General features: G+C 44.2%; 5 protein-coding genes across 5 annotated transcripts; 1 reads left to right on the top strand and 4 right to left on the bottom strand.

Moving 5' to 3' along the window:
* Nucleotides 1-1,138: 1,138 nt before the first annotated feature.
* CMTM3 (CKLF like MARVEL transmembrane domain containing 3) lies at nt 1,139-14,343 on the bottom strand. The gene is made up of 5 exons (XM_035119772.2): nt 13,976-14,343; nt 8,583-8,738; nt 3,092-3,187; nt 1,801-1,921; nt 1,139-1,470 (listed from the first exon to the last, which is right to left on the bottom strand). The coding sequence occupies exons 1-5, from the start codon at nt 14,096-14,098 to the stop codon at nt 1,442-1,444; spliced, it is 525 nt and encodes a 174-aa protein (XP_034975663.1). The 5' UTR covers nt 14,099-14,343; the 3' UTR covers nt 1,139-1,441.
* Nucleotides 14,344-16,381: 2,038 nt separating this feature from the next.
* LOC118087162 (chemokine-like factor) lies at nt 16,382-24,770 on the bottom strand. Its single transcript, XM_035119547.2, has 4 exons — nt 23,396-24,770; nt 21,615-21,773; nt 18,294-18,389; nt 16,382-16,980 (listed from the first exon to the last, which is right to left on the bottom strand). Exons 1-4 carry the CDS (start codon nt 23,456-23,458, stop codon nt 16,873-16,875), a joined length of 426 nt encoding a protein of 141 aa, XP_034975438.1. The 5' UTR covers nt 23,459-24,770; the 3' UTR covers nt 16,382-16,872.
* On the top strand, nt 24,762-42,848 carry TK2 (thymidine kinase 2). Its single transcript, XM_035119420.2, has 10 exons — nt 24,762-25,023; nt 28,602-28,639; nt 30,737-30,811; nt 32,288-32,341; nt 33,326-33,415; nt 34,498-34,571; nt 36,943-37,031; nt 38,362-38,441; nt 40,127-40,207; nt 40,495-42,848. Exons 1-10 carry the CDS (start codon nt 24,855-24,857, stop codon nt 40,591-40,593), a joined length of 849 nt encoding a protein of 282 aa, XP_034975311.1. The 5' UTR covers nt 24,762-24,854; the 3' UTR covers nt 40,594-42,848.
* Nucleotides 42,849-42,915: 67 nt separating this feature from the next.
* On the bottom strand, nt 42,916-47,267 carry LOC118087091 (uncharacterized). The gene is made up of 2 exons (XM_035119419.2): nt 46,756-47,267; nt 42,916-44,997 (listed from the first exon to the last, which is right to left on the bottom strand). The coding sequence occupies exons 1-2, from the start codon at nt 47,086-47,088 to the stop codon at nt 43,561-43,563; spliced, it is 1,770 nt and encodes a 589-aa protein (XP_034975310.1). The 5' UTR covers nt 47,089-47,267; the 3' UTR covers nt 42,916-43,560.
* Nucleotides 47,268-51,392: 4,125 nt separating this feature from the next.
* On the bottom strand, nt 51,393-100,197 carry BEAN1 (brain expressed associated with NEDD4 1). The gene is made up of 6 exons (XM_035121020.2): nt 99,883-100,197; nt 86,398-86,473; nt 82,269-82,388; nt 63,457-63,666; nt 62,525-62,657; nt 51,393-54,812 (listed from the first exon to the last, which is right to left on the bottom strand). Exons 2-6 carry the CDS (start codon nt 86,402-86,404, stop codon nt 54,458-54,460), a joined length of 825 nt encoding a protein of 274 aa, XP_034976911.1. The 5' UTR covers nt 86,405-86,473; nt 99,883-100,197; the 3' UTR covers nt 51,393-54,457.
* Nucleotides 100,198-106,480: the final 6,283 nt, after the last annotated feature.

Here is a 106,480-nt window from a genome sequence, read left to right as displayed (position 1 = left end):
AAATATGTACTTACATCTTTCATACTAATTGTGCAAGAGCTCTGAAGCTGGTCTTCGAAAGACTTTGGAACGGGGATTATAATCAGGGCCGTCTTAAGGGTATCCAGTGCCATGGTGTAAAAATCCCTCCGGCGCCCCCCCCTGGCTTGCTAAGCGCCATTGGAACGGCGGCTAGCAAGCCTGCTGTTGCGAGGGGGCGTGGCGGGAACATTGCACCAAAAGGAGCCCTTTTGGGCGCTGCTCCCCCCCCCCGTCTGGTAGCAGCTGGAGCTCTTTCCACAGTGCGCCCCGGCCTCGCCTCCACGTGGGCCGCGCAGCTCCCCCACTCGCTGGGGCACCCCTGAGAGGCCAGTCAGCCCAGTAGGAAGGACGGCTCTGATTATAATGTGGTGAAAGTTGGGACACTTATCCACTTTCTCACCTGCTTATATGTAGTATGATAAGTTCCCTTCTCCAGCTGTTTTCCACAACTCTTGCTAAAAAACTAAAACACAAGCCGATTCTTTGGAACCTTGCATCTCTATGTCTAGACAAGGCATGTGGTGTACAAAAATTGTGGGGAAGACAAAACTAAGTATCCCTATTTCTCTTAGTCATTCTTCTAATGCTGCTTTTCCTAAAGAAAAAGCAATGGGATGCTTCCATGCATTTGCATGTAATGTAAAGCATCAATTATGCTGGAATATGTCTTCTTCATAGCCCTTTTTCTGCATCCATTAAGTAATAAAGAGGTCTCCAGCACACACGCACACACACAAAATCCACTTCTCATACAGTGGTACCTCGGGGTTGAAAATACAGGGTTACAAATGCTTCAGGTTACAAACGCTTCAGGTTACAGACTCCACTAACCCAAAAATAGTACCTCGGGTTAAGAACTCTGCTTCAGGATGAGAAGAGAAATCGTGCTTCAGCAGCGCAGCGGCAGCAGGAGGCCCCATTAGCTAAAGTGGTGTCTCAGGTTAAGAACAGTTTCAGGTTAAGAACGGACCTCTGGAACAAATCAAATTCTTAACCAGAGGTACCACTGTATTTCCTTTTTCTCTCTAGCTTAAAATCTCAATCTAAGGAATTGATTTTTTTTATTAAAGAGTGCTGAAGTTAAGGCTGGTTTAGCGTTTTGTGTTCAGAACTGAACAGGTTTCATGCTTGTCTGATACAATCATTAATGTACGCAACCCTGATTATAGTCTGTTTTTTTAAAAAAAAGGTTAAGAAAATTTACTGAACAGTACATTTTAGTGCTGAATGAGAAAAGACAGAGAAAAACATCCAGGCTCAAACAGCAGCAGTTTTTTCTGAGGAAGTCTTTCATGAGACTAGCATATCCTCAGCAGTGGCTTTGGTGATGATCTGTGCAATGGAAATAAAAGTTCATAAAAAGGTTACTGTTGCTAAAAGAAGAGTGTGCCCATTGTCCTCCCCTTTTGGCATTGGTGCTTCAGTCGGAATCTGAATCCGAGTCATCATCTGAAAGAGAGAGAGAGGGTGTCAATAAAAATGTCAGGGTTGGGGTGGGCCTTATTTTATATGTGCACAATATAAATGCATTACATTTACAACAAACCATGCTTCCATGCCTTGGTATCTTTTGTAATACCCCATCATTCCTATAACTTTTAAAAATTGGAATTGAAATGTGTGATACACAACACAGCCAGATCATTTATTCTAAATACAGAAGCTGAAGGTTTTTTTTTTTAATGCAGCTTCTAAATAGATCTACATCTATTGCAAATATAGCCCACAAATGAGCTTGGGTCTGTGGCTGATGGCAATGCAAAACTGGTTTGTACCTACCTTCTGATTTACGTGGCTCAGGAGCATCTGAAGAATCTCCTTGCTTGAGATATGTCATCAGGTCATTAAAGGTTAGGTAGACGTAAACGCAATAGACAACTGTGGCGATGAATCCAAGCACCTGAAGAGCAAAAGGTTTTGAAAAGCACAGTTTTTGAAAGCACAAAGGAAAGGGAAAAAATTGTGCAGGAACAGCGTATTGAAAACATCTCCCTGCTGGCATCAGCTGCTGTGTGTCTCCCTATTTAAGGGAATTTCAAGCGTTTCTAGTCCTCATGAGGAGGTACTTAAAGGGTCACATCAAAGTTACACTGATTTCAGTGAATCTACTCTGAGCATGGCTGTTATCAAACGTAAAGAAATATTAACAATTAAAACACAAAGTTTACATCGGAGTGAAGACTAGAGCTGTGTGGAAGTGACCTTTCAAAACCCGGTAATCACAGACAAAGAAATTGGAGGGACATTCCAGGGTATTGGGGGTGTGTGTGTCACAAAAATGAAATAAAATATATTTAGAAGAAATTCTGCAAAGTGGTATTTTTCTTAGGGTAGGAATGTGTAAGGAAAACATATCCAGTCATATCAGAAAAAACATTGTTGAGTTCAGCTCTTGTAAACACAGTAGTTCTGAAGCATGTGTGCGCGCACGCAGCCCCCATTGGAAGATTTGTTGTGTTGCACCGCAATTCTCCATTTGCATGAAGTCAGGGTGGTGTAGGGGAGCAACTGTGAAGGCAGGCTGCACAACAGTAGTGGCCATGGAGCTTCATTAATTGGGCGGAGGGTGAAAAGGATGCTTAATAGCTGCACTGTGTGACAGGATAAAGATGCAGGAGGTTATCATGGAGGTTGTTTGGATGTAAGAGGCTTGTGCAAAAGGAGGGGCAAAGGAAGCATAGATAAGGGGGTGAAGGTGAAAATGGGTGAGGCTGCAGAATAGAGGAGAAAAGGGGCTCTAGAAATGGGGTTGGGAAGGTGAACATTAAGCTTAGTGGGAAGGGGAGGCTCTAGGGGTTTAATGTGGGGGAGATGGCTGGGAGGTTAGTGAGGTGGTCAGAAGTTTTTAATAGATTAAACACCACAGCTCTTATTTCAATATTACGATGGCCATAGCTGTTCCTTTGTATGAGTATCTCAATACCATTCAACAGATCTTCCTTCATTTTGAGTGTTTAATCTTAGTTGCATAGAATGGATGCAAAACACCTATCAGTACCAAGTAGGTAGGTAGAATTTGTCCCCTTATCATTCACTCCCAGGTATGAACCAGCCTGAAACATCAACTTACTCCTGCTGCCTTGGATGCTGTGTCAGAATATTTTGAGACTGCGGCAATCGAGATGGCAAAATATATAATAGCAGCAATGATGCCACATAAAAAATCCTGCAAGACAAAGAGTTTTGAAATCGAGTTAGGGACGAAGTTTTAAGCTGGACGGGTGGCAAGGTTATGCACAACACATATCCCCTTAATTGCTGAAAACCAGACAGTCAATTGACAGCCCCAGATCACTTTTAGCTCAACACTGGCAGCTCTACCAAGTTATTAACAGGATGCAATCAAGCTTCTGCACCCAACTGCATATGAGGCTTATATAGGTTTTGCACTGGATGTCTCAGATGCACATGCTCCTCCACTATGATACCCTACTAATTCTTGATTCTCATGGGAACCGCTGACGTGCCACTCCATTGCACACTTGCAGGGGTGTTCTCAGCTACACCTGTTGCATAGGCTCCTTCACCTAAGCTGGAGTGTTTTATTTGGGAAGAACAAGAAGCAGAGCAATGGCTCCCAGTGTTGAGTAGTGCAGAATCTAGTCTAGAACCTGACTACCCGGCAAAGTGTGCTGGGCAGCAAAATACGCTGGACCAATATGTTCTCTTGTCTTTAGCAAGCTCTTAAGTAGGACATGTGTTTAATCAAACCAATTGGCCCTGATCCAGCTCTAATCATATGCAACTATTAGAAGCTCCATATGGAGATGTGCCACTGAATCAAAGACCCTCAGGCCAGTTCAGTGGGGCACAGATGAACCGAATAACACAAAAGCATGCCCATTGGCTGGACACAAAGAAGCTTCCAGGTGAATTATTACACTGGGCTGAAGGGTATTTCATTGCAGAGATCTTCTGTACCAGGTTCTAGTACACAGAACAGATGAAAGAACTAGTTGGCCATTGTAAGATGCAAATCCTTCAAGAATCTGAAATCCTTTGGAGATCAGAAAGAGGTTGCTATTATGTACCATGCTGAGAACTGTCCACAGTTGCTGTTAATAGACCTAATGTTACTCAGACCTCACCTCCGCTGTGCAGTTGCAGAATTTCCACAAAAGCAGACCTACAAAATTTCCACAAAATTTCCACAAAAGCAGATCTTTCTAGGACATTGTTACTACTGTGCAGGTGACAATGTCTATTCTTGACTTGTGCCACTGGGTGCTTTTAGTTTGAGACAATTCATTGGGTTAAAAGGAAAAGAAAAGCTGCTCGATGCTTTTTGAAACAAAATCTGGTTCACAGAAGTATACTTGAGCGCCTTCTTTTGACACAACACATATGGCTTTGCTTCATTACCTTGAAATCCACTGAAATTTAGTTTGAGGTAGAGAAGTTTCCCCGCAAAACATTTGTGTTATTTTTTTCAGGAGAATGATTTATTGTTAATTCTCCCTTTTACAATTATTTGGAGAGCATCCTGTTAAGTATTTTATAAAATGGGGCAATGTTTGGAGGCAAGTCCTCTTGGGTTTCTACAGCAAATGCCTAGCTCTGCTGCTTATATCTCTCATGGCAGCTTCTCAGGAAGAAACATCAAGTGACTGATGGGAAATAATATGCTGTCATTGAGAAACTAAGCTGGAGTGCAGCTTTGCATTTTTCAAATATGGCACTGCTAAATAGGGAATTTGTTTGGAACCAGAGCAACACCTAGTGGTCAGTTTGAGGAGCAGCTAGTAACTATTGATAGGCTAAGTCAGGAGGAAGACAATTTTAATTTATTTAAGGTATTTATATATTTAGATTTATATATTTATATATTTATAAATATATAAATATTTATATATTTATATATTTAGGGGGACCCAGGTGGCGCAGTGGGCTAAACCACTGAGCCTAGGGCTTGCTGATCAGAAGGTCGGCGGTTCGAATCCCTGTGACGGGGTGAGCTCCCGTTGCTTGGTCCCAGCTCCTGCCAACCTAGCAGTTCGAAAGCACATCAAAATGCAAGTAGATAAATAGGAACCGCTATAGCGGGAAGGTAAACGGCGTTTCCATGTGCTGCTCTGGTTTGCCAGAAGCGGCTTTGTCATGCTGGCCACATGACCTGGAAGCTATACGCCGGCTCCCTCGGCCAATAATGCGAGATGAGCGCGCAACCCCAGAGTCGGTCACGACTGGACCTAATGGTCAGGGGTCCCTTTACCTTTACCTTTATATATTTAGAATTTCTAAGTAGTGTACATAAAATGTTTTAAACCCACACAAAGAATGAGAATAATTAAAATTCACCCTAGAAACATAAAAATACCTTTAAAATATGCCTGCATATAAAGGAAAGTCTTTGTCAAACACCTCAAGTTAAGCAGGGATGGGGTTGGAATGCCTAAACTTGGCTGAGAGGGGGTTCCAAAGAATTGGGGCCCACCATACTGAATGCATGGGTCCCGGTGGGTGCAAGGGGTGATACGATAGCCATGTTCAAATATATAAAAGGATGTCATATAGAGGAGGGAGAAAGGTTGTTTTCGGCTGCTCCAGAGAAGCGGACACGGAGCAATGGATTCAAACTACAAAAAAGAAGATTCCATCTAAACATTAGGAAGAACTTCCTGACAGTAAGAGCTGTTCGGCAGTGGAATTTGCTGCCAAGGAGTGTGGTGGAGTCTCCTCCTTTGGAGATCTTTAAGCAGAGGCTTGACAGGCATGTGTCAAGAATGCTTTGAAGGTGTTTCCTGCTTGGCAGGGGGTTGGACTGGATGGCCCTTGTGGTCTCTTCCAAATTTATGATTCTATGATTCTAAGCCATGTGTTTGAGCCAAGGAGACCACTAAGAGAGAATTCCCCAAAGATCTCTGGAGACTAAGGTCAGGGAAGAGTGGCTTGTCTAAGGCTACCGTGTTTCCCCCTTTTTAAGGCGTAGTCATAAAGTAAGCCATAGCAGGCTTTTAAAGTATTTGTTAAATAGAAGACACCCCCTGAAAATAAGCCATACCTCCGCGCTGCGCGGAGTGAGACCGCGAGCGCCCAGCCAGCCAGTGATACACAGCATGCTAGCCGCAGCAGGAGGAGGTTGTCTGCCTCTTTTCGGGAGGAGGCAGACGCCCGGAACCGGCTGCCGCAGCTGGGCCCAGCGAAGGCGAGGCCACTGCTCGCCCCTGGGGGCTGCGGAGGCAGCTGGGCAGGGACAGCCGGAGCCCAGCCGGGCAGCAGCAGCAGCGGGAGGATGAGTACGGTGCTGCTGCTGGCCACGGCAGGAGGAAGCAGGCGCCCGAAAGCGGGCCAGGTGGAGGCGAGCCGCTGCTCGCCTCGCCCCTGGGGGTCGCAGAGGAGGCTGGGCGGGGACAGCCGGAGGCCAGCCAGGCAGCAGCGGAAGGACGAGGACAGCGCTGCTGCTGGGTCCTGCTTCCTCGGGAGGAGCTGCTGGCGACGGCAGGAGGAAGCAGGCGCCCGAAAGCGGCGGCTGCTGCAGTCCCAACAGAGCGCGGAGCAGCGCCGCTCGTCCCGAGGCAGTGGGACCCAGCAGCAGCGCCGTCCTCATCCTCCCGCTGCTGTTGCTGCTGCTGCCGGGCCAGGTGGCTCCTGGGGGTCGTAGAGGAGGCTGGGCGGGGACAGCCGGAGCCCAGCCAGGCAGCAGCGGAAGGACGAGGACGGCGCTGCTGCTGGGTCCTGCTGCCTCGGGAGGAGCGGCACTGCTGCACGCTCTGTCGGCGCTGCAGCAGCCGCGCCGCCTTCGGGCGCCTGCTTCCTTGCCGCGGCCAGCAGCAGCGCCGTCCTCGTCCTTCCGCTGCTGCCTTGCTGGGCTCCGGCTGTCCCCGCCCAGCCTCCTCTACGACCCCCAGGAGCCACCTGGCCCGGCAGCAGCAGCAACAGCAGCGGGAGGATGAGGACGGCGCTGCTGCTGGGTCCCACTGCCTCCGGACGAGCGGCGCTGCTCCGCGCTCTGTCGGGACTGCAGCAGCCGCCGCTTTCGGGCGCCTGCTTCCTCCTGCCATGGCCAGCAGCAGCACCGTACTCATCCTCCCGCTGCTGCTGCTACCTGGCTGGGCTCCGGCTGTCCCCGCCCAGCCGCCTCCGCAGCCCCCAGGGGCAAGCAGCGGCCTCGCCTCCACCTGGCCCAGCTGCAGCAGCCGGTTCCGGGCATCTACCTCCTCCTCCTGAAAAGAGGCATAGAATCATACGATTCTATGATTCTATGAAAAGAAATGCCCCGCGGCAATGAGGGAGGGTCTCTGGGTTGGCTGGGCATGGGAGTTGAGCGTGGCGGCCCCAGGAGGAGCACGGGCAGCACTGGGCGCGCTCCTGGCTCTGACCACACTCGCCTGTGAAAAAGTATGACGTGCGCCCAGCTCCAAAGGTCAAAATGTAGATTGCTTAATTTAAAAAAATGACACCCCACCGAAAATAAGCCATAGGCTTATTTTCTTGAGTAAAATAAATATAAGACGGTGTCTTAAAATGTGGGAAACACGGTACCTAGGGAGTTGTTTGCAGAGGTTCAGTTGCACAGTCACTATGTTATTTGAATACTCACTCCATCTAAAAATAAGCTCTGATGGTAAGTGACAACAGATTTGCCATCAAAATGAAACCTCTGAAAGACAATGGGAAGTTCCAGTGTGTTGGGGGGAATCCCAAGGTTTGCAGAATATATATATACAGTGCTTTCCCCCCTGGGGGAACGCAGGGGAACGCATACCCCTAAACATTTTGTGAATCTAAGTTTGGCCTCATTGAGGGGCAGTATTTCAATATGAGTAGGAAAGTGAGAGTACCCCTAAACTTTTTTTAAAGAAAAATGCACAGGATATAGGAAAATATTAATAGAAAACCCCCTAAGAGGACAGCAACCAGCCCACCCCCCAAACCACTCGGTGTGGACTGAGCATGGTCAGTGGTCACTCACAGGGATAATGAAATGGAGGGCAGCTGGTTGGAACAGTGAACAAGGAGCATTCCACACGGCAACGTTTTGCACATTCCACTTTTAGCTGTGGTAATTGACGACGATGGCAATAACGAAAATTAGATTTCATCCAAACACAGTAACAAAACTGACAAATGATGTTGCAGTTGAACAGTTTAAGACACAGTGATGTGCACCTCATCTATGCATATGGTACACAGTGACTGCTATGCACAAGATTAATCTTTCAGCCTGGCACTACAAGTCATCCTGGGAGACAACATAAGCAGGTTTTTGCCTGTGGTAGCTGGGTGCTAAAGCAGTCATGATACTAGGAGGTTATGCCCATCAACACCGCAGGCTCTCCCAAAATTCCCAGCTACCCACCATTCTTTCACTTCAAACGTGCACCTCCTTCACATCTTCCTTGCCAACCTTGGATATTCATTCCAAGGCTATGCAGGAATGGCCATTTGCGACTCTCCCAAGGCTGTTAGTCTTCCAATTGCCCTCAGTTCCAGACAGCAATACCTGGAGGATCACAGATTCCCTACTGCCCAGTCTAGATAGTGACTGGCAACCCGCCACCCCCCCCAACAACCATTTCATAGACTCGACTCAGATTGATCACATATGCCCACACACTTACCGCCAAAAGCCAGTAGACGGCTTTGAACCTCTCATTAAGCTTTAAAGAATAGGCAAAGAAAAAACACAGGGCTGCCAGAAGTGTTAATAGTGGTACAATCAGGAAAGACCCAGCAGATGAGGCAATAAAACAGATGAAGATGATGAACGACAGCACCTGCAACACAAAGGAGAACATTATTGGTCACCTGGAGCTCAGAGCATATGGGTTCCTCCAGGCGTTCCCTTGTTATTCAGCATTCATTGCAATTCGTGCTCATTATATTATTGGGGCAGTTATACACCATCACACCTTCAATACCACTTGTTTTCAGTCTCAGAATGGAGTTCAGTCCTTTCACGCAAATGTCCATTCCTTGCTTCCTTCTTTCCAAACGGCTTTAGTTTCATCAGCCTAATTTAGAGGTGGGAAGTTAATATCGCTAAAAGAAACCTGGGAATCTGAAACTCTTGCCTGATCTACTGGAAATCAGCTAGAGATTGATCAGTAGATCCCAATTCTAAAATATAGAAGCATGCATATGGCAAACTAAGCAATGTCATTTTTATGACAAAGCAAGATTAAGGCTGCAATCCCAAACTCACTTACTAGGGAGCAAGGGCCACTGAACACTGCAAGAGAGACAGCAGGAATCAAACGAGTCCATCTTAATTTTATTCTGCTCAGTTGTTCCAAGGAATCTCTGGAGAGGAAGCAGACAGCACTTCCTCTTTTTTAAAGATTTGATAAACCACTCCAAGCAAGCAATGCAAAGCAGCAAATGCTTACTCTGAGGAAACAAGAGCAACACTGTTTTCAGGAACACTAACACAACATGCTTTATTTAGAATCTGGAAGTGATTTGTCTTACAGAAAGCTTGAGGTAGTGCTCAGAGGTCTCTGAGGCTGTGCACAATTTCCTATATATGATCTTTATTTCATTGTTCTACCATCAGCCAACTCCATCAGGCTCCTCCCTCTCCCAACTGTCATCTGGCAGAAGGCATTCCATCTGGCTACAGAAGAGGTAGAGAAGGGAAGCAAGACCACTCCAATGGCTCTGCTGAGAAACCAGCAAATTTTGGCTCCTCCTCTCCTTCAACTGCTTACATCCCAGCTGGCCATTTAAATAAACTAGAAACTAAAAACTAGTGCCAGGGTCTGCTTTTTTCCTTCTCCTTCTCAGTCCATTTTCCTTTTGTGCCATGACTTACTTATTGAAATCCTGAGAGAAGTCTTGTTGTTTTGTAAACTACTATGGGAGCCTTTTTCAGATGAAAAGCAGGGTAAAAATGCTTCCTATAAAGAAATTACTGTATATCATCACTGTTACTAATTTCTATTGAAAAGAACAAGCAATCAAGTGTAAAAGCAGCAGCAGCGCTGTGGCCAGAATCAAGAAGACAGCATTCAGGATTTGGGTTTCCCCAACAAAAGCTCCTGCCCACTTGCTGCACCCAACACATTATGAAAATTTTGATTTGGATGAAAGGAGAGACTCTCAAGCTATCTGTGAAATAGGGAGGGTCTCCTAGTCTGGGACAGAGAGCAATTCACATTTCTCTAGAAGTTCTATAGATCCTGGCTAGAAATCTTGGAGAATTCCATCAGAAATCAAAATTGCTACAATGCGCATGTTCAGAGGTCAGGAACAAAAAGCATATAAGCAAATGCGAGTGGTATTCACTATCTTTTTTTAAAAAAAAAGTGTAAACGACATGTTTCTTCAACGTTTTTGACACTTCCATTCCACTAAAACTGATTATATAATTAATTACATTACTTTCACCATTAGGGGATGGCAGAAGCCAAATGGATGCAGAATGGATGCAGCGCCGATTGTGATGAACACAGGATGCTGGGGGGGGGGGTGTTTATATTGTTGCTTCTTTAAACCTGGCCTATATTTGAAGCTATATTCCTTGTGTTCTATACACACACTCTCATATGCACACCAACCTTCCTTTCTGGAGTTCCTAATGGCATGGTGATGGCAAGGTGGGCAACTCGGGTAGTAGGGATTTCAGTAAGGCTTTTGACAAAGTTCCCCATGATATTCTCATGAGGAAGCTGGTAAAATGTTGGGTGGATTTGTAGCTGGTTGACTGACCCCAAAGAGGTCATCCTGGGAAAAAGGGGCTGCAGGCCCATTGTCCTGGGCCCATTGTTGTTCAATGTCTTTATAAATGACTTGGATGAAGGAATTGAGGGGATGCATCAGAACTTAAGAGCCACAGCTCACCTAGTCCAACAACCTGACAGCAGCCAACTAGATGCCTCTGGGAAGCCCACAAGCTGGACACAAAGGTAATAGCCCTCTCCTCCCAAAGTGCCACCAAGTCCTAAGAGAACCAGGGAGGTCCTAGGTAGCCAGTGTGACTAAACAGGTGCTGATGGAGCTCTATGAATTTATTGAATCCCCTTCTGATGCTATCTGCATTGCTGATCCCCACCACATTTTGTGGCAGTGAATCCCATAATTTCATTATATGATTCGTGAAGAAGTCCTTTCCTTTGTCCGCCCTGAATCTCCTGCCAATTTAGTTTCATTGGATGACTCACTTAACACCAGATTTTGGGAGAGGCAGCGATGGAATTTTCTCAATCCAGTACAGTATCCACTTTTTGTACAAGACGCATCATTTTGTAAAAGTTATGTCATATATTACCCCCCCCCCAACCAAACCCAACACACACACGCACACACACACACACACACACAGAGAGAGAGAGAGATAGATACCGGTAGATATGCTTTTAGGAGACTCCCTAGAAGAGATCTCAGCACTAGAATAATCAACAGAGCATCTAAAACTCTGCCCCTTTCAATTTTTGTGTGAAAAGTTCCTCCCTGTGGAACGCCCTCCCATCAGATGTCAAAGAAATAAACAACTATCTGACATTTAGAAGACATCTGAAGGCAGCCCTGTTTAGGGAAGTTTTTAATGACTGGTGTTTTAATGTATTTTTAATCTTTTGTTGGAAGCCGCACAAACTGGCTAGGGAAACCCAGCCAGATAGGTGGGGTAAATAATTATATTATTATTATTATCCCTCTCAAAAGTTGCAACATCAGATATGAATATACAGCTAATCCACAGCCCTGATAAAGCTCTAAGGGCAAGATGAGGGGAGGCTTGAGCAAAAGAAGCTGTTTTAAACCAGGTTGTATAATGGGCATGTACACATTACTATTTACTCTGGCTCCAGTGTGCTCCCATGGCTGTTTTAAAGCCTAGTGCACATGACATTAGCCAAAATCTCTAACTATTCTGCTGGTTCTTGAGAAATACTCCTGGCTCATGCATTTCCCCTCAAACCAGCTCCTATCCAACTTAAAAATGCAAGATGTGGTTAGGCCGAAGTGTGTACAGTTCAGACAGCCATTGCACATGTGCAGATGACAGCTGCTAAACTACTGATGTGTACATACCTTACATGGTAGCAGCTCCGGGATCCCAAGCATAGAGCCTTTGCCATCACCTGTTGCCAAACCACCTTTTAACTAGAGATACTGGGGTTTGGACACCATCTGCATGCAAAGAATGGGTGCTACCACCAACCTGTGGTCCCTACCCTCTGTTCTCTTGCTTTGCTACAGAAATGATTTCACATAATCTTGGTCCCATCCCCCTCCACCCTCCCACAATATTCAAGAACCTGTAGAAGAATATTTCCACCTCAGTGGTGACTGGTGCCCATTGGGACTGGCAAGGAGACCAACAGTGGGTAGAGCAAGAGCCAATGACAGGCAGAGCCAACTAAACCTAGTTTGGTCCCCATTTTCTTCCTCCCAACTGAGTTCTAGAAGGGCAACACCAAGACCGACAAGCAGAACCACTCTTGTGAGCTAGTTGTATGTAAGAGGGCAGGCAGGTGGCGGCTGGCTGAGGGGAGACTGAGATTGGTGGGGCTGTGCCCCATTTCCTCAAATAGGACAGCCTCCGCTGTCCAACCTCCCAGGACACTGTCATTAACCTTAATGCAGCTATTCTCAAACAAAGGAACTTCAATGGAAGACTACAACATGAAACGGCTGGATTTGAATTCATCAAGGGATTGAATGCTATCATTTGTGGTTTTAAATGAGATAGTCATTCCTTATCATGCTACAGTGAGTTAATTAACTTACCCACGGTAGGATTTGTGTTATCGCCTACATTGTGTACCATCACTGCTTTCTTCCAGGCCTGTTTCTTGAGTATTAATCCTCATCCGTTTGCACAAAATTTGCCGGGATGTCAGGGGGTGGCTCACCATGTTGTTTTGCTGCCCCTCCTGTTGCCACCCCCACTGAAGCCTTGCTTACCAGGGTTGTGCTAAAGTGCTTTGTGGCGACATCTCAGCAGAAGCTGCTACCTCTGCTCACTTCTTCAGGGCGGTGGGACACCACACCTGTGCGGACTCCACTGCTCACAGCAGCTGCCTCAGTCCACCACATGGCCAGCCTGGCTGGCCCCCTAAGGACTGTTATAGGCACATCCAATGGTGTACTGAGCATTCATTCTGATTTGTTTGCCAGGACCTCACGTCAAGCAATTGTTATCCCATGTTTTCCACTGCATTTCCCCCTTAACTTAAAAAGACTGTGGGGTGTGAAGCACATTCGTTGCCCAAGGGCGCCAAATCTACTTTAATTGCTCAACTTGAATACCACAGGATGCAAATTGATTTCAGTTGCAACACACAGGCAGCCTGGAAAAGGCCACCGTTAATAACCCAGTCGTCACTATCTCTTTGACTTTATACAGATCCTTTCCCTCATACGTCACTATTCTACAGCCTCAACGCCACGAATGCTATTCATATCCGCAACTTCATGCTTCCAAAGTGGACTCTAGCCCAGAAAAGCGTTTGCACCGTAATAAACTGCTTAGCTTCCACGGTGCCGGAAGCCTCTTTCTTTTGTTTTTGCTACCGGTAGTACAGAAATCGCCCGGGCTTGTGCCTATCTCCAGTCTCTCCCTCTCCCCTCCGGGGTGGGCGTGGTGGCCACCATCGCGGTCCCTGGGAGGCGGGGGGGGGGGCTCGTTTTTTTTTTTTGCTGGGAGGGCTTGGTGAATCTTACAGGACGTCTGCTGGAGCCAGTCCTGGTTTTCAAAGGGACTCAGGCTGCGATCCAGCACGCGCGGTTTACCTGCGAGTAAGCGCCCACTGGACAGGGCACCGGAAAGATTGCTGTGGGAGAGGGTCACGTTCAGGGCAAAGGAACTTGATCTCGTTTCCCTCCTTTGCGCCTGGCAAACTTCCCGCGGCGGGGAAAACTTTTGCCAGAAAAGATTGCAAGCAGAGACTGCAGTTTCTCCGCCGCCGCCGCCCTACTTCCTCGTCCTCTCCGCCTCCCTTCCCCACGCGCAGCCCTTGACTCGAGTTTGCAATGCATTCGCGCGCCCCCCTTCCGCGCTCCATCTTACCGCCTCGGCCAGCAGGAGCCTCCCTTTGCAGGAGCTCAGAAACTCCTTGAAGGACAGGAGCAGGCGAGCCCCCGGCGGAACCGCGTCGCCGGACTCGGGATCCTCTGCTTCGGGTCGCTCCATGCTCGGCGGAACCGAGCGAGGCGTCGCCTAGCCAAGAGCGGAGAGCAGAGCGCCCCGCCGAGTTGACGAGGTTTTTTTCTCGTTTTCAAAGGGAGGGAAACGGAAATCCTGATTCTGCGGAAATGGGGGGCAGAAAACGCCGAGCCGAAGGGGAAAAAAAAGTTTCCTCAGCGGTTGCCAAATCTACAGCTGGGGACGCTGACGAGCAGCCGCTGCCGCGCGGCGATCTCGCGCCTCTCGTGCGCCCCGCCCCTTCCGACGAAGAGCCGGGCGAGGATCGGAGGCGGGCGCCGCGTTAGGCGACCCCCGCCCCCGACTCGTGCAGCTGCTGGAAACAGGGAGTGCTTCCTCAGGCGAGTCCACCTCCGTGCGCAGCTGTTGCAAACCCCAGGACGTGACCGGGGAGCTTGCGCCCCGCTGCAATGTTGCTTCGAAGGATTCGAAGAGCGTTGCTGCATCAGAGATGGAAGATCCACCTGGTCCCTGTTTCCGACCTAGAGCACCCAGCGGCCAATAGCCACGGTCACCTCCACACGGTACATTTAAAACAGGCTTGTACCACTTTGAATTCCCGCAAGGAATCCTTGGAACTGTGATTTAAAGGGTACAGGCTTTGCAGAGCTTCAGTCCCCAGCATAGTTGCCAACTCCCTGGGTGCCCTAGCACCCACAAAATTCCCCACAAATTTTGGTGCCAGGGCCATGCACACTGCATGGCACCCACAGCCCTGGGACCCATGGTCACGGGGCTAAGTTGACACTCCTGGTTCCCAGCGCCCCACACAAATGACACTTCCCAGGATTATCAGTGACTCTTGAAGTGGTTTTTAAGGGTGTTTTACCATATGGTGAGGATGTGATATAGATGACTCTGAATGTGCATAAGCAGCCCATTCTCACCAGTCACACCCTGTTGGCAGCAAAAATAACAATGGCATGAAGACTTAGTTTGGGCTGGGTATGCGGATGAGACCCAGCTCTACCCCTCATTTAAAGCAGATCCAGTGAAGGCGGTGCATGTCCTGTGTGAGTGGTTGGAGGTGGTTGGAGGATGGATGGCGTCTAACGGATTCGGGTTGAATTCCAACAAGACAGAAGTATTGTTTCTGGGGGGCAGGGAGGGCAGAGACATCTGAAGGCAGCCCTGTATAGGGAAGCTTTTAAAGGTTTAATGTTTTACAATGTATTTATATATGCTGGAAGCTGCCCAGAGTGGCTAGGGCAATCCAGTCAGATGTGCAAGGTACGACGATGACTACTACTTACTAATGATGTACGTTTTTATAGACTCCACAGATGCATGGCAGGTATCATGCATCTGAAGAAGCAGGCTCCAGTAATTCATGAAAACATATGACATCATAAGTCCATTTGTCTTTACATTTACCTTACTTCCCTTTACCGTAAGCTAACAGCAGTTTGTCATTCTGTCCAAAGTAGGAAGGAACTATGATGAGTTTTAACTACCGGTATGGTTGAGCGAAACAAAGCAGGATCAGCTATAATGATTTGAACTTCGGTTGTTTGGCCAAAACAGAATGTAAAGAAACGACATGGTGCCTCCTGTGTAGGTTAGGCTGAGATTGAGTGATTGGCCTGAGGTCACCCACTAATGGCTTGTGTCTAACACTGTACAGTGGTACCTCGGGTTAAGAACTTAATTCATTCTGGAGGTCCGTTCTTAACCTGAAACTGTTCTCAATCTGAGGTACCACTTTAGCTAATGGGGCCTCCTGCTGCTGCACAATTTCTATTCTCATCCTGAAGCAAAGTTCTTAACCTGAGGTACTATTTCTGGGTTAGTGGAGTCTGTAACCTGAAGCGTCTGTAACCCGAGGCACCACTGTACTGTATACTTAACTACACTGGTTCCTTGACTGGCTACAGTGTTGCTCTTTGAACTTGTGCTGTTGGTTTTTAGGAATCTGCTTGCTTCCACTGAGCTCTGCGTGTCGACGGTCACGTGTCAATTGGACTCACCGCCTGTATACAGACACTATTACAGGCGAACAGGGAGTTGCCTGGAAAGGACACAATGCAAGAGGCATGGGGACCCTCTACTCTGTTGATTAAATAAGGTTCAGCAGAAGTCCTAAATGCCCATTGGAGGATGTAGGGAGCTCAGAAAATAGCATGCAGGTCAAATCCTGGTCCCTGCCCCTGCATTACAAAAAGTTCATGACTTTCCAATATTCTCTCAGGAAGAATAAACTGACATTGCAATCCTATGTATGTTTACTCAGAAATAAAACCCTTCAGTCCAACCCACCCTTGCACTTTTTAACGGAAATTGGGAGTGTGCTCAACAATATACAGTACACTTATAATTCAGTATTATTACATATAAAGCTTTTTTAATTAAAAACATTAACACAAACCAGTTCATAAAGCTGCATCTGATAATCATTTGAAATGTAATGTTGGTTAGAACTGGTATTCCATAAAATTCACAGGATTATTCTTAATTCAAGATGGTTCATACAAGTGAATAGATAAACAAGTTTAGAAAAGAAGTACATGAGAATACTGTATATTAACATTCATAAATATGTTTCTTCTAATCTAAGAGCACAAAAGCATTTTCGGAATCCTGCTCACTTTGCTGGGAAAGTTAAGCTGCTTTAAAATATCCCTTTGAAATCAATTTGACTTGTGTTACTGGCTAGCTCATGCTCTTCAGATTTTAGAAAAAGATAAATAAAATTTGGCACGAGCAGCCTATTGTTCAACAGGCTTTCCAAATGTTTATAAATTAGACTTTGGCCATTGATCATTCTAATTGTTATTATCATCCTCCGGTGGTGCTCCTTGGTTAAATGTAATCTTCCTCAAAAGAAAAGCAGCATCTATTATGCAGAGACCACACAGGATCAGACAAAACACCTGCAAATGAAAAGAAAGTGGTTCAGATGCCAGTAAAATGTTCTGAGTCCTGCCCTGTGAATTTCAATTTAATGTTTAACTTGTGATAGATGAAAAAAACTGAATTCTTTTTATCTTGTGTTCCATAAAATAATCTCTGCCCCAACTTTTTTTGGGAAATCGTCTCCGGTTTGACCTTGCCTGAATTCTATCAGTTGTATTCTTCCAGTAGGCTCCAGACTTATCTCAATAGGCTACTCTGACCATGGTAAAATAGAGATACAGTAGTTGCACCTTAGACAAATGGGAACAATGGAGAAGGATAACATACCTACATTAACAGAACTGATTTGGCACCATTTCACTTGGTAAGTCTGGATGTAAATTATATTCTTCTCTTTCATATAAGAAACGTGATTTGAACTGATATGCCACTGCACCGTTTTAATGTAGAAAATAGTATTATTGGCCCCACTGGCAGAATAACAACTCGCTATGAATGACATTATTAACTTTTGCAGAATCCCATTGATTTCACTAGATGTAATTCCATTCACGCAATTAGAAACACACAGATATTTTTCTTTAAGAGTAAAAAGCAGGTGTGGGAGGTCCAATCATGATCCTGGCCTGGGATAGGAGATTCAAATGCTTCGCTATAGTCCTGCTTTAGATCCGTCCTAACCAGCTATTTGTATTAGGAGAAAAGTTCTCACCAATGGCTGGAGTCCAAACATAGAGTGCATTTAGATGTGGGGATTATTGGGTTGGTTTTCCTGGTTATGATGCTAGCACTTCTGTCCCAGTAAGTAGCATTCTTTTTACACTACATTATGGAACTGTGGCTTTTTGATCAAGAGACAACACCATGACACCAGTGAATAATATGCTATCAACCCCCACCCTTTATGCACATCCACTCCCTCCCTCCCCCCCCCCCCGGATTCACCCATGAAAATGCCTGGACAGACATTTTGGAATATATGCCGGAATACCACCCCAAAATTTGTGACATGACTAGTGGCCAGGATGCTGCCCAAATTCCACCCCACAATTTTCCAGGTTAACAGTGTTGTAAATGGAAACAATTAACATGGAAATGAGCAGATTTTGCTAGATTTCCACAACTGGCTTTTATATTGTGTGAAAGATCACATAAAAGCAAACATTATCAAGTACGGAAATGTCAGGGGGGGGCCGGAATGAATAAAGTAGTGTCTGAATGCAGTCATAATTTAGCAAGCCATGGTCTACCAAGCTGGGAATGTTACATCTGAAATGCTCCTCTGGCTTTCATTTCTATGGGACACTACTAAACAGACTCTCTTACTTACCCCTCCGACCAAAGTTTCAAGTATGGTTTTTATTAATGTTGCAGTCAGTCCCACAATGAAGAGAAACAGCGCCCCCACCAGGGAGTTGAAAGCATCCTGAAAAATATAGCAAATAACATGGCTTAATGTTGACTCCAGGACCAAGCATTTTGCTGCCTGAGGTTGTGTAGAAGAGTTTGGATTTGTAGTCAAAGGTATCCCATAATCCAGGGTGCATAGTACATACGTGAGGCCAGGAAAGTTATTTTGGTACCCAAGATACAGGGATATTTATATTTTATCAAAACATTCAGACTATTCCCTTATTTACAAAAAAGAATCACACAGCAGTTACCAAAATATAATAGAACAAGACATTATGCAAAGAAACAATTAAAAAACCAAAATTATCAGTTAGGTATGAGGCCATCACATGTAACTGCAGTATTTCAACACTTCCTTAGACCTTGAATAAGCCTAGATTGCAATCACCATATGCCCAGGAGAAGACACACGTTTTAACCTGGTGCCGAATCCCATCAAGGTTGGGGCATTCTGAGGGGGTTAGAATTACAGAGTCCGAGTACCATTCCAAAGAAGGCTCAACCCCATCACCACCTGGTGTGCAACAGGCTCAGTTCTCCCTTTTCGCTTATCACTCTCTCACCATTTGACCCCATTTCTCTGCTCTCTTTTTCTGTATTCCCCCCCCTCAGGTTTACCGGTACCTTTGTTTATTGAAAAAAATATGGATTTTTTTTAAAAAAATTGCCCGGGGGTGGGGGTGTAATTTAAAATAAACTTTTAAATTATAGTTTAATCTGACTGGTGCAAATCTTAAATAATCCTATGTTGGACAGCAACGAAGACTTCTATGGCAAATCTACATTATTTTAATCATTTTATGCACTCTCAAAAGATGAGTAAAAGGAGATGGACATCCAAATCCAAGCAACAGTGACACCAAGTGGCCTTCTCTCAGTAGTGCTGTCTCAGTAGAGTTCACAGTTCATTATTATTATTATTTAATCCCCAAATGAACCGCTCATCAGATTCTAACCTGCATGTTCAGGGTCAAATTAGACATTACATGGGAGATCCATGATCAGGGATTTTGTTATTTAATAGAATCATAGTATTTTTGAGTTGGAAGGGACCTTAAGGGTCATCTAGTCCAACCCCCTACCTAGTGGTGGGTGAATGAACCATCTGCCATGTTAAATTCCCAGCAGTGGCCCACAGTGATACTATATGAGAAACTTAAAATAGCAGATAGTTCACAGTCATAGCCTGCAGATTGTGATGATGGTGCTGATAAACCCACAGACATTGGGAAAGACCCCTGAAAGGGACTTTGTCAGAACATCCTTTGAATCTGGAAATGGCTGTAGCCAGGTTTTTTGTTGGGAGGGCAGGACTGTGTTGGGGGGCAGGACTTTTGTTGCTGGGGCAGAACCGACAGTTGGTTAGTTAAGTATTGGTCAGTGGTTGGTCAGTGGTCAGTTAAGTATTTATTATTTTACTTTATCAAACACCACCAAGCAGGATTCTGGCTATCATTTCTCTGCTGCATATTCTGTTGTAGGTTACAGAAACTTGTGTTTCTTAACTAAGTTAACAATACTGAACCATATGGTTGGGGGGCAAGTAGGATAGTTAAAGGCACAATATTCACTTTTGTAATATATGACACTGTAAACATGTTGCCTCAAACAAAAAAGGGTGGTGAACTATTATTATTATTGATTACAATAAGATGCACAAAATAAAAGAACAAGCTTAGATTTTAACTTCACACACACTTCTTCAGCACTTAGCAATCATTTGCATTTATGTGATTTAAATTGCCATTGCAATTTAAACTGCACATAGTTTTCCTATCATATGGACTTCACCTGCAATACAAACAGATGTGAGGGCCATTTCACACACTTCAGATGGTGAAGGTATGATAAATTGGGAGGTACTGCCTCTATTTGCTCCCTGGCAGTGTAATTCTGTTTGCAAACATGCATTTGTAGCATTCATGCTTTACATTTTTAAGTATACAGTGGAACTGTACTTAATACTTATGAACACCTCGGTTTATGAATTTTCGGTTTACGAACCCTGCGGACCCATCTGGAACGATTAATTCACTTTCCATTACTTTCAATGGGAAAGTTCGCTTCAGTTTATGAACGCTTCAGTTTATGAACAGACTTCCGGAACCAATTACACCCATGCTTCGGGTTAAGTACGCTTCAGGTTGAGTACTCGGCGGACCGTCTGGAACAGATTACGTAATCCACTTTCCATTACTTTCACTGGGAAAGCTTGCTTCAGTTTATGAACGCTTCAGTTTATGAACAGACTTCCGGAACCAATTGTGTTCATAAACCGAGGTACCACTGTATATGCTTAAAATGTCTTATGTGGCATGCAGTGCAATCCTATGCATGGAATTAATCACAGGGTGTTCAGTGGAACTTACTTTCTTGCAAACGTGTCTTTAGGATTTCAGCCTGGGAGATATACATATGTGAATCAGCTACATCTAAATATAATACTCTATGTGAAAGAGATCTGTTTGTACCTAATCTCTGTTTCAACAACATAATTGAATACATCCCCAAGGTATGCTAAGTACTTCCTTCCCTGCCATAGGATGCAGAAAGTGAGTAAAACATTAGGTTGTAGCCAACGTTAGTTCTACTCAGAATACACCCACTGAAATTAATAGACACAAGTAACTTAGTGTTAATTTCAATGAGTCTGTTCTGAGCAGAACTTTAGATACTTCCTAATATTTTGTAAAGTGATGCTCCAACCCAGATCTATTGCTGATTCCCCTAAGGCCACACCTCTGTCCTCAGAAGGCCGGGGGGGGGGGGAGGAGGAGGAGCCAACTCCCCCAGAGTCCTCCAAAATAATAGTTAAAAACCACCTCTATATATGTATTCTTCAGTTCACTTTGTTTTTAAATTGAATTAACTGCATTAAAAATAAATAAACAATTAAAAGGACTGAAAATCGTAACATTTTGTTGTTTCTTATCAATTCCTTTATTGATCTTTATATTGATCCTCTACTCTTCCGTTTATAAAAATATCCTCCCTTCCATCTTTCAGTTGCTGCTGTACGGTATTCAATAGTGTAGCTTTTTTTTGTCTGAATGTTAATAACTGTCTTGTATTGTGGTAATAAGGACAGGTGGGAGGAAGATGCTTCTCCCTACTCCCAACAGTTGTTTTGGAAATGGAAGGGCGGAAGTTCGAAATACCAGCACAATTCCTGCTGTTTGGTTTTGTACTTTTGCAAGACATGTATACACAACAATAATTTATGCACATTAATACTTACAGCCAAGGGCCAAAATAAGCAATTCAGCGTTTTCTGCAGATTCAGCAGATATAGTAAAAAGAATAATAAAGTAATGACAAATTCAATGATCACGAGTGTTAAAAATGCTTCATGAGATCTGTTAACTGCAAAACAGATGATTGCCATAAAAGCTACAAGCTGCAAGAAAGAAAGACAGAATATTGACTTAGGATCATACAGTCATACTACAAATATTCCAATGTTGCAAAACTATTTACATAGGATGCTGTCATACAGTCAGACCATCTTGCTCAGTATTGTTTGCCACGATGGCTGGCAGTGACTTTCCAGGGTTTTAGGAGTTGTTCTTTCCCTAAGCTATTACAGTACCTTCAAGTTACTAAAATAATCACACCCAAGCTTTAAAATACTATCATAATTTATAAATTTAAAATTTGGTACCGTATTTGTTCAATCAATGTTTTATTTGGAAAACACTGAATCTAAAGTGTGTCTTTAAAATGGGCCTGAATACAACTTGCCTTCCCTATGATTCAAATATCTGGAGGTGTGCCGTTTTCTTCCCCTCCTTGAAACAAGAGACTAAGGAGGTGCCTTCTGTACATGGGTCCCCAAAGAAGTGTGCATGTGTGTGCACTGAAGAACAGAAACAGCTGCCATATGGTTTTGAACGCTACTTTTGTCGTGTGGCAAAAACCTCAGACTAGATGCAGCTATTTAGAAAACAAAAACTCCAAACATATTCAGTGAATTCACTTATCGTCTAGTTTGCCCCAAAGAATCATAATAAGACGGTTGGATTTAACAGTGCACGCGCACACACATATATTCTAATCGTCAGATAAGAGAGAACGTATGTGTTATTCCAGTTTATATCTGTATTGGATTTGATACTGAGTTTACATACAGAAGCATTTTTAAACATATTTTAATTGTTACAATAGTTTTCATATAAGCAATAATTGGTGCTGGTCTTCTTGTTCTGAAATTGCTCTGAGATATTTTATGAGAAGCGATTCATATATGGAAATAAATAAATATCTGGCAACACTTTTATTGTAACACCAGAGCACCAGAAGTCTACTCCAAAGCAGGTCCTATTTGAGTTTAACAGGGTGACATCCAGAGAAGTGGAAATAGATGGCTGGCTACAAGAGGCAAAAAATCAGCATTGCTGAAAATTTCCAGTTCCTTTAAAAATGACAAACGTGGAACACTCCTTGCTCCAGCTGTACAGTGAAAGAAGAGCTGGAAAGTAACACTAAAAGTTAAACGTTTTGAAGGTTCACTTAAATTAAGGCACACAGACACAAGGTAGAGTGGCATCGCTTGGCAACAGTCACCTCATGTCAACATCCATATAAATATGCACCACCTCGGAGAACAGCCCTGAGACCCCTGGGTATAGGGCAGTATATTATTATTATTAATAATAATAATAAACAACATGCTCGCTCACAAAATACAGCAATTTGTTTACCGGGCACTTAATTTGTAATTTGTAAACAGAAGAGGCAAAGATGCCAGGGATCTGGAAACATTACCCTCCACGCTCCCCTCCCCAAACTTAAAATCCTGGGGTTGAAAGTGAATGCACTCTGCACAAGCTCAGAGGCAGCCTCCCCCTCTGTTCTTGCTTCACTGTTTGAGCCCCTGAGGTTACAAAGAGACTGCAGGGAGGCACTAATGAAGACCCACCACCACACGCCAAGGCTTTAAAAACTTTTTATTTTATCTTAAATCTAACCTTAGCTTCCCCCCCTCCACCCACGACCCCTCCCCTCAGCCTGGCTTCATACCATGCGGGCAATCTTGAGGCCTCCCCTCACGGAGTGCAGGAAAAGGTGGTTCACTTCCACCATGGTCGCCTCTGAGGAGAAGCAGAAGAGCCGGCCGGGCGGGCGGTGCCGGAAGGGGCGCCGGTTGGGCGCGCCCGCGAGCCCCAAGCTACGCTGCCGACGGAAGGCCCCCCCCCCTGCGGTTGATGGGCTAAGCCGCTGGCTTAGTTCCTCTCGCTCCGGCTGACCCACCTCGCAGGGGTGTTGCGAGGATCAAAAATGGAGGCAGGGGGACCAGGAAGAGAGGGCATCCATGAATCGGAAATAATGGTACGTCAGGACGTGTGGGTATTTACCATCATGGGTTTTTTTAAATAAATAAAAATAAGGGCGCAATGGTATCTTATTGATTCAGTTTATGTACTACCGCCCTTCACCCGAAAATCACAGGGCGGTTGACAACATGAAATGTTTAATACGGCCAGGTTGACCGGCTAAAACAACCACTGGGCATATATATAAAGGGTGACAGCTTCAAACAAGGAAGTTTCCCCTGTATGGTGGAAGGACTCCTTTAATCGCCAAAACCATATTGATCAGAGCACACTAACCTTTCGAAAGCAAAATCGACCAGCTTCCGCGCTTTCCGTCTCTTCTGAAGTCTGAATCAAAGGCTGGGGTTTTGGCGGAAGTCAAAAGGTTTTGCTTTAAAACTTGGACACACAAAACCATTAATGTTCAATACCTGGAGATATCTTAGAAGAGGAACATCAGGGTTTATTTTGCCACAAAACTGTTATAATAATGCTTTATTGCTAGGCGAATAATCCCAAATACTCGCACACCTGACCAAAAGCATCTTCGAGTCTCTTTCCTGATATCTGCGTACACGTGGGTGGTTGCGTACATTTAAAGTACGTGGTTTTCCCACCAAAGAATCCTGGGAACTTTAGTCCGTCCGTCCCCCGAACTACAATTCTCAGCACCCTTCACAAACGACAGTTGTCACGATTCTTGGGGGGGGGCGGGGCAGCCACGTTCTTTAAATGTACGAAGAAAAAATTCACTCTCGGGGCTGGTAATGTTTGAAGTGGTGCTTGCATGCTCAGAATATCCATTCAGTTAGTGTTATAAATACATAAGTTTACGTTGCATTCCACATTCAACCGCATAAGTCCACAACATATGGGTACAAATTCCAGCATGGAGTGGGGGATCCTCTTGTTCACTCTGCGCAATAACAATAACAACCCCCGACAAGAACAGCTTAGATCGCGACGGTCAACAAGCCCTGCTGCGCCTTTAAGATTCCCGCTTTGCAAATGCTTCGCTTGCCTCCGGGAGCAGGCGGAGGCGTCACGATCTTGCACAGGAAGTAGACGGTCTGTAGCGGCAAGAGAGGCGGAAGGAAGCGGGCGTTGCATCGCTTGGCTTTGCACATCTAGCATCATCCTGCGAGAGCTGTCTCCGGACATGGGCGATGTGGTTGTTGCAATCGCTCTGCCGCCCGCCTCTTCTAGGTTCCCGGTGCGCGCGAGGGATTCGGCCCGCCTGCGTCTTCTGCAGCTGGAAGGGCAAGCCCACAAAGCCTGAGCCGCTTCTGCAAAGAGATCCCCGCTGCGTGACTGGATCTTCTCAAGACGCTTCCTGTAGGTCTGCTCCTAGTTTGGTCCTCTGCATGCCTAATCAATATTCTTAAAAAATCTCAAAAACAAAATCCGGAGACGCTGTTCTTTTTCCATCAGAAACCTTCCTTTGATGGTTTGGAAGATGCAAAACAGTGTCTGTAGTTCTTGTGTGCTCAAGTCGCTACTAAGCACAGTGTGCCTTACTGTTGAGTGAACACTTTTAGGATCGTGCTGTTAATGTTGTTTTAGCACGTGGATTTGAATTGATGCCTGGGCTGTTGTAGATACATGCCACAACCTGTATGTAAGTTTAGCTGGGAAGAAGCTCTGTTGAATTCAAATGAGTTTTATTTCTGATTCTGCAGTAAAGTGTAATCGTTCTGTTTTTTCAGATACTTGCAGTTTCTCCCTCCGCTCCAACAGCCCCCCTTTAAAGTGTGTGTTATGTGTGAAGTATTAATATCACACAGACTCAAAATGGGTCAAGGACCTGGGTTATGCATACACACACTCCTTAGAGGGTTTGTTTACAATTAAACAGGATACAAATTCTGTTATATATAGAGAGAAAGAAGTTAGTGATATTTCTCAAATTCCCTTTGTACAGATAAAAAAACACACAGTGGTTATACCATTTTAGTTTCTATTCTGGCTGTGCACATAAATGATGGTGACTTGAAAAAAATGAGGAAGTTTCTTTATAAACTCAGGTCATGATGCATAAATGTAATAACTAAAATCCTTCAGTCAAAAGAAAGAAAGAAAAGTAATATACACAGATATAGGTATCTGCTGAATGGATAGTAAAGGTAAAGGTACCCCTGACCATTAGGTCCAGTTGTGGACGACTGGAGTTGTGGCGCTAATCTCACTCTATAGGCCGAGGGAGCCGGTCTTTGTCTGCAGACAGTTTCCGGGTCATGTGGCCAGAATGACTGAGCCGCTTCTGGTGAACCAGAGCAGCACACGGAAACGCGGTTTACCTTCCCGCCGGAACGGTACCTATTTATTTACTTGCACTTGATGTGCTTTCGACCTGCTAGGTGGGCAGGCCGTCGCGGGGATTCGAACCGCCGACCTTCTGATCGGCAAGCCCTAGGCTCAGTGGGTTAGACCACAGCGCCACCCGCGTCCCCCCTGCTGAATGGATAATTATTCTTATTCACAAGTTGGATGTGCAACAAATTATTGCATCGTGAGATGCTTCTGAAAAAGTATTTGAAGCACTCTATTTAATAACTGCCCTGTTATAGATTTCTGCAGGAAAGTATTTACTACCTATTTTCCTCTATGGAGGATGTAGGATGGAATGGGGAGGAAATGGGTAGACATCATTAGGAGATTGGCATACGTCTTTGGAAGCAGTTTTCCAAAATATCTGCTTTCTCAGAAAACAGGCAGAGGGGAGGTATATACTGTAGTTATGCTTGATTCCAGTCTATCTATTGGACTATTTACACACACACACACACACACACACACAGAGTTTCACAGTATTTTAAAGCACATGTCAGTAATAGGGGATGGAGCCCACTAAACCATTTATCAGCAGGTAAATTTATTTCTCACATCTAAGCCTGCTGCTGTAGGGTTCTGGAGTGGAGTGCTGCTGTAGGCCTCCCTCATTCCTTGGCTGTAAACCTGCTCCGGAAGTTGCTCTTCTGAAGACCAGCTCTTCTTCACTGTCCTCTCCGGCATCTGCTCTTAAGCAGATTACTCAATATAATTTTTTCACTTTAAGATTGACACAGGAGCATTGCACAGAACAGTACTGGCTTTTGTGAATATGCATGAGACATGACATGTATGAGAAGGTCCCAGCACTTGACCAACCAGGAACTTGGGAACTGCAGTGTTCTGACTGTGCTGATATTTTTTCTGGTGGAGTTTCAGAAATATCAACCCATATTCACACTTAGGAATGTGGGTTTAGCTATAGTTCCTGGGGATCATGGTTGGGCTCCATGACAAGTGGTGCTTGTTTATGTTTCTGCTGTAATTAGGCCTGCAGTACAGTCCTCTCATGGGCCTCTCATCACCAGAGAATGCACATGGAAAATAACTAGGCCTGAATTATTGTCCCTGCCCCCTTGCTATCTCCCTGTAAATGGAAAGTTAAACAGTGGATGCAACTCTGACAAAGGATGGTACTGTGTGTTAGGAAGAGCTCTGCTAAATCACCCCAAAGGCTTGTCTTTCTAGTCAATAATCCTGTTCCTCAAAGTGGCCAACCAGATACCTCCTCGAAGCCCACAAACATGGTCAAATAACCCTCTCCCACGGCCATTCACCAGCAAGTAGTATTTGGAGGCATATTGCTTTGGAACATAGAGGTTTTATTTAGCCATCAAGAGTGTTCGCCTCTCTGTGTGTGTTTGAATAATCTGTTGTTTAGCAACTTGACTTTGCTTTAGTCTGACGTTGATAATGCCTTGTGGTAATGTTGTTCTTCTATGATGTGAATCTTTGTCCTGTTGTTAGTAGTTTACATAGTGTTGCCTCTACCACATCCTTCCTGTGCTGCAAGCTGTCTCTCTCAACATCTGATATGTGGAGGGCCTTGCACTGCGCAGCTGAATGTGTTGCGCCTGCACTCCTTTCAAAAGTATGACTTGCAGCTTTGCATTGGCGCAAGAGCTCTTGCAGCAGACCATACCTGCTTTTCTCCTTGCACAAAAGACCTGAGTTGAAAGACCTAAGTCCTTACATGTGATGTTTTCTGACCAGTGAGACATACTGGCTGCCCACTACTTCTAGCATGGCAATACATAACATAAGCTGAACGAATTGTTTCAAGTGGTACCTTCAGCAAAATGTTGCAGTGTGGAATGCTTCAGTTGAAGATACTGTACTTCATTCCCACCTAATTATTTGTTTCTACTCTCCAACAGTCAGCTTTCTGTGACCGTTGAGCATTCTCAGCCCCCACTTAATTGTTCTGGATGTCCCTTGTCTTTAGGGTGTGCCCCCCCTATTTTGTACATACTACTGCAAACCAAGGCTACTGATCCCTGCATGGAGGTGCATTGGTTCCATGTGCAATGGCACTCATGGCTTGAACATCAGTAATAGAATGAATGATTTTAATCGTCTTATTTATTACATTTTTGTCCTGACTCTTTCACCCAAGGAGCTCAAGGTGTACATGATTATTATTATTTTTTGGATTTTATTCTTACAACCCTGTTGGGTAGGTTAAGCTGAGAGAGAGGCACCTCTACACTAAACATTTAAAGCATTATGATGCTATTTTAAACTGTCATGGCTTCCCCCAAAGAATTCTGGGAACTGTAGTTTGTTAAGTGTGCTGAGATTTGTTGGGAGATCCCTATTTCCCCTCACAGAGCTACACTTCACAGAGTGGTGCATCATTCCCTCTTCCCAGCGAACTCAAGTAATTTAGCTCTCTGACCAGAATAGGGGGTCTCATGGCAACTCCCAGCAACCTTAAGAAGCTACAGTTCCAATTATTCTTTGGGGGACCAGCCGTACTGTTAAACGTGGTATGATAGTGCTTTTACCGGTAAATGGATGGTGTGTATGTGGCCTTATTGTCAAGGAAGGTTAATTTTCCAACTAGTGGTTTGTTTGTTCTTTAGATAAACACATGGAAAATGGAGGACGGAAGAAGACAGTTGTAAGTATGAGGCTTCCCACTCCCCCCAATAAAGGCAATGTTATTGATATTTGAGATAGTTATAAAATGCGTAGAAAGACACACTTGAATGCAGAAGTCCTAGTTTAGCTTTTAATACCTTCAGTCATAAGGGATGGAAATAATTGTACTTTGTTGTTGTTGTTGATTAATTCTTATTAAATATTTGGACTGGACAAATACTATGAAGGCATTTTGCCAAAAGGAACTTTTGAAATGGATGCTGGCAGCTGCCCTGATCTCTATAGCACAACAGTGGAAATCGTTTAAAAGGATCTGTCTATATCCTTATGGTATAAAAATCTCTGGAATTTGGTTGTTGCAGGAAAAAAATAACACATAAGTTACAACTCTCTAGGGGAAAGAAAGATCCTGATCATTTCTACTCAGTATGGTGGGATTTTATTTCTGTTAGTTTCGTTTCAGATTTACAAGTACCTCTCCCTAGGCGTGCCTAGAGAAATACAGATGTTGTCATTTTAAGTAGGGTGTTATTATTTAACATAGGTTCTGTATGCTGTGCCTTTAGTTGGATATATTATTGAGTTTTTGTTATCGTTTTTCTCCGTGTTTCTATAATAAATTGAAAACGAATAAAGTTTTCTTTAAAAAAAACCCCAAATCGCTTTCTCTGAAGCATCTCAGAAGTGATTCCACAATACAATAAAAATATATAAAAACAATTGCAGGTATACAAACTCTTAAAACCATGGCATGCATAAAACCAGTTTCAGATCAATATAGATACTGGTTGGGATAAGAATCTCCACATAGGAGACATCTTGGAAGATTTGTTGAAAGTCTTCAACAGGTGCTGAAAAGACAGTAGAGACAGCAGCTGTCTGATATGTAACGGGAATGTTTTGAAAAGGTTTAAGTGCTCCACATGTATGAATGCACACTAAAAACCAGGTATAAAGTGGGATTATATAGTTATCTCCATTTTACAGCTGGGGTGACAGGGGTGGTAAGAGAGCGTGGCTTGTGTTAGGCGCCCAGTAGAATTTCCAGTACAGGCCCTGAACTGGGACTTGGATCCTACCTATTGACCGCAGCCCTTCCTATATTATATTTGATACATTTTGGAAGAACATACGAAATAATAATAATAATAATAATAATAATAATAATAATAATAGTAATAATTTATACCCCAGCCACTCTGGGCGGCTTCCAACAGGAAAATAAAATAAAATAAAATAAAAATTGATTAAACATTAAAAGCCTCCCTAAACAGGGCTGCCTTCAGATGTCTTCTAAAAATCTGGTAGCTGTTTTTCTCTTTGACACCTGGTGGGAGGGTGTTCCACAGGGCGGGCTCAACTCAACTATCCTTTTACCACAGACTTCAGTGTAAAAAAATCCTTGTGAAACAGTACTATATATGTGCAAAAGATTGCAGGATTGCGAGCCTAATGTGGGAGAGCAAAATTGCTGATTTTCACTGCTCTAGTTCCAAGATGGCGCAGCAGAATGGTTTGGGATTAGGTCCAGTGCTGGTGGCTGAATTGGCTTAGGACGCAGTGGCTCCTGGTCTGCCCAGGTCTCTCCTCTCTCCATTTCAAGGAGCCATGCTGGTTACTGGCAGCAAGGTTTCTGCTGGTGGTAGTTACTACCCTACCCACAATATCATTGGGTGCAGAGAAATCTCTTCCACATCCTAAGTCCCACTCCAGTGCAGTGGATCAGGGATTAAGATTGCTCTCCCTGCTCATCATGGCCTTCAGAAAACCAAACAGTGCATTTTCCATTTGCAACATGTGCAACTCTAAAACACTTGTGAAATATACATTCAGAAGAGGAGAGAAGTTAAAGCAAAAACACGGAAGTGACTTGTTAGTCTTTTTTTAACTCTAAAAAAGTAACTTATGGATGCCAAGATATCTACAGAAAAGTGCAGAATTCTCAAAGGTGAGAAGTTTATTTTTGCACCATTGTTCACATTCTCCTTACGGGAGGAATGCATTTTTCAGCTTTTCCTCCACAAAGTTTTGAGCAGCACTTCTGTTTGCAAGTCTTTTTTTGCTGACATTTAGTATTGTGTATTGTCTGCCACCCCCCCACCCCTTCTCCTACTAGATCTGCATTGAGGGGAATATTGCAAGCGGGAAGACAACATGCCTGGATTATTTTGCCAAAAATACCAGCATTGAGGTGATGCGTTTTGAGATTTCACACAAGTTTTCTGATGACATTTTATCTTGGGTCACATCCACACCATGCATTTGAAGAACATCAAAAGCAGATGGCGTGCTTTGAAGAGTCCTGGGAATTGTCGTTTAAAAGTGCTGGGAATTGTTGCTCTTTGAGAGGTAAACTACAATCCCCAGGATTCTTTAGGGGCAAACACTATACTTTAAATGTATGGTATGTATGACCTAAGTCAGGCTCTAATCCAAAATACGTTTAATGAAGAAGGAAGCCCTGATAAGTTTCTTTGAGTTAAGCATGCTTAGGATCTGGTTTCTGATTTATCCTTTAAATTTCTTTGCATTCATTCATTCATTCATTCATTCATTCATAAATAAATAAAATGTTGGTGAATGCCAGTAGATGGGAACCGGTTTTCCTGGAAAGCTACACAGAACAGGGACTAAAATTGCCTTCCTCTGTACCAATGCAGCCTCTAGGCCAGCAAGCAAAATAGGCAGCTCAGTTGTCACCTAACGCAAGGGTACATTACACACTCATAATCTGCTGCAAATGGAGTGCAAACAGGATCTCTTATCACATCTGAATTATGCTTTAATTGTTAAGTGATCCTGAGTATCTTGCAGAAGCAGCTATGTTTAGCTTAGAGAAGAGAAGACTGAAGCTGGGACATGACAGCACACTTCAGATTTTTTTGTTTATTTGAACCATTTATATGCTGCTTCTACAATAGCATCTAAGCAGAGTACAAGATACGATACAAAAAATTACAATCCATGAAAACTACTGTATAAAGTCAAACATTAATTACAATGCCTGCTGGAATAAAAATGTCTTCAGTAGATGCTAGAAGTTCACCAGGGAAGGGGCTTGTCTGACCTCAACCAGAAGGGAGTTCCATAAAATTGGTACTCAATGCATGGCTCCTGGGGCATCTAAGCCGCACATCTAGCCATGGGGGAACACCAACAGTGACTCACCCCAGTCTCCAGAAAGTACAGCCCCTGGAAGTGCTGCTGCATTAAAGAGGGAAGAGACTGTCTGAAATGAGAGGACCAGATCTAATGAGCGTAGGTTACAGGAGGTTAGATTTTTGATTGAAGCTTTGTAATGGTAACAGCTGTTTGGGAATGGAAGCAGTTACCCAGCAGTGGGTTCACTTCAGTCTGAATAGCCCCTGGATTTCCAGCATCAAGCAAGCAGTTGTATTAAATAGCCTACAAAGACCTTGCCAACTCTGTGATTGAATTAGGAATTTGGGGGAAAGGCTGTAGCTCAGTGATAGAGCACCTGTCACTTAAAAGCATGAGATCAAGTACAACCCCTGCAAAAAATGCTCCCATTATTAAAGCAAGTTACCCAAACCAGCTAAAACTGAAGGCAGCATCACAAAAGAAAGAGCCAGAGCTATTAACAAATTAAGCAAGAACATTTTTTCATTATTATTCATTTTAATCATTTTTTAAATTTCACACTTAGGTGTTGACTGAACCAGTATCTAAATGGAGGAACGTTCGTGGTCATAACCCTCTGGTAAGTTATCTAATAGTAATGATAATACCAAAATAACGAGTTACTGTTGTTTTGTGGACATAGTTCTGTTGTGTGAACATAATGTGGATTACAGTGGTGATTTGAAACAAAGATAAAGGGCAGCTGTGATCCTGCTCTCATAATGCTGCTGCCTCAGCTACTTTGTCTAGGAATGAAAATTTTGAATAAATAACATCCCTTAATTGTTGTGCCAACTAAACAAAATGACCGTGCCATTGCTTCATCTCCTGGAGCTGCTAGTAAATATAATCCATTTGACAAGGAGATAATAAAAGGTATTATGGAGTATGATATGCCATATGTGCCTAAGGTTGTCCTATTTTGGTTATCTGAAAAAATCTGATTTTGGATTCATAGGGAAGGGCTGCAGCCCAGGAGCAGAGCATTTGCTTCGCATGCACAAAGTCCCAGGTTCAATCCTGAGCATCTCCAGAAAGGGCTTGGAGAGACCCTGTCTGAAATCCTGAAGGGCCAATAGCAGCTGGCAATGCTGAACTTGATAGACCAGTGGTCTCACTCTGTATACAGCAGCTTCCTATGTTCCTATGACTTGGAGCTCATTACAATCAGACATGCCACAGCAGCTCATTGGGAATCTTCGAGAGCTCTTCCCATATTGCATTGTTATGAATGGATCAAAATGGTTGCTTTTCTGCCCTGCCTCCTGAGCTCCTTTTGGGAGGGAGGTCTGGAATATAAATTTAATGAATAAATAATAAACAAAGAACTCTTTTATTTTACGGGCTGTAAGAGAGCAACAAATAGATCTATCTAGAAACTGACTTTACTTGTAAATCACTGAAATAATAATTTCCAAGGTAATATGTATATATATCTCCAAGCTTTGTTTTCTGTCATACGGCTTCACTTTATTTTGTAATAATGCCGCCAGACGTTATTCTAACAACGATGAAAATGCAATAAAAATAGTGAGGAAATAAATGCTGCTTCTCCTTCTTTCAGGGCTTAATGTACCAAGATGCATCCCGCTGGGGGATAACATTACAGACTTACGTGCAGCTGACTATGTTGGACCAGCATATAAAGCCTATGGTAGGTTTTAAACTACTGTACATTTGTTTCTTTTAACGTTAGACCAGGAGTGGGAAACCTTTGGACTCTGGGGCTGAATGCAGATCTCAAGACCTCTTGCTTTTGCCTCTTGCTGGTCCTGCTCTGTGCCTTCTTTGAGAGCTTTTGCCTGGCTGGAATGTGCCCTTGAACTGGTGGAAATGGTTCTTGCTTGACTGGATGGAATGATGCGCAGGAGTGTAAAAACACCTGGTTTTTGCCTGGCTGGAATGCAGCCTACTGTGCAAAGGTCAGAAATTGGTCAGGAAGGCCAGTAATCCAAAAAAAAAATATTGTTCTAAATCCCCATTTTTTTTGGGGGGGGGCTGGCTGATCTCATTTGGAAAGGCATTCCGTAAGGTGGGTGCCACCAATAAAAAGGCCCTGCTCCTGGTAATGCCTTGTTGTTGCATTTGGAACAAGATCTCATATGATATTATGTAGGAAGAAATATATGGAAGAAGGAGGTCCTTAAAGTTCCTAGGTGCCAAGTCAGTTAAAACCAGCACCCTCAACAGAGTTCTTATGTTCCTCTGTAGAACGAGACGCATACCAGGCTGCCTGTGGTCTAAGAGGCCCTTCTTGTATTCTGTCACTACGGTCACAGGTTGGTGGGCATGAGAGATGGTGTCTTCTCAGTAGCAGCTCCTTAACCATGGAACTTCCTTCCAGGAAGAGTGTGGTTGGCCTTGCAAGCCCTTGCCTTTAAGCCCTTAAATGGACACATTTGCTTCAGGTAGTTTTTTTTTTAGTAATAAGTTGCTGTGGTCCTATAGGTTTCTTTTACTGGAAAAAAAAGAATAAAAGTATTGCCTGGTTTTAAATAGTCATAGCATGCTTCTTGATCTTGTTCCCGATATAGATGTTTTTCATGAATCTATGACACACACACACACACACACACACACACACACACACACACACACACACACACCTGTATTGTATTCTGGCTTTCATAATCCGTTTCCTGTTACAGTTTCTGTATCAATACTGTGTGGATGCCCTCCCTTGCGACGGGGGGGAAGGAAACGGCTAAATGTCTCTTGCCATCTCTCAATTTGCAGATTTCACCTATTAGAATGATGGAGAGGTCGATCCACAGCGCCAAATACATTTTTGTAGAAAACCTTTACCGAAGGTACAGTACCCAGTGTTTTTTTTAATAAAAAAACCTTTGCTTGTGTTTACATTTTGAAATGTTAGAACCATGCTTTTTAGCTTATTCTCTTGCATTGGATATCTGAAATTTTGCTGTATTGTCTTAACTGCCTCGATCCAGCATGGGGTGTTCTTTATTTGCTGATGGCAGCCTCAGGGAAATGGCAAGGTTTGCAGAGGTTCATACCAAAACTTTTTACAGACAAATCCTTTAGGGCAGAACTCCCCCCCCCCAAAAGAAACCCAAACCCAGCCCAATGAGAACTGAATAGTTTCAGTGGCTACTGAATAACTATTGGGGGTAGGGACATCAGAAAACAGGATGGGTGGAATTGAGTAAAATCGAGGAAGGCATGGTTGGCTAGAAGCCTTAGAAAGGAAACTCTCGACGCTGCAGCATTTTGTTGCAGGCCCCACTAGTGTATTCTGAATAAGGATACCCCGATGCAAGAACATGTGCTTCTCAGTTGGAGCCTGCCACCCACAGTGGCTACAAATGACATGCAAATTTGTGTCAGTTCCTTGTGCTAAAATGTGCATGCTAGCTGCTGCCGCTGCCGTACTATCATGTGACTCTCTGTGCTGAACAGGAATTTCTATTCCTGCTTGAAAAGAGCCCAGAATTAATGCATTTCTTTGGAAGGGGGTAAAGGCACCTGCCTGTTAATCCACAAGGTGGCATCTGTGCTACATAGTCTCTTGGCTGATTTTCTGAAACTTGCTGGTTTTATTATGCAAAAATAAATCGGAAAAGTTTGGTGTTTGTCCATGGTCTGTTGCGGAGTGGGGGAATAACACTTGCTATTTTGTTTGCATGTTAAAACATTCATTTGCATTGCTTTTTATATATTGGGCAGAACACGCAAGCCTGCTGACAATCTTGTGTGAGTTTAGAGCCTGCACATATTATTACTGTTTTCAAAATTGCCTTAAGAGAGTTGGCAGGGCTGGCTCTACCATTAGGCAAAGCAAGGCAGCTGCCTCAGGCAGCAGATGCCAAGGAGCAGGCAACAAGCGTAAGATGTCGGAGAACATTGTTGTGAATGCCACACAGGCTTTGTTGTACCTCATAAACTAGCCTACTGCCCTTGGGTGCAGTGGATGTGCTCTCCTATCATCAGAAAGGTTTAACTACCTGTCCCTTTGGCTTGTGTACATTGATTTTCAGGGGATGGGGAGAGAGTTGTGCTATCTTGTCTGCCTCAGGCAGCAAAATGGTCTTGAACTGAGGAGTGGCCTGTTTAGCTTTTGTGTGTTTAACTTCAGGAAAGAAGTAGTGGATTTGTTGGAGTCAGTGCATCAGGCTGCAATGCAGAAAACCTAATGTGTTCTAATTTTTCTTTATGCTTGATTCAGAAGCTGCAGGTAATGCAGAATGCTGCAGTATGATAGCTGGCAGGAGTGAGACCCTCTCAGTGCCTGTGCTCAGAGACCTGCACTGGTGCCTAGTTTGCTAGCTGGCAAGGTCAAGCCCTTAACAGGGCTTGGGACCAACTTACCGGAGAGATTGCTTTACCCCATATATGCCCACTTAGATTGCTTTGACCTGTGGAACTGGCAGTGTTGCAGGTGCCACGGAATACTTGTTCTGCATTTGTAAGAACTTGACCTTTTCACATGGCAGAACCCACCCTTTGGAACTCCCTGCCTATTGACATCAGATTTGGCTCCAGCTAAAAACATTTTTGTTTAGACAAAATATTACCTAGATATGTAGAATATTGATGTGTTTTAATCTGTGTTTAGCTTATCACTCATTTTTATTATTAATGTTTGGAATAGTTGTTTTTACTGATAATTTTATTGTTTTACTCTTTTTGTAAAGCTCTTTCTCTCTCTTTTTTTTTAAAAAAACTATCGAGTGATAAATAAGTTTAATGAAATAAACAGTGAAAATCAGCATGCTTGGTTGCATTTCAGCTAAATAATATTTAAGGCTTTTGAAAGGGATAGAGGATGACTTAAAGCTGAAGAGGATAAAAACCCTAAAGTTACTCCACACCACCTCCATTTGTGGATTTTTAAACACAAATTGTGTATAGCTGCAGATAATATTGTTTTCAGACCTGTTTGAAATCAATCCAATGAACGTGTTTGATACACCAGTCAGCTTGTATAGAAATATTTTGGCTCATTTGTGATTTGGTTAGAAGTCATTGCTGGTTTACAGTGAGGGTTTCCAAGGAGACAGATGCAAATTGTGTGTGTGTGTGTGTGTGTGTGTGTTGCCTCAGGATGGCACCATCTGTTGTATAACAGAGAAAGCTCTCTTGAAAAATATTTTTTATTTAAGTTGCACAGCTCTGTACATTTCCTCAGATATATCCATATTATGTTTTTCTTATTTACAGTGGGAGAATGCCGGAGGTGGATTACGTGGTATTGACAGAATGGTTTGAGTGGATCATAATGAACATGGATGTTTCAGTTGATCTGATAGGTAAAGTGCACATAGCCCCCCCCTCCCCACATTGCTTTCTTTGCCTCTAGGTTGCTAGTTGAGCTGGCCAGATGTGGTAGCATTTTAGGCTTACCTTCTGCCCTCCTGTGGGAAGGATTCTTGGAGAGAGAAGGGCACAGGTAAAGGCCACCTCTAAGCCTCCTCCACCTGGACCTTCCTCTCATCCCACCAGGATCCCTGGGGGGGGGGGCGGGTTAGGGAGAGAGGAGCGGGGGGAGAAGACATTAGGGCCTCATCCAGGTGAACTCTCCCTTCCCTCCCCAGCTGCCCTGTGAGAAGCATTCTGACATTTTACACTTTGATCTTATTCTGTTAGTGTTTGATTAAAATATAGTTTAATGCTACTTGTAAACTGCTTTCGAAGCATCTGTATTCTTGACGTTCTCTAGATTTGTAAAACACTGAAAAGCCTATTTAGACATTAAGTGATATAAAAGTTAATAAATAATAATACAAGTGACTCTCAACTTGTGCAGGGGTTATGTTCCAGGGGATAGTGCAGAGCCAAAATCCCGTTCAGTCAAAGTAAAGGTAAAGGGACCCCTGACCATTAGGTCCAGTAGTGACCGACTCTGGGGTTGCACGCTCATCTCGCATTATTGGCCGAGGGAGCCGGCGTATAGCTTCCAGGTCATGTGGTCAGCGTGACAAAGCCGCTTCTGGCGAACCAGAGCAGCACATGGAAACGTCGTTTACCTTCCCACTGTAGCGGTTCCTATTTATCTACTTGCATTTTGACGTGCTTTCGAACTGCTAGGTTGGCAGGAGCTGGGACCAAGCAACGGGAGCTCACCCCGTTACGGGGATTCGAACCGCCAACCTTCTGATCAGCAAGCCCTAGGCTCAGTGGTTTAACCCACAGCGCCACCTGGGTCCCTCAAAATTATAGAGCTGGAAGGGGCCTTAAGTATCATCTAGTCCAACCTCCTGCTATGCGGAATATGCAGCTGTCCCAGGTGGGGATCAAACCTGCAACCTTGGCATTATCAACACCTGAGCTATCCAGCTTGTGCTTGTCAGTCAAAATACACTGGGTTCAATGGCAGGTGGGATTGCCAAAGTCTTTTTTTCCTTGGATGCCTGCACCCTTTGCAAAAAAATTTTTTTTATTGCGAAGTGTAAAGCTGAATGTGCACAAGTTAAATGTGTGTAAGCTGTGAGTTACCTGTACTAGATTTGGAAATGAGATACCCGATAGGCTGGGTGTAGGTTTTTTCCTGAACTCTAAGCCAGAAATGTAACTTTTCTCCAAGCCTTCAAGAGCAGGATTGACCATTCAAAACCCTTTTCTTTTTCTTTTAAATGACAGTTTATCTACAGACCTCTCCTGAGACATGTTATGAGAGACTGAAGAGAAGGTGCAGGGAAGAGGAAAAGGTTATTCCTATGGTAAGGGAGTATTCCAGCATTTTGGAATGAACTCACCCAAAGGGCCTTTAAAAGCTAACCACACCAGAACTTAGCAGGGTGGAAGAATGGAAATAAAATGAAGCCTTAGTGCAAGGTGTGCGTTCTCTGTACCAGAGGTATCAGTCTGGAAGTTTTTTCCAGGCCTAAGGCTCCTGTGATCTTGACAAGATTCCTTAACACCCCCTCCCTCAACTTAGCAGTTAGGCTTGGGGAAAAAGACTTCCATTGGATAAAATGAGAGGCTTTCCTCAAACCAGATTGCTGCATGGGAGAGATCTGTGGGAATGGATGTAACTCACCCTCTCTGCGAAAGTGTATTATTATTATTATTATTATTATTATTATTATTATTATTATTATTATCACCCTTCACCCCAAGGGCCTAGGCTGGGCTTCAACATTTTAAATTAAAAGACAACATTGAAAACAGTTTAGAAAACATAATAACGAAAACCCACAATCACATAAAATAGGGTGGGTCCTAAAAATATACATCCTGGGTGTCAAAAGGCCAGGGGTAAAGAAATGCGTCTTCAGCACTTGCTGAAAAACTGTATGATGGAATTGCCAGATGTGCCTCTGTAGAAGGCGGGAATTCCACAACTTAGGGGCTGCTCTAGATAATGCCCTCTATTGTCTCCCCCCCAACAAGCTGCTGAGTGTGGAGGAACCATCAAAATGACTGCCTCTGTTGACTAGCACCCAAGAGTGTCTGTGGTGAAGGAGGTGGTCTTTCAGATATTTGAGGCCTGAGTCGTTGAGGGCTTTGAACACCAATGCGAGCACCCTGAATTGGGCCTGGAAACAGTGCAGCTGTTTTAAAGCTGAGCTTATATGTAAACTAAAAGGAAACCCAGCCTGTAATCTGGCTGCTGCATTTTGGACCAATTGACATTTCCAATTCGTCTTCAAGGGAATCCCCACATAGAACGCTTTGCAACAAACTAGTCTGGATGTTACCAGAGCATGGAGTAGAGTGGCCAGCTTTGAGTGTGCTGGGGAGGGGGAGGGGGGGTTTCCCCACTTGCTTGGATTGAGAATGGATGAAGAGAGGAACACCCATTGCTGGCATGCAGCCCCTAGGAGTCTAACTAGGCTGAAAAAAAATTTCCTTCAGTAGCACCTTAAAGACCAACTAAGTTTTTATTTTGGTATGAGCTTTCGTGTGCATGCACACTTCTTCAGATACCTGAAGAAGTGTGCATGCACACGAAAGCTCATACCAAAATAAAAACTTAGTTGGTCTTTAAGGTGCTACTGAAGGAATTTTTTTATTTTACTTCGACCCAGACCAACACGGCTACCTACCTGTAGGCTGAAAAAGACCACCCACCAGTGTCTTAGAGTTTTGTGTCTACTGCATGAGTGGGGGAACTTTTTCCAGCCTGGGGGCTGCCTTCTTTCATGGGACACCTTCCAGAGGCTGCATATGGATGTTGGGTGTGGCCAAACACCACTCGTCAGCCTCCACCCAAGAGGATTATCATACCTCCAGGGACATATTCCAGCCTAGAAGAGAGGGCACAGAGCAGGACTAGTGAGGAACATGGCCTTGGCCAAAGAAAGGGCCGGATAAAAAGGCCTGGAGGGCCGCATTTGGTTCCCAGACCTGAGGTTCCTCATATATTGTAAAGAAAACAAAATATTTTCTCTTTTTTGGACAGGAATATTTAGCAGCTATTCACCAGCTCTATGAAGAGTGGCTCATTAAACAAACAATGTTCAAAGTTCCTTCCCCGGTTCTTGTAAGTATATATTAATGTTGAGTTTTTAAGCCAACCCCTTCCTCTTTTGGGGTTTAATGCCAGCACACAACTTGCCCAGCCCAGCTAACCTTGCAGGGCTTTTCAAGCTTTTGATTGACTCTCCAGGAAGCTGGAGAAAATTTCATTTGATGTCTGCAGTGAGCAGTGATGTCTGCACTTTCTTAAGTCTTTAAAGCCACCCTAAATGTTAGCATCAATGCAATGTTTAATGACATCACCCACAGCTTCTGAATGACAAACTTTAAATGTTTGGTTTCTTTTCGAAGGTGCTTCAGGCTGACCATGACCTTCAGGATATGATGGAAAAATACGAAGAGAATCAGGACCGAATATTAACCCTTTGCACCAAGCAGCATTGTGTATAGAAACAGATTTCCCTTAATGTACAGTTCTTGCTTGTAGAAACCAGTTCTAAGGAGGAGATCTGAGGAATAAATGTGATATGAACACCTCATATAAATATAAATAATAATTATCTAAATTATCTAAATAATTATGAGGGGTTGTTTTTTTTGTAGGATGCAATATTGTACAACTCCTTGTAATTTGTAAAGTACCTTTTATGTTGAATGAGAACTTAGGGAAAAACAGGTTTTGATATGAACTTCTATCTTTACCTGTAGTTATACACTGATAACTTCTATTATTCCAAAATGTTGCTGCTATTATAAAGCTATGTCAAAGACTGCTTTCTAAAAAGTCCCCTCTGAAATGTCCATGTATATTCAAATCTTACTCTTACTTCAGTTCAATGGAAAGACAACAAGGAGAGAGCCTGTCTTCTGTCTCTAGGAAAGGAGTTCCAAAATCTGGGAGCAGCCACCAGGAAGGCTCTATTCTGCATCCTCACCAAATGTGCTAGTTAGGGTGGTGGGACTGTGAGAGTAGGGCCTTCCCTCAAAGATCTCATGAGAGAATGCAGCCCTTCAGATAGCCTGGGCCCAAACTGCATACTGTATGCAGATCTCCTATACAGATTCTGTCTTTCATTGGCATCCTAAGTCTAGTTGAAATAAGTCTGAGTGTGGGTGCAACTTTAAATACTTCCAGTACAGAATATACCCCACTCAGGACACACACTCCCATTGCATTGGAACAAGAGTATAATTTTGATAAGTTGCTTGGTTTTTTAAAAAATGTGTATGTTTTTTGTCCAGATGGCTACATAATCTGTGTAAACCTTTTCAATAGTTTATGGAAAGTAACTGCAGGGTTTAGAAAATGCAGTGTCTCAAAAATATTTTAAGATTCCTTCTACTACTTCATTAAATTTCTGGTGCTGTCTAAATACATCTCTTGAATACTTAATTAAACAGAGCAGTTTTAAAGCAGTTTGCTTAATTTATTCTCATTGGAACACTGATTTCTGAGGTATAGCGGATCTTTAACTCTGTCTCAGATGAATGGGCTAGTTTTGAAATACTGGCGGAAAAAACCCACAGCAAACCCCTAGAGGAAGTGTTCTTGGGATTTGATTCAAATATACTTTTACACTTCTGAGCTGGGATAAGGCTGAATAAAAATCCAAATGCCTATCAGAGGCATTTATAATTAGCTAGTTTAATGGTACTGCCAAATGACCTGATTTATGTCACATTAGCCTAGAAACATTGCGGTCATGTTCCAGATTTAAGAACCATGAAAGATGCAACGTTTTCCAGACATGTATAATTGTAACCAAAAGAAGACACTAGTCACTAGTTCAACTTTCACATGTTACTTGGATTGAAAAAAAAACATCATCTGGGACTCGATCCTAAGATTCAGTCCACATGTGCATGTTCATTACCTGGTGACTTAGCAATGCAAATTGTCACTGACGAAATCCCCAATCTAGCCCCTTATGTGCATTCCCTTTAATTCCAACATTGGGACTTCGTATGCAATTTGCTTGCTTGCGTGTTTTTTTACAGTACTGTAGTCTTCCATACATATTATAATGCAGGCAGCACTATGCAAAATGCTAAGCCTTTCCTGCTAGACAGTAGCATCTTTATTATGGAGACTGACCCCTCGTGAGAAGGGCCATAGCTCAGTGGTAGAGCATGGGCTTTGCATTCCAAAGATCCCAGGTTCAATCCCCAGCATTTCCAGGCAGGACAGAGAGAGCCCTTCACAAAGCCTTGGAGAGCTGTTGCCAATACTGAACTAGATAGACCCAATAGTCAGACACTATCTAAGGCAGCTTCCTATGTTCCTAGATGGGAGTTCAACTGCTTATGTAGCCATGACTGGCTGCCAAGAGTTTACCTGGCAGTGCTGTTGGTTGCGAGCTGCCACTAATTTCCCACAACGTCCCAGTGTAGCACTATATCAGGGTCATTGTGGGAAATGAATGAGTGCAGCAACTAAATTCAGCTGCTTGGAGCAGTGTGCAAAAATTTTTTAAAGGTCAAGAGTCTGCAATAAGCCCAGCTAAGGCCTGGGACCCCATCAACTGCACAAACATGCCAGGGATTAATGCAGCCTTTAGTTCCTAAAACCTGTATAAGCTCTCTCCCATTTTTCTGTTCTCTGCAACTTTCTGGGATGCATCCCTTTTGCCACTTGGAAAATAGATAGGATTGCTGTGCCTGCTTCTGATTGCCTGGCTCCACAAACCTATAGGTTCCCATTGCCTTCTGTGTTAACATTTTTTGGGTTGTATGTGTTGTATTTACTTTTGTAAAGATTACAGGGAGAGAAAATCATTTTCACACTTTTATTCCAAAAAAGTAGCTCCCCACCCCTATTGATGCAGAAATAGTTTAGCAGGGAAATATTTTATTCTTCTACAGTGGCCCACCAGTTTGCAAACACTGTCAAGCCACCTTTTTTTAGTAAGTCTACCCATTTCACTTATACAGTCTGTGTTCTGCTTGAAATTTAAATCCAGCTGTTCGTGCAGTAAGTGAGGAGAGTGCTAGGAATTTATGACTTAGCAGGTGCCTATTGATTTTTGTAGGGGTCTTTGTTGGGCACACAAGCACAGAATGGTCTTGAGTAATGTAGCATAATGGCATTGAAATGGGGTATATATCTCAGTAAGGTTTAGGTGAGTGCTTTTTCCTGCTATAGGACAGTACAGTCCTACGTAAGTGTACGCAGAAGTAGATTTTAATTAAGTAGAGTACTTAATAAATAGGCACAGTATTTGGCTGTTTTATTATTGTACCTCAATAGTTTTCTTCTGCCCTCCTCTGCTTTTCTCTAAACTCCACCAAAGGCAAATGATGGTTGTGGAACGACAAAGAAGGAAGCTGCTTGGCACGAGGCATTCCACCACCTACAACCCTCCATTCTCAAGAAACCACCTGCTGTTTGGCCGCAGAAGGCTCTGTTGGACTAATTTTTTAATCATCTTTGTTTATAATGACATAACCCTCTGGGCTAGTTTCATTCACTGGTACAACACAACTATCGGAGCCTGCAAAAGAGGAGTGACATCCTTCCCCTCTGCACTGAATGTTTGCTGGAACACCGCCATGATATCCAACCTCAGGGTGGGTGATACAAGTTGAGTCGGGTGGTTCACCCATGTGCCTAAGGTACTCCGCAGTTTCCCCTGATCCTGGAATGCCTACCAGAAGTCTCTCATAACCTGAGCCACCCGTGGGACAATTGCACCCAGCGATATTGCAGAAGAGCGCTGATGAGTAGAGGTCAATGTTGTAGCCCTCTCTATCCCTACCGGGTTGGTCTGAAAGTTTCATCCTAGAATGTTGCAGTTCCTGGATGCCTCTCTTGGTACTTAGGGATTCTGGACCTGCTGTTTCCTCTACGGGATACACAAGACACTCTACACCATCTTCCTTAAGATTAGCCAAGGATGAGTCACAGGTTCCCTCTTTGCTTGCATAGTTGCATGCCATGAATTTATTGTTGTGATGCGGCGTGTTCCCTTTCAGTTCTTTTGGCTGGTCTGTTGAATCTGATTCATGAATTGCAAGGCAGCTCATGGCATCGCAGATCTGAGATTCAATAGTCTCCCGAGAGGATTCTTGGCTCCTGTAGCCATAAGGGACTTTGCCTTCCAAAGCAACATCATTAAGTATGGCTAAGGCTTGGGGACCACTGGCACCAGGAGAAAGGAAAGTGAGTGGCCATGGTTTATTTGCTGGTTGGCCCTGCCCTGACCCAGGGAGTCCTGTGTTCCGAGTCTTGTCCTCTGAGGCTTTTGGATGGGGCTCTGAAAAGTGGAGCGGCTTTTGCGCAATGACAATGTCACTGTATTTAATCAAGAAATCCTCACTATCGGAGCTTTTGATGCAGGAGTTTGCCAAAGCACTTCCCTGGGCTTGGCTTGCATTTTGCTCACTTGTGAATTTGGAAGCAGCCGGTGGAGTCTCTTCTGTAGTCAATTTGAGACAAAGTTCATTTCTTTGCTCACCATTTTCAGCTGCTTCAGAGGCCAGCTTGCTGTGGGTCTGCTGAAGATCAAGCGTCTCACTTCCTCCTCCAATAATCATGTATTCCTTTCTCTGGCAGGGCCAGTGCTTACTGTTTATGTTATCTTCAGGAGAGCAATGGTTTTGGGCTCTTCTCTTCTGTAGGATATCCACCAGATCGCTGTCTCTTACATCCTCTGCAATTTCAAGGAGGTCTTCACACTGGATTCGTGCAAGGAATATTTCAAAGGCAGCTTGTTCCGTTTCCTCCTCACTGAGCTTCTTGGCCAGTGAAAACTCTGTGGTGGTAGTTGCAACGTAGCCAATTTCCTTCAGTAGCTTTTCTACTATGCCTTCTGGGAGAACAGATTGCACATAGTAGACAAAGTTTCCTGTAAAAGTCTGGGGAGGGTGGGGGAGAAGAGTGAGGTTAGGCAACAAGATGGATGGGGAAAATCAAGCACTCGGTGCTGTTATGGGTTGTTGTAGCCCATACAATGCTCTACAATGTTGGAAGAACCATAGCTCAGTGTTGGCGCCCAAGCTTTGCATGTAGAATGTCCCAAGTACAATTTTTAGCATCTGAATACTGAAAAATTCAAGACACACAAAAGAAAAGTACTTATTCACACCACACAAACTACGGTATCCACTCCGCCAGCTTCCAAGGACTACTGGAACTTCAGCCTTTCCTTGCTCCTGTTTTTCCTTATGGCATGGCTGGGGAACCTTTGACATCCCCCCCTCCATGATGTTGCTGGGACTGGGTATTGTCAGTTCCAGCCAGCATGGCCAATGGTCCACAGATGGTGGGAGTTTGTCATCCAGCAACATCTGGAGAGACACAGATTCCCTGTCTCTGCTTCCCCTAGCACTCCAATTCGAAATGTGCCCATTGTTCTGAAAAGGTAGGTGGTCCCTGTTCTCGGCCTTATGGACGAATTAAAGGTAAAGGGACCCCTGACCATTAGGTCCAGTCGTGACTGACTCTGGGGTTGCGCGCTCATCTCGCATTATTGGCCGAGGGAGCCGGCGTATAGCTTCCAGGTCATGTGGCCAGCATGACAAAGCCGCTTCTGGCAAACCAGAGCAGCACATGGAAACGCCGTTTACCTTCCCGCTGTAGCGGTTCCTATTTATCTACTTGCATTTTGACATGCTTTCGAACTGCTAGGTTGGCAGGAGCTGGGACCAAGCAACGGGAGCTCACCCCGTCACAGGGATTCGAACCGCCGACCTTCTGATCAGGAAGCCCTAGGCTCAGTGGTTTAACCACAGCGCCACCTGGACAAATTAAAAACAAACAAATCACCAGGTTCAGATTGAATCCACTAAAAAGTTCTTAAAAGGAGATTGCCCATCTTTTAACAAAGGCGACCTTGTCCCCAAGAACATCTTCCACACCAGAGGACTTAAAAGTGAGCAATGTATCACCATTAAAAGAAGAGGCAGTGCTTTCCCCCCAGGGTTGCTGTGATGATGTAATGCAGGGGGTGGAGAGAATTGGACAGGGAATGGGGAGACTCAGGGCAGATACACACTCCACATTTAAAGCATACCCAACATACTTTTAAAGCACAGGACTTCCCCCAAAGAATCTTGGGAACTGTAGTTTGTCAAGGATGCTGGTAAGGACACCTCTGTGAGGGGGAAACTACAGACCCCAGGATTATTTGGGGGGAAACCATGTGCTTTAAATGAGCATTGAGTACAATAAATAAATAAATAAATAAATAAATAAAAATACATTTATACGCCACTCATCTGGCTGGCTTTCCCCAGCCACACAGGGCAGCTTCCAACAAAAGATTAAAAATACATTAAAACATCAGTCATTAAAAACTTCCCTAAACAGGGCTGCCTCCAGATGTATGCTTTCATGTTCAAATCCCCACTCTCCTGCAAAACTTGAGTGATCCTTGGGCCAGCCACTGCCTCTCAACCTAGGCCTACCTCACAGGGTTGCTGTGAGGAGGCAATGGGGCGGGAAGAACCATGTACACCACCTTGGAGGAAAGGGTGGGTGTATCAATGCAGAAATAAAATAAACTTCCCCCACCCCACCTCTAGGGCAGCAACCCCTGGAGGGCACCGCCTTCGCTTGCCCCTGCTGCTTGCTCCAAGGCGGCCCGCCGGACCCCAAGGCGGCTGCCCGCTTACCTTGAGCGACTTGATCTCTTTCCTCCACGGAGAGAGGAAGAGGTTGACGCAAATCAGCTCCAGGAACTCGAAGGCTTTGAGCAGCTTCCGAAAGACGACGCCCCCCGTTTCCCCCTTGGCCGCCAGGCAGCTCTCAGCGAGGCCGGCGACGTCGAAGCCCCCCGGAGCCCCCGCCAAGCCGGGCTCCGAGGCCAGCAGGCTCCGCGCGCGGCTCTTCACGGCCGCCTCGTTGCAGACCAGAAGTTTCCCTTCCGCCCCGTTGGCGCGGTAGAAGGCGAGGTAGTCCCGGAGCAGCTCGCGCGCGGCGCCCGCCCCGGCCGCGGGTCTCTTCATTGCGCCCAGCCAGCCTGCGCGAGAGATGGAGACGACGCTTTCTCCCTTGAAATAAGGGCAAGAGGTGTTTTTTGAAGAAAAAAAAAATTAAGGCACAAACACACAACGCGCTCGAGGACTTTTAAGGACTCATCCGGACTGAGGAAGTTGTGGCTACATCGGAGCTCGCCCTGCTTCAGCCTCTTCATTGGCCTGCTCATTGATCTGCTCGGGATTTAAATGGCTACGCCGGCTGTCACTCAAGGGTGGATCAAAAGGACTTTTGTTGCCGACCCGAATCAGGAAGTGGTGGGGAATTCGAGGCGCGTCAAAACGAAAGTGAAAAGAGCCGCTTGGGAGGGTGTCTGACGCTCTTGGGCGTCTGAAGAGTGGACGCTGGAATGTTGCTTGAGAATGTGGCATTCAACTTTTTTCCTACTCGGAGTAAACCTATTGAGATGCCAACTTGCGCCTATTGATTTCAGGCTGTGTATACAGCATATGTTCAAAGGACGTTTATTAAACCAGATGTCGTCCCACCTACCCCCAAGAATCCTGGGAACTGTAGTCCCCCCCCAGCTGCAATTCCCATTACAGTAACCTAAAAAAATAAATAAACCCCCCACGATTCTTTGGAGGAAATCATCTGCCTGCTCTGTGTAGAATTTAGTTGGTTACAACCCTATTTGTTGTACTTCTTACCCATTCTTCAATCCAATGGTTCCTAGGCAAAATTCAACATTTATTTTATGTTATTTCATAAATTTGTGTTCCCATCTTTGTTCCCAAAGGAGCCCAATAATAAAACAATAGCATTAAAAATGAAAGAAACTTTTAAAACTCTCAAAAACAATTTAAAACATCTAAAAACCTTTCAGAACAACCACATACTGTCACAGCTAATAATTTCAGCATTATGAGGATGAGTGTCTTTCATCCATCAAATGCCTGGATAAATAGGGATGTTTAAAAATTTCTCCTGAATGTTAATAATGAAGCAGGCAGATGGACCTAACCAGGGAGGGCATTCCACAAATGGGGAACCATTTGTTACTCTGCCTCAGGTAGCAAAATATTGTTATGAGTTGGGAGGGTAAGTCTCCGTGAAACCTTGGGCCTCCTTCCAAGCCTTCCATCTGGTATCTGTAAATGCAGAATGCATAGCTGCCAAGTTATCCCTTTTTTTAAGGGAAATTCCCTTATGCTGAATAGGCTTCCTCGCGAGAAAAGGGAAAACTTGGCAGCTATGGCAGAATGTATGTGAGGAAGCCTGCCAAACTACTCCCTTTGTCAAGGGAATGGCTTTAGCAGGCCGGTTAAGTGCTCATCAGCATCTCAGAGAAAGTGCTAAGTGGTGGTGCTCTTCAGGATAGGTGGACAATTTCCCCACATTCCCCTCACCTGGCCAGGTGATCCTCTTTAGCCAGAGTTGTTGTTATTGTGCGCATGAGCTAAAAAGCTGAATGCTAGAAGCTGCACACAAAGAGATTTGCTTGCACTGTGTTGGATTTTGGGGCTCCCCTGGAAACCTAAAGGGGGAGCAATATCTATGGAGCTGCTGTGAGGGGGAGCAATATCTATGGAGCTCCATCATGTGCTCAGTGTAAGTAAAGCCATATATCCCAAAGATACCAGAGCAGGGGGTCTCAAACTTTTTCAGCAGGGGACCAGTCCACTGTCCCTCAGACCTTGTGGGGGGCTGGACTATATTTTGAAAAAGAGAGAGAAAAGAACGAGGGGTGATGAGCGGCTCGCGAAAGGGCTCCAGAGGAGCTGCTTTAAATGGCGGCCACTCGAGAGGGGCGCTCAGCCAACTGTGGCTCCTATGTCTTGCGAGAGGCAGGGGTTGGCGGCAGCGGCAGCAGCAGAGGGATGACGAGCGGCGTGCGAAAGGGTTCCAGAGAGGGGCTGGCACCAACAAAGCCCAGGGCAGGGCAGGGAAGGAGGAGGCGCAGCCGCCGTGTGAGGGAGAGGGAAAGAACACGTGTGCTGGCAATCCACATTCGCGGGCCGGATTTAGAAGGCAATTGGGCCTGATCTGGCCCGCGGGCCTTAGTTTGCCAACTCATGCACCAGAGTCTCCACTGACCTTCATTCCAAGGAAACTCAACCCTGGGCAGGTGTTTGGGACTGCTGGATTCTCTCACTGCTCAGAGATTGAGGTGCCCTCATGGGCTGAGGGTTGTTGCCCATGTTAGCTCTACTAGTAGATCCACTGAAAGTGATGGAAATTTAAGCCCCATTTAAATTTCAGTGGGTCTACTCTTGAGTATGACTTAGCATGCCCTTAGTGCAGGCATCCCCAAACTTCGGCCCTCCAGATGTTTTGGACTACAATTCCCATCTTCCCCGACCACTGGTCCTGTTAGCTAGGGATCATGGGAGTTGTAGGCCAAAACATCTGGAAGGCCACAGTTTAGGGATGCCTGCCTTAGTGTTTGGATTAAAAACTGGCTTTGCAATGATGTCTCTTCTGAGAATTTTATTATATTCTGCCTAGCATGGTTTTTCCTGCTGCTGCAATATTATGGTGAGAAAAGTCTGCAGCTGCTAATACTCTGCGCCCCTCTGAGGTACAGAACAGTGATTCTATCCATATTGAGTCAGGCAACTCTGGATAAGGCATACCACAAAGACTCCATATCTCAACCACCTGCCAAATCCTACTCCATGTCAAGTTAGCAAAATAAGTGTTTGCTTTCATGATCTAATTAGACAGCTGCTTCAAGAGTCTTCCATGAATTGACCTGTGATTACTTTTGAGTTGCAATCAACAACATCATAATGTTATAGAGCAGAAATGCCTTATTCCCCAAAGTACCAGGATGGATCTTTCGAGCATCATTTATAAATTAATAACCATAATTTCCTTAAGGAGTCATGATGATGCACTTGCCCTTCAATAGAAATATAAAAATGGGCTTTCACATTCCAGATCTGATAATTGTCCAAGATTCAAAGAGTATTTTAGACTGAAAACACTTCAGAGTGAAAACTATGAATGAAAACAGGCAAAATCCAAACACACTGGTGTTTGAAACCAGTAGAGGTTCGCCACATCATGTAAGGAAGGTAGAACTGGCTGCAATTTTCCCCCTCCTTCCACTTCCAGGTACTGTGTTTAAGTCTTGTTCTGGGAAAGATAAGAACGTAGAAAGCTGTCTTATACAAAGTCAGACCATTGGCCCACCCAGTTCAACATTGCCCACACTAACTGGCAGCAGCCCTCCAGGCTTTCAGGCAGGGGTCTCTCCTAGTCCTACCCGGAGATGCTGGGGCTTGTACCTGGGTCCTTTTGCATGCAGAACAGATGCTGTACCACTGAGCTCTGTTCCTTCCCTATGGCCCTCATCCAGGCATGCGTGAGCAGCCAGAGCAATAGATGGACACTATCTGGCAGTCAAAACAGGTAATGGCGGGCAGGGGTGGTGGTGCTGGTCCAATGGTAGCTCAGCTAGCCTGGCGATTGTTGCATTGCAGCAGAATTGTTGGGAAGGGTGAAGGAGTGTGTCTTGCTGTCACTTTGTTGGATATCTTGGCCATAGATCTATATAAGGCCATCATTGCTTTGCAGCTTCTAATGTCCCTAAAGTGCCACAAGTCTCTTTCTTCTGTTTTTGCCCTGGTGGACTGATATAGCTCCATCACCAGAAGTGATGACGATGATGAGGATTATTTTGTACACCCTAATGAAAGAAAGGAAGCACAGGAAGGGAATGTGTGATGAACGGACACTTGTCCTACCCCCAGCTTGCACACAATGACAGAAGGGAGAAGATGGAGCAGCAAAGTCTCCACCAGTCTGACCCTTTCCTTTCCAGGCAATTGTACAGATTGGGCCCAGAGGGAGAGGGCAAGGACTAGGCAGGGGTGACTAGCAACAAGGAGGATGGGCTACTCAGAAGGCATCTTGATTGAGGGTCCCCCTAAAACCTGGAGCCATCGCTGTTGACATTTGATAGACCACTTTTCAATTTGCGCTCCCAAAGGGGGGATAACAAATAACATGATTCCAATAAGTAAAACAGTGCAATATCAAAACTGCTACACACACATTCATTCACATCGTCCATTCAAAACTCTCATACATGGTTCCCTCCCAGCCCCAAATCCTAGGAACTGTAGTTTGTTAAGGTTTCTAAGAGTTGTTAGGGACTCTCTCAACAAATTACAGTTCCCAGGAGTCTTTGATGGAAAACGTAAAAGTGGTATAAGAGGGCTTTAAATGGATGGTGTGGCTGTGACCACACTCACTGAATGATATATGAGAAATAACAAAGCAGCAAAAATAAAGCACCAGAGGGGGTTAAGTCCCGAAGTCATGGAAGCATAAAACTGTCTTTACTTGGTTACAAAATTGTATCACTGAGAGGGATAAACAAACAGTTTGTATAAGGGCTTTCCAGAGTTCTAGTGCTGCAACCAAGTAGAACCCTTTTCTGGTGAAAGTGAATCCATGGTCCATGGAGGAACCCATTATAATCTTCTGAACACCCCAAAATTCTTTGGAACACCATCTGAAAAACCCTTGCCTTATATCCACCTGTTGGAGCAAAGTTATGAGATAATTTGGATGTCTTTGTGGGGTTTAGATTACAGGTTTCGGTCAATCACCATCCATCAACAACAAACAGCATTTTTATCCTGATGTCCTTCCAAGGAACTTGGGCACAGTCTCTTTTGCACCTTTCCCAGCCTCACAACATACCTGTGAGGTAGGTGAGATGTGAGCAACTGGCTCATGGTCACCGAGGGAAGCCTCACTGCTGAGTGGGTATTTCAACCTGCATCTTCTCAAGTTTCTAGTCCAGCATATCACACTGGCTCCTTCCAGTCAGATTTGTGCATTTCATTGCTTTATAAAGACAACTGGAGAAATTTGAGGGTCAAGCTAGACATGATGTTAAAATTGGCATTTAATATACAGGATTTTTTTTAAAAGGTTCAAATAAAGCTTTGGGGCAGGGACTGATAAGTATTGGGGTGGTAGCAGGTCTCAAGCGGGGAATTTACTCTGTTCCTTCCTGATTTCTTCTTCTTCTCTGGAGCTGCTATTTGTCATGACCTCAGAGTCCAGCAGTGATCAAGGCTCAAAGCCGGAGGCTTACGAGTCTCCAGCTACAGAGGTAGACTAGATTCACAGCTTTGAGCCTGCTCTTGGAGATCAGGAGGAAACCCCCCCCCCCCAAGCTTGCCAGACAGGAGCCATTCCCTACCACTAGGGCCTAGACCTAGAGTCAGAGCCAGGACTTCCACTAGCATCTTTCCCTGAGCCTAAGGAATCCAGTGCCTCCTGATGGTCACTGGTCCAGCAGTGTAGAGCATACACTGGAAGGGAGGCGATGGAATGGAGGATAAGTGCCTGTCTTCAGGCCAGAGTGTAGGCCCTTTAAGAATTTAAAGTTATCTACAAGAGGGTGGAGCCTGGGAGAGGTAGTCTGGGAGCAGAGGCTGTAGAAAGGCTGTCTGCTCACTTGGTGCTGTCCGTGGTCCTGCAACTCCTGACCTGACTTGCTCAGGGGGGCCCAGCATCAGTCCAGGAGACAATACTCTATTGCAGGCATAGGCAAACCCAGCCCTCCAGATGTTTGGGAACTACAACTCCCATCATCCCTAGCTAACAGGACTAGTGGGCAGGAATGATGGGAATTGCAGTCTCAAAACATCTGGAGGGCCGAATTTGCCTATGCCTGCTCTATTGGCATTCCCCTGCCCCCAGCACAAATATTGGCTTTGGGATTTCCCCCCCAAAACTGCAGCAGGGGAGGAAAATGTTAAATCACCCTTCCACCCCTGCTGTGACCCTGATAATCATAAGCCGCTACCACCCTGCCCCAAGTTGACGCTGTTTGCATTTTAAAAAAGGAACTCTGCACATTGCATGCAAATACACATTTAACATCAACTCTATTTTGGCTCTGAGTAGTTGTTAGGTGCAGTTGCTAAACATGATCTTCACAAGCAGAGGCAGTATACCTTTGCATAGTAGACACCAGAGACACAATAAGGCAAGGCAATCCATCACCTATATGCCTGGCTGCTTGTGAACGTGTCAGAGACAGATGATTTGTCCCTGTCAGAAACAAAATGTTGGGTCAGATGTACCTTGGTCTTACGCAGAAAATAAGGAGACCAGAGCTGCTTTTTAGTCCCAATGATCCTGTGAGGGAGAAGAGCTAGCAATTTGCCCAAGGCCACCTAGCAAGCTGTGGAAATACGAAGGGATTTGAACACAGCTCTTCTATATTCCAAACTCAGCACTCAAATGACTGCATCACATGCCTCTTCTTAGTAAGACCTCTCCCAGTAAAAACAGGGGAATGCATATTTTCTTTTGATTTCCAGTTCTTTGGTATGCAACACAATAATCACGTCTCATATCATAATAAATCTCCCCCGACAGCTTGATCACTGAGGTGGGTAGGGGAAAAGGTTTATGACAGAAAGTAGACATAATATTTGGGTTTGGAACTGGGTTAGCTCAGTTAGAAATTTAACTGGGAAGCCTCCTGTCTCATTCTCTTAAATACACATACATTTCCCTGCTTATAAAATGGGAATATTCTGATACAAACTAAGGATATCTTTTTATCTCTCTTGAGCTGAACTCTACAGCTAAATGAAACACTGAATCCTCTCCTATTACTAAGTCACTGGCTTACATCTACTAACAATTCTTAAAAAGATAGATGCAAACCCTTTATCGTATATTCCTTTTGTTCTAAGACATGCAAAGCACTGTAACAAACCTGACAACTAGGTTTGACCGTATGACATACCAGTACATCTACATTAGAAGTATTTTAGCCAGATGTGCTTTCAAATGCTACAAAAAGACCTACAGGAGATACCCTAGCACAGGAGTTCCCAAACTGTGGTCCATGGACCAAGCTTCACTCAGGTGTGTCTGTGGATTTGTGGTTGAAGACGGGAGATGGCACATCCATTGCATTAAATATCCAGATTGGTTTTTGACGGTATTGTTATTGCTTCTTTCATTTTGCAATAGGTAACAATAAAGAAAAGAAGCAATAACAATACATTTAAAAGCTGTAGCATCTAGTACAGAGCATTTCAGTTGCTACAATATGCAGAACAATCATTAAGATTGTCAAATGGTTCATTGGGTATGGAGGAAAGTTTGGGAACCACTGCCCTAGTAGATGCATTTATTGTTTTACATTTCACGGGGAGAAGAACAATCTAAAACAGAAAGAAGAATGTGTAGCTAAACTTTCACCCCCCCCCGTAAAAACAAAACCCACAAGTAGAAAATAGATAAAGTTTTGTTAAGTATTATGGGTAGGTGGGTGATTATTATTCCAGGTTATCACCCTTTCTTAGTCTTGAAGGATTCCTTCAGAAGCACAGGTCAGGAATCATTGCCCTTTTACATTATTCTGTTGAAAAAAGTCTGATAGTGTTCTGTAGAGGTTTTCAGTAAATCCAGTGGGACCAGTGGAATAGGGATGTTCTGTTCACACACAACAGTTTCGTAGGGAGGGGCAGCTTCCATTGGGAACGATGATGACAAGGAAATGGAAGGGATAGGTTGCTGCAGGCCCTGCAATCCGACCAAATACCCAGCATCCCTTTCTCCTGCAGCCCCTGGAGTCACCTCTTCTTCCCAGGGAATGTTTACAGCGGAGTCATTCCATCGACAAGGGTCTATCAGGGAGTAAGGCGGAGGGTCATCTGTAGGAATACAGATTTGCACAGCTCCAGGCCCCACACACTCGTCATAACTGTAAGAAAACAGCCTCAGGTTAGCTTTGCCGCATAAATATCAGAAGAGAATCGTGCTTACAAGAGAAGAAGAAATGACAAACAGGGAGAAAAGTTTTAGCAAATGACCTATCTGTTCATAGCACTTGCTCTTAGGTTGGGAGGGATAGAACTGTCCATTTTCATTTTTTCCAAGCTTAAATTCTTTCCTCCATATTTCTACAGCAATTTGTAATTTAAAAAAATTCTCATGAAAATTCAGCAGCATTTTGGATAATATTATCCCAATACTCACATTTTTGTATGCAGTTTTACGTAATCTACACATTTTTTTTTGCAAAACAACATTCTCTAATACAATGCATATTTTGTATCTTATGTTCACAAATATACACATTTTTATGTACATGCATTTGTTTTTATGCATTTTTGTACACATTGCAAGATTTGGCGAATTCTGAAGGATGGCTGTGTTATGATTCTATATTGTCTTGGAAAATGCAACTTTGGTAGGTTTGCCTTCAAATGTGATCTGTACTGAATCCCCACCCCCCAATACCAAGTCACAAGAAGCAGATTACTTCAGTGTTAGGTTAGCCACACTGGCTATACAAATATTACATATCATTCTATTGATTTCTGATGTTCAGGCTCTGTGTCCTGTTGCTTCTTAAAAACTAAAATGACACCATCCGCGCAAAAGAGGGAGGTATATCAGCTGGGGAGAATTTCCTGAAACAGCCCAATGAGGACCACTGGAATGCAGGGCAGACTGTTGTTGGGGAAAACAGACTCCACACTCCAAGATTTTGCTACAGGTCCCACTGATGACAGTGATGTGAGCAAGCACAGGAATGCAGTCTTAGGGTTATAATTCTTGTTTGAGCAATCAAAACCAAGCTGTTCTAATTCACTGCAGTCCATAACCTTGTGGCTAATGCAGGATTAATGCTTTCTGAACATACAAATGTTCACTCTCTGTGGGCTCCTGAGTAAGGATTCTGCTTCATTGGTTTCTAATGCACAATTAAGGTTTCAAAAAGCTGTGAACACTGCTCAGATATACCTTTTGGAGGTAATGAAACATAGGATGCATTTCAGAAGCTGGCAATGGCAGAAGGAAGACCCCTGGAGGAAGTTGAGGGTGGGGTGGGAGGACAGGATGAGGAAGTGGGGGGTTAGAGGAATACAAAGTTGATGAGGCAAGCATTTTTGCAACAAAAGTAGCTGGGAATATATTAGGAATAAAGGATGCTGTGCCATTTCCTAAAGAGCCCACAATAAGAAGTTATCAAAGAGTCCATAAAAAAGGATCTCCAGAATTAGTTTCACTCTTTGATTAAAAACTTCTTGGGCACAACATAATTTTGAACACAGTTTTCTGAGTCTGAGCTAGAGGGCTGTTATCTGTGTGACACATGCTAATTTAGGCCACCCCCAGGCACCAGTTGACAGAATGGTAGGTTAAATGATGGGATTCTAATAACCCTACAATGAAAAGATGTCAGATTTCCATTACAATTGTCTTTTTAAAAAACAGCATTGCGTTATAATATACATGTGTGTGAGAGGTAGGAAGGGTGGGTGGGTGGGAGTTGCTGCTTCCAACAGAACTGTGGGAGAGAAGCAATATCTCAGTGTTGGAGCACATGCTACCGGTATGTATACTGGCAAGGTCTTGGGCTCAGTCCATTGCCCAGTGGTGGTAGCTTCCCACTGGGACTGGTAGGGTGGAAGGCAGGGAGAACAACAGTAGGTGGAGCCAGAGCCAATGGCAGGCGGGGCAACACTGAGACTATAAAGGCAACACTGAGACTAAGGAGGAGGCTGATGAGCAGTTCCACTCTCTGGGCTGGATGTAAGAAAGGAGGCAGCTAGATGGGGAGCTGGCTGGGGCACACTGAGGTTGGTGGGGCTCTGCCCAATTGGCCCCATCGACCAGCTTCCATTGCCATTACATTTCCAGAATTGTAGAGTTGGAAGGGACCCCATGGGTCATCTGGTCCAACCCCTTGCAAGGTGATGGGAAGACCTTTTATAATAATAATAACGATGATGATAATACTAATAATACTAATATATTATTTATACCCCGCCCATCTGGCTGGGTTTCCTCAGCCACTCTGGGCAGCTTCCAACAGAATATTAAAATCTATTGAACATTAAAAGCTTCCCTAAACAGGGCTGCCTTCAGATGCCTTCTAAAAGTTTGGTAGTTGTTTTTCTCTTTGGTATCTGATGGGAGGGTGTTCCACAGGGCGGGTGCCACTACCGAGAAGGCCCTCTGCCTGGTTCCCTGTAACTTGCCTTCTCGCAATGAGGGAACTGCCAGATGGCCCTCGGCGCTGGACCTCAGTGTCTGGGCAGAACGGACACTGCCCAAGAGCCTAGAGAATTGTTTAAATCTATGGCAGACAGTACTGAACTAGCTGGATCAATGACCCAGCACATAGACAGCTACTATATATGTTCATAGCAGGTCCTGATTCCAATCTTGGCAGCTTGTAGTAGCAGTGTGATTTGTCATGTCTCAGTGGAAGTGAGTTTACCACACACACACACACACACACACACACACACAGAGGCAACATGAAAGAGATAACTAAACAGGCTGAAATTTGTAAGTTTTGATCTTGAGAACAAAGAAGAGAGAAAATTTTGAAGATGCTCCTTTTTACACAGGCATCCCCTTGATCTTTTGAAGCGAGTTTCCTATTTTAATTGCTGTGCTCTTTTAATGGGATTGTTCCATTGCATATTTTAATTATGGATGTTTATATTCTAACATGTTAATGGGATTGTTTTATGGTGCATTTTAATTATGGATGCTTATATTCTAATTTTTGTGTAATTGGCTGTTATATTTGTAAACTGCTTGGAAGCTTATTCTGGAATTAAGCAGTACTGTATATAAACAAACAAACAAAAAATTCTCCTGCAACTAGTCAAGGGAAACCATGATAACCAGAAAGCACATGGAGTGTGCTTCAAGAAGTTAGTGTGTGGGTTTGTGTGTACAGAATACAAAATCCAACCCCCCTTGGGCTCAAACCAGACCCAAGATCCATAGTCAGGATTTCCCCCATTTCTGGTAGCATAGAGCTGAGTGATCCTAGAGAATTGGTGAGATTGAAGGAACATCTACTCTTCAGTCACACAAATGGGAAGGATGACCCTGACGCTTTTTGAAGTACAAGCTAAGAAACGACATTGATATTTTCCAGAAGGGTTATGTGCCCAGCTCACTGTCAATGGCCAGTTTGCATAGGTAATAACAGCCTAGGACAGGCATCCCCAAACTGCGGCCCTCCAGATGTTTTGGCCTACAACTCCCATGATCCCTAGCTAACAGGACCAGTGGTTGGGGAAGATGGGGGTTGTAGTCCAAAACATCTGGAGGGCCAAAGTCTGGGGATGCCTGGCCTAGGAAAATATTTCAATGATGAACCAAACAAGGCTTCAAAAGGCTCATATGATAACCTTTTCATTTCACAGTTGTAGCAGGGAGAAGAGGAAGACAGTGTTACTCGGCGTCTTGCTATCTTGCCAAAAAAGTCAGTGGAACAAAAGTTATTGTCTGAATCATTTTTTTGTTTTGTCTTCAGTTTGGATTCTTTTCATTACTCTTCTGTTGCTGAGTTTTAGCTGCATTTGTCATCTGTTTCTAAGGCAGAAGGAATGAAACACTGGAAATCGTTTTTGCTTTTGCATAGGTTGGTTGCAGAATGTGGGTTTTCAGATTTTGAATTTTGGAACTGGGAATTGGGATGGATTTTATGCAACAGACTTTATGATGGCAGTTTTATTTTGCAGGCTCAAAGATCCCACTAACACCATATATTTAAAGGACTCTTATATCACTTTAACAGCCATGGTTCCCACCCCCAAGAATCCTAGGAACTGTGGTTTATTAAGGATGCTGACCTTACAGAGCTACAATTCCCAGCACCCACAATAAATTAGTTACCAGAATAATTCACGACTGTGATATTAGAATGACTTAAAAGTATGATGTGGGTGTGACCTAGACGTTGCTGGACTGCAAACCCACATCAGCCATAGCTAGCATGACCAATGGTTAGAGATGATGGCGGCTATAGTCAGCAACATTTGAAAGGGTGCAGGTCCCCAAGCATGGCTTTACTGAGACTCTAATGCAGGCACCCCCAAATTTCGGCCCTGCAGATGTTTTGGACTACAATTCCCATCTATCCCGACCACTGGTCCTGTTAGCTAGGGATCATGGGAGTTGTAGGCCAAAACATCTGGAGGGCTACAGTTTGGGGATGCCTACTCTAATGAAAACAGTTGTAACAGATGTTCTGGGAAGTTTTTGAGAAGCATTAACTGCACCAGCACAAAACAGAAACTGTTGATGAAGGGCAGCCAGATATCATTTGAACCTTCCTTTACAACAACAACAACAGCAACAACAACAACGCTTTGCATCTGCCATGTTAAAAAAATACCTTTCACATCAAATAAATCTGCCATGCTCACAGAGATCCTAGGTCCATGAGAAAGCCATTAATTCACATAAAGGGACGATTATAGATATCACTACCATCTAGTTAGGGTTGTCAAGACAAATTGACCGCATGGCTTCCATTTGATTGCCTTGTGAGCATGGCAGGATTGTGATTTTTTAAAAAGATAAAGAAATAAAACTCAAATGAGAGCTATAGCAATTTCCTTAAATCTAGTGTGAGAACCGATTAGGGATACATCTAGAGAGATAATCAAATTGAGTCCTAAATGAGATTTCAGTCATTTGTACATCAAAGCAATTAAATTATTAAACACCCCTAAGGCATCTTTCATAAATTAATTTCCCAATTAGAATTTTATATAAATAGTGTTTCTGCCCTAGACGTTCTTCAGCACGCGCACACACACACTGGTTCAGATTCATCCTGCAAACTGTTGAGTTGCAAGGTCTTAACCCTAGAAGATGCTAATTCTCTGCCATACGTTGACTTTGGTCCTGTTTCAATACCTGTCACTTTAGCATTCCTGGAGCGATCATTTCTGACAGCCCCATTTAGTTATGCAGTTGTAGACCTGAGAAGCAATGGGATAGTTTGCATGTACAAAAGTGGTGAACTGGCCCTTAGATTTTTGGCTAGTATTACTTCATAAAATGGAGGGGAACTTAGCAAAATTGAAAAACAATATTGCAATTCAGTATCAAAACCCTACTCCCTGCATATAACACAAAACAAACTCTGAGTTTTCGATTTTGGACCTGAGAATGCCAGTAATGAATGAATGAATGAATGAATAAATAAATAAATAAATAAAGTGTGTGTGTGTGTGTGTGTGTGGCTTTTCCATTACTATTTGATGCTGCTCTGTTTCAAATCTTCATCTTGGATCAGTGGAGTGAAAAACCAATCACACAATTCATTTAAGAATTCAAGCTGTCCAGAGGAGACAAGTCAGCTTGCCCTTTTCATATGATAACAGCTCCAACTGGATATCTATTCCTTCTAAAACTGTAGTTAAATAACTGATTGTGCTTATTAATCGATTCATCAGACAGCGCCATGAATTACACCATCCAGCCCTCCTCTCTTGTTTTTCTTGCCCACTTCTGCCAAAGAGAATATGAGACACACAAGGCATACCTCTTCTGCTCTGTAGGTGATTTGGAAACTATGCATTCAGTTTCCACCCTCAGAAAACTATTTAAAAAATCCATTTCTTACTCATCAACTTCTACAACATAATGCTTTCATTCATGGGAGCACTTTTGAAAAGCATTCCTTTGGAGGAATATGGGTGGGAAATATTATATTAATTTATTATTATTATTATTATTATTATTATTATTATTAAAAAAACCCACACCATTTATTTTAGTGAATGAAGAAGCTACGTCTGGCAGAAAGCTAATGCTATTTATTCATTAAAAGCAGCAGGTGGATTCTCAGATCCCGTGACATGGAAATCCTTCGGTACAATCCAGAGGAAGTTGGGAAGGGCTGCTTTACATGGTACTTGATCTAGTGAAGCTGTATCTACAATGGTTATAGTCACGATGGCTACGTTCCGCCTTCACTGTTAAGAGGTAGTAGGCCACTGAACACTGAACTGCATACAATTCCCAGAGCTCCATGGGAAAAGAGGGATGGATTGTTAAACCACTTTAAGAACTGTAGCTCTGTGAGGGGAAGAAGTGTCTCCTAACCACTCTCAGCACCCGAAACAATCTACAGTTCCTAGGATTCCTTGGGGGAAGCCATGACTGTTGAAAATGGGATTATACTGCTTAAAAATGTGTAGTGCAGATGGTTCCTTGGAGGCAGGGAGAGGGGCAGAGAAGGAGAAGAAGTGGGGTAATCTTTTTTAAAAAAAGAATAGAGGTTCTGGTACTGCGTACCCTTGAGTACCCCCTTTAAAAAAAGCACTAGGTGTAATGTGTGGGTGGTCTTTGCCTTTGCCTGAAATAATTCTGGGCCCCTACACTGTTCAGACAGCCTCATTTCTCAGTCCTTTTAACCCTGTTCTACAGTGGTACCTCGGGTTACAAACGCTTCGGGTTACAAACGCTTCGGGTTACAAACTCCGCTAACCTGGAAGTAGTTGCTCCGGGTTGTGAACGTTGCCCCAGGATGCAAATGGAAATCGTGTGGCAGCAGGAGGCCCCATTAGCGAAAGCGTGCCTCAGGTTAAGAATGGACCTCCGGAACGAATTAAGTTCATAACCCTAGGTACCACTGTATTGGAGAGCTAAAGGAGAGAGACCATCTATTATCCTGACAAGTTGCTGTAACTACCGTGTGCTCAGCAGAAGAGCAACAAATGGAAATCTATAAAAGGAAGATAGCTACAGCCTCCCCGGTTATTTATTAATTAAGCGTCCATTCTCCCTGCTTTCTGCCGAAGGAGTCCAGGGCAGCAAAAAAACGAAAAGGCAAAAGATACAATTAAAACAAAACAAAACAAAAACAAACAAGTTAAAAACATTTAGTGGTATCTGTTGCTACTCAGAGTAGACCCACTGAAGTTAAATGGGTATGGCTAGCCTAGGCTCTGGTTCCTTAATTCTGAGTAGGCCTTAGATGGATAAAACCTATTAAAAACATTTGGGGGAAAAAGTTTTTTGTTTCATTTAAGTTCTTAAAATAAATTATACAAATATAATAATTTAATAAATAAAATGGTAATAATTAAATATTTTCAATTATTATAGCCAATAATTTCAAGGTTGCCAGAATCCTGAGGAGTGTAGTTTAAGGTTACCAGATGTCCCCGTTTCCTGGATTTACAAATCAGTCCCCATACAAAATCCTATCATTCCTACTGAAGTTGAAAAGTGTCCCCGGATTCATTGGGGGAAAAAATCTGGTAACATTAGTGTAGTTTACCCCACACAGAACTACAGCTCTCAGCACCCTTAACATGTCATGATTGTTAAAAGTGGTATAAATGTGTTTCAAATGCACCATGTGACCTAAGTCCCACTCCATCCCTGAAACTTGCCTTTGCCCTCATCACTCCCCACAACTCAGACTTCCACCTGTAGGTCTTTATTGCCTTCCCACCACGTGTTTCTCCCACATCATTTATAGCACCAGCCACTGGGGTTTGGAGACCCTGCCTGTGTCTCTCACCCACACTCAATGCTGAGAGCATATTCTGGTGGAAGAACATTGGGACTGAGCCCAGCAGAGCTCCCATTTCCACACCATTCACCCCAGTGATAAAAATGCATTCGAAAGGTGCTTACTGGGGAGGTGAGTCGGGGCAGGTGACATTGACCTGTGTCTCCACGTAAGTGCTGAAATAGAAGGCTGGAGGGAACTCCTCTATGCAACTGGATCTTAGTTCTCCAACTGAGCCACCGTAGAAGCATTCTGGAGCTGGAAGAAAGGAGAAAGTACTGGTCCCAAAACACCGTAAGCAGGCATTATGTAGATTTAAAAATTATTTGTATGCTGTTTTTCAGACCTAAAAAACCTCCACACCGACCATATCTGCACCACCCATTTTTAAAAAGCATTCTCATACTGCTTTTAACAGCCATGACTCCCCCTCAAGAATCCTGGGAACTCTAAGTTTTTTAAGCTTGCCTAGAGTTGTTAGGAGACTTCTATTCTCTTCACAAAGCTACAATTCAAAGAGTTCCCTGGGAAGAGGGATTGATAAACCATTATGGATAACCAGACCCCTGCAGAGTATGTGTGACTGAGAGCTCTTGAATGGAGCTTAAATCATCTTTGGAAATTGGTGAATTGCCTTGGTCTCTACACCTTCTCCCACCAATCCCAGGTTATTTTCATGATGCTCAGGTCTCATACACACCATGCATTTTAAGCACACTGGTACCCAATGCTTTCCAAGTCATTTTGGCACCTGAGGCAGAAAATCCTACAAGCGCTTCTCCCTGAGAGTACAATGCAATAAATGTAAGTCAAACAACCAATGATTCGTAGCCTTTCATGCCACCCCAAATCAGCCACATCACTCCATCCAGTGGAAAGGCCCTGTTCAAACACACAAAGCCCGGTTCTACTGTTTCCAGTTTGCAAACTAAGCGTGACAGCAACAGAATGAAAAGGGGCAGGTGGGAAAACACACTGGAAACATTTGCGTTAGATGGCAGAATATCTATATTTTTGAAGAAGTTATTTTTTAAAAAAATCAGAACAGTCCTCTTACTGTAACTGGCATCCCTCCTCAGCTGGAGATGTTGAAAGCACCTATTCTTTCGCAGGCTGCCGATGATGATGGCCACACAGGAAAGGAAGAGCACTGCTCCAATCACTACACCAGCTACCAGCACAGAAGAATCCGACATGCTAGTGTCAGCCTTGCCTTCAGTGTAGTGGGTGAACTCAGTGATGGGGATGGTCTGGTTCAGATAAATTGCTACACACCAGTGAGGAAGAGAGGGAGAGGGAGAGTTGAAGCGATACTACTGACAGGGATAGGCAAATTGATTTATTTCAGTTTCTCTCAGTTCTTAATTCTTCCTGTCTTCAGTTCAATTCTCCATATATCCACATCATAGTTTGTGATTTTTTTACATGAAAAAATAACTATTCTCTCATATGAACTTTTGCATGTAATTTTACCTAATATACACACTTTTTTTTAACCACTTGGGGATTGAACCTGTGACCTTCTGCATTAAAAGCAGATTCCCAACCAATGAGCTACAGTCCACCCATCACCAGCTAAAGTCCATTCACTAATACACACAATTGTGCAAAGCAATTTCCCCCAATAAAATGCATGTTTGTATGATATTTTTCAAAAAATATATGCATTTAATCCACCTTTTACTGCAGTATATGCATTTTTGTATATGTTACTTGGCTGGAGAATGGCACTGCAGAATATTCAGAGAAGTGCCAGTTTCAAAGGATGGCTGTGTTTTGGTTTGCAGATTGTTTCGGTAAGTGTGGTTTTTGTAGGTTCACCTTTAAATGCAAACTGAACCAAATTTCTCCCACATCCCATTAGGGTTGCCAGACTCAATAGAGGACAGGACTTCTGTGCCTTTAACTGCCCTGCTCTCTTTTGAGTCTGGAAACCTTAAAGAGAAACCAGCAGACCCTTTGCTTGGAAATTAAACAAAGGGTCTGCTGGTTTCTCTTTAAGGTTTCCAGACTCAAAAGAGAGCAGGGCAATTAAAGGCACAGAAGTCTTGTCCTCTATTGAGTCTGGCAACCCTACATCCCATACTACAACATAGTAGGCCCATAGTAGCTCCAAAGAGCTACTGTTTTGATCAGACACATGAAGGAGCCCATGCTAACATAAAACCCACATCCCTATGGAAGCCCAGCTGCTCACCAGTGGGATATACCCAACAGGATGGAAATGGGGTGTACAAGTTCAGGGAAAGGGTGCAGTGCGGGTCAGACACAGTTTCATCACACCCAAACCCTCATCGGCCACTGGCAATGCTCATGTAACCAGCTGGAATTGACACCACCAAAAGGGAAGGTGTAAGGAAATTCAACTCCATAGGAGGCAATGGAAGAAGCAGAAACAAATTTTACCAAGTTTTCCCCCACCCCACTGATATGTCCACAGTGGCACACGAGAACTCAGGATATGATGGATCTCAACAACCAATCACAACACAATCCTTCATCCCTCGTGCTGCACACCATGTGGAAATAAGACCACCAGTGATAGGCTCTCTTTAGCCTGCTCAACAAAGGTGCCTGGGGAAGATATAGCCAAGTATCCCATTTTGCAACTATGCACATTTACTCACAAGTAGTCCCATTGATGTTAGTAATATTTACTTTGGCTGTGATACACTGTCTCCTGGGTGATTTGTAAGCTTCCATTTGCATTCCAATTTTACCTGTGATGTGCAGCTGGCAGCCTAAAATTATTTCTATGCTAAGTCCCTGCATTAACACCCCATGCAGCAATTAATAAGGGATTTATTTAAGGAAGTACGACACATGCCAATACTGTAGACACAAAATCTACCATTCTGGTGACCTTGACTAGCTCATCTGAGGCGAAAGAGCTGGCCACCCCTTGAGATCACTAACTCTGCCTCTTATTTCCATGCAGCTATCAGATAATGGCCTCCGCCTGGTGCATTGACATCCTTATTAAAGAGTCAGAAGGAATCAGATTGGATCACCAGCGGCCTGCAAATTGAGACTGTCAGAAGCAAAAAAGCGTGTCACCGCAAAGGAGCTCTGGAAATAAATCTTTTCAGATGCCTCTGGCTTCAGGTTATTATGTTGATGTCACAGTGCCTTGTATAGGTGCTGCTTCAAATTAAGCAGGTAAACAAAACAAAACAAAACAAAACCCCTTCCAATCTTCAGAGCCAGGGCATCTTTCATCAAGACGATAAATATTTGGGAGGCAAAGTGGCACATGGTGTATGCTGCTGCCCCTCACCCCTTTCTCCGGCAGAAAAACCATTCTGAACTCATGCAAGCTTTTATAATGGGGCTTCATGTCCCTTTCCATAAACCATTTCCAGGCACTGCAATAATTCCAGTGAATAGGCCAGGGTGGCTTTGTTTGTTGACATCTATAGTGGTTTCTGCTGGCCCACCTGAAGTCAGGAAAGAATAGGTAAAGGTAAAGGGACCCCTGACCATTAGGTCCAGTTGTGACCGACTCTGCGGGGCTCTTGCGGCGCTCATGACCGACTCTGCGGTTGCGACGCTCATCTCACGTTATGGCCAAGGGAGCCGGCGTACAGCGTCCAGGTCATGTGGCCAGCATGACAAAGCCGCTTCTGGCAAACCAGAGCAGCACACGGAAACACTGTTTACCTTCCTGCTGTAGCGGTACCTATTTATCTACTTGCACTTTGACGTGCTTTCGAACTGCTAGGTTGGCAGGAACTGGGACCGAGCAAAATGCAAAAATGATTAGGTTAGGAGACTTTGGAGAAACGGAATAGTGGTGCCTGAATGCAGCTTTACTTTTGCTCATCTTTGCTGTGCTGTAAGTAGATTCTGCCCTAATCTTCACTCACCTCAAAGATCCCTGTTTACTTTCAAAATCACATACACATTGGTTTGAAAAAGTCCCCCTCTAAAGCAAAAACTCAGCTACCAAAGAGAAATAAAATCTACCCAAAGTGTTACAGGATTTTTTTAAATGAAGTCTGCAAAGTGAGACAGGAAGGATCATGTATGAATTTATGACCCCTGTCATAATGATCGCTGGCTACATTAGTTATGGCCTCATTTCCTCTGACTCTGGCACTGAATGGCATTTTGCTACTCTGCTGCATAAAAGATGGAACGTCGTCAGTGAACAATGTGTTCCTCAGCACGCTTTGCTAGTGCACCTATCTTTTTTTTTAAAAAAGAAAGCGATTATTCACTATTTATTAGGCTCTGCAGCAAGGAATAAATCCTTGGCTCGTCAGTAAAATCCTCATGCTGTGTTTGCTGCATGTTCAACTGTAAAGTCTCACAGTAAAACAAAAATCCAAATTGATTAAAGGATGAAGGAGAGGCAGAACAGCACTGCTAATTTATTCACCGTTCACTTTGAAGGAAAACACCTTGTGCATCTATTGCAGAAGGTGGGGAATCTCAGGCCCAGGGGCCAAATGTGGCCCTTCAGGTGTCTGTCTCTGGCTCACAGGACTCTCTCCAGGCCCTGTGTGGCTCCTTGAGTGCTTTGGCCAGGCTGGAATGTGCCACTGAGTTCTGATCATGCCTCTTGCTTGTCTGGATGGAGGATAGAGGGGGCTGTGTCAATCTGTGTATGGAGACACTAGCCTAATAGAAGGGGGGGGAATACATTTGTTGCTCTGCCCAATCTTGCCTTTGCCCACTGCTAACGTGTGGCACCCGGAAGGTTGCCCAGAAAGGAATGTGGTACTTGAGCTGAAGAAGATTCTCTATTCCAGATCTATTGCCTAAAACCCTTTGTAGCAAAGCCTCTGGTACAATGAGTGATAGAAACCATGCAGTTCAGAGAAACCCAGAATCGAAGAATGGATGGCAGATAAAAACTACAGGTAAGAAGTCCCCTCTGCCTTATATTCACTGTCTGAGATGTCTGAGGACTGGGGCATGGCAAATCTCAGCAACTGATTTTCAGCTATGCCCCCTATACATGTCCTCTCTGCATTCCTTATACAACAATCTTGCCCCCATTTGATGTATTAAGGGTGCCAGCTTCCTCTCCTCCACCAAGCAGGTCTTTAGCAGTTGTATGCTGGGAGGATAAATGTAACATTTCCTCTCTAGTGCTGACATGACAGTTTCTTTAAATATTTTTACCAATGTTGAAACTGGGTAGTGTCTGCGATGTGCAAAATGTCATCCTGACTCACTGCAGTGGCACACCGTTGAGTCCCCCCCCCCTCCGACTTTGACTCGCTTTGTTCTAAAAATATGTGAGCGGCAAAAATAAGCAAGTCAACCATTCTAACAAACCTGCTCTACTTGTTTCACATATATAAAAATACACACAAACACATCTTATCACAGGCTGTTACTGTGATGCGTTACCAAGTCAACATTAATGTGGAAAGCAGATTGTCACAAGCTTTCATTACAACTTTGATTAATCATCTATACACCAAGATGCACCTATCGCTACCAGTAACGTTGCTGACACAACCTACATGTTAAAACAAGATCTGCTCTGTAAAGGGGAAAACCAGCAGGAAGTTTTCTCTGATCCATAACTGAAGATTGAACTTCCTCCTTATAGGATCAATGGCCAACCAGAGGCCTTTGGGAAGCCCTCAAGGAAGATGTGCAGGTAACAGACCCCTCCTCTCCCGCAATAGTTCTTTAGCAGCTGGTCTTCAGTTGCTTGTAATCCTGGAGATTTCATTTAACAATCTTGACCGGTAGCCTTAACCTCCAGTGTGGATGGCACTTAGCCTTCAAATGAATTACTCTAAGCATGTGCAGGAAGAATTTGTGTTCAATAGCACCTGCCACCAAATCAGAAGGCTGCTGGGAGGAGGAATGCTTCAGGAATTTGATATACATGAACTCCTAAATGTAATGGTCTGATCTGTAATTTCTGGACTAATGTGCAGATCAGAATTCAGCTGTCCACTGGATTTTGCACTTCTCTGAATGTGCACTTGGATGCAGAAAAACATCTGAATACCAGCTGCTGGAAACCACAGGAGGAGAGAGGTCTCTTGTTCTCAAATCTTCTTTGGCATCTGGTTGGCATCTGGTTGGCCACTGTGAAAACAGAATTCTGGACAAGATCCCATTGGTCTGATCCAGCAAGCTCCTTTTATGTTCTTAGGTTAAATGTTTAAACCTTTAAAATCTGCACTTAAACATTTTGAGATGATTAAGAAATTGCAGGTTGATGTAGAAATGGAATAATATTGTGGGTAGGGACATGCAAGCCAGAAAGAGTGACATAAGGCAACAGCAGCCAATGGTTACATCACTATTCACAATACACAACAGCCAAAGGATGAATGTAAAAATATTATTAGATGTGCATACAAAACATGCTTTACTGTTTTCAGACCAATCTGTACACGCCAGGCTGGAATAACATGCATAGTTAGCAGTAGACAGGTATCTGCTACAGTCAGATGCATTTCCACCAAATAGCCTTCCTCAGTGGCAAACCAACAAGCCTGAACAAACTGCTTGACCACAAACCTACAAGAAGCCCTTGTGAGGGATGCTCATGTTTTTTGATATGCTGTTCTATCTAATTTATTTCCCCAATTTTTCAGAAGTTAAAGTTGTGTTGTATTATTGTGCCAAAAGTACATTTCTGATCTTATCTCTCTATGGTGCAGGATGTGCTTTGGCATATGTTCTGGAGTTTTATTTTTCCATATTAAGTTGCTCTTGGCCCTTTGTAGTAGTACTGTGTTTGTTTCGTTTAGCTAAGAAGTGATTACTTTTGATGAATATTGCATGAATGAAATTAGAGAGAAAGCTGATATGCAATTTTTGCCCATGTATTCCCTAACTCATAAGTTCATATCCCGTGTCATGTCTCTGAGTCCTCTATTATATCCCTTTTATTTGTTTTTATGCATTTCTATACTACTATTTTATTGGCTTTGGGTTATGCTTTTGTTTTAATGTTTTAATGACACATTGTTTGTTTTTTAGACTATAACCATGTAATTTTTTTTAAGCATTAAGTGGTTTATAAATACTTTAAAATAAACAAAATGAATGTCTTGGTTGAGGTAAGGGTAAGTGTTTCAGCAGTTTCACTAAGAGTGCTATTTATTGCATTCCACCCTTTATCTTGGTCTCTGTTTATAGTACAATTTTGGTAGGTGTACATTCCATAAAAATTTCAAAACCCCATCTAATATCGCTGCGAGGGCTTAAGTAGAAGTCTGAAGTTATTTCTCCCTTCGCTGAGCTTCAGAGGTTAAAAGGTTTATGCTTTACCTCATCATTTATTAATTTTCATCACCAGATAACCCAAATAACCTTCATTCTGTGTGATCTAAATTACTTTGCATTTTCTCTTGGGCTCAATCCACTGGAGAATTTGCTTGCACAAACCCCATCAAAACGGCTGAGCAGCTAAAGAGCGTAATAATCCATTTCTAGTGACTGGTGCCTTGAGTCAGCAAAGCCAGTTTTCAAGTTCTTCAGAATGCTACTTCAAACTGGATTTTAAACAAAACAATGTGGAGAGGAGGAGATACAAACAGGAACAGGCTTCTGGGGGACTCTAGCACAGATCACAATGTTCTCCTATCACCTGGATGTTCAAAGGATGGTTTGAAGGAATTCTTTGCACATACAGTACGGATGTTCCACAATGGCAAGGACACTGCCCAATTAGAGTCCCTCCTCAGGTGGACAAACTCTACCCACAAACATCTGGATGCACACAGAACTGCATCCAACATTTGTAGAATGCAGACCTTGGGGAGAATGACAGTGGGCAGGGCTGGATGGACCACACTGCACTGTGACCCCCACATCACACTTTCTTTCCCACACTTTCTTTCTGATACACAGAAGGAGGGCAACTGGCAGCCAGGACAGTTCTTTTTTGCTGATGGGAGTTGTGGTCCAGAATATTTGGAGGGCACAAGGTTGGGGAAGGCTTCAGCTATGTTCTCTGAACAACAGGCAGATGAAAACTACAGCTGAACAATTTTTTTAATTAAAAAAATACAACCCACTGTGCACCAAAACCAATACCTGAGGCACTGCAACACAACTCTAAAACACATTAGCTGTCATAAAAACATGAGAGCGGTCTCACAAAGCAATTCAACTGACAGGGAATAAAATTATTTCAATACTGAGCTAGAAATACCACAAAATTGAAACAGTATATTCACCCTAAAGCTATATGTTCACCCAATAAAGACTGGGTGAACAACAACAAAAAGTTGTTGTCTGGTGCCTAAAATATATTAATGTAGATGCAAGAAGGTCCCGAGAGAGTGCATTCTATAGCTGAGAGGCCACAACCAGGAAGGTCCTGTTCCTTGTAGCCACCCGGCAGAGTGAGGGGGCACTTGAAGTAGGGCTTCTATTATTGATTTAAGGGGCCCCAAGTCATGCACGGCTGTATTAGTCAAAACCAACACCTTGAGCTGGGTCCAGAAATGGATTGGGCATCAATGAACTGCTCTGTTGATAGGCATGAGACCAGGGGTCGGCAACCTGGACCCCAACCGCCCGCTCGGGGACCCCCACCGCCTGCTTGGTTGGCTCCCATGTCCCACACTACTAAACTGGCGTTGAGCAGAGCGGGGACCGCATTCCGCAACGCTGGCCAGCTTCCCATTGGCTGCATGAAGCTGCGAACGCCTCCTCAGCGCCAGAAGGAGCGCCAAAAATAGCGTTTGCACATGCAGGCACACGCATGCACTCTGGCCCACTGTGGCGTCTGCGGTACCGTGAACCGGCCCAAGCCGGCCCTGCATGAGACGATCACATTTTCTATTATAAGGGAAGCTAATGCCACATATAAAACGACTACTGTATATGTGACAAACAGCAAAAGCACATTGGGAAGGGCAAAAAATTATTGCAAGCCACACTGGAGGATCATGCAGTCAATCCTTTTTTTTCAAATAATTTTTATTAATTTTACTATAAGCCAAACAAAACAAAAGAACATACAAACAAACAAACGAATATTTCAAAATTTCCCAATTCTTTTTTTCATCACATTGTATATGTGGCTTCCTCGAATCTCTTTTTCCTGGTTTTCTTAGTTTCTTCATATATTTATGACGGATTTTCTAATCCTAATTCCAAATCTTTTCCTTAAAATATTCACTTTAACCTCCTCCTTCTTCATGCCACCTCCCCACGGGCCCTCTCCTGCCACGAGAGGAACCCGGGGGGGTGCGGCATTCCAAAGGAGATCCATTTTTGTGTCTGGGTTTCCCTCCCCCCCTCCTCCCCCCTCGGAGCACCTCCTGCCACCAAGTGCTTCCGAGCAAAGAAAGGAAGAAAGGTGGCTCTCCGCCCAGACACCTGTCAAAACACAAACATTTAATACAAATCTAAAATTTCTTTCCCCAGCCATTCTTCTTTCTCCCTCCAGAAAACTCAATTTTTTTCTATAATCTTTTCTCTAATTTAAATCTTAACAATTTACTTTTACTCACTCTCCTTCCCCCCTCCCCGGTACCTTTCCCCCAATCGGATCAGCATTTCCTTTAACAAGCCAAGATTTCAGAAACCGTTGTTCAGTCAACCTAAATATCTCTTAACAAAAATTCTCACCCCACACCACATCTTTCCCATTTCCAAATCCAGGCCTCATCTTCTTTATTTTCAAGTCCTTGTTGTGCATCCTCCAGAACCTGTTTTTTGTAATCCAACTCAGTTTTAGCAATGTTAATTTCTTGCTCCTTAATCTTAGATTGGCAATCAGAATTGTCCTCTGTGTCCTGATCTTGAACCAACGTCTCTGTACATGTTGGACTGGAGTATTGCAGTCTCTTGTGAATATCTTTCAAAATTCCCAAATAGTTCAGCACCACCTCCTGGAAGTCTGGTGAATAAGTTGTTTTCATACCTTCTCTTAACCACAAGCAGACAGGAGATTAGAAGACAAAGTACACTGGAAATTTCCATCCACCACATGCTCTCCTTCATCTTGGCTGATCCTTTCCATTGTCTTTAACTTCTCCACATATAAACCATGTCATAAGTCCAAATGCTTTAACTTTAGCATGTTCATGTAACAAATTATACTTTCAAAAACTCTTTATAAATTTTCCTTATCTTTTAACAGCTTTGACAGCTTTGACAGCTGTCAAAGCACTTTCCCCCTTAATAATCGTGCTGTTCCTCAAGGGGTGCCGGCTCCGGGGCTTGGGAAAGATTAAAAAGTCTTTCTTTCTCTTGGGTTGCAGAAACAAATAAATTTCCTTTCGGCTTTGGAATATTTAATGCGCCTCTTAATCTGCCATTAGGAAGAGATCGACTTCCGTTTTTTGGAATCTCTCCCTATTTTCCAAATTTTTATTTCAAAGTCCCGAATGGAGATTTCACTTACTTTATGGAAATCTTTCTTTTTCTTAGAAGAATCCACCGCTTGCCGGCTAAGGACTCGGAGCTTCGCTTCAAGGAGGTGAAGATGATTCCCAAAATGGCTCCCGCGACTCCACTCCGCTTGCTCTACTGAGCTCTCAGGCAGCGGAGGAATCGCGTCTGGAGCTTCAGCTGGGCAGCTATGCCACCGGGACGCTCTTCCCGGTGTTTTGCGGGGAGTCCGCTCGCCCTGTGGACTTCCCCCCCTCCGCGATGCCAGGGACTTCGGAGCGCGAAGTCCCTGCGTCCTATTCCACCGGCGCGGCGGACCGGAAGCTCCCATGCAGTCAATCCTGTGCATCATCTTTACAGATATGTTCACAACAACTTCCTATTTTTCCGGATAAGTTCTACCTCCATAGCCACATTCTCAGCTTCTGCACATGAATTCCCATGCAGGGAATTGTGACACCGATTGACAACTAAATAAGGGCAATCCTAACTTCACAGGTGTGAGCTGATGCCACTTGACAAATCTGGGCCCTTCCTATTTGTTTTTGTCGGGGTTATTGGCTGCATTGCTTGTTCTGTTTAGCACCTGGGGGTCCTTTTGAAATTCACCTTCACATCTGCTATGCATCAATATGTTCTCTGCTCAGCTGCAATTTCAGCCTCCACTTTGTAATCAAATGCTTAATGAAAAGATAAGAGTGATCAACTTGAAGATGGCTGGGATAAAATGTTCACTTCTAATTAACAGTGACTCAAGGGCCATTCTAGGAAATGCTACTGTTGAGCTTCTCTGTACATAGACTGAGACAAGCAAGTGGGAATCTTGTTACCGTAGAAAATTAATACAGGTAGCTTCTGGCAATCTAGGGAGCAACCAACCAGAATTCATATGAAGAGCCAGAAGAATTTCTGAGCCATTGCTTCTTTTTTTCTTGTCCCTTGTCAGGGTGTAGTGCAGGGGTTGCTAAGATGGTGTGCTTCAGATGTTGTGGACTACATCTCCCATCATATCTAGCCAGCATGGCCAATAATCATGGACGATGGGAGTTGTAGTCCAAAATGCATGGAGAGCACGACATTGGTTACCCCTGTTAAAGTGGATAGATTGCAAGGACGTGCAGTGGGGAGAATTATGTTCAGGTCCCTGTTCAGTTGTGAGGCTTAATGGATGACCTTGAGCTAGTCACCCTGGGCTATGCATGCAGCATAATGAATTCAGTGCAGGTGAAGAAAATCACATTTAAAAAATAGATGGACAAATGGGTTCTATAGCAAAATGTTATGAGCATGCTTGTTCCTTACTAGGCTTATCCCACCCCCACAATAAGATGTTGTACTTTTGCAAACTTTTGATTCCCCTTCCTCTTCTGTGTAGGTGATACCGTTATGGCCATATAAACAATCAATAACACATGAATATTGAAACAATTGCAATAAGAGATCTTACAAGAGATCTCTGTTTTCTTGTTTTCATGTTTTTTTTAATAGCTAAATTCTAAATGAAAGGGAAAGCAGAGCAGCTCACCAAAGGACAAAAAACGCAAAAGGGCAAGAAAGTAAAAGGGCAGAGAATTTTTCAACTGGCGTGACCCCCAGAATATATTGAATTTAATGCACACTGTTGTTTTTTACAAGATACATATTTTTCCTTCCCCCAAAATACATTTGCCTGTTTCAGCAAGGAGTTTTCTCAGATTACCCCTTCTCACATGGAGTCTCCCACAGGAGTTTATCGAACCACTGATAATCTCTGAATAAAAGCTGGTTGGCAAGACAGGTGACTATCAGGGCTGACTCTTGGCTCATGGAGGGCAGGGCAAGGCAGGAACAACGTCTAAGTAAGGCTGAGGGCAAACAGGGGAAGCAGGGTCCCCTAATTGTTCAGAAAGGGAAGAGGTGCTGGAAAGGAAGCACCCAGAGTCAGCACAAGACAGTTTGCTGCCTGAGGCAAAGACAAGAATGGCAGTTAAATCTTATTTCAGCTCTGGTAAGGGGCTGACATTCTTGTCTGTTGCTGGCGAGTATAGGGCAGAGAGGGGGAAGCTGAGGCCTAGGTGTCAAATGCGGCCCTCCAGACCTCTCACCTCAGGCCGTTTGAGCCACACCCCTCATCAGCCCTACACTGCACCCCCCCCTGGATGTTTTTGCTTGGCTGGAATGTGTCTTTGGACTGATAATGCTTCTTGCATGCCCAGATAGAGGATAGTCACTATTCAAAAGCCACAATTACTGCTCTAGCCAATCTTCCTCTGGCCCTGCCCCCTCTCCCCGGCATGTGGCCCCTGAAATTTGCCCAGAAGGGAAGGTGGCTCTTGGACTAAAGAAGATTCTCTACTCCTGGTTTAGGGGATGTGGGGCAGGCTGCACAGCATATATAGCTCTGTTCTTCAATACTTGTTGCTGCTTCCTGCCCCTCAGCATCTGCTGCCTGAGGAAGGTGCCTCATTCTGCCTAGCGATAGGGCTGGCCCTGGTGGCGAAGAAGAAGAAGAAGAAGAAGAAGAAGAAGAAGAAGAAGAAGAAGAAGAAGAAGAAGAGTTTGGATTTGATATCCCGCTTTATCACTACTCCAAGGAGTCTCAAAGCAGCTAACATTCTCCTTTCCCTTCCTCCCCCACAACAAACACTCTGTGAGGTGAGTGGGGCTGAGAGACTTCAAAGAAGTGTGACTAGCCCAAGGTCACCCAGCAGCTACATGTGGAGGAGCGGAAACCAAACCTGGTTCCCCAGATTATGAGTCTACCGCTCTTAACCACTACACCACACCAGAGGAAACAGAAGAAGAGGCAAAACCTCAATATGGTAGAGCAGAAAATCACGAATCTTTAATATTTTTAGTTGGCTTATGCAATACAGCTGTAGGCAAATAGGGAAACCATTTCAGACAGCCTGCTGAATGTTAGGGGACACTGAGCACATAATTAGCAGGTGTGGCCCCTCCCATTCTTCACCTGTATGTATGGGGGAAACAACTGGAATGAATCAACTGGAACAACTGGAATGAATGAACCAAGGCCTTCAGATTCTGCATCTGATTACAACAATAGATCTTACTATGTACAGTGGTACCTCAGGTTACAAACACCTCGGGTTACAAACACTTCAGGTTACAGACTCCGCTAATCCGGAAGTAGTACCTCAGGTTAAGAACTTTACCTCAGGATGAGAACAGAAATCATGCGTTGGCGGTGCGGAGGCAGCAGGAGGCCCCATTAGCTAAAGTGGTACCTCAGGTTAAGAACGGTTTCAGGTTAAGAACGAACCTCTGGAATGAATTAAGTTTGTAACCAGAGGTACCACTGTATAATCTATCTTCACTTCGGCTCAAAATGTCAAAAATCCAGAGCCAATTAAGAATTGTGCCTCATTATACAAAATCTCTCACTTTCCCTGTGGGCATGCAGTTCTTGCACAAAAGTTTACATGAGACAGTGGATAGAATGAGGTTCATTGTCTCTCGATAAATGACACTTGTGCATCCCCCCCCCCCCCGGCGGTCTCCTGGTTATATAAGCTTTAAGACATGAACAATGCTGATAAAGACATGAATATGTACAATGAAAGACAGGCTGCTAAATTATCAGCTAAACAAAGCAAATGTTTCCCTCTTCAACATAGCCCTGGCACAACACAGATCTGAACAACTTTGGGGGTTTTTTAAGCCTTGATTTTATACTACTATAAAATCTATTGCCCTGATCTCGCCACTGTGATCCATGCGATGGTCACCTCCAGGCTTGATTATTGTAACTCACTCTACATGGGGCTGCCCTTGAAGCTGACCCAGAAACTCCAGCGGGTGCAGAATGCTGTGGCGAGACTCCTTACGGGGTCTTCGCCACGGGATCACAGTCATCCAGTACTATACAGTGGTACCTCGAGTTACATACTCAATTCGTTCCGGGGTGCTGTTCGCACCCCGAAAAGTACACAACCCGAGCGTCCATTTTGCACATGCAAAACCACTGTTATTTATAGTATTTGGCAGGAAATTGTATGTGTGCAAAATAAAGAAGTGTAGAGAAGTCTCATCTTTCCTGAGACTTTGTTTGGAGAGTAGCACTGCCCCATCGTCATTTCTTAAACTCGCTGTTAGCATTCCATTTCCATCTAATGAATCGCCTTGCCAATTTCGCCTTCCTGAACTGCTCCCATTGAAGCAACTGACTTCTTTCTCAGCAGACACTGTGGTCATCTGGCTTCCTTGAAAAGCCAGAACAAAATGCTCTCCATCACTTCCTTTCATCTGGCCATTAAGTAAATGAATACAGGATATTAGGTTAAGGCGTTAATGACTCAGCAGACCGGGGGTAATTTGGAAATTGCTTCCGATTTCTGCTGTGGTGATGCACTGGCAACATCCTTCTCCTGGCAATGTCACTTTCTCCCATGGACGCCCACCCACCCAATGTCTTTCAGATGTCTTGGCATATTGGGAAAACCTATTCATTTTTTGAGTCATCCATGTATGAATGCATTCTCAGAGAGAGGCAAAGGCAGACATGGTAGACATGCTTATATTAAAGTGAAGGCATTTGAAAGCATGAGTTGTCCTCTAGCCTATACAGAAAGTATCCACAGAGCAATATGCAAATAGCAAATTCAAAGTGAATCATGCTTCTGAGAAGACGTGTGCGCGTAAGAAGGAAGTGTGAATTGCTTTGCTGGATCAGACAAAGGTTTGTCTAGTATAAGAGTGCATGCAAACAGCAACCCTGGGACCTAATTACAAAAGCCCCCTGCAAGAGGCCAGTCATTCAGCAAGAGCAATCTGTCCCTCTTGCAGCAGATTTCTCAGTGGGGAGGAAGAGGGAGACAGAGATGGGGAGCAGAAAAAGAAAAAGGGAGTAGCCTCATTCACACCTGACTTTGGCCCCACTCACAGTCAGCATGCAGACTGACAGCTTAGCTCTGAGGAAATGTGGTTCTTTATAGAAAAAAGGTGGGCAGCCACTGTAGGCTAGCATTCAGTTCAGCAGCCAACCAGATGAAGTGGGGTCATCACTTCCATGGCCCACTTCCCAGAAGGCGTTATTCAGCTATATAAAGCCCCCATATGTTGAGGTTCTGTTTAGCAACCGGTCATGTCCCACCATCTCCCCTAGCAGGACCAGCCTTGAAGCGTGTGAGACCTCAGCAACAGAGGAAAATCCAGCACTGATAGGATTCCACAGGAGTCAGTGGAGATTAATAACTCACCTCGGAGGATAACATCAAAGAAGCTGCAGGTCAGGAGGAACCAATGCACCCTGACTGGTTTTACTTCCTCATTAAGACCTCAAGCACAGACACAGTGGCATGTCTGCATGGAGGTGCAAGGTCCATTAGCAGCAGCAGGACACTCCCTGAACTCTTCTCGCGAGTAGGATGCTCGATTCCTCAAGTGCTCTGCATTACAAGCCAAGAAGTGGTGGGACAGCCACACCAACCATTAAGCTGCTCAAATAAAGACAAACCAGTGCAGAAGCAACATCTCTTCTTGCCTCTGTTCCCTCTTGGACAGCACAGCTGCTGTTCTAAATCTCCTGAATTTTGACTTACTGGACAGTTCCTGATAAACTGAGTTATTTGGCATACAAAGCAACCGCTCTTTCTCTGAGCCATGACCCTTTCCCTGAAAAATCCTTCCATGATTTTAAGAAGTCCTGTAAATACTGCCCTTCATCACATCTTGTGATAATGAATCCCATAGTTTCTTACATGTTGTGCAAATAGTTCAAGGTTCTTTATTTCAAAATATTTGTTTCAAAATTACAGTGGTACCTCTGGTTACGTACTTAATTCGTTCCGGAGGTCCGTTCTTAAGCTGAAACTGTTCTTAACCTGAGGTACCACTTTAGCTAATGGGGCCTCCCATGCCACCGCCATGCGATTTCTGTTCTCATCCTGAGGTAAAGTTCTTAACCCGAGGTACTACTTCTGGGTTAGCGGAGTCTGTAACCCGAAGTGTTTGTAACCTGAGGGTTTGTAACCCGAGGCACCCCTGTACTTACAAATAAAATATATATAATAAAACACACTTATTAAAGATAAAGAAATATAAAGTATAGCACTACAAAAGTTAGCAAAAGGCATTTAAAACAGCACAAGGCAATTACAAAAATGCCTCCCAGAGTTTTAAGCACCATTCTAAAAATGGGAGGACTTCTCTGAGAGAGTTCCAGAATCACAGGGCCAGCACAAAAAAGACTCTGTCCCTGGTACTAACCAACTGGAATATCTGAAAACAACAGGGCCAACAAGGGTTGGACCTTAAGCCTTGAGCACCCCTGTAAGGGAGTCTAGGCTGAGAGAAAGTAGTGAGTCCAAGCTCATTGTTTACGTGAGGATTTGAACTCAGGTCTCCACTCCAAAGTGCTATGGGGACTGGCCATAGCTCATGGGTGGAGCATCTGCAGTGTATACAGAAGGTTCCATCCCTTGCATCTCCAGATATGGCTGGGAAAGAACCCTATCAAAAATCCTGGAGAGCCACTGCCAGTCAGTGTAGACAATATGGAGCTAGGTGGACCAATGGTCTCACTCAGTATAACGCAGCTTCCTATGTTCCTAAGCACTACACTACACTAGCAAAAATGCAAACCAGGTAAATGAAAACATGCCATTATTTAAACATGCCACCCCTAACTTCTGAAAACATTATAGTTCCAGGACTGCATTATGCTTTCCCTGAACCTGTAGGTTGGTTCTAACACAAGGAAGTGAGGCAGAAAGAATTGGACTTGCCCAAGTGTTAGAATACGTGAGCAGAGTTTGGCCACCCACCCATCGAGGAAACCTTCGGGTCTAAGACATGCTGATATAACTCCTGAAAGGTTAGACTCGCATAACCAGAAAATCTCTTCCTGAAAGCCCAGCTTTGTTAGTTGGCATTGTTAGCTCCAGAAATTGCCAATGAAGGACTTCCCCCCCAATGCAAATATCAGCATCAGATGAGGGATTTCCTTAAACTGGCTGCTGGAGAAGATTACGTTGCCCCTCCCCTGTAGAGATCCCGATAATTATCTGCTGCCTTCCATTTGAAGCAATTTACATTACATCCCCATCCTGTGTGCATGTTAATTGCAGAGACACATTAAACATCTCATGCAGTTTCGCCCTTAAGTACGCTCTTTTCTTAAGTGCACAGAACAAATGTTAGAATTAGGAAGGATGGGGTGGGGAGGAGTAATACAATGGGGAAGGAATTGGCATGCAATGTGCTTTTACGGATGTGAGCGGAATCCCAGTCAGTCAATGTTGTGCTCTCTAAAATTGCCAGCTGGTTGCAGATACCATTAATTGATCCTATTACAAAAGTGCCTGACTCATTATGCAGTAAAGAGTTTACTTGTGAGTAGCACATGGAGGATTCAGCTGACATCTGCTGAAGCTATGCACACTCCATACTGAATTCTGTCTTCCTGTCAACGGTAGGCATATTTCAAGCAAAAAAAACAAACCCATACATAGATGCATAAAAAGAACAATCTAAAAGACAATTATATTTCTTTAAAACTAGATTAAAACATCCTACCCAAGCAAAAGGGCCATAGATAATTAAAAGTCAATGGCCTGATTAAAAAAAATTAATGTTCTGTCTAGTGTCTAACAATATGTTAACAAAAATGTCAGGCCAGCCTCCCCGGAGAGAGCATTTCACAAGTAGGGAGCCACTGTGGAAAAGCCCGTTTTTGTGTTGCCTCCCTCTGGACCTCCTGTCTTCAGATAACTATTGCAGGGTCCAGGTCAGTTCACAGGCGATCCTATTGGGATCCTGATCTGCAGAAGACCTTGCAGTTCAAAACAAGCACATTGAATTGATTCTGGAAACTGACTGGAAGCCTAGGTCAGGCTAGGGTCAGTGTTATGTGCTCAGACTGTCTTGCCCAGGTGAGCAACCTGGTCACTGAATTCTGCACCAGCTGCATTATCCAAGGCATCTGCAAAGGCAGCCACAAGTAGACCACATTACAGTAATCTAACCTAGAGGATACTATTCCTGTCCAAATCAGGGCAATTGAACTCACACTTTCCCATCCATTGGGAGGCGCTTGATGGGATGTATTTGCACTGTGTTTTGTTGTCCTTTTCCCTCTATTAGTACCGTATTTACCCACATTCCCTTAGTTCAGGAAATCTAAATCTGAACTGAAAACTGTGGGCATGAATGCAGGTGTTTGTTCACCTGTGGCCAAGTTGTCTGATATGCCAGATTTGCACAAAACAATAGGTTTAAAAGAAGTGTCATGCTCAGCCACACCAGCAGTGGAGTGAGAGATGGCACCCAGCAAAATGTCACCACACATTTATTTATTTTTATATATTTTTATATATTTATTGAATTTATATACCGCCCTATACCCGGAGGTGTCAGGGCAGTTCACAGAAAAGATCACAATATATAAAAATAAAATAAAATATAATAACCCAATAACACCCCCATAACACATTATTATTATTATTATTATTATTATTATTATTATTATTATTATTATTATTATTATACCCCGCCCATCTGGCTGGGTTTCTGGGCGGCTTACTGCATATATCAAAACATAATAAAACATCAAACATTAAAAACTTCCCAATACAGAGCTGCCTTCAGATGTCTTCTAAAAGTTATGTACAGTAGTACTTTATCTCCTTGACATCTGAAGGAAGGGTATTCCATAGGGAGGGCGCCACTACTGAGAAGGCCCTCTGCCTGGTTCCCTGTAACTTCGCTTCTCGCAGTGAGGGAACCAGCAGAAGACCCTCAGAGGAGGACCTCAGTGTCTGGACTGTATGATGAGGGTGGAAATGCTCCTTTGGAAATACTGTGTCGAGGCCATTTAGGGCTTTAAATGTCAGCACCAACACTTTGAATTGTGCTTAGAAACACATGAACAATGTGCTTCAGCATGCCCACAGCTGGTTAACTTGAAATTTTATGTTGTATTCCCCCCTTACTGGATCAAATCCACTGTTTAACTGCCTTTTTTGGGGGGAGATGATCTACAACTTGAGAAGAATCACACAGTACTGCCATATTTGGGTGCATGGCTTCAGAATGATGAAAGTGGTGAGGTCACATAATTAAATGCTCCCCTGTCTCAAGAACTACCTGCTCAGGGGCAGCTGCAGTTAACAGATTATGGGGAAGGTTAGGCTAGCCTAGAAAGAGTTCTCTCTAATGTGCTAACTTTCCTAGTGGAGGGTATTATTGACACGCAATCCTAGCATTTTGAAGCTGTATGGTCCAAGGGGGGCTGTGCCATGATTCTTCTCAATATATTTCCTAACTCTTTCACAGCGTTCAAAGGGTAGCCCAACCACCATAGACATGCATACCTACATGAATGGCAATAATGTCTGATGTTTTACTGTGTTTTTATATATGCTGTAAGCTGCCCAGAGTGGCTGTGGGAACCCAGCCAGATGGGCAGGGAATAATAATTAATAATAATAATAATAAGCTATAAAGGTACCAACCAAACCACCCGGACCCATCTATGGTATCTGGCCTGGTCAGTATGAATATAACTGATCCCACTGAAAGATATCCTGAAGGATTACTCACTTGAACAGGTGATCTTGATGGACCCATAGTCTTTGCCACAGTTCTTCTTGAAGTGGCAACGCAGGCAGTTCAGCAGGCACTGAAGTTCCTCCTTTCTGCAAGGCTGGGTGCCCTTTTCATCTGGGGGGAAAAGAGAGGAAGGAAAAAAAGGGGGTTGGTCAAGCAGTGAAATATGTACATTAACAAGGGCTCAGATCTTTGCAAGACTCATTGCTTGGATGAGAGTTTTGTTTTGCTGTCTTTCCATAAAACTCAGGAGCAAAAACCAGGCTTTGCCTTTCCTTTTATCAGTCAATGGGAAAACAGTGCAGGACCTATGCTAATTTGAATAATGTCTCTAAGCTTGGCCATTGTGAAATTTTTTTAAAAAAGTGCAAATTTGGAAAGATAGTGTGTGAAATGAATCTCAGCTATCTTTCCAAATTTGCACTTTTTTAAAGGAAGTACAAGCAAGGTATGTTTACATTAAAATGTGAATGCCAACCACCACCGTCATGGGTGATGGGAGGCCACAGTACAACCAAACATAGCTGTCAAGTTCTCCCCCTTTTTAAGGGAAATTCCCTTATGCTGAATAGGCTTCCTCGCGAGAAAAGGGAAAACTTGACAGCTATGCAACCAAAACCTCTGCAGGGCCGCAGGTACCTCATCCCTGCCACAAAATATTCTTGGGGAAGGGTGTGGGGAGCAACCAGTCTCAGAAATTGTCTCCCTGCCTCTTTAAGCCCCAGGCAGACAGAGAAATCACATCCCAGTCTTGGCTGGCTCAGCATTCACAGCTGGGCCCTGTTTTCCGCTGCCAACATTCACTAGCAGTTAGAAGGCGGAGGGCACATGGGACCCTTGGCTCCTGCCAGTTTTTCTAGGGTGGGCTTGTTTGGGAATTCATTCTGACATCCCAATATTTTGGAATGTATCCAGTCCTAGTCCTACTCAAAACAGACTCAATGAACTTAAAGAAAAATACCTTAGGTGGAGTGGAATTATGTGAGTTGGTGGTATATACATAAATCAAATAAATACCAGCATCCTTTCCACCCCCTGGGCTCAGGCTACCTTCTTCTTTTAATACTTTGGCACCATGTGATGACGTAATGGAATAATTTGAAAGTGAAAATAAATGAGAGGCTGACCACAAGCCACAACTGCTCTTTGCAATCGAGGATTAGGAGACTGGTAGCCCAGCCTTCAGCCAGCCGTGCAAAAGGCAGGCTGCCTAAATCAGGTTTTTGTTTCTCTTCCAGTCTATTTAATTTAAGGCCTTTGTGTCAGCTTTCATAGCCCAAAGCCCATGCAGTTAGGCGTAATTGTTCGTGATTTGCAATTCTCCATACAGCTGCTCCAGCAGAAGATGTCAGTACCCCCAATGCATTTCCCGAATATCACTGTCTCTGGCCACATACTGGTTTTGTATGGCTTAGGCAGCCACAGGCTTGTAGAAACCTGGAGGCCCAGCTTTGCATGGAGACCCATAATGAGATCAGTTTGGCTTCTGTGCTTTTAGCACTTGGCGGATAAACGTTGTCTGTGCAGCCGAGTCATTAGTGGCAGGTATCTAAAAGTCAGAATCTTGGAAACAAGGGCATTTCCCCAACAAGGGCAGTGTCGACTCAGCCTCCTCTACGTCACACAACATATATACCCCAATCTAGCGCTCTTTACAGGAATATTAAAAAACCCCAAGACAAGACTGTCTTACAAATAGCTGCCCACAGACTTAACTAACCCACAACTATTTGAGTAGCCATATGCCCACTGCCCACAAATACTTAATGTCCACAAATATTACGGTGGCTCCAAAATGAAAAACAATATTCCAGTCTGCAATAGGTTTTATTTATTTTTTTGGTGGGGAGAGTTTGAACTTTATTGCTAGCTGACAAGAAACAGTACTGAGGTGCTATGAAGGTTGTTTCGGAAAGACTGGTGCTGCTTTAGACGACCACAGTGTCTATGTCTCTGTTTGCTTCCCACCTGCTCAAACTGTAGGTTTCTAACAATGCAGGCTCATCAGCAGAGCAGCAGGCAGCAACACGGAAAAACACGTGTTTTTCAGAACACACAGCTAGTCCTGAAAAAGCATCCTTCTCCTTTCTCCACAAAGCAGCAGATAGTTTTTACAAAAAACAATTCAGGTTTCTAGTACTCATCTCTCCACTGGGAAACTGACCCTCTGAATCTTTAGAACTTCCTACTGGTCAGAGGGCTTGCTGATCAGAAGGTCGGCAGTTTGAATCCCTGTGATGGGGTGAGCTCCCGTTGCTCAGTCCTGCTCCTGCCCACCTAGCAGTTCAAAAGCACACCAAATGCAAGTAGATAAATAGGTACCGCTCTAGCAGGAAGGTAAATGGCGTTTCCGTGTGGTGCTCTGGTTCACCAGAAGCGGCTTAGTCATGCTGGCCACATGACCGGAAGCTGTACGCCAGCTCCCTCGGCCAGTAAAGCGAGATGAGCGCCACAACCCCAGAGTTGTCCGCGACTGTACCTAATGGTCAGGGGTCCCTTTACCTTTTTTACTGCTCAGAGAAGTGCAGATTGATTACAACAATTCCCTTAATTTGCAAAGTTTAGGGATGAGTATGGATCCTTACGTAGGTAAAATAGTGCCATCCATGCAAGAGGGAGATATAAGCAAACTTGGGGGAACCTCAAATTTTGTAGAGATCTCAAAAATCTTATTTGGAAAAAAAAATCTAATACCCAATAATGACTGGACATGTTCAGTGGACACTGAATGCTGAGTCGCTGTTGGAGCAAAAGATGGAAAACTGGATGGGTGGTGGTGGAATGGAGTTTCCTGGAAAAGAGCAGAGCTAGCTATAACCCTGAATAGGAATATTCCATTTTTATGGATTCACAAGGCCCTTTTCTCATCTCAGTATGCAATCTTATTGCTGATATAAAGTGTGTAAGACTGTCATAAATCATAATCAAGATTTGCCTGCTTCATGTCTCTTCTGTGCAATAACCTGATTAGTTTCCAAAGCCATATGAAAAAAGCATCACCTTCTTGTTGTTGCAGCCGCTTTCCTTCCCACCCCCACCTTCTCCTTATTATAAAATGCTCTTTGGCTTCACAGTACATGGAAGCTGTGTTTGAAAGTAAAATTGCACCCAAGCTATCAAAACAGGTCTCTGTTGTATTAATTGGAAGTGTTAGAGGAGGGCTCTGGGGAATGATATGATATTTAAGGGAACAGCAGGCACAAAGAGTGACTTGTTTGGAATCTGATGGCAGAGGAAGCTGAGGCAACCTCAAAGGAGGCAAGCAGGAAGTGACCCAGAAACATACATCCTCCTGAATCAATTCACAACAGGTGCAGAATATCAGAAAGTTCTAAATTAGCTGCCTATACCTGGGGACCAACTAAAATCAGTGTTGAGTTGATTAACTGGTCAGCTTTATCAACACAAATTTAACAACTAAAAATGTCTGACAAAATGTAGTTACTTATTCAATAATTTTAAAGCACCGCTTAATATTTTAAAACCTCTAAGGGGTGTATAACATTAAAAACAATCTGCAATATAAAGGAAGATAAAATAAAACCAGTAAAATCATAGTACAAAAACCATATAAAAACATGGCTCCCTGATCTGTGATGACGAACCTTTGCCAAGAAACTACCAACTCCTCTGAAGATGAAGAAAGTTCTGCACAGCTTCCAAGGACTATATCTTGGCAGCCTCAAGCCCTGCCATCTAGAGTTGGTGCTCTCAGAATGTGTGGCTTCAGTCTTGATCCTCCAGGGGAGACTGTAAAGCTGTGGAAGGTGCCGCAGGCCAGTGCTGAGGCAACTTGCTCCTCTTGTTCTCCATTGCAGGATCACTGTCCAAGGTCCTGAAACTCTTGCTTCTGTTTTCCAAATCAGCACCCTTTGGGATCCTGACCTCATTCAGCCACAAAGACGACTTGGCCAGTCCCGCCTGTTTCCCACCACCACTTTCCCCCAGTGATGGCTACTTACTATGGGTCAGGACACTATGACAGTCTTACACACTTCAATCAATAGGAGAGAGAACAAAGGAAAGGAAATACTGGGTGACAAGCAAAAATGGGAGTAGAAGACTGGGAAAGTTGAGGATAATGAGGGATGAATATAAGCAGAGAAAATTTCTATGTACTTACGGTTCATTTCAGCTGCGGATGAGGACAACACAGGTAAAGCCAAAGGCTACAGAAATGGTAGGTTTTGAAGAGGGATCTGAAGGAAGAAGGAGAGCCAGCAATGATACATCTGCTGTGTGAAAATCTGAGAACATTTTCCATGCTTCAACGAAGACCGTATTAGTCATGGTGAGGCAGCTGGGCACCAGCATAAAATCCTAAAAATGATTCTCTGAACCCCCTGCCCCCCCTTGCCTTTCTGTTCAAAACAGCAAATCATCCAGGAGAAATCACTCACCTCCCATTTAATAAGAAATAATAACCATTTTGGAGTAATTGCTGAGCTTCAGCAAGCAATGTATATTTCTAGGCTGAGTCCTTGACTGATGTTTAAGACACCTCTGAGCAGAACAACACCACAGTTCAATATGGAACTGGAATATGCTCTTAATCCCTCTAGGAATCCATACAGACTACGAGTGCAGGAAGGATCATAAAAGTGTTCTCTGTGAAGGACATGACACTCTGGAGGGCTGCAGAGCTTTCTCAACAAGTCATTTCCCATGAAGGATTCAGCTGCTCAAAGGCAAGCCGCAATTGATTCATTCTGGACTGGTTCAGACGTTATGTTGGGATATGAGGATGTTAGAGGAGGGTTGTATTTTGAGGTATATTTTGCCAGAATCCTTCTATTTCTAGAATCTGAGTCAGCACACCAGGCTCTATAGGGTAAACACACCCTTTAGACCAGCTTCCCCCATCCTAGTGCCCTCCAGTTGTTGCTGGATTACAGTTCCCATCATCCTTGACTATTGGCTGTACTGTCTGGGGCTGATGGGAATTGGAAGTGCAACAACACCAGAAGGACTCCACCTTGGCTACCCCTGGGTTAAACAAACAACAGCTCCAACAAGCTCAGAAATTATGGGAAACTCTGGTTAGTTTAAAAATCAAGCGTGCAAAAGAGGAGGAGAGGGGACACTTGCCCCAGTTTGTTTACAAACCCTAAATTCTGAGGGAATTTTGGGGCCCATCAGGGCCTCAACACATCCCCCCCCAAGCTGACAAGCTATACTAGCTCTGGAGCTGGAGTAATTTATTTCTCTTCCACTGGAAACTGGGAGCATATTGGGGGCCTATTAGGAGAATATGTAGATTCACCTCCTGGCACACCCCTTAATCACTCCTAGAATGCTTCCTCTGACATTAGAGAGAAGTCAGTTGTGGACTTTTCTGCAGCCTTTCAATGGGGACATCCAATGTTGGATCTCCCTCTTGAGGGTAGACGCATCTCACTTTCCTTGGAGAGAGAAAGATGTGGTTGTTCTTAGAACTCATGTGATACCCTCCTGGGGGGCCCACATGATCTCAGTCTGAAAAGTGGTTTATAAATCTTTTAATAACATTTAAACAAACAAACAAACCACCACATCCCTTCTCAAATGTTAATAATTTAACAGACAGCCAAATTTGCACAATTGTTCTTAAGCTGAGGCTCTCAGGAAGCTGAATCCTAAGCCAAATATCTACGTAATTATTTAAAGCAGGTGTGGGGAACCTTTCGCCCTGCAGCTGTTGCAGGACTACAATGCCCATCATCCTTGACCACTGGCCATGCTTGCTGCAGCTGATGAGAGTTGCAGCTCAGCAACATCTGGAGGACTAAAGGTTCCCCACAGTCTTTTCACCAATATAGCTGAGGCAGCATACGCTATGAAAACGGTAAAATTCAAATTGCAATTTTAAAAATGGTTATTTAAAAACATCAAAGCCAGCAAGGGATTAAAAACCCTCACAATTAACAATATAAAGCAACAAAAACTGCATCATCTAAAAGCCACAATATAAGATAAAGGAACGGCAATAAACACGACAAATCAAACATTAAAAAGCCTGCTGCCGTTTGCCACTTTAAAAGCCGCTAGGTTTGACACATCAGTAAGTCTGCAAAGGGCACTCTTGAAAAAGGCATTCCCCTGTGCCTGCAGGACTGCAAAAGCAGAGCCAAGCTATCAAAAAGGCTTACACAGGAGATGGGGGGTCCTGCAGGGATGGTGCAACTAATCTGCTTCAACGTTCTTAAGGTTGAGCAGGGGGGGGGGGACATTTTTCAGCCAGAGGGCTGCATTCTCTCATAGGCAACATTCTGGGGGCCATAGGCAGGGCCAGAGGTCAAAGTGAGTGAGCAACTGGTGCAGAGGTTTCCACATATACCCCACCATCTCTCTATCCTCCATGCAGGCAAACAGGAGGTACTATCCCAATTCAAGGACATATTCCACTCTGGCCAAAATACTCAAGAAGTGTGAGTAGCAGGGTCAGAATGGGGTGCATAGCCTCTGGGTAGGCGGTGTGGACTGGGAAGAGCCCCACCCCTGGTCCTGAGGTTCTGCCCCCCCCCCGGATCAGAACCTCCACTTGTCACATTCTGAGTTTCTTCTGCACTTCCTACGGAACCACTGAGAACACACACAGCCTGTAGCTTATATGCTCCTAATGCCAGGCCAGAGTGGTGCCTCCTGGTCACTGGAGGCAATGTAGGAAGGACATGCAAGTGGAACAAGGGTCTCTCTCTCTTCTCTCTCTCTCTCTCTCTCTCTCTCTCTCTCTCTCTCTCTCTCTCTCTCTCTCTCTCTGCTGCACATCTCATTTTCCCTACCTGGAATGTGGGAGGGAGGCTGTACTTTTTACCAGAGGTGACAGGATCCACATCTACAGTGGAAATGCATTCACTAAGGAAGGGAAGAAGATGAAGAAGAAGAAGAAAAAAGAAACCGAAGAAAATGAGGGCACCAACCTCGCTCATGGATTCCGCTTGCAAAGCAAAGGAAGGCACAGCCATTGCCACACAAGCTTTCACCATACATAAAAAACCCTTGCCTCATTCTTACAGTGATCAGTGGTCACAAGCATTATTTAATAAATGGTGATGATGATGATGCCAGGAGGAATAGTGGTTCTAGAACAGTGGTTCCCAAAGTGGGAGGTACCTCCCCCTGGGGTTACCTGGGAGGTGGGTGGGCTAGAGGCAAGGGGGCAGCAGGAGGATGCTGGAGGTGTAAATGATTATCAGACTGGTATCAAACTGGACCAATTTCATCAATTTTGTTGAATTAGCTGAACTAGTTTTAATTGGATTTTGAATATACATGCAATTAATTGTTACTGTTTTGAATTTTATTGTGTTATCTTCCCTTAAAGGGTAGGGTACGGGGTGCTGGGGATGAGATTATGGAACACTTCTTGTCATTATGCAACAACATCAATTTTGAAATCATGGTTGATGTACCTGAGGGAAGAGGACAAGGTCTGCATAACCACCCTGACTTGTCTTTGCCAACCTGGTGCCCGTCAGATTGCCTCCATCATCACCATGTTGGCTAGCGCTGATAGAAATTGGAGTCCAACAACATCTGGAAGCAATTTCATTCTGTTACGGGGCAGTCCTAATACATAACAATTCAGAAGTATGCCCCATTGCTTTTTGGTAGGGCTTACCGTATATATATTGGATTGCAGCCTTAAACTACTTGGCTGCTCATGAATTGGAGGAGAAAAGAAACAGCTAATTGACAAATCCATCAGTCCAAGCTAAAATCAGTTATATGACTCAGACCACATTCTAATTAGCATTATAGGAAAGGGAGTTATGCCTGGCAAAATGTTGATACCTCTCCTGCCAACTTGCTAGACTTGTGCAGATTCCACAGTGTGCAAGTCATCCTTGACACAAGTTCAATGCAAGGCAATCAGAAGCTACCCTCAAATGACCTTGACTGCACAGGCTGTGACTTTGGGGCAATGGGAAGATGGAATTATTGGCTTTGGCAGATACTTCCCCTGCTTCTGTACTGTGCTTTGTAACAGAAAAAAAAACTTTGTGTGGTTTTGTCTGATTTTTTTATTTTTTATTGGCAACGTTTTATGAAAATAATAATAATTGCTTTAAAACAAAACATAAAACCAAATAAAAATGGCACCACTCATTAAGGTGGGCTAGAAATATTGTAAATAAATGAATTCAAGATGAAACCAAGAGCACAATGAATAAAATCCAAAAATGGGAAAATAGGCACTACACCTTGGTAATTACATAAAAGCGGCAAGAGGACAGAGCAACAGCTCCACTCCCCCATGGGAAAGTGGAGCAAAACAGAACAATAAATAGGCAGCCAGGCAGCATGAAAGTCAGGAGCTAATTGGACCCCATAAAAACTGGATCACATTTGATAAAAGATTTCTGAAAGAGACAAGTCTTGGCTGGACGCCTAGAATAATATAGTGTATGGGAGGTGATTCCATCAATCCTTGGCATCTCCAGGTAGAGTTGGGGAAGAATCTCTGTTTAAAACCCTGGAGAGCTGCCGACAGTCAGTGTAGACCAGGGACAAGCTCCTTTTTTAGCCAGAGGGCCTCACTCCCTGCTGGACAATCTTCCATGGGCCACATGTGAGCTATGGGTGCGGCCAGCAGCAAAGGTTGATGGAACTACTGTTCATTTTACCTTGATACGGTAGACTAGTTTCTATGCATATACATGCAACCCTCTCAATCATCTACCCAGAGCAAGAGAAACTTGCTTGTTTTTGCCAGAGCCTGGCAAAACCACTCAATGAGGGTGGAAAGTAGGGCCAGTGAGGGTCAGGACCAGCCCAAGACATTTTGGCGCCTGAGGCAAACCACAAAATGGCACCCCCTCCTTCCCAGGGAAGAAGGGGTGAGTGAAGATCTACATCAGGAACAAGGAGGAAATAAAGATATACATCAAGATCTGCTGCACCTGTCGCCTCCCTTTGCCTCGTGGGTAGACTGGCCTTGGTGAGGGTTGTATCAGGGAGTTCCAAGGGCCAGACAGAGGCCCCAGGCCAGAAGTGCCATACCCTAGTGCAGATTGGCCAAATGGATCTGCGGTATCTGTCTCAGTATAAGGCAGGTGTCTATGTTCATTCAGCAACAGCCCCTGGAAAGAGGCCTCAAATGCAGAACAAATGAAAGCAGCCCTTAAGATGCCCTGGTCCAAATCTCTTTAGGCTTTTTTTTTAAAAAAAAATAAATTTTATTCCATTTTCCAATTTATCAAATTAAAATAAAAAAACAATCTTTTATACAAAACATCTTATATTTTCATCTTACATCTTGCTTTGCCGAGCTGTAACTCCCCCCCCCCTTCTTGCGGGTTTCTTGTTAACTCCATTTTTGCAGTTCCTTTTTGACTTTTTTAGTCAATTCGTAGGATTTATTTCAATCCTGCAAGTGTTTTTAAAGATCTACAGTTTTTCTCCATATAGTCCACATATTTACTCCAGTCTTTTTGAAACCTCGTCTCACCTTGGTCGTGGATCTTGCAAGTCAACCTAGCAAGTTCAGCATAGTCCATCATTTTTGTCTGCCACTCCTCAATTGTTGGTAATTCCTGTAATTTCCATTTTTGAGCTAACAATGTCCTAGCCGCGGTTGTCGCATACATAAACAATACTTGATCTTCTTTTCTAATCTCTCCTCCTATTATTCCTAACAAAATGCTTCCGGTTTTTTTGGAAAAGTATATCTAAACATCTTTTTCCAAATCTCTTTAGGCTTTAGATATACCAGATATTTATTTGGTCCTACGTGCTGAGTCCTTGCACCCTCAGACCAAATTCAGTCTTGCACATATCTGCGGAGCAAACATGTCTGTTGCTTCCTGCAGCAGCGCCTGTCTTACAGAGGGATTATTCTGTCTTGCTGGATGAAGGATTTGGTTGGGCAGGACTTACAGTATAGTAAATGCTTTCTCAACCTCTGGCCTCTCTGGTTCCGGTTTCTGGAGCCCCAGATTGCACAGGCGCCAGCTGTACAAGCAGGCATGATCTGGAAAGGGGCGTCGAGCGGGCAGTGCCTTGCGTGCATTTAATCAAGAAGGTGCCAAAACTGGGGCAGAATTCCTTGTAGAAAGATTCTTAGCTGGCTCTTAAAGGCCCTGCTCCCAGATGGGTTAAGAGCATGGGAGCTAAGCAGCAGCTGCTTAATTAAGAAGCTCTACCCTTCACAGTCACGTATGCCACTTCTTTCAAGGCCAAGGGAAGCGCTGCAAATGCTGCAAAGCTCAGAACCAGGAGACAGCGAGGAAAGACAAGACTAGGACTCACCCGCTGTTTAGTAAGTAGAAGACGCCAGGTGCAAATCCCAGCATTCCCAGGGCTACATCCAAGCCATACATTTAAAGCAGAGTCATACCACTTTAACTGTCATGGCTTCCCCCAAAGAATCCTGGGAACTGTTGTTTCTTAAGTTTACTGGGAACTGTAGCTCTCTGAGGGGTAAACACTAAAGCAGATCTGTATTAGGGCTAGTCCATAGTGGATGGTGGCACCCACCTGACCTCCTGACAGCTGAGTCACCGCTGCTTACTGGGAAAGAGGGTGGGGAGGTGACAGGGAGGTCGGCATGGTAGAAACGCACTGCCAGGAGGGCTGAATTGGCTCTGCTGGTGCTTTTGCGCTGTGCCAACCTCACCACTGCCTTGGCCTTTCCTTCCCAGCAAGGAGCAACAATTAAGTTGTTGGGAGGTCAAGTGAGTGCCCCTATCTCACCATGCCACCCAAAACCAGGGCTGTTCCTTCAGAATGTGCTGTTCTGACCTAAGCATTAAGAATTTAAGCCAACTGAAATTAAACACAAAATCTATGTTGCAATATTTCCTTTCTGGGAATTGAGGACTACCAAGTGTTCCAAAATAAGCAACTGAGACACATTCTTGGTCAGGGGGCAACCTAAACGGACTACTTGTTGCTGAACTACAACTCAGCCACAGCAAGGAGAGAAAGGGGGAAACCTTTGTTTGGTTTTAGATGATGTAGTTGCGTTTTGTGTTTGTTTTCTTATAAGAGGTATCCATCCTTACCTGGCATCCCTCCTCATACAGGAAGGAATGCCTCTTAAGATGTCAGAGACAAGAAACCTGCATCCCTCAGGAAGTTGCATGCCTACAACTATCATTCCTCTCTGTTGGCCATGCTGACTGGAGCTGATGAGAGCTGGAGTCTGGAGGGTGTGAAGGGCTACAAGTCCCGCACCTCTCTTTTACATATTTATGATAAAATAAAGACTTAATGTAGTCAGCAAACACAAATTCAATATTAGTTCCTATTATTTTAAAAGAATCATATTTTGTTTCCTTCTCACCAGTCACAAATAAATCAACATGAATCTGTACTATTTAATCACCATTACCATCATCATCTTACATAAGATTCTAGATTGCACCCAGTACTGCAAATCGTGGCAGGAAAACCTGTACCTCCAGGTTCCAATTCATTATGAAGTTACTCCATCTTCCAATAAACATTTTGTGTGTCTGTGTTCTCTAACACCAACATGATTTCTTAATTCGATCATATCCACAATAACAGAATTCTATATTAACAAGATGTCTCTTCCCCATCTTGATTATTTGTCTCCTTTCCGCTGTAAGAATACCGTGTTCTAACATCTGTTGGGATTATTGGTCTGACATAACAAAGTAATACAGTTAACAGGTTCAACGATAGGCTTTGTGCCATTTCCTTTATGTGATTAAGAACTAGCTTCCAAATGTTATGACCCTAGGACATGTCCAGTAAATAGGACCTATATCTGCTTGCACTGAATTACACTGCCAGCGGTTATTATTAACCCCAGGGAAAGTTCAGTTGGATCTCAATAGATTAAGACACCACCAGAATAACAATTTATAAGAGCGTTCTTTAAGATTCACACTTTGGCATTCACACTTAAAGAGGCCTTTAATGGTGGTACCAAGGTGTAAACCCATCTCTAACTAACTGCAGTAACTCTTTCTGCTGTAACCCTTTCCCCCTGGCTATCATGTGTGTGTGTATAGGATTGTACTGTAATCCTATTCACACTTACCTTGGAGTCAGTTCCATTGAATTCATTGGACTTATTTATCAGATGACAGTAAACATCCAGCTTCAGCAGTGCTATAGCTGTTACAAGGTCATTCCCTGGTTCTCTAGTGAATCAAGACCTTTGCAGTAATCCTCATCCTCATCACTGTTGTTGTTGTTGTTGTTATTTTATTGCCTTCCGGACATATGTTTCAAGGCAATGCACAAAATTCAGTATAAAACTGCTAAAAGCAATAAAACAAATAGCAGTACTGTAGAGAAATTTCAAACCGACCCAAAGCAGACACCCCATAACAGAGACTTATTCATCCAGCTGGGTAAAGCCTGTCGGAAAAGAAATGCCTCCATTTTTGTCTGGTGTCTGTTGTGTTCTACAGAACAAGAGCAACCACCCTAAAAGCCCCCTCTCTCTTCTATTGATTGCCACCCTTTTCTCAACTTCAGAAACACCTATCTTAGAGGAATATAGGCTTTGCAGATTCATCACTCAGAGTGTGGCAAGGTAAACTCAGTTAATCTCATTGGGCTCCTTTGTGTTTAACAGCAATGTTCACACCTACAGGAAGATTTTTCAACCCAGAAAACGAAGATAGGAAGCTGCTGTATTGACTACTGGTCCATCTAGGTCCTTCTGCATGCAAAGCAGGTGTGCTCTGCCACTGGGCCCTTGAAATGATCTGCTTCCTTCCCTTTTTGTTTCCACTTCCAGATCAGGAAAGCCGGTTTCACAAGCTCTTCCCAGCCCGAATGACCACCAAACCAACCAATCTTGTTTCTATTTGGCCAGGGAGTTCAAGGCTCCCCCTGCTCCACAATTTCACTCTCACAACAGCCCTGTGCAGATGATTAGGCTGAGAGGCTACAATGTCACCCACTGAACCTCATGGCTGAGTGAGAATTGAACCAGGGCCTCTCCAGTCCCAGCCCAAGTCTCTAACAGCTACAAATGAAAGAAACTGCTGTCAATGAACCTGAACAGTCGAAAACCCAGTAAACCCTATGGCAGTAATGTGACCATCTTTGGTCCTCCAGATGTGTTTGGACTCCAGCAAAGGTCCATGGTCAGGGATGATGGTTGGTAGGTGTAGCCCATATGGAGGACCACAGGTTCCCCTTGCCATGGTCTAGGGTGCCCAAGGCACAAGTGTTGTTCACCTGACTTGATCCACTGTAATCTGCTGTGATAGGCAGGCATTTCCAATCAGACATAACAAGCAACTCCTGGCAGGGGAGAAAGATGACAACACTTCGCTTGCCATACTGTCCTAAGGACAACTGTGCCTGCATAGCAAACTTCAAACTACCAAGATACAGACACCACACATATACATTAAAAGGTCTTCAAGTACCAGGTTATACAGACGGCACACCTATATGTCCACTGAACATATAAGGGGAGTGGATCAGGATCTTGCCTGTTGGTCACACACCCAGCACTGAAGTTGCTGCTAGCCATGTCCATCAAGTGACTACAACGTTAGTGAGGAAGGGACTTAGTGGCATACAACCAGTCAGGGGTCCTAACTGGCACATAAATCATAAACACAGAGTTGCAATTTCTTATTAAGGCAGAGCAGGCAACTGCCAGGAGGGGATATGGCCAGTAAATTGGGACAACCCTGCTCCCTGAGAGGGGCTGGACAGACAACTCTTCTCTTTTATTTAATGAGGCTTACATTACTGAAGCTGGCTAAAAGTTGGGGCAATATTATAAACAGTTCTGTGAATGCAGGAAGGCTTTTGCTCTCCCCTCTCCTGATCGATTTCTTTGTGGGAATTTTCAAGGGAATGTTCTCAGAGTACAGCAACTGCTGACTATTAAAGCAGCTACTGTACTGATACCCCACACGGACACATGCACACATACACTCTCTGGAGCAAACAAATTCATAAACACCGGCAGATTACTTTTGCAAATTGGAATAATGGCTGCCTCTTCCCAAATGGATAATGCTTCCCAAGAAAAAAGAACGGTGGAGGTAAAGAACTTGGTGTGTGTGCGTGTGTGGGGGGGGAGAGAAGAGTCTTAATAACAGTTTGTTTTGGTTTGCACAGCAGATGTCATTTAGTGGTACATGACGTTGTCAAAGCACACCCACACAGTTTACTAGCCAGATTTTAGGAATCCATTAAACATTCGCTCCAGTGAGTGGAAATAAAATCCAGTCATTCACTTACATTTTGGAAAGTCTCTTGTTTTAGGGAGCAATGTGCACAGCTTTCTGTTCTCTTACAGGGCAATCCTATACATGTCTACTCTTGCATAAGACATGAGACTTCAGTGGGGCTTACTCCCATCTAAGTGGGCAAAGGATTTACTGTCTTAAGGCCTCACAGGGGCAGAGAGAAATGTGAGCATGCTAAGGGTGCAACTCTAGCCCCAGTTACCAAGGAAGATCCATGCCCACAGGATTCAATTAAGTATTTCTTCTGAGCAGACATGGTTAGGATGGCACTGTAATTCTCTTTGCTGCTCCACTTTGCCACTGCTCCCCACTGAAAGGAGAGGGGAGGTTTCAGACAAATCCTGGAGGACCCTGGACCCACCCACCCACCACTGATTTGCAGCAGCTGGCCTGACACTGGACTTCTGGGTGGAAAGGGGAGGTTAAGGTGGGGGAATGCTGTTGGGTTGATGTGAATGGTTTTTGGGGTTGTGTTTATCTACTGGTTTGTGTTTATCTGCTGTTTAGTGGGTGCGAGTTTATTGTCTGAAAACTGCTAATGTCTTTTTGTTACTGTTTAGGGCACTGGTGTGTTGCTTTTGTTTTCCTATATGGTGTATGAAATGTTAACGTATTATATGGCCTCTCCTGATTTGGATGTTATAGAGAAATAGATTATCACTATACTGGTGACATCTCGCACCAAATTTCATAACAACCACTCCCAACAGTTTCATGTAGATGTTAAATACTAATGGGGACAGGATGACACCCTGCGGCACCCCACAACGCAGCTGCCAGGAGGCCAAGAAGTGATCACCCAGTGATAACTCTGAAACTGAGTCTGGTGAAACAGTGCTTCAGTACTCATCTCACATGGCCAATTCAGGAAGGTATCATGGTTAAAGACACCAAAAGCAACTGAGGTGGCCATCAGGGCGGCCAAAGATGATTCAGTCCTATAACCAGGCCTGAACTCCAACTGAAATGTGTCAAGAATCAGTTTCATCCAAAAGTACTCGCAACAGTCACACCATCACCTTCCTCCATCCCAAGCATATGATGTAAACAACAGGAGCCTATTGACAAAAATGTACTTCAGTCAATCAGTGACCCTAGAAGGTATCTCACACATTATGAAGTTCTACTAAAAGACCCACCCAGACATACACTTGTACCCTGTCTCGCACTCAGAGAACACCAACCCTTCTCACCCTGCACAGGAAATGCACCTGACTTATGCCCTCACTACATTCGGTCTCTTCCTGGTTGAAATCAAAATAGAAGAGGAGTAGTGCCCTTGTCCTGGGGACAAAGGGGCTCCCCAACAGAGGGATAAATAGATAAGTACGTAGAGTGGTACCTTGACTTACGAAGGCGATCCGTTCCGTGGCGCTTTTCATAAGTTGAAACCTTCAGATGTTGAAGCGCCCATTTTGCGCATGCGCGAAGCGCGATTTTGCGCTTTGCACATGCGCAGACCACGCACATGACGAAAATACTTCCAGGTTTGCCGACTTCAGAAGTCGAAACCTTCGGAAGTCGAGGCATTCGGAAGTCGAAGTACCACTGTATATAAAAGAACGATATCATCAATACTTTGGGGCAGAAGCTCAGGGTCCAGCAGGCGAACCTCCAAAATGCAACAGGCTTGGCTTCTGACATTTTAAATTAATACATAGTGCACTCTGAAGTCCAGAGCCTAAAATTAACCTAACTGTATCATTGTATGCAGAGTATCTGTCCCAACTTGGCATCTTCCAGACGTTTTGGACTACAACTCCCATCTGCCATGACCATTGGACATGCCAGCTACAGCTGATGGCAATTGTAGTCCACACCTTCTTGAGGGCATTGAGTTGAGGAAGGCTGATTCATTGACTTGTCCTGCTTTCTTTTAAGATGAGTTAAGTATCGGTCATTGCATATAGTGATTTTAAGATTTTATTACAGCATCTGCCTTGCATGCAGAAAGTCCCAAGTTCAATCCCTGGTGTCTCCAGGCAGACCTGGGAGACACTTGTCTGAAATCCTGGAGTATAGACAATACTGAGCTGGATGGGCCAACAGTCTGACACAATATAAGCCAGCTTCCCATGTTCCAGTGTGCCTCCAGTGTGGGAGAGCCTACCACGCCTCTAGGTAACCAGTTCAATGGTCAAACTGCTCTACCCATCAATTCCTCCCCCACCCTTATGTTCAATGGAAGTCCACCATATTGTAATTTAAGCCCAATAGACCCAGTCCCACCCTCTGGGGCTGCAGAGAACAAATGAATCAGATGTATACCAGGGTTTTGAAATCCAATTGTCTAAGTTTGCCAAAACCAAAACAAACCCCCACTCTCCTTCTGCTACCATTTCTGCAGTTATGAAACACCCAGCAACGATTAGCATGTAAATATTATTTTATTGTCTTTCTTTCCTCCTCCCATCAAATAATGTCAAAGTAGGAAACAGAAGTCCATCTGCTTTCTCCCTGCAAGTAGCCCCATCCCTTGTGCCAGGAATGGAGCAGGAAATGAGAGAGAGAGAGAGAGAGAGAGAGAGATGCTTTTGTAGCTGTACTTATGCATGCAATGTGTTACAGATGCTTTAAAAGTTTCAATAGAAAACCCCACTGCCGCTGACACAATTGTGCCAAAATGATGTGTTTCACTGCAGGGCTCTTTGATGCCACATGCTCATCAGCACAGGTGCTCTCCTCCTCCTCCCTTCCCCTCCCTTCAACTACTCCAAACCAATAAAGAAGGGAGGGAAACACAGACCAATTTATAGATGTGACTAACAGGTGTGCATGCAAGACATTTTCCCCACCCCACCCCATGCAGAGATGCAGGCTTCCCCTTTCACCCACTTGAGCTGCATAATCGGGGAGTGGTTAAAAAAGAGGTTTAATCCATACTCTAAAAATTTCGACACACAGTACTGCATTCCAGAGCGCTGTTTCTACCCTGCCTGGGTTGCCTGGCTGAGTGCAAAAATATGGAAAGGGTTATATTATTTCCTATAAAATCATCTGGATTCCCTCCCCAAATCATCTGGATTCACCCCCCAAAAGGTGAATTCCCATGAAACAGACATGCACCCGTTTAAATTTAGCCCTCTCCAACCTTGTGCCCCCCCACCCAATGTTTTGGACCACAACTCCCATCATCCCTGAGTACTGGCCATGCTGGCTGGTGCTGATGGGAGTTGGAGTCTGACAACATCTGGAGGGCACCAGCTTGAGGAGGGCTGACCTGGTGCGTGGGCATTACAAGGGATGCGCGCCCGGGAAGAACGATGCGCGTGGGTTTCGTCTTAAGGATGGATGGACAAAGGAAGCCTTTGGAAATGTAGGGTGCAAGTGCACAGCCGCGTGGGCTGGCGGGGAGAAGCCCCGGCAGCAGACCTCCCCGCCCGCTCGCCCTCCCTCCCGCAGGATCCGTCGCCCCGTCCCCTGCCTCTTACCGGAGCCCATCCAGGCGACCGATCTCTCCATGCGCTTCGACGGCTGCAGCCCGGCGACGACGGGAGAGGCAGACTTCCGCTTTCGCCGCCGCCGCCAGCCCGGCCAGAGCAGCGGCGAGGAGGCGGAGGCGGGACGCGGCGCTCCGTGACCACCGCCCGCCGGCGGCAGTAGCGCCTTCCCAGCGGCTGCGGCGCGGCGCCGGGCCACCGGCTGCAGAGAGAGCCCCGCGTGGCCGTGCGCTTGGCGCCTGCAGACAGCCGCCACCGCGGCATCTGGGCTTCCTCCGAGGGCCCAGCCCGCCACCCGCTCGCTCGTCCGCCCGCCCGGCCCGACTGTAGCAGCAGCGCCTCGACGTGGCGGAGAAGAGGCGGGCAGCGGAGCGCGCCGAAGGGACTGGCGCCGGGACGCCCCCCCCCACCTCCCCGCCAGGCAGCGGCGCTTCCTCGGCTTTCCTTCTCAGCTGGGGTGGAAGTTCTGCTCAGCCAAGCGCTCCGAAGGAAGAGGAAGAAAGCCTTCCGCGAATCAGGGCCATTAGCCACAGAGAAAGGAGGATGTGAGCATCTCGAGTGCAGAAAGAAAAGGGATTTCCTCCCGGCCAACCCACCCATGCATTCTGTAGCATTGATTGATTGATTGATTGATTGATTGCCTTTCTGTGCCACCTTTTCCACCAAGGAGCTCAAGGTGGTCCCTGTCCTCCTTCAATCCCCACAACAACCCTGAGTGGCGGTGGCTGACCCAAGGTCACCCACTGAGCATCATGCCTGAGCCTGAGTGGGGATTGAACCCTGGTCACAGAAGTCCTAGTCCAACATTCTCACCACTGCATCTCACTCGCTCTTGCGTTCGTAGCAGTGTTTGATGCAAGAATAGTATATTAATGACAGATTTATTCTGGATTGTCCACACACCACCCCACTTTATCAGCTGTTCAGCAAAGCTTTCCCAATGTTATTACACAGACTATGCCTTTGAGGCACAATCTTTCCTTCAAGGAATTCTGGCCACTGCAGTTTGTTAACAGTTGTTGGTGGGAGCTATAACTCTCCAGAATTATTTGATGGAAAGAATATGCTTTGAATGTGCTTTAAAGGTCTAGTGTGCACCTAGCCACATTATTGCCACCTGGAGGCATGCTGTTGTGCAGCAAAAGCTGTGAGTTAGCTGTGATTCCCTTATTGCAGGAGGTTGGACTAGATGACCATCGGATACCTTCCAGCTCTACATTTCTATGATTCTAAAAGTAGGACCAAAAAACAAAAACAAAAACAAACAAACAACCCTTGGAATATTTATGGTATAAAAAGTGGGATTGTGTATAACTGCCCTGAGACCATGTGAGCACAAGCCATCCTGAATGCACAATGAAAATGACGTCTTTACATTATTTTCTCTTTACCTAGCGTTCTCTAGGTCAGTTCTAAGAAATCATTGGATGAAAATAGCCCTGCGATCAAAAGCAATTTCAGCTATCAAAAGTGACAGTTTGGAAGCAATGCATTAATTAGGAAATGATTAGTTCCCAGCATGATGCTAAGAATCTAAGTCTGGAAATATATGCTATGCTCTTAGCAGTAGGACTTAATCGAATTTATTCTGTGGTGATTTAGTTGGTTCCCCAGCTATGACTCAGAACTTTTCGGGTGATGCTGGTTCCATCCACTTTAATATGACTATTCCAGAAAAAGAAATCAGTTTGGCATTGCAATAGTCTGGCTCTGGTTCAGCAACACAACTGCACCATCTCAGGTGTATGAATGTTTCTTGCCCTCTTTTTCTTCTAGGAGTGGCATTAAAATAATAAAAAAACACAGATCAAACTAGCAGACGAAAAAGTGTCACGTAAAGGGACAATTGCGATTTATTTATTCATTTCCAAACTTCACTGAAAATTTTAAAAAACAATTTCCAAACATTAATTGTTGTCATCTAAGACTCTGGGGGGGGGGCAGCACTTTCTGTGCTGTGCTCGCTGTGACTTGAAGGAGTGTGGGCTGAAGTTAGTCCAGGTCCAGGTTTCTCTCGACGGAGGCGGCTTCGCTGCTGCTGCCTCGTCTTAGTCACCGCTGCCGGTAAAGGAGCGGGCGAGGCAGAAGCACAAGCAGGGGTGGCTCCGTGTGCCGCCTCGGCCCCTCTGGGGGGCGTGGACATTGACCACGCCCCCTGGGGGATCCCAGCCACGTCATTGCCACCCAGTCTATCTCATGGCTGGGTGTGGGGTGTGTGGCTGGCGTGCTCCCCCTCTTAGTTTTGATTTTGGGTACGCCCATTGATTGTTAAATCATTCTGGGAATTGTAGCTCTGTGAGGTGAACAGGGGTTCATGAGTTTCAGGCGCAATGGTCTCCCTACCTGATGCCCCTGCAGCCTCTGATTGTTCAGGTTGATGCTAGAGTCAAGGGTCATGACACTATCCTGCTCATCTGGATTTTGGCTTGAAAGACCACGGAAAAGCATAAGTTTTGACACTGCACATCACTGCTGATCCCAGGCACGTTTGTTAAGGTGTCAGCCTTAGCTTCTCATTTCTTGGCTTTGTGGAGCTTGGGCCTACATGAGGTAGTCTTAACTCTGGTCATAAACCAGCAAGGTTTTTTTTTAAAAAAATAATCATTGAACTGCTTTCCTACTGAGAATATCACCTCCCACTTGCCACTTTGTGGTGGTTAAATGGAAGATGGGACTCTGAATTTCACACTGCTGGAGGCCATCCTTGCCCCTTGTGAAGTGCATGCAACTCATGACACATTTTAAGCAGGGAGCACATTAGCATCCCTGGGACTTGAGAAAGGGAACGTTTCTAGAAGAGGTGGAAGAAAAATAATTCTGAAGGAGAGCATTTCAAAGCTAACCAGTTTATCCTCAGGTACGAAACTTTGAGAACCCCCCAAAAAGAAATGGCCTGTCAAGTTACTCAACTTTGCAGCCCTTTGTATTCTCTTAGATTCTCCTGGATTGTTCTCTGTTATGAACTGAAATAGAGAATTCAGTTTCACAGCTTTGGCTCTGAAGTGTCCATAGCTCCCTTATGAGAATGTGACAGACATTTCTCCTCTGACAGTATGTGTTTTAAATAAGCTTGACCTGTAAAAAAGAGGTGGTAAGATGATCAGCCAGGAGTTCTTTATATTTTGGAGGAAAAGGGAAGGGCAGAAAGGCCAGGGTCCTAGGTACACGAGAGAATAGCATCCTTAAAGGGCTGCCAGTAGATTGAGACGGTGGACAATCCATTTGCAGAGGGATGTGAGAGAGGTTTAGAAGACCAAAAGGAAAGGATGCACACAAAGAGGCTCATTCAGGGTCATGGCATACAAAATCCTGCTAGAAGAAAGAGTCAAGGTTTAGTGATGGATAAAGGAAAGGGGGGAAACCATTGTTTCTGAGAACTCTTTATGCTTCCTAAAGAAAGAGAGAGTAGAGAGCAAAACATATGTCAAGAGCTACTGGATATAAGACACTTAAAATGCATCCTTTGCACTTTCTGAAAGGGCTGCTGGTAAACAAGGCCATGCTTGAAAGGCTGAATGCATTAAGACTGACCTTCATGGAGGACAAAAAATATATCTATGGGGGGGGGCAAAAAATATCCAAGGGTGGCTCAAAACTGATATGATATTTTACAAATGAAGTGGTGAAAAGGAGGAAGAGAAGGAAATTGGGTGCTGGAAGTATACAAGTGACCCCCCCCATTTTATCTTGCCTCACCTCCATGCTATGAGTTTAGGGTGGGGGTAGGCTGCTATGCAGAGTCCCTTCTAATTCCTGGATCCAGCATGGATTCATTTCCTGGAATAACCAGGCTAGCTTCCTGGTGAGGTAATGGCCTAAGTATGAGGCGTTAAGACAGGGGTCCCCAGACTTACCGCGCGGCGGGCCGGTGCCCGCCGCGCCGACCGCGCAGTGGGCCGGAGGGCAGGGGAGTGCGCGCGCAGCGGGCCGGAGGGCGGGGGAGTGTGCGCCCGTGCGCATGCGCACACGCACACGCGCGGGAAAAAATCGCCGAAAATCGCTTGTGCGCATGCGTATGGGCCTCCCCCGACCCGGAAGTGCACCAGAAATGACCTCTTCCGGGTCGGGAGAGGCCCATACGCATGCGCACAAAGGATTTTCGGCGATTTTTTGCCGGTTTTTTAGATCGTCGCTGCGCCGCACGCCGTGAGAGCGGGCGGCGGCAGCGGGCGGCGGGGGTCGTCGCGGGCCGGATTGGAAGGCCGATTGGGCCGCATCCGGCCCGGGGGCCGTAGTTTGGGGACCCCTGCGTTAAGATAACAAAGGAAGTGAACCTACAGTTCTACAGTTCTATGACCCTGTGCCTGAGTGCTCTGCTGAAATTTCCTAAGTGCTGCTAAAAAGAAGGAAGTGTTCTCCAAAGGTGAAGCTGTAAAGACAGCCTTTGTGTGGTATGTCCCCTCATTTCGACTGGCAACAGCACTGCTGATAAATTGCGTGGCAGGTCACTCAGGAAGTCTTAGCAGGCCAATTCTGAAGGAACGCAACACAGAATTTGAGTTCATAGATTTTGCCCCCTAATCCACAAAAAAATAATTCTATGGGGTGTGATATAAGACAAAACGCTATGCTGGAATCAGTTTTGGCATTCTGAAGACCACAAGGACAGCCCTGCTGAATCAGGCCAGTGGTCCATCTCGTCCACCATCTTGTTCTCATAGTAGCTGGTCAGATGCCTCAGCTGGAAACCCACAAACAGGACCTGAGCACAACAGCACTCTCCCCTCCTGCTGTTTCCAGCAAATCATATACTTGGGCTTGCCATCTGTTTTTAAAAATACAGCAACATTTGGAATAAGTGGTCTTTCCACAGATGTGTACTCTGAAGGGTATCAGCAAGCAGAAAATGCACCCAATGGCACTTTGGAGAAAAAAAATGTGAAATTATATGTCTGCTGGTTTTTCACACAAGATGTATGGAGCTGCCAGTGGCAACGGGCACATGTGTCAGAGGGAAAGTGTTGTATGAAGACCTGCTGATAAGAACTGCCATATAAAGAGAATGGGAGGCACGGCATTTTTGCAGTCTGGGAAAGAAAGAAAAGGCATTTGCAGAGGGGCATGGAGGCTTTACCAGCACATAGCCCAGTGCTTTCCTTCTAGGAAAAAAGGTGTGGGTACTCACCATGAAGTTGTTACAGTAAGTGCCACACTTTAAACAAGTGCTTTTCTTCTAGAAAAAAAAAATGTGACGGTACTGCATACCCTTGAGTATCTGCATAAAAAAAGCAGAGATGTAGAATTTTATTTTGGTGTTTTCCCATAGAGGGTCAAGATTCCTTTATAGAGACCAAGAGAGCTCTTGAAAATTCAACAGCACCATCTGCAAACAAAGGTTTATCATGAAGCTTGCAGACCTTTTAACATCACAGTAATCCAAGTTTATGCACCAACTACCGGTGCTGAAGAAAGTGAAATTGACCAATTCTATGAAGACCTACAACACCTTCTAGAAATGACACCAAAGAAGGATGTTCTTCTCATTACAGGGGATTGGAATGCTAAAGTAGGGAATCAAGAGATAAAAGGAACAACTGGCAAGTTTGGCCTTGGAGTTCAAAATGAAGCAGGGCAAAGGCTAATAGAGTTCTGTCAAGAGAACAAGCTGGTCATCACAAACACTCTCTTCCAACAACACAAGAGACGACTCTACACATGGATATCACCAAATGGGCAGCATCAAAATCAGATTGATTATATTCTCTGCAGCCAAAGATGGAGAAGCTCTATACAGTCAGCAAAAACAAGACCTGGAGCTGACTGTAACTCAGATCATCAGCTTCTTATAGCAAAATTCCAGCTTAAACTGAAGAAAGTAGGAAAAACCACTGGGCCAGTAAGATACAATCTAAATCAAATCCCTTATGAATACATAGTGGAAGTGAGGAACAGGTTTAAGGATTTAGATTTGGTGGACAGAGTGCCTGAAGAACTATGGATGGAGGCTCGTAACATTATACAGGAGGCAGCAACGAAAACCATCCCAAGGAAAAGGAAATGCAAGAAAGCAAAATGGCTGTCCAACGAGGCCTTACAAATAGCGGAGGAGAGGAGGCAAGCAAAATGCAAGGGAGATAGGGAAAGATACAGGAAACTGAATGCAGATTTCCAAAAAACAGCAAGGAGAGACAAGAGGGTCTTCTTAAATGAGCAATGCAAAGAAATAGAGGAAAACAATAGAATGGGGAAAACCAGAGATCTGTTCAAGAAAATTGGAGATATGAAAGGAACATTTCGTACAAAGATTACCATAATCAAGGACAAAAGTGGTAAGGACCTAACAGAAGCAGAAGACATCAAGAAGAGGTGGCAAGAATACACAGAGGAATTATACCAGAAAGATATGGAGGTCTCGTACACCCCAGGTAGTGTGGTTGCTGACCTTGAGCCAGACATCTTGGAGAGTGAAGTCAAATGGGCCTTAGAAAGCACTGCTAATAACAAGGCCAGTGGAAGTGATGATATTCCAGCTGAACTATTTAAAATTTTAAAAGATGATGCTGTTAAGGTGCTACACCCAATATGCCAGCAAGTTTGGAAAACTCAGCAATGGCCAGAGGATTGGAGAAGATCAGTCTACATCCCAATT

The sequence above is a fragment of the Zootoca vivipara genome, chromosome 6 (assembly GCF_963506605.1).
Source record: "Zootoca vivipara chromosome 6, rZooViv1.1, whole genome shotgun sequence".
NCBI classification, from domain to species: Eukaryota; Metazoa; Chordata; class Lepidosauria; order Squamata; family Lacertidae; genus Zootoca; species Zootoca vivipara.
Note: the sequence above shows the minus strand (reverse complement) of the source record. Positions and strands in the feature narration are given on the sequence as shown.

Bases quoted from the DNA above. Each gene is read 5' to 3' on its own strand.
- CMTM3 (XM_035119772.2), bottom strand. From the start codon at position 14,098: ATGGAGCGACCCGAAGCAGAGGATCCCGAGTCCGGCGACGCGGTTCCG. The intron at 8,739-13,975 runs GTAAGATGGAGC...TTTGTGTTGCAG, and splicing joins GGCTCCTGCTGGCCGAGGCG to GTGCTGTCGTTCATCATCTT. The intron at 1,471-1,800 runs GTAGGTACAAAC...TCTCTCTTTCAG, and splicing joins TGAGCCACGTAAATCAGAAG to ATGATGACTCGGATTCAGAT.
- LOC118087091 (XM_035119419.2), bottom strand. From the start codon at position 47,088: ATGAAGAGACCCGCGGCCGGGGCGGGCGCCGCGCGCGAGCTGCTCCGG. The intron at 44,998-46,755 runs GTAAGCGGGCAG...CACCCTCCCCAG, and splicing joins AAGAGATCAAGTCGCTCAAG to ACTTTTACAGGAAACTTTGT.
- BEAN1 (XM_035121020.2), bottom strand. The intron at 62,658-63,456 runs GTAAGAGGACTG...CCTTTCTTCCAG, and splicing joins GAGGAGGGATGCCAGTTACA to CTCCAGAATGCTTCTACGGT. The intron at 54,813-62,524 runs GTAAGCACCTTT...GTTTTCTTACAG, and splicing joins TGCCCCGACTCACCTCCCCA to TTATGACGAGTGTGTGGGGC.
- LOC118087162 (XM_035119547.2), bottom strand. From the start codon at position 23,458: ATGGTGGAAGTGAACCACCTTTTCCTGCACTCCGTGAGGGGAGGCCTC. The intron at 18,390-21,614 runs GTAAGTATTAAT...TATATTTTTCAG, and splicing joins GCTTATTTTGGCCCTTGGCT to GATGCTTTCAACTCCCTGGT. The intron at 16,981-18,293 runs GTAAGTAAGAGA...TTTCATTTGCAG, and splicing joins TTGAAACTTTGGTCGGAGGG to GTGTTTTGTCTGATCCTGTG.
- TK2 (XM_035119420.2), top strand. From the start codon at position 24,855: ATGTGGTTGTTGCAATCGCTCTGCCGCCCGCCTCTTCTAGGTTCCCGG. The intron at 25,024-28,601 runs GTAGGTCTGCTC...TTTGTTCTTTAG, and splicing joins ATCTTCTCAAGACGCTTCCT to ATAAACACATGGAAAATGGA. The intron at 32,342-33,325 runs GTAAGTTATCTA...TCCTTCTTTCAG, and splicing joins TTCGTGGTCATAACCCTCTG to GGCTTAATGTACCAAGATGC.